Source organism: Nematostella vectensis, chromosome 13 (genome assembly GCF_932526225.1).
Source record: "Nematostella vectensis chromosome 13, jaNemVect1.1, whole genome shotgun sequence".
Classification (NCBI taxonomy): Eukaryota; Metazoa; Cnidaria; class Anthozoa; order Actiniaria; family Edwardsiidae; genus Nematostella; species Nematostella vectensis.
Genome location: NC_064046.1, coordinates 6,407,929 through 6,549,115, shown reverse-complemented (window position 1 = coordinate 6,549,115; position 141,187 = coordinate 6,407,929). Strand labels below are relative to the sequence as shown.

The 141,187-nt window shown below is 40.2% G+C and overlaps 12 protein-coding genes, 2 long non-coding RNA genes and 1 other non-coding gene across 21 annotated transcripts in view; 8 read left to right on the top strand and 7 right to left on the bottom strand.

Annotated features, from left to right (window-relative positions):
• LOC5518008 (lysine--tRNA ligase) overlaps positions 1–17,740 on the bottom strand; it is a 17,876-nt gene extending 136 nt beyond the window's left edge. Inside the window, exons 1-16 of the mRNA XM_001637985.3 lie at positions 17,261–17,740; positions 17,101–17,170; positions 16,947–17,012; positions 16,573–16,735; positions 12,348–12,518; positions 11,628–11,731; positions 10,846–10,971; positions 10,504–10,623; positions 10,329–10,389; positions 7,893–7,994; positions 6,028–6,213; positions 5,859–5,944; positions 5,296–5,381; positions 4,545–4,671; positions 1,508–1,651; positions 1–937 (exon numbers count right to left, since the gene is read on the bottom strand). The exon at positions 1–937 is cut by the window's left edge and continues 136 nt beyond it. Of these exons, the coding sequence (XP_001638035.3) occupies positions 851–937; positions 1,508–1,651; positions 4,545–4,671; positions 5,296–5,381; positions 5,859–5,944; positions 6,028–6,213; positions 7,893–7,994; positions 10,329–10,389; positions 10,504–10,623; positions 10,846–10,971; positions 11,628–11,731; positions 12,348–12,518; positions 16,573–16,735; positions 16,947–17,012; positions 17,101–17,170; positions 17,261–17,415 (1,854 nt within the window). The 5' untranslated portion in view covers positions 17,416–17,740 and the 3' untranslated portion in view covers positions 1–850. The remainder of the gene's footprint in view (positions 938–1,507; positions 1,652–4,544; positions 4,672–5,295; positions 5,382–5,858; positions 5,945–6,027; positions 6,214–7,892; positions 7,995–10,328; positions 10,390–10,503; positions 10,624–10,845; positions 10,972–11,627; positions 11,732–12,347; positions 12,519–16,572; positions 16,736–16,946; positions 17,013–17,100; positions 17,171–17,260) is intronic.
• Positions 17,741–21,769: 4,029 nt separating this feature from the next.
• Positions 21,770–26,676, top strand: LOC125559105. The gene is made up of 2 exons (XM_048721064.1): positions 21,770–21,872; positions 21,942–26,676. Exon 2 carries the CDS (start codon positions 22,282–22,284, stop codon positions 26,674–26,676), a length of 4,395 nt encoding a protein of 1,464 aa, XP_048577021.1. The 5' UTR covers positions 21,770–21,872; positions 21,942–22,281.
• A 58-nt stretch (positions 26,677–26,734) lies between these two features.
• LOC125556747 lies at positions 26,735–28,600 on the top strand. The gene has a single exon (XM_048721063.1). The coding sequence runs from the start codon at positions 26,735–26,737 to the stop codon at positions 28,598–28,600; it is 1,866 nt and encodes a 621-aa protein (XP_048577020.1).
• Positions 28,601–42,007: 13,407 nt separating this feature from the next.
• Positions 42,008–43,176, top strand: LOC5518002 (ras-related protein Rab-30). The gene has a single exon (XM_032362615.2). The coding sequence runs from the start codon at positions 42,211–42,213 to the stop codon at positions 42,880–42,882; it is 672 nt and encodes a 223-aa protein (XP_032218506.1). The 5' UTR covers positions 42,008–42,210; the 3' UTR covers positions 42,883–43,176.
• A 1,309-nt stretch (positions 43,177–44,485) lies between these two features.
• On the bottom strand, positions 44,486–44,624 carry LOC116601647. Its single transcript, XR_004290154.1, has one exon. It is a non-coding gene; the product is annotated as a U4 spliceosomal RNA (small nuclear RNA).
• Positions 44,625–56,492: 11,868 nt separating this feature from the next.
• LOC116601613 (contactin-associated protein like 5-3) lies at positions 56,493–80,251 on the bottom strand. 4 transcript variants are annotated; one of them, XM_032362559.2, is made up of 3 exons: positions 79,444–80,251; positions 63,261–63,696; positions 56,493–60,169 (listed from the first exon to the last, which is right to left on the bottom strand). In XM_032362559.2, exons 2-3 carry the CDS (start codon positions 63,515–63,517, stop codon positions 57,022–57,024), a joined length of 3,405 nt encoding a protein of 1,134 aa, XP_032218450.2. In that variant the 5' UTR covers positions 63,518–63,696; positions 79,444–80,251; the 3' UTR covers positions 56,493–57,021. The 4 variants fall into 4 exon arrangements, with proteins under 4 accessions (XP_032218450.2, XP_032218449.2, XP_032218451.2 ...); XM_032362558.2 differs by lacking the exon at positions 79,444–80,251 and adding an exon at positions 67,015–68,911; XM_032362560.2 differs by lacking the exon at positions 79,444–80,251 and adding an exon at positions 63,811–65,538.
• On the top strand, positions 69,563–85,980 carry LOC116601615. The gene is made up of 4 exons (XR_004290098.2): positions 69,563–69,971; positions 78,169–78,268; positions 85,221–85,288; positions 85,545–85,980. It is a non-coding gene; the product is annotated as an uncharacterized LOC116601615 (long non-coding RNA).
• On the bottom strand, positions 80,400–90,295 carry LOC5517998 (deubiquitinase OTUD6B). Of its 2 annotated transcripts, none has more exons than XM_032362564.2 (9): positions 90,156–90,295; positions 89,066–89,214; positions 87,843–88,079; positions 87,331–87,350; positions 86,855–86,900; positions 86,486–86,594; positions 85,734–85,795; positions 85,496–85,602; positions 80,400–83,069 (listed from the first exon to the last, which is right to left on the bottom strand). In XM_032362564.2, the coding sequence occupies exons 1-9, from the start codon at positions 90,232–90,234 to the stop codon at positions 82,967–82,969; spliced, it is 912 nt and encodes a 303-aa protein (XP_032218455.2). In that variant the 5' UTR covers positions 90,235–90,295; the 3' UTR covers positions 80,400–82,966. The 2 variants fall into 2 exon arrangements, with proteins under 2 accessions (XP_032218455.2, XP_032218456.2); XM_032362565.2 differs by having other exon boundaries at positions 89,066–89,178.
• A 471-nt stretch (positions 90,296–90,766) lies between these two features.
• On the top strand, positions 90,767–93,135 carry LOC5517999 (gamma-aminobutyric acid receptor-associated protein-like 2). Its single transcript, XM_001637926.3, has 5 exons — positions 90,767–90,925; positions 91,004–91,059; positions 91,128–91,206; positions 91,362–91,455; positions 92,498–93,135. Exons 1-5 carry the CDS (start codon positions 90,892–90,894, stop codon positions 92,586–92,588), a joined length of 354 nt encoding a protein of 117 aa, XP_001637976.1. The 5' UTR covers positions 90,767–90,891; the 3' UTR covers positions 92,589–93,135.
• On the bottom strand, positions 92,910–97,387 carry LOC5518005 (tRNA-specific adenosine deaminase 1). 2 transcript variants are annotated; one of them, XM_048720581.1, is made up of 8 exons: positions 96,959–97,387; positions 96,497–96,626; positions 96,271–96,419; positions 95,815–95,948; positions 94,857–95,499; positions 93,929–94,025; positions 93,461–93,544; positions 92,910–93,311 (listed from the first exon to the last, which is right to left on the bottom strand). In XM_048720581.1, exons 1-8 carry the CDS (start codon positions 97,110–97,112, stop codon positions 93,170–93,172), a joined length of 1,533 nt encoding a protein of 510 aa, XP_048576538.1. In that variant the 5' UTR covers positions 97,113–97,387; the 3' UTR covers positions 92,910–93,169. The 2 variants fall into 2 exon arrangements, with proteins under 2 accessions (XP_048576538.1, XP_048576539.1); XM_048720582.1 differs by having other exon boundaries at positions 96,292–96,419; positions 96,959–97,386.
• A 54-nt stretch (positions 97,388–97,441) lies between these two features.
• On the top strand, positions 97,442–104,597 carry LOC5517986 (transmembrane protein 231). Its single transcript, XM_001637927.3, has 6 exons — positions 97,442–97,717; positions 98,367–98,533; positions 99,203–99,331; positions 99,442–99,585; positions 103,409–103,596; positions 104,219–104,597. Exons 1-6 carry the CDS (start codon positions 97,579–97,581, stop codon positions 104,379–104,381), a joined length of 930 nt encoding a protein of 309 aa, XP_001637977.2. The 5' UTR covers positions 97,442–97,578; the 3' UTR covers positions 104,382–104,597.
• A 1,557-nt stretch (positions 104,598–106,154) lies between these two features.
• LOC125559057 lies at positions 106,155–107,286 on the top strand. Its single transcript, XR_007306310.1, has 2 exons — positions 106,155–106,200; positions 106,712–107,286. It is a non-coding gene; the product is annotated as an uncharacterized LOC125559057 (long non-coding RNA).
• Positions 107,287–107,786: 500 nt separating this feature from the next.
• LOC5517997 (TNF receptor-associated factor 4) lies at positions 107,787–116,444 on the top strand. Of its 2 annotated transcripts, none has more exons than XM_048720907.1 (9): positions 107,787–109,245; positions 109,911–109,962; positions 110,327–110,431; positions 110,692–110,853; positions 111,744–111,821; positions 112,991–113,068; positions 114,609–114,755; positions 115,031–115,276; positions 115,946–116,444. In XM_048720907.1, exons 3-9 carry the CDS (start codon positions 110,366–110,368, stop codon positions 116,231–116,233), a joined length of 1,065 nt encoding a protein of 354 aa, XP_048576864.1. In that variant the 5' UTR covers positions 107,787–109,245; positions 109,911–109,962; positions 110,327–110,365; the 3' UTR covers positions 116,234–116,444. The 2 variants fall into 2 exon arrangements, with proteins under 2 accessions (XP_048576864.1, XP_032218420.2); XM_032362529.2 differs by having other exon boundaries at positions 107,787–109,818.
• Positions 116,359–121,978, bottom strand: LOC5517996 (2-oxoglutarate and iron-dependent oxygenase JMJD4). Its single transcript, XM_001637989.3, has 7 exons — positions 121,532–121,978; positions 119,678–120,001; positions 118,858–119,063; positions 118,181–118,346; positions 117,622–117,815; positions 117,245–117,481; positions 116,359–116,694 (listed from the first exon to the last, which is right to left on the bottom strand). The coding sequence occupies exons 1-7, from the start codon at positions 121,911–121,913 to the stop codon at positions 116,638–116,640; spliced, it is 1,566 nt and encodes a 521-aa protein (XP_001638039.1). The 5' UTR covers positions 121,914–121,978; the 3' UTR covers positions 116,359–116,637.
• A 4,145-nt stretch (positions 121,979–126,123) lies between these two features.
• Positions 126,124–127,352, bottom strand: LOC125559104. Its single transcript, XM_048721061.1, has 2 exons — positions 126,618–127,352; positions 126,124–126,294 (listed from the first exon to the last, which is right to left on the bottom strand). The coding sequence occupies exons 1-2, from the start codon at positions 127,350–127,352 to the stop codon at positions 126,124–126,126; spliced, it is 906 nt and encodes a 301-aa protein (XP_048577018.1).
• Between the last annotated feature and the right edge of the window lie 13,835 nt (positions 127,353–141,187).

Sequence of the window (141,187 nt, the reverse complement as noted above, 5' to 3'; positions counted from 1 at the left end):
CGTTATTCAACAACGTCGAGTGAGAAGCTCCGTAAAATTGGTGTTTAGGCTAAGTTCAAACTTAGTATCATCCGTAAGCCGTATTCAATGCGAATTCATGCAAATGAATCAAGTCGATTGTTTCATCTTCTTTTACATTGAACAATACGATGTTTGAAATTAGCCTTAGATGACTAGGACAAGATTGGAACATTTTCCAATACTACTGTAGATTCATTTTCATCTATACATATTTGCTTATTCATTTGACGCCCATGAAGTCCTGAGGGATACCATATATTCAATTTTAGATGCAACTTTATTTTGGATAGTTGTACAATAGAGTGGTTTTCAAAAACCTGTGAAATACCATTTAGTTCATCTAGTACAAATACATTGTAATATCTTTGTTCTCTTTTGTTCGGGATTGACTATTACACTTTGACTATCACATTTTGTTGCACGGGATTTTGAAAACCACTCTAGTACCTTCCACCCATTGCTTCCGGAACACTGCATTGCATACCAAAATAGTAAAAACAATATGTACAGAACCAAAAAGGGTAAACGTGGACATTTTCGCCCGCCACATTCTCGCTGCCTCGTATGAGCACATAGCTTACAGTTTCGCGATCGATTAAAATCTTCAAGGGGAGACCGATTACCTTGACTTACTGCAGTTATGGATACTAAGCTTTCTACCCAGAGGGGGGATAAGGGGGGCCATTTCCTTTTTTATTTATAACAAGTCATGGCCATCATTGTAATTCAAGGGGTATCTATAGTACATCTTCATTTCTTTTAAAGCAAAGTCTATAAGGGATCTGACCGGAATGTGAGATGAAAGGTTTCTTCTATTTTAGTATTATTTTTAACTATCTGTCTTGCTTGGGGCGTCTTCTGGGTTGTCCTTCTTCTGATTCTCTTCTGGTTTCATAGCGGGGAAGAACAGTACTTCCTATAAACATAAAAATAAATAAAAGAATGAGAAATCCAGACATTTAGTGCCTTTTGGGAAAACATTCTTCGACTCTGGCCTGGTAATCGACTGGGCCGGAGTCAAATACCAGTGATTCCTGAATCTTATTTAACATTCTGGATTAAAATAATCACTTCTTGGGTGTTTCGATTCAACATATTTTTGTTCTAAGTGTGTATCCAAGGCATGAACCAGCTGAGTGGGATACAGTTTTCAGCTGGGATTAACTTGGATATTTCTCTCTCCTCACAACGATTAGAGTCTCTTCATGGCTGATGATCAGCTAGGACACTTGCCCAGTGAGGAATGAAACATCGTTAATAACATTGCCATCACATGTTTCAAATAGAACTGTAATAATAGAGCCCAGTACAAACAAAAACGACCAATGCTGGTACTACGTGTACATAGCCTTGTTCATGACCTTGTTAGTTATGGAAATCATGTCAACCAAAAACTGTGATTCTCCCATAAAAATTGGATAACTCTCTTTAAACTGTGTACTGGTGACCACGGAAGTGTATGCCACACTTTAACTGCTCTGTTCACCTTGATATTATTGGAGTCTGTTAGGAACATAGTGAGTCTGTCTACACCTAGGCCCCACCCTGCCGTCGGTGGCAGGCCAAACTCTAGTGAAGTGCAGAAGTTCTCATCCACAAACATTGCCTCATCATCTCCAGCAGCCTTGTCCTACAGATGTAAAAACAAAATAAACTTAAAAGGTGGGCGCCGAGGTTGTTTTGGCTAAACAGCTTATTCTAAGTTTCCTATATAGAAGACGCATTTTCGGCGCGATTCTCGTATTTTTTTTTTTTTATTAATACATCAGTGCTTTATCAGATTCCGCTAGATTCACTCTTCTTGGAAACCAATTTTTTTTCATGCAAGTTAAATGGAAGCAATATTTTTATTATGAATCTTTATTTTACGCCAAAATTGTCCTCGCAATTTTGAAAAAAAAAATAAATAAATAAATGCACTCTTGCCTACAAAGATCCATCTCCATCTAAGATCTCCATTCCGCTTGTGCAACTTTGTCACGTGAACAAACAAGGCAGCTCGTCGATAACCATGTGTGACGCTGGCGTGGGCTTCGTTTCAAGCGCGTTCAGATTCTAATTTGATTCTAATTTCTCATAAACGCAGATCCGACATGCAACTGCATTAACACATTGACCCCTCAACCGGCCTGTACCGGCTTTGGGAAGTACCCACAACCCAAAAAATTCATAAATTCAAAATAAACACAACAAGATGAAGATACTCAGGCATCAGTCTAAGGGATAAATGGTCTTGCAGATATGCATCCAACCAAGGTGTTGGCATCTACTCTTAAGCCAAATAATAGCACAGGTTCTTTGACAAATCTCAAATCGAACAAGGAGAGAAAAGCAGAATCACCCCTCTCAATAAAACGCTCAAAATACCACACAAGGGAGAGAGATCAGCAAACACAGCTCAAGACACAAATAGATACCTTTATTCTGATCCTCCAGGTACATTTCCTTGGCCTCAAAACACAATGTCCATTCCTTGAAGGATTGTACAACCACGAAAATATCTTTACGTATTGCAAAGCATTCTGGGAGATCCAGGGGGAAATTCACGAGGGGAGGGCCAGTCAACACTCCTCTCCCTAAAGTCAGATGGTTTTTTAAGTCTTTTCACCCCGAAGCCAAACAAATCAATTCCAGGTCATACAGACCCAGAATAGCAGTGTAAACAATTTTGGAATCAATTTGGTTTCAAAAAAGACAGCATTTAGGAGAGCTGTGGTGATTTATTAGAAAATTATTTTCTCATCCGGGCAAAGCCAAACAAGAAAAAATCATCATAAATCCACCTTTGCTTGCAAATATCCATAAGCAAAGCACTCAATTATGCCCCAAAAGACTTCATGATGTCCTGAGACACTCTCCTAATATGCTCATAGCTGTATTTTTGATGAGAAATACAAGCAACCATCAACTTGTGCTGGCTTCAGCACATCGACGAGGGATTAAAAGTGGGGACCGCAAAGCACTGTTGGAAAGCTTGGATACCGCTGACTAGGTGCAGCTGTGTTTGACTTTGACGGGCTGTATAAAACTCAGAATAGGGGGGGAGGTATCTGTTTTCAGTCTGTTTTTTGTAAATTCAGCTCCAAAAAAGCCAGGAGTCAATGGGTTAAGCAAGTACTTTCGGTGAGGCCTATTTTAGACATAGCGTTGGGTTATAGTTTAGAAGATGCGCGGCTTGCGCTCAAACGTTGAAAAGCAATAATTTCTTTAGTTTTCAGATTATCTCACAAAAATACTCTCGAATTCACTAACTGGAATTTATTCTTGTGCAAAACTGGTCCCCTTGCTCCTCTCACACAAGTTTTCTTAGGGTTTGGTCTTAGCAGGGGGCGTAAATTCGGGGATGGATCTTTGTAGGCAGGAGTGCATTTATTTTTTCAAAGATTGCGAGGAAAATTTTGGCGTAAAATAAAGATCATCAATCGCGAAGTTTGACAGGTCAGTTTTAAGCCAACAATTCGTGTGCTTCAAGCTGTAGTATTGCCAAAACAACCTCGGCGCGCCACCTTAAGATCACAATTATTGCCACACTAGAACCTCGCATAGAAGGAAAGAAGGCTTGTCTGTTATACACCTATTTCAAATAAATATTACTCGAGGATTGCAAATAGCAGTTGTAACAGTGGCTACTACTTATTGTAATTATTTGTCAGAATTAAGATGATAAATAAGACGAGACCCAAGGTATCTTTTGTCAGCAGAACTGTCATTTACCATTCATTTTCTTATAAACACTGTGATTTCACAGAAAGTAATGGAAATGGCTTGAAAATCAACCTATTATCAGATTGAGCTAAGTAAACGTGTGGAAGTTAAAAAACAAAAATGAAGAGTTCAACATCAAGTGGACAATCATAAGCAAAGCACATGGGTACTCGAACTCCACCAAAAAATGTGAGTAAGTACACAGCTGCTTTGTCTCCTATTATCTTTGTTCTACAAAGGAGTTCCTTTGTCTCTATTCTTCTCGTTCTTTGTGTCGAGGTGCGGATATTGTTCATTTGCCCAATCAAATTGCAGCTTGTAAGAGCTGCGTACTGACCCAAAAATGTTATCTGTGCCTCCTAGAAAAATATTTTACCTGTAGACCGGACCAACAAAAGATCCAAGCTTGCAAGCCGCTGACGCCATGCAAACAAATTAATTAACCTTACCATAATTAAATGCAAGCTTTCACAAAAAAACTGTATCCAAGGCATGAACCAGCTATGTCTATGGGATTTAGTTTACAGTTGGGATTAACTTGGATATTTCTCTCTCCTCACAATGATTAGAGTCTCTTCATGGCTGATGATTAGCTAGGACACTTGCCCAGTGAGGGTATATAATTCTTATACCTTCATATGTATTAAGCTTTAACCTTCTTCAATGTTTTTATGCTTGGTTTCTAGTAGCTCAAAGAGCTCACGAAATGATGCAAAGAAAGCTGATAATTTAAAAAAGTTATAAATACCAATAACGTCTGAAAGTCCAAACCTATTGTGCAAGATAAAAATTGCAAGACAAAAAAACATTCTGCTTACCTTTGCTTGTTGCTCAAATCGCTCTCTCTGCACCATGGGATCATTCAACTCTGTGTATGCATTACAGATCTCTTTACAGCATACGAACAGCTCAAATCTCTCAGTGAGGCCTTTCTCTTTACGATGCCTATGAGTTATACAGAAGACAAAACTTTTAAGAAGAGACCTCTAAGAAGAGACTATCTAAGCATCAAGCACACATTAACAATGTGTTAATAAGTATTGTGTAAAATGGGCCTAAGCATCAAGCACCAACACAATGTGTTGATTGTATCGTGTAAAAGTTCCTAAGCATCAAGCACTCACACATTGTGTTGATTCAGTGGGTATTCTAAACTGTACCCAAGGTCTGAACCACTATCTCCATAACAAAGGGGGAGGAGTGCGGATTATCCTGGATTGATTTCTTTTCCTCACAGAAATAGGCAATCCATCACAGTCCATCACAGGCACAGTGAGGCAAGGTAGATATTCAAGTTCAATAAGTTCAATATTTTTTTGTATTGTTTTCTATATCTGTTTTGTAAATGAAAAACAAATCTGATTGATGATCTGATGATCTATGAACTTCACTAGCTGATCAGCGAGTTAAGGAAAGTGCTTGAGTGGACATGGGAACACAACAGAATTCTCCTGGTTATAAAGTGTGTGCCAGCCATAACTGACTCTCATATGACAATTGGCTAACTACCTTAAACTTTTTATTGGTAACCATGGTAGTATTTTGGAAAGCGAGAGTATTTATACTTACCATTTTGAGAGAGGGCTCATAATTTCGGGATGGTCAATGATAAACGTTGGACTAACACACTGAGATTCCAGGAATTCTCCAACAAGCTGTAAAAACAATGATGCAGTATTTTACTAATTGGGGATAATTGACAATCTACTGATTAAAAGTCCCATCATTTCCAAGGCTACCAAAGTCCAAAGTATCTGACGCTGGTTGGCTAAGAAATAGAGCCAAGCTAAAGACTATTTGGTTGAACCAAGTGTTCACTAACCAAAATCCAGCCTGCTGTTACCTCTTTCAAAGTACTTAAAGATTACCCCTGTTTATCAGCCATCATACAGTACTACTGAATAGAAATTGTTGGCTATCCAGTGGAAACAAGAGATCCCTGATAAACTCTCAGCAAAAAGGGGAAGCCTAACAAGCTTACATTATTATACATAGTCACAGGAAATCAAATAAGGAATCCAGTTGGTAGAGGCACAGCCAAAACAGTCTTAATGTATGTTCTGTCAACTGCACCACCCAGAGACGCAAAGGGAGCATCTTTAAAAGTTACATTAGACACAAGTTTAGTGTACCTTGTCTAAGAGTCTAGCCGTAGTTCTTGGTGGGGCACAATCCACTTCATGCTTTACACACAGCTGGTCAAGAAGCTTATTTGCCTCTGAAATCAGTAAGGAGAATTGCAAGCTTAATTCAGACCATTGAAAAAAATCAATCTAAGCCAAACCACTTCTCTACACCCACCTGGAGTGTTGAAGTCTTGTGGTGATGGCAGTCTAACACCAAGCACCTTTTCCAGCTCAGGAATCATCCTAAGCCGCTTGAAGGGTGGGGTGAAATCCACTGTCCAAGATTTCCCCAAGTTTTCAGCATCTACAGCCTCTGGATGGTAGGTTACCTTATAACCCCCAGTTATGTTCTTTACCATTCCTGGAATCAACAAGGCCAGTTGAGTAAGTTTCTGCGTAAATCAGACCAACCCCAAAAAGAACACAAAGAAATGTAAATGCCATTGCAGTATTTCCATGGGACATTTATTATTGGATTTGGCTACAAAAAAGATTTACGACACATCAGATTTATCTTATTCGCTTATGCTACATAGTTTTGTCTAAAAACAGCATGTCTCTTGCGAACCAGAAGTGGACTTTTCACCATTTTGGTGGGGTGCGAATGCACCACCTGCACCCCCCTGGGTACGGGCCTTATGTGGAGCCATCTTATTACCATGTATCAAATGTATTACTTGTGTTGGGTGTAGTGACTGCTCGACAACAGATTTTATGAGGAAGAGAAGGGGGGAAATCAAACTAAGGTATGAAGAAATCGCTGTCAAACAAAAAAATTCTAGGTGGCTCCTTCTTTAAAGTAACATGCCTAGATAATTGATGAAATAAAATTTTCACATTATGCTGAACTGCATTCGAACAAATCTGCGTGGCGATAAAGCTCTCCGGGTCATGACCCAAGCGCTGGACTCTGTGACAGTTGCTATGCGGCATCTCCAAAACAGCATGTGATTGGTTTCGTGGGAAAAATAGAGCTTCATATATGATCATTTTAGCCTTATAGAGCGTGTATTTTGAATGTTTTTCGGCTGTTTTCGATACAGCAGGCTCAGGTTTGACAAGATGTAAACACCACAAGCATTTGAGTAAGTTCCCGAGGAATGTGGCGAAAAAATGTGCTTAATTGCCTTGATTCAACTCAAGACAAAGACACAGACTAACAAAATACGCTCTATCTGTATCAGGATTTATTCGATCGAACTGAAACTAGGCAATCAAAAACTAGACACAATTTAGAAACTTTCCATCAGAGTGCGCCAGCCATTTATATTTTAATGCGGAATAATCTTGAGCGAAACTTGAATTTTAATTTTTCGCAACTAATTTCTTGCATTTCAAATTTTTTGGGTGCACTCTGATGAAAAGTTTTATTTTATCCTTAGGTATTATATACTGAATTTATATTGGGTTACATTGAAACGTGTTCGCTCTAGAGCGAAAAAAGGCATTTTCGGCTTAATTGACAGCCTGCGCTAATTAGCCGAATTCCTCGAATTTCTTTTAGATATGACCAAAATGACCTTTTTGTCATGAAGTTGTATAATGGACTAAAATGACCTTTTTGTCATGAAGTTGTAAAATGTATCTGTTTGTTGTGAAAGTTTTGATCATTTTTATGCAAAAGCGGCCTCATAAATGTAATTTGTAATTTGGGGTAATTTGAGTGCATATTTGCCTTGTTTGCCTTTCGTACTGCAAAGTAAAGTCTGCAAATGACAGTTTAAAAAATTTGTACCCAAGACATGAACCAGCTGTGTCTATGGGATACAGTTTCCAGCTGGGATTTATTTTGGATATTTCTCTCTCCTCACAATGATTAGGTTCTTTTCATGGCTGATTACCAGCTAGGACACTTGCCCAGTGAGGAACATAAGATATTTGATAAAATTGGCATCACACGTTGTGAAGAGAAGTGCAATAATAAAGCCCAGTGCAAAAAGGGAGCTAGAAAAATGTTGCAATATTCTAGAATTTCTTAATGAGATACAATAAGCAAAATATAACCAATGGCTATGTTACATTGTATGTGATGAGGCTCACCTGATATCATAGTTTCCGTAATCTCCATCAAATCATTGTAGTCAGCATAAGCCATGTAAAATTCACAGGTTGTGAACTCTGGATTGTGTGTCAGATCAATGCCTAAAGTTAAACAAAGATGGATTTATAAGAAAGGTGCGAGGGAGCATTACCCATTTCAATAATACTATCCATTACAACAGTCAAAACAAAGTTTAGAAAAATTTACTACAAAACTACTTTCTTCAATATATAAATACTTTGACTAGTGAGTCAGTGTATGTACATGCACAGTATGGTTATATATTATTTAATGTATACAGTCATTATGTAACATATCTTCTGCTATGAACGTGGAAAAGGTTGCCCCTATGAAACCCAAACAAAACTCAAAGAATAGTGTGTATCCAAGGCATGAACCAGCTGTGTCTATGGGATTCATTTTAGAGCTGGGATTAACTTGGATATTTCTCTCTCCTCACAATGATTAGAGTCTCTTCATGGCTGATTACCAGCTAGGACGATTGCCCAGTGAGGAAAAGAATAAAGAACACACCTACTGTACATTAAAAATCAAAGTAAAAATGTGGAATATTAAGTTTTAGAAATTACATAATGTACATCATAAAAATATCTTTGGCACACGTTGGTCAAGGACAAGACTGTATAACAAACTGACTTGCAGTTTAAAGCTGAGAGGGAAGTTGAAGATTTACCTTCCTCTTAATACTTTTTAACAGTCTTTTTTAAAGTCTGGTAGCACAACTTGGCTGCATTTAAAGCCCCATTGGAAACCAAAGCGATTGTTGTTGTTTTGAAAAAGCAGCATTGTCTTGTGAGAGATTTGATTGAAGGACTATAATACGCATAATTATTCACTTCCGACACTCGAGGTGCTGTGTTTCATCTTGTTTGTGCCGGTGAAGAAAGCCTCAGTATTTAGGAAGACAAGAAAATAATGTTACGAAGAAACGAACAAGCAATGCTTGCTTCAGGATAAGGATCATTGGCAAATAAAGATTGATGTCATCGGGAAAGATGTTGGTTTATTCCACATGATCACCCAAACTCGAAACTATTCTTTGTTTTATCACTGATAAGTACTATAACCTGTAATTAAACCTCTAGGTTAATAACCATGAAGCGAGAAGTCGAGGAGAATATATGCCAAACACATAGGAAGTATATATTTCGCTGCTATGATTTGCAAATTCGACTCACTGCAAAACCTCTACATATATTGTTTGTTCCTCTTGCATTTTCAGGGTTGCATCGAGGCTCACCTTTGAATCAAATCTGCTATTTTCATTCCCTCTATATAGGGCTTCTGGAATAACGCGGAAAAAAACTTAAAATTACGTGGGGTTCTTTGCTAAATTACGTGCTAAATTACGTGGGATTTTGCAATACATTATTCTTTTAAAATCAAAATTTTGCAGGATTCTTCACTGAATTTTGCGCCAAATTACATGGAATATCAACTGTTACGTCCAAACTACATTTTGTTCCGAAGGAAAGCACAAAATAACTTGAAAAGGTTATTTTTTTGTGGAAAATATCATAGGCAAGTTTTCATTGGCTCCTAGCCACCAGCCAATTGAAAAAGGTATTTTATTATTAGTCCTAGGCCTTCACGGTTTAGCAAAGAGCGCCTAGTCATTTTATTTGTTTTCGAAATTCAGTTCGAAATATTGCACTCTTACAAAGAATATCTCTCTTTTTTACGAGAAATAGAGGTAAAAACCCTAAAAAACACATCAGCTGTGCAATTAAATGTTGTCTGTCAAAATTTAGCCAAATTACGTGGGATTACGCAGAAATTTGTGGGTTACGCGGAAAAAGCCAAATTACACTCTTCCGCACAAGCGCGTAATTTCAGAAGCCCTGTCTATATGTGAATGAGTGGCTCAGAGTCTGAAAAACTTTGACCTTCAGAAAAACTAAACCCAAATTCCTTTGTAGTCGTTGTAAATGTTATAACGCAATGCATGCAAGATTTCCTATAGGCAAGATACTGGCATAGAAACAAATGCAAAAAAGTGAAGATTGTTCTTCTTGTGTTAAATATACTAATAAAATGCAAAAGGAATTCTGTATTGTTCTTGGACGTCAGTGAACGATTAATACAAGTTTCACAAACCTTTTCACATACTTCAACTTCCTGTGACCTTTGGCCTTCGGCTCAAGGCCGTAAAACCACTTTCATATGACATCGCAAAAATGCCAGCATATGGATAAATCTTAAACATTATTTGCCGGGTATTGTTGTACAACAACGAAGTAAGCGCTAAAACAGAGCCTCCACCTAATGTAGGCTTGGTTGCTTATGGGCCTTTGATAGCCATATTCAAGGTTTCTCTATTCACACACCCCCCCTTTAAGGATTTTTGCTTTAAAAAAATGTTATTTGTAGATTTCAAACAGTGACTCTCACACAGATGCTATGGGATAACTTACTTTCGTTCCTGAACTGTCTGCCAATTTCATACACTCTGTCAATACCACCAACAACAAGCATCTGGGAGAAAGTAAAGTATTTTTTTTTTCATATAAACGTAAATCCTGCAGTAGACCAGAAATAATCAGTACTGTGTAAAGTCAAGGAAATTGGTGTATTCTTCTTTGTCATTACCTTGTGGTATAACTCTGGAGCTACCCTCATGAACAAGTCCATATTTAAGTCATTGTGATGGGTTATAAATGGTTTGGCAGTTGCTCCACCAGGAATCATATTCATTAGTGGAGTCTCAACCTAGTAACAAAATTAAAAGGGTGTAAGGAGTAATAAGGGGTACTATACTAAGAATGAGATGAGATGTGACATTTAATAAAACTTGCTAAAATATTGTGTATGTACTATAATATCCAAAATTTAGTAAAGTATTTCAAAGATCATGAACATCATCTTATATCACAAGCTTTTAATCTCTACACTGATATTATTTCTAATTATTAGTAGAAATGAAAACAATACCTCTAAAAAACCAAGTTGGTCCAAAAATCGTCGAATGCAGTTTATAATTCTTGCTCTGGTAACAAATTTATCTCTAACTTTGTCATTCAAAATGAGGTCAAGATATCTCTGCCTAAATCTTGTTTCCTGTGAAAGATAAAAAAAAGTTGGTTCTCCACATTGTATTCACAATAACTGTAGAAAAAATTATTCTGGTTGTCAGGGTTTAAAAAAAACATGTTATAAAATGTATGAGAGCAAAGGAGACCCAGGGACAAAGCAATGAGTGACAATGGCTAACACAAACCTTGTCTTTGAGTAGCAAGGGAGACCCAGAGACAAAGCCATGAGTAACAATGGCATCACAAACCTTGTCTTTGATAGCAAGGGGACCCAGGGACAAAACAATAGTGACAATGGCTAACACAAACCTTGTCTTTGGGTAGCATGGGAGACCCAGGGACAAAGCCATTAATGAAAATGGCATCACAAACCTTGTCTTTGATAGCAAGGGGACCCAGGGACAAAAAATAGTGACAATGGCTAACACAAACCTTGTCTTTGGGTAGCATGGGAGACCCAGAGACAAAGCCATTAGTGAAAATGGCATCACAAACCTTGTCTTTGATAGCAAGGGGACCCAGGGACAAAACAATAGTGACAATGGCTAACACAAACCTTGTCTTTGGGTAGCATGGGAGACCCAGGGACAAAGCCATTAGTGAAAATGGCAACACAAACCTTGTCTTTGATAGCAAGGGGGCCCAGGGACAAAGAAATAAGTGACAACTGCTAATACAAACCTTGTCTTTAAGTCCAAAATGCAGATGAGGGAGCATGTGTAGACATGGTGCTAGGAGTGTAACACTGGATGGCAGTATACTGAGTTCACCTTTCTTGGTTTTACCTAGATGAAAAGTAATAAAAGGATTAGTCAATTTTCAGTGGCTCCTCAAAGGATTTCAGAAACCAAAGCAATTATTTTTACATTTTTGGAATATATGTAAATTTTACAACTGATTTTACTTGTGAAGGCAGAAAAAACTTTTAATATTTTACATCTAGGAATAGCTGTAGATTTGTGAGTTAACTCTTTTTTATCCAACATGCAGCATGCAAATTAATTCAGCATGAGGTGTCCTATACTTAAAAAATACCAAGTTCATGCCATCATCTTTACTGTCACAACCTCTGATTAAATCAGATTAAATAGTCCAGTTTCGAGTTCCACTGTGCCTGCTGGTCATAGGCACTGAGGACGCATAAATACAGTGCAAGCCTCGGTTTCAATTAAATCGATTGCAAATACCTGAGAGATCATAAAGTATTCACAGGTTTTTGCATTGTTTTTTTTCCAAGTTCCAGAGGATTTTTGCTGGTATGCGCATGAAATTTGCCTCAAATCGAGGCTTACATGTATTTATGCGTCTTTAGTCTGCAAGTTCAGCGGTCATAGTGGCACTAGAAATCTGATCTAAAATATGGACAATAAGACAATATTTTTGACAGGAATCTCAACTCACCAGGTTTGCCTTTAACACCTATTATGTCTCCTCTACGTATTTTGTCATGAACAGCATTGAAATCTTGTTCAGAGGCTCGGGCATCAGCCATAACTTGGAGTTTACTTCCTTCTCCTCTCAGATCATAGAACAACAGCTTACTACCTGATGCACGCTTGGCATGGATGCGACCTGGCGTGGGAAATGTTACCAGTCAGTCTGACTTTACACACTATTTGGGATCTCTTTATCATGAATTTCAGTAGTAAAAAGAATAAGGCTTGATAACAAAATAACAAATGGTCATGAGAGCCAATGCAGTACAGACCATAATAGCTTACATACATGATTTAGACCACGGAGGCAAAATTAATTAGATAGGAATCCATTTCGGCATCTTGAATCATAAATTTAATCAGTGAATTCAGCGATCGTCTCCGAATGACGAACAAACGTAGCGTGGTCCTGAGGAGCCAGGCCTCCTATTATGTAACACAGTGATTGTAATTCTCTATCTCCCTTCAAGTCTTTAGTGTTCTTGAGCAGGGGAACAATTAAGACTGATCAAATATCATTGTATGATAACAAAAAAGATTGGTGGTCAAACAGTTAGCATATTATTTGCTACAGTTCAGTGTTTATGCTTGAGTCTTCTTTAATCCTGGGCTGTTGTAGTCCATCAGCCATCATAGTGCTAAAGAGGCCTTCCTCTTGGTAGGTGTGGCAGGCTTGCGCGTTGAAGGTGGGATGGCACATGCTGGTGGGGGAGGTGTCTCAAATTGCTGCTGCATGGCAGTTGGTGTGGCTGGTGCTTGTGGAGTTTGGTGTTCCTGGCTGGGTGTTTGGTTCAGGATCCTTGTGCTGGTCTCCTTTGTTTGTGGTCACCACATCAGGCTGGTGAGGGAGGCTTGTACTTGACGTTGATCTTGTAGTGAACAGGAGGTCAGCCATGATGGTGAGATGAGGTGGTGGGCTATGGACCAGGATGTATTGTCGCAGGAATTTTCTGTTGCATAGGGCCATTCTGCCTGAACCATCCATGCGAATAACATATTACTGACGGACTTCAATGATGATGCCTGTCTTGTCCCATTTAGTAGGGTGGTTGCCAGTTTGGTTCTGTACCCGCACATGGTTGCCAACCTTTAAGGGGAGGGGGGAGATGTCTGGTATGTTCTCCCCATCTCTCTACAAGTTTCATGTGTCTGTTTCATAAGGCATTCTCCCAAACTGCTAAGGTGTCTTGCCAAGTGGGGTGAGGCTTGTAGCATCCAGGGAGGATTGGTATGAAGTCCCTGATGGGACAGAAGAACACGCATTGAGCTGGGGAGAGTTTGGTGTTGGGGTTAGGAGTGTTCCTGTATTGAAGAATAACACGTTGAAGAGAGTCTGTGTCCATGACTTCCATGGGCATCGGTGTTTTTGGTTATTAAGTGCTTTACTGTTTTGACTCCCACCTCTGCACAGCAATTTGAATGTGAGAATGCCACAGATGAAAGATGGTGATGGACTCCCCACTCTTAAAGGAAAGTATGTGTGGCATGTGCTTGGAATTCAGGTCCACCATCAGAGGCGCATTCATCAATCAAGTAGATCAAGCCTTTTGATCTCTCATGTGAGAAGCCAATGCCATGCTTTGACCAATCAGTAGCTAGGCATGTTGGCTTGGTTTTGTCAAAGATACGGTCTCCCTCTTTGATTTCGCTGATTATGATATCCTTGGATTCTTGGAAAAGGCTGCCCAGGGTGTGGTCCCAGTGGAATGGTATACCTGGTTTTAGAAGTTCTCTGTAAGGTAGCTGTAGCGAAGGCATAGAAAACTTGGTTGATGAGGCCAAACCAGGAGCAGATGTCTATCGTGTTAGCCGGTGTTGGAAAATTGCGCATAGCATCCAGGTATTTCCTGCATGGGCGGACATTGTTGGGTGTTATCTCGAAGCCAGCAAATTCTACGGTGTCTGCTCCCAAGACAAACTTGTCTAGATTCAGTGTGATGTCATGGTTTCCGCAAAGGTCAAGCAATGTGATTGCCTGGAAGAAACTTTCTGTAAGGTTATCTGCCCAGAGTAGAGTGTCGTCAATGCACTTAGTCTTGTTTGGTATACGGGAGACAAGCTCGTCGAATCGTCTTGAGTAGCCGTCTCCCTTCAAGGCGTGGAGGTTGAGTGCCTGGAAGTCGACAGTGCGTCGTGGCTTTTCGTTTTCCTATGCACATACTAACATGCGAGGCACCATGTAACAGGTTCTTCAACAGGGATTGGTTCAATGATGCCTAGTGCGACATCCTGGTCAAGGCCAGCTTTTACCTGGTTTTGCCAATGCAGCGGGACAAACACCACTGTGTGGTGAGCTACGGGTTCAGCATCAGGACCCACCATTATCCGAATTGGGATACTGTCCATGAGAGGGAGCGGCTGGTGTTCACAAGTGTTGAAGATGCTGGATTTGTAGTAGTCGAGGAGCCACTGTTGAAGTGATTCTCTGTTGTCCTCTGTCGCTGGGAATGGTAGCTTGGTAGGCTTGGCAGGGGGCTGCTCTCGTGGTGGGCAGTCACAGGACGAGTGTCGTGGACCCTCCAATGTAGCTGTTAGTAAAGGTGTACAATTAGGGATGCTTGTGCTGTCGTCATTCTCGTGTAATTCTCCTACTGATGGGAAGTTGCAGGCTTTGCACCGTCTCCAGGATCTTTTCTGATTGTGAGGCGCCTGAGAATCAGAGGACTACAGCACCAAGTATATTGATCCCATTGTTGTTGGTGGCACGCATGTGTTTATGGTGACCAGTTGCTGTTGCTCAGGCAGAGGCGGTGGATCACTGACATTCTGGCAAGACAACTCTGATAACCAGTGTCGGCCATGGCAATGAGCTTCACTGTGCACGGTTGTGGAGTTAAGGGTTGAAACCCTAGGGCCAGCGGAGGCTGTCAGGGATAAAAATGGCTGTGACAGGGAGGGCTGTTGTATCCAACGTTTACTCATGCTTTGGTATAGGTAATGATCTAGCTGTATAGCATCCACCTTCTGGGCTGGCTGTGAGTGTGAGTCAGTTGCATTGCACAGGGAGTCGAATATGGCACTCTTCTGAACCGTGTGTGTTGGTCTGGTGGGCTTTTTGGTTGTTCTTGCTTCGACATATGACTGCAAAATGACTACAGGACGGGCACGGTGTAGTGAATTTACAGAGGCTACCTGCTTCATGTCACTCAGCTGATCTCTTGCTACCATAGTATTTTCCTCACAAACTGCAAGATTTTTTTATGGCTTTAAGGACTTGATCCACTGTTTTGTTTGCTAGTGACCCACCGGCATTTCATGTCTTTGCGTAGGATTTAATTGCAACCTTCCAGCAGTTGTAATACCCTGTCCTTTCCTGTGACCTTTGCTGCGTCAAGATATTCTTGCCAGCAGGTTAGAAAATAGCTCCAATCCTCTCTGGATCCGGCTGCAGAAATTGCTGGTCGACGAACTCTTTTGATCTTCGCAACATTCCACGTTTTCTGTTTCGTATGCGCATTCCGCAAACGGACACAGGTATTTTAGCATGCTTTTTGAGCTGTAGTTGCTGTTCTGTTCCTATTATGTAACACAGTGATTCTCTATTAATCAAGCTTATTTCACTTATAGCTTGTATTAACATCATGTGTGTGAGGTGGGGAGTAAGAGAATTCAAGTCATCTGTGAAAATTAATTTGTTCACAGGATACAACCTTAGTTAAAACCTTATCTTTGCAAATAATAGGGCAAGTAAGTAATAATTTATCAATATGAATTGCAACTTTTACTATCTTGTAACATCTTGCTTCATTTTAAAATCAGCAATTTTTCTCTAAATAAAAGATGCCTAAGTAAAAAAAGATCATAGTAGTCTTGTTCTTCAAAGTAAATGGCAAAATTATATGGCATGGCAGTGAAATCAGCCAAGATACCTTAATAATGTGAATTTTTTTGGATACACTATTTTTTTATAAGAACATCAAATTTCCAGTCGAGGCTGGGCCGTTCTAATTTTTGGTTCATTTTAAGGCTGAATATGTTCTTAAATTTTAGTGTATATAAGAATATAATACCCATACTATGAGCACAATTTGATTCTGCAATTTAGATTGCATCAGGACTAAAAAAAACTTTTTCTGCTATCTGAGGCTCGTCATGTTCTAAGCATGTTCTTAAAATTTGGTAAAGTATCAGGCTGGACGTTCTTATAAAAAAAAGAGTGTAGCCCCATGCTGTCCCTGAATATGACCAACCTGCGACAGTAACAACATCTTCACTCCACGTTCCATTCTCTGTGTCTTGGTATTTTTGTATAAAGTCATTAAGCGAGATTGAAACATGGAATTTATGTGGGTATGGTGGTTCATCAGTCTTCTTCAGGGCTTCGACTGCCAGGCTTCTTATTTTAAAATATTGCTACAAAAAGAGAATATAAATTAATACAAGCCCAACCACCTACTACTGTAGAATGAGACTGATTTTCTCTGAAAACCCCATACCTTTCATAAAAGGAGTTTAGTTTATTATTATAAATAAGCTTTACAGACATGGATGTATTAATTATATTGTACAATCTACTTTTTACTGTTCGATGTTTTACGGTTTTAAAAATCAACGAAAGACTTACATTTGGATCAAGCGATTCTTCATCGATCTCCTTCTTTTTTTCTTCTCCTTGCCCTGGGTTCTTAGCCTGTGGTAAGGGCATACTTGTTAGTCAATCATCAAAAAAAAAAACAGAAGAGTTTCCCAGATTCAAGCCACGTGAGAATTTATCTTACTTTCGAAGCTTCCTGTTTCGCCTCCTTTTCTTTGGCTTTTTTCTCTGATTTTAGACGTCGCTTCAGCTCACTAATTCGCATATAGAAAGATTAATAATATACACATACGGGTCACCTCGAATTAGGTTCGCATACGCTATATAGTAGCGATTTTTTGCACCTTTTACTTATCTTTTCCTTTTCACCGTCGTCGGCCATGTTGGAACTCCACAGATACACGTGTGGTTGAAACCCTGGCTTCTGGTTGGATGATACCCGGCTCAGCCCGGTTAGCGCACGCGCACAAGTTCTAAACGGAAGAGCTCGCAAAAACATTCTGCTTCCAAAAATATTTGACTTCCATATTAATTCCACGCTGCAATACTCTCACTAGAACTTATTCGGAGTTAAAGCCACATTAGTTTAAAGCATACAGCAGTAGTTTCAGCATGTAACCCTGCTCCGTTGAGGAACATTTTAACGAATTGGTCGCTCCTTCACATCAAGTCACAAGAACGAGATGTGCGAAAGAGAAGACAGCTGAATAGCTCTCTGTGATTGGTCAGTTGTTATGTACAGGTATCCCAATAATAAAAAAAAAAAAGAACCGATTCCCGTTTATCGGGTGTATATCGCTAAAAAAAACTGTGCAACCTTTTTTTTTTTTCTAAATACGTAAGCTACGTTCTTACTGCGCCGGGTTGAATAATCTTAAGAGTGACCGTCTCAAACCAAGAAATTTGTTGTTCAGAACAAAAATACCATCTTTTGTCAGGAGACAGCCCTTGATGACCTTAGTATTCTGTTAAAATTTGAAACGAATCGGATAAATATTTTTGGCTTGAGAGGGAAAAATGTATTTTTCGAATATACTTAATTTGCGATTTTTCGGTATTTTTCGACTTGAACAGAAAATGTCTAAAAATTGACCAAAATTAAGCCGGGCGGTAAAAATCAAACTTGATTAATAGAAATTATATAATTGTACATATTTGGATTAGGTCGTTGGTAGTTTTAGTATTTTTCTTTATTTTAAACAGATTTTTCAATTATTTTCTGTTTTTCGTACTCCGTAAATAAGCCCGGAAAACGAAATGGGCGTTTATTATTGTCACCGCGTATATTGCTTGACTATTAATTTTAACAAAAAGCGTTAGTATATGTTGTTGTTGCCTTTTTATTCTTTAGCCTACTGGCTCCTGAGTTACTATGAAGCTATTGTTTCGTGGCGTCGCCCAAAAGAAGGTGTTACTGCACAACTCTTGTTCCGTGGCGTCTCCCACACGAAAGTGTTACTGTACAACTCTTGTTCTGTGTCGTCATCCACACGAAGGTGTTAATGTACAACTCATGTTCCGTGGCGTCGCCCACACGAAAGTGTTACTGTACAACTCTTGTTCTGTGGCGTCATCCACACGAAGGTGTTACTGTACAACTCTTGTTCTGTGGCGTCGCCCACACGAAGGTGTTACTGTACAACTCTTGTTCTGTGGCGTCGTCCACACGAAGGTGTTCCTCACAACTCTTGTTCTGTGACGTCGTCCACACGAATGGGGTTACTGTAAAGCTCTTTATCTGCGGCGCCGTCCACATGAGGGAAGGTGTTGCTGAAAAGGTGATAGAGTATAAATTGGTCTGTGGTGCCAATCACACGTTAGAAGGTTTTACTTATATAGCACCTGTTGTGTTTCGATGTCTATACGATGGATGGTGTACTTATTTCCTTTTTGCGGCTGATATAGGCGTTGTCAAGAGACCATGATATAAGAGAACAAATCCCCGTGGCCCATGATGTCGTCCATGAAAGCTATTTTTAGATTGCGCGAGCTTGTCAATCATAGCATCCATACATGGTTCGTCGCGCCATATTTGGTTATGGGCACTAGCTAGTACAATTTCACAACAATTTTTTTCCCTCTGCACTTCTTTACTTCGTTCGCTACCTGTTTTTATCCTTTTAGCTGCTCTTCAAGGCTCATGATCACAATGCTACTCATGGGGTGGTGTCCTGTTATCTGTTAAGTTATCTAATGTTCAGTTATCTAAATGTGATATGAATAATTGAACGGGAAGACGTCGGGGAGACGGTGAATTTGGAGTTTATTCAAGATGCATCGTGCAGACTCATATAAAGTTCCTTTTCTCTGCAATTCGGTGAGATAGAATACCTAGGCATTCTCAGAGTCTATGTTATGTATTTTAATACAAGAAGGCCTCTTTGATTTAAAACATTTTTAGATGAATGAACTTCAATTTTTCCACGCAAATGTTCAGAAATCATGTCACTCAAGAAACCCTTGTGACTGGAATAAGATTTACTTCATTATAAAGACTTGAAATCTTTTATTTGTAATATCGGTGTGAATATGATGGTGTTAAGTTCTGGATGTATCTTTTTCATTAAAAGGTAATTGGAAGAGAATTGTGTTTTGTAAACACAGATTTATGATTGACTGTTGTGTTATAATTTGCGAATCAGCAGTGACAACCTTTACTGGGGAAGTTGATCCCAGAGCCAAAAATGACGCACTTTATGAATTTCAATGTCCCAGAAACGGTTGATTGGCTCCAGCGTACTCTATGGAAGATCATTTTTAAAGCGTTCGTAAAAAAGGAAGGTATTTTCGGTCAAAAAGATTTCCAAAACACCCTTTGCCGGATCACATTGCTCAAGATGTGATCGCGCCTAAGACTCATGTTGTTAGGAAACGTAAGCGCTAACCAATCAGAGACGTATCTAAAAATAACTGCTTGTTCTAAAAATAGTTTTTACGGACGTCATCATTCGAACATACCCTAATACGGGGGGTTCGTTCTCTTACATCATGATCTGTTGGCGTTGTTTAATAGGCCAAGTTCCCAAGGTAAGATCACTGCCATCTGTGGCGTCGCCAACTGTGATATACATAGATGAGGAAGATTACTGCTTCGTTAGTCTAGAAATCCTGCAAAACTCTCACTCTGTGGCCTTGTTCTTTGAGATGGCACCGTGAGAAAGTGTTTAGCTCTGACTGGAGGCTTTCTGACAGGCACAGTACCTGCAAGGGTTAGCTCCATTTCAATAGTGACCTGTCCTCCCGTCCACGAGCTACGCTTCATCTACTCCCTCGCGGCTTCCCCCCAATTAAATAAATCCTGCATAGTGATCCGGGCGACAGAAGAACTTGTTTACCTGTTGCCCACGTATATGGGGTCTTGGTGTTACAGGGACAACTAGCTTAATAGTGTTATTCAAAGGAGCCTTTGGGGTCCTAGCAACGCTTTGACAGCCCTTTGTTAATCTTGAACGTTTTTTTAAGGCTGTGCCTTGGTAGAGAAAACTTCGGTCTTTTGTGCTTTGGTATTCTCACGAAATTCGTATGAGCTTGGTGGAACCTATGGATCCATGTTTTGGTTATCATCGAGATGTTTTTCCTGTGTATAAATCTCACGTAGGATTCCCCTATTAACAGGCATCTCTTCTGTAGGGCAAATATCTATTGATCCATCATCAAGGTGATGTACTGAATGACAGCTGTCTAGACTACTCGTCCCTTTGCTATCTTCCAAGGAAGGCGGGGTTATGATTTGCCTAGGGATCTCGCAGTACGATTCAGACATGTAGCGCGGCTCGGAGGATACTGAGTCAAAAGGGTCTTCAAAAGATGGTGGGTTTGCATAACTGAACGAGCAGGAACGCTTCAGAGGTGGCCTAGAACGAGTGTGGTACTTTGCCTTCTTCTGATGGGGTGTCATTGATGGCACTGAAACTTCAGCATTATAGTCATCAGGCATGTTTTCCTTGTTTTTCTCCTGATGGCCGACCTCCTCTTCACAAAATCCACGTGACTCTAAAGTCCCAGGACTATTTGCGGGTTTCTCTTTAAAATCAAATTTATATAATTTGTTTTCTTCGTCGCAGCCCAGAGTGCATCGCGGTGTAAGGAGAGTACTCTTGTTAGTACTACCCGTCTGACTATCGTTACATTCCCCCACATTAACCGAGAAGGCCTTCACACTTGATCCATCCATAACTTTGACATGAGGGTTTACTTGTTCCACGCGTCTTTGCTTCCCATCAGAGGAGTCGCCTGTGTTTCTTATAACTGCACCACGAAAATTCCGTATCACGTATGCCACTTCACCCTTGTGATCCTCAGATAGGGCAAGAGAAGAAGACGCCTTTCTTCCAAAGCTTGCCACACATTCATTCGTCAAATCACAGTACTCTGGCTCGTAAGCAACCATCATCAACGTCTTTCCGGGGATCCCATCTGTGCTTCTACTCATAAAAGTCAGTTCTCCTTCAGTTGGTTTCAATGGCTTCCAGGCTCCTCCCTCTTCGTGAGAATCATTCGTTTTGATGATGCTCATCGGAAACGGTTTTCTACCAGAGTTAATACTCTTGTTTTTCTGAGTGCGATGCAGCCCTTCGAGGAACTCAGCGTCACTTGCCTCGGAGTCCGGCTTTACATAGGCCCATCGGTAACTTTGCCTTCTAACTTGCGCTAAGGGCTTTATCGTTAAATTCCAAGGGGTGTTACCCTGGGAAATATCTAGAGTGGCATATCTTACCTTATCTTTGTCCTCCGTTTTGCTGTGATTGCCTGCAATTCTTCCTATTTTTGACAGAGGTTGCGTGGTGCGTCGCGTGGTGAGGCCGTCAACTGCAGTTTACGACACTGGACCGTCGTTAATCTAAGATCGCTGTGGCTACCGACGCGCGGTATACCTGTGGTAATTATATCGGTGTCACATGACTAAACAAGTTTGTACAAGTCAGAAAGTCAGAGTTTGTAATGGCCGACAGCTTGGTGAGTTTTTCATTTTCTCGATTCTTATGTCGTTTGTTATTCGCACTTATAGCTGTAATTTTATTGTAGAAAACCGCTAGAAAGCTACATTGTAGAAGGAGCTGCCAGGTTCCGGAAGTTAATAAGTGTGTTATTCAAGCATCGGAATAAATCGTTGTGTTTATAATCGGTTGTCGTCGTGGTTTATGAGCCCCATCGCCTCGCGGGCCTGCGCGAGGAGGTGACAGTTTTCAAGCTATAGAGTCAAGTTGTCAAGCTAGTCTGAGGATTTGGAGCTAGTTCGACGAGAAGGAAGTATTTACGGTGATACAGAAGGATTTGTGGCGTGATTGTGGCCATAACAAGAGTGAATATTGGATTTTATTGTGTGAACGTTTCGGTTACGAGTGGAGCGAATACGGATTTCGCAATGTCAGCTCGGTCTTGTCCTGCAGGTTTAGGAGCTCGATCGAGGAGGTATAATACTCGAAGAAATCGAGGAGAAGACATGGAAGAGAGGATTGTCAGTTTAAAGCGTTCGAGGTCGGGTTGCCTCGGCAGTTTGAGAAGGTTTCGAAAGGAAATCGAAGAATTGATGTACAAGGGAAACAAGAATGAAGTTAGCCGCAAACTTCAGTCTTACCACAACACGTGGGTGAAATTCGTGCGTGTTCACTCCGATCTTATGGACTTAATGGATGAAGGGGAAGAGAAAATGGAGGCCCAAAGAGTTTATGACATGGAACTCACGCTGAAACTCGAACTTTACTCTGCTGTTGACGAACAGGATATGCAGGATATTGAAAGTGGATCTCAGGTTTCTGAGAGACACACGAAGTCAAGGGTGAGTGATAGAGAAAGCAGATCACATGTTTCTAGTAGACATAGTTCAAGATATTCAAGATCAAGTGTTAAGAGTGTTGCTGCCTTAGAGGAGAGAGCAGCATTGAGTAAATTAGATCTGGGACATTTACGGAAAAAACAGCAGCTCAATAGAAAATTTGATGAGTTAAAATATGCTCATGAACTTTTGGAAGCTGAAGTAAAATGTGAAAAGGCTCAAACAAGCTACATGATTTATAAGAAGGAAAGGGAAGACTTGAATGTGGATCAGAGTAATAAGTCTGCTGTGTCAGAGGATGTATGTGATGTTTTCAAGGCTCAATCTGAAAACAAAATTGAGCAGCATGCACCTATTGGAAATGTGAGTACAAACCCTACTGTGAAATTAACAGAGGAAATTGTTGTTAATAAGGAGCTAATGGTGGAGCCTTGTATTGGAAATAATAACAATGTATCGTCTAGTGCTGGATTAAAGGAATCCTGTGTGTCTGTTTGTTTATCATCGGAGTTAAGTGTTGACAAGAGTCATGAGAGTGAAGGGGTGAATCGGGAGATTAGTAGCCATGTGCGGGGTGGTGAAGAAACTTTGCTGAACAATGGAACAAAGGAAGCCCAAGCTGGGTTGAATTTACCTGGCTCACAACCATCAACTAACAGCAACAATGGATTATTTGATAGTGGAGAACATGTGGCTAGAGTACTGTCTCAGGCAATGAGTACCCCAAGGATTGAATACATGCACTTTGACGGTAATCCCATAAACTATGTTTCATTTATGCATAACTTTGAGACATGCCTCGAGAGCCTAACTAGTGATAATTCTAGGAAATTACAGTACTTAATACAACATTGCACAGGCAAGGCAAGGGATGCAATTGAAAGTTGTGTGAACTTGCCTACTTCGGAGGGCTATAATACAGCAAAGAACACCTTGAAGGAGAATTTTGGACTTCCGCACATTATTGCTAAGGCACACCTGAAAAGGTTACAAGACCTCCCGCCATTGCGGAACGGTGGAGGGCCAGCTTTACTGGAATTTTCTAGACACCTTGAAGTAGCTCACCGCACATTGTCAGGCATGGGAAGCGATTATGTTAGTGAATTAAATTACACAAGTACTCTTAGAGAACTAAACAACAAGCTACCATATTTCATGAAGGGAAAATGGACCGAACGTGCGGGCAGGATTATTGAATCAGGGTCAAGGCCTAATTTTTCGGATTTCTTGAAGTTTATCAAGGAAAGAGCCAAACTTGTGAACAATGAGTTTGGGGAAGATCTTGTGTCTGCCAGCTCTCAGAGGGGTAAGAAAAGGAATGACAGTGATAAGAAACAAACCCCTAGGTCAAGCATGGCAACTGGAGTGACCCCACCCCAGAATAGTGAACAGAGACAACAGAGGGGACAGGGGAATGCAAGCTGGAAGTGTGTGATTTGTTCTGGACCTCATGGATTATGGAAGTGTGCACAGTTTAAGGAACTGAACAGTGAAGAGAGAAACAAATTAGTCTTGTCTAATAGATTATGTTTTAAGTGTTTAAGTGGAGGGCATTTTAGGGACACATGTCCTAAGACAACCTTTAAGTGCCAAGTGAAAGGTTGTGGTAAAGAACACCATACTTTACTACATTTTTCGGTACAAGAAAGAAAGGATAATACGGTTGACAACAAGATTGACAAGTCACCCGGACAAGCTAGACCTAACGCATCGGCACCAGAAACAACAGGTGTTAATGCGGGTAGTACAAGTGTAGCCTCAGTTTCTGTCGCAACTGGGGCCGGTGAGCGCAGAGTGTGCCTGGGTGTCATTCCGGTCAAGGTCAAGGTGAAAGGAGATGACAGGGTATTGGAGACTTATGCATTGCTAGATAGTGGCAGTGAAGTGTCATTGTGTAAGGAACAATTGTTTACTGACCTTGGATGTGATGGCATTGCCATGAACTTTGAACTAGCTGGTGTAACGGGAACGAGGAAACTCAAAGGTCACATGGTTGATCTCGTAGTAATGTCACAAGATGGAATGGTAGAAAGTGAGTTGTTAAATGTCAGGACAGTGAAGGAAATTCCTGTATCTTCTAGTTGTATACCAAGGAGGGAAGATGTTGAACAATTTACTCATTTGAGGAGCATTAACTTGCAAGAATGCGGTGCGTCAGAAGTTGGACTCATTATTGGACTTAAGGAAAATCCATTGCTGTTTGTACCACTAGAATACAAGGCTGGTAACGATGGAGAACCGGTCGGTGTGAGATATTCTCTTGGATGGACGGTGATGGGTCCCATGTGCGGAAAAAGGGACAGTGACCAGTGCTCGGTTAACCTTATTAATGTAGCGAATAAGCAATTTCCTGAAGAACTTTATAATGAGGAATCATGTCTTGTAGCACATACCCACCCGGAAGATACCAAGCTTGCTGAGCATGATGGTACAGGTGCACCACAGCATTGTTCGTTTAAGGACAATGTCTCTAGAACTGCTAAGCTCAAGACTGCGGATTTAGAAATAGAGAAGGAGATTGATAAAGAGGTATTGCAGCAACAATTAGAAAGACTCTGGCAAACTGACTTTGCGGATTCAGTTGTCAGTTCAAACGTCTGTCCTTCTATTGAAAATAAGCGTGCACTAGAGATAATGGAAGATACACTAGAGATAGTCGACGGGCACTATCAGGTAGCACTTCCTTGGAGGAGAGACCCGCCCTATTTACCATATAACAAGATTATGGCGGAAAGAAGGTGCGGTCTTCTGAAGAAGAGATTTCTTAGAGACGGTGTTCTGTTTGATAAGTATAAGGAGACAATGAATGATTACATCGAGCGAGGTCATGCAGAGAAGGTACCGGCTGAAGAGTTGGCGCGAAGTGATGGGCGGTTGTGGTACTTAAGCCACCACCCAGTGACACACCCATTGAAGAAGGATAAAGTGCGAATTGTTTTTGACTGTGCAGCAAAGTATGGAGGAACTTCGTTAAATGAACAATTGTTACAAGGACCGGACTTGACAAACAATCTTGTTGCAGTATTAAGTCGTTTTCGGGAGGAGAAGATCGGATTAGTCGCAGATGTGGAGTCAATGTTTCATCAGGTACGGGTGAATCCAAAGGACTGTGATGCATTAAGGTTTTTATGGTGGCCCAACTCTGATTTATCTGGAGAGTTGGAGGAGTACAGGATGGTGAAACACTTGTTCGGTGCGACATCGTCACCAAGTGTAGTGAACTATTGTTTGAAGAAGACAATAGAACTTAAGGATAACACCAACCCGGAAGTGTCTGACGCAATAGTTAGAAGTATGTATGTGGATGATCTAATGAAGTCTACGGATACGACTGAGAATGCAGTTAAACTTGTAAGTGATATCAGAGAAGTGTTGGACAAGGGAGGGTTCAACTTGACCAAGTGGTGCAGTAACGACAAGGATGTGATTGCATCGGTACCAGAGAAGCATCGAGCCAAGTCAATGTTGAACGAGCTAGAGCGGCCGACGACTTCGACACTCGGTTTGAAGTGGAATGTGGAAGATGATCAATTTGTATGGGATGTTGCGGACAGCAACAGACGTGCAAAGGAGAAACCTGCAACCAAGCGGAGTGTATTATCAATTGTCTACTCTCTGTTTGATCCTCTTGGATTTATTGCACCCTATACCATGAAAGGAAAGCTGCTTCTACAAGTGTTGACCAGAAAGCAAGTTGGATGGGATGATCCCATGAACCCAGATGATTCTGCCCAGTGGATGCGGTGGGTGGAAGATCTTCCCAAGCTAGAAGAGGTGAAGGTTGATCGATGTTTTAAGCCGAAAGATTTCAAGGAACTCAAAGACGCTCAACTACATGTGTTCTCGGATGCATCAAGGCAAGGTTATTCAGCGGTGGCTTACTTACGACTAGAAGATGGGGAAGGCACGACTAGCTCCCCTGCGAGAGATCTCTATTCCAAGACTAGAACTAACCGCTGCTGTTATTTCGGTAAAGTTGAGTAAGATTATCCGGGAAGAGCTGGATCTTAAGGTAAACAAAGTGAACTACTGGACTGATTCAATGTCGGTGCTTAAGTGCATTAACAATGAAACGAAGAGGTTTCACACCTTTGAGTCCAATCGTTTGACAATTATACATGATGGTTCCAATGCTGGAGAATGGCGGTATGTGAATAGGGATGACAACCCAGCTGATGATGGCTCAAAGGGACTCAAGATGGACACTCTAATCAGGAACGATCGGTGGCTGAAGGGACCGAGCTTCCTATTGGAGGACGATGCAGACTGGCCTAAGGTGATCACAATCCCTAAGATTACGGACGATGACCCAGAAGTCAGAAAGGAAGCGCAAGTGTATGTGACATGTGAGGAGAAACGGAGAAATGTTATTAATGACATCATCATGTACCACTCTTCGTGGCAGAAGTTGAAGTTATCGATCGCCTGGTTATTGCGATACAAGCAATTCTTAAGGAGTAAGGTGTTGCAACGCAAGGAAGCCCAAGGTGAGCATGAGAAGAGGGACGTCGGAGGATTAATGACGGTTGAGGAGTTGCAAGAGGCAGAGTGCATAATTCTGCGGCATGTTCAACGAGAAGAATTCCCTGACGAGAGATTGCATGAGAAATCTGACAAGTCAATCAGTAAGTTATGTCCGCAGAAAGAAAACGGACTGATACGTGTCGGAGGACGGATCGGGAAGGCACAGGTTGACTACGAGTTGCGACATCCTATAATACTACCCTACAAGAATCATGTTACAGACCTGATTATTATGGATCGTCATCAGAGTGTTGGACATATGGGTCAAGAGTCAGTTTTGTCGTCTCTGAGAAACGAGTATTGGGTAATAAAGGGACGATCTGCAGTTCGTCGAGTGATTGGCAAGTGTCTTAAGTGTCAGAGAAGAAGAGCAAAGCCAATGGAGCAATTCATGGCAGACCTTCCGGCTATGCGAGTTGCAGCTGAGGAGCCACCCTTCACTTACGTAGGGGTCGATTACTTTGGCCCAATGGAGGTCAAGGTCGGAAGGTCAAAGGTTAAGAGGTATGGATGTTTGTTTTCGTGCCTCAGCATGAGAGCTGTGCATGTTGAGATAACGCATTCAATGGACACGGACTCCATGATTAACGCCCTGCGACGGTTTATCAGTCTTAGAGGATATCCTAAAGAGATCCATAGTGATAATGGTACAAATTTTACGAAGGCAGATAAGGAGCTAAAGCAAGCCCTCGAAGAATGGGATCTCGAGAGGATCAACAGGTTTTGTATCCAAAGGCGGATTAAGTGGAGCTTTATCCCACCTGCGGCAAGCCACATGGGTGGTGCATGGGAAAGGATGGTACAGACTACCAAGCGTGTGTTGAAGTCGCTGTTGAATGAACAAATAGTTTCCGATGAGGTGCTTCTCACGGTAATGGCGGAGACCGTGAACATCATCAATAGCAGACCACTGACACGTAACAGTGATGATATCGAGGATGAGATGCCCCTAACTCCCAACCATTTGCTTCACTTGAGACCAACGCCTAGTGTGCCACCAGGCGTATTTGGAAAGGAAGATATGTATTGTAGGCGAGCCTGGAGACAAGCCCAATATCTGAGCAACAGATTTTGGCGTCGGTGGACAAGTGAATATCTCCCAACGCTGATGGAGAGAACGAAGTGGACTACTGTCAGAGAAAACCTCAAGGAAGCTGATGTAGTTCTTTTGGCTGATGAGAACTTTCGGAGAGGCGAATGGCCACTTGCACGTGTGATGGAAGTCCTACCAAGTAGTGATGGCCGTGTGCGCAGCGCCATGGTGAAGACGGTATCTACTGTCGCGACGCGAGCGAAAAGACGGAGGCGAGGAGATGTTCAAGTGAGCAGCACTATACTTACGCGACCGGTGACGCGTCTCTGTAAATTGGAGATGGATAACTAGAGAGTGAACTGCGTAATGTAAAGTAACGGAGATATCGTCGGTTGCCGCTTGATTAAGTGTAAATAAAAACTTTCAGGTAGTTTATATTTAGGGGCCGGTGTGGCTACCGACGCGCGGTATACCTGTGGTAATTATATCGGTGTCACATGACTAAACAAGTTTGTACAAGTCAGAAAGTCAGAGTTTGTAATGGCCGACAGCTTGGTGAGTTTTTCATTTTCTCGATTCTTATGTCGTTTGTTATTCGCACTTATAGCTGTAATTTTATTGTAGAAAACCGCTAGAAAGCTACATTGTAGAAGGAGCTGCCAGGTTCCGGAAGTTAATAAGTGTGTTATTCAAGCATCGGAATAAATCGTTGTGTTTATAATCGGTTGTCGTCGTGGTTTATGAGCCCCATCGCCTCGCGGGCCTGCGCGAGGAGGTGACAATCGCGCTCTCTCCAGAACCTCACTTGCTGATCACTAAGACTCATAAAGGAATTCCCTCTATCCGGATGATCTTTGCTCAATGTAAACGCAGTGGAGTCATGGCCATCGGGGGATGTGCACGCCGTGTACTTTGGACCAACATTTGCCAGCTTCTTCGCCTCCTCTTTAGCGCGCTTTTCAATTTTTTTCCTTTGAAATTTATTTTTTAAGGTTATGCCGGCTACATAGACTAACATGCAACCGAAAACTGTCACAACGATGGCAACTGTTACCATGTATGCCTTTGCAAGGCCTGAGGAACCAATAACACTGGTGTCTGTCGACTGAATAACAATAACAACAGGGTGCGTAGTGACGTCAGCAGGTTTCACGCTAGTGCCATTCCTTTTTTGTTTACTCACAGCCCGTGTCGTTATTTTGGGGATTGGGGTAAAATTTAAGTTCATCTTTTCCTTAGGGATAAATTCTTCCGACGCAACAACTTGCGTGCATTTCCCTTTTAGAATGTCATTCATCATCAAAGATGGGTACCATTGTGATTCAATAAGCTCCCCTTGCTCCTTCACATTTTGGAGGCAACCAACAAAACCTGCATAATTCGAAAATCCGTAGCCTCCGATCTGGAATTCATAACTTTTTGTAAACACTCCGGCGCGAGTTGGAACACGTGCGGAATAGCTCTTCCCATTTACCGTCACAATGACCTCTTGAGTATCCATGGTAACCGCAAACGATACATCATTCCACGTTGTATTTGAAGACGTAGTGATTTTCCAAATCATCGTGTTGTCTGGAGTTATGTCTGCCATCAGTATTCCGTTAATAAGGGTAAAGTACAATGAAACAGTTCCGCTTGTGAATTTTCCCAGAAATGCATTGCGCGATTGGGTCTGAAATTCAAAACTCAAAACGAGGCGAGGATCACATTCTGGCATCATTCGCTTATGTAGAAGCAGCTTTGAAGTTTTAATTGAAAACTGGAGCTCAAGGCGACGGTTACTCGTCTTTCTTGCATGGCCAATAGTTTTAAATTCTACTGACCGTCCGTTCAACGTCAAGTCAGAAATGCAGCCGGTAAAATTATCAATTTTTGACAGTAGGAGGAGTTTCATGAGACGGCGGGGTGTACCCCCTATGTAGATCATAAAAGAAGAGTTAGAGGGTAAAGCGGGAATAGTCCAGTTGTCCCAGTGATTTCCTATCGAGTAGCGTATTTGGGCTCTTTGTAGAATGACCGACATGCGATGCCATCGACCGGTCACGACTGGCGGCCCGGGAAATTCCAAATTTTTATGGTTGTCTTGACCGCTTGAGACATTTAGCAAAATCATTCTGTAGAGAAAAAATAAATATTATTTTTAGAATGATATGCAGCGCAAGCAGTACATTTTTTTAATAAATCAGTCTTCATTCTAATACTTGATAAAATAGTACCCCCTTCAGCAGGTTCTCAACCCACCTTTATCCCCCATAATACCCCTCCGCGATGATTACATACGAGTACACCTGCCCCTCGTTGGGCATAGAAATCAATAAAAGACAAAGATAAATCGTCGGGAAAAGGCTGCAACATAAAGTTTTACAAAACAAACAATTTTTTTTCTGAGTTATAGAACTTTCTTTTCTTTACCAGTGGTGGTAGGTCGTACCCCCTCCAATAAAAAAGAAATAAATACAGAAAAATATGGAAGGCCACATAAAGGCAAAAACAGTTAAAAGTTTCTCTATATCAAAAAACAATAACCTTTTTCCTGCTCGACTTGATAATTATTTGATAAAATTCGAGTGTAATAAGTAAAAAAAGTAGGCATCGCTGACGACCACCGTAATCATTGTAAACATGTAATCATTAACTAAAACTTGTGAATTTGTAAAGAAGAAGAAAAAAATTCAGATGGCCTTAGGAAAATATTTCACCGCAAAGAGTTGAAAGAGGCTTAAACTATCCCACATTATGTCTGGTTGTTACAACTGGATTAAAGGATTCAGGGAACAGAATCAACACAGGGTTGAAAAAGTATGTTGTAGACCATTGTCAAAAGAAAGTAGCTGCGCGTTTAGAGCATTATTCATCGGAGAAAAAAAATTAGAGGATGCCAAACAACACTTGGTTTGAAGTGGATTCAAACTTTAACTTTAAATAACTTAATTGCCTCTAGCGAGCTAATCCGGCAATGTACGGAGGCTGACGCGTGAGAAAGATAACAGGGCGACCACAACAAAACAATGATAATACAAGAAAAATACTCGCGATGCGCATACTTAACGTGACATGTAATGACAAGCAAACAACAAACACGAATAAAGACCATCATCGGATTAGCTCACTAGGTAAGGCCGCCACAAAGTTGGCTACAGATGGTAGACAGGAAAAAAATTGCCTGTGGTAGAGCATTCCAGATGGGAATAGTGCGCGAGTGGAAGGAGAATTGAAAAGTATTAATTTTAGCCGGGAGTGAAAATTGGTATTACAGGCACTGGCTATTGTGATGTAGGCAACAGGCTTAGGTGGAATATCAGGTGGAAAATCAATTTTGACAAGGCCGGAGTTTATCTTATAAAAAAGTGCGAGGTCACTAACTATTCTTCGATGTTGGAGTGACTGCCAGCCTAGCACTTTAATCATTTGAGTGACGCTACTTGATCTTTGATAATCCCCTGTTGTAGTAAAGCGTGCGGCTTTCTGCTGGACAGATTCCAGCGTCAGCGTGCTAATATCCCTCTTGGTATATGGAGACTTTGCCACCGAACCTTACTCGAGGATGGGGATGATCTTTGTTGATGATCGCACCTGCTCAGCTAGTTGAGGCAACTCTCGTTGTGATTGTTAACTCACTAGCACTTGCCGTATTCCTGAGCAAGACATTTCGCATTAAGAAGTCACGCTACCGTCTTGTCAACCTCACAGTGGCTGATCTGATGGTTGGCTTGACATCTGCAGTGGAACCTTCTAAAAAGTCGAACATCTTTAGCGATGATATGGTAAAAAAACATCTTTTTTGCTGAACTTTATTGCCGTAGATGGGTCGCTATATTCTTTCACGGCAATTGCAGCTGATATAGAGTTTACGCAATTTTTTCTCCATTTAAGCATCGCTTACTGCAAAACAAACACTACATTTTATGGATTGCCAATCCTTGGATAGTGTCTCTTTTCGCAAACCTACATTCACTAATAATAATAAAAAAAAAATACACCAAACCCGTGTTTTATATTAACGACGAAAAATGTGCAATTTGTTGTATTGGTGTTGTTGTGACCATGTACTGTTATTTAGCCATCTGGATCAATGTCAGATCAAATAAATCCTTCCCCAGCCAAAGAGAGCATCTCCAAACACAAGAAGACTCACAGTGACTTTGTCTATTGTAAGACTGTGGCGTCTTTTCTATGCTATTACCCGATAAGCATTTTAGTAATGTATGCTATCTTGTACGACATGCAGGCTTTTCTATTATATCTTTGAAATGTCGCCTTGGGAGAACGCGTGTATTATCAGAGCAAAAATGGAATTAGCTTGCAGCACATAATGAGCAGAAGTAAAGACACTGGTCATTATGAACACTCCATCATCATCTCATAGAAAAAATGAATGCAACATGACACCACAGACAGAACAACAACAAAACATGGAAACAACAACAACACAAAGATCCTATATTAGTTAGAGACGGACCATTTGATATTTGACGGGAGAAGTGGCTAATTTTTTGCTCGATTTTTTTTCCAGGACAGGCTTGCTGCTCGATTCTTTTTCCCGAAGGATGTGGCGATTTTTTCTGCCAGTCTTTGCTTCCTTACAAAAGGATCTAGAGTTAGCGATCGTTACAACAACAAAAACACTACAAACGTTTTTGGGGTAAATTCTAATACCCTTAAAAGAACAGCTTTATTGTACTAGGGGTAATGTTTGTTAGATTTTACTAGAATAAGTGATGAAAGTCGTTACTTCAAGCTTTTCCATATTTTTGTTATATGTTTTCTTCTTCTATGGATTGTTGCGTTGCGCTATTCTTAGTACTAGACTACACGCGGCCTAGCTTCCACATGTATAGTATTTGCATAAAAGCTACAAACTGCAGATAAGCAGGCAGTAGCCTCGCCCCAGGCATCTCTAGGCTGCGTTGCCACCTTTTTAAGACGTCTCTTTTAGATTTCCCGCTTTCTCCAGCGCCCGCAATTTTGAATCCGAATGGGATCCAAAACGAGTAAAGTTGATCGAGGCAATTTTGCAATATTCAAACTCAAACGGGGCAAATTCTTGTCTTGCATAAGAAGATGAGAAGCAAGAATTAAAAATCAACAAATACCCGAGAAGTTTCAAATTATATCAACAGGCTACCAGCAGCCATTCCTTTCTTTTAGAATTGCGTCTGAAAAGTATTTCTCTAATGTTAGTAACAGCTGGGATAAATAGATAGACAAAACCCTTAAAAATGCATAAAAAGCACAATGAAAATGCAGAAAGAACGTGGTGGCAAAATAAGTCAAAAAGGGCATAACCGTGGACAGGTATGCTAATTATTAAATGCCAATAACCCTTTAAATATTTTGCTTACTTCTTCTTGTGTCTTTACGGCGCCTCGGGCTCCACCATGAAGGGGAATATCAAGCCTCAGCGTGTGGCTATGTACATAGGGAGCTCACCTTAGGGTTAGGGTTAGGGTTAGGTGTAAAGTGTAAAGTGTGATGCCCAAACTACATTTTGTACCTAAGGAAAGCACGAAATAACTTGAAAAGTTTTTTTTTGCGCGAAAACATCTTAGGTAAGTTTTCATTGGCTCCTAGCCACCAGCCAATTTAAAAAGATATTTTATTATTAGTCCACAATCTCGGCGAGCTGTGCGTGGCGTAACCGTATTACAGGCCTGGGATCCTGGTTATTGTCCTCCCCATTAATGCGCGGGTTGGGATAACCTAGATGTTAGATTTTACTAGAATAAGTGATGAAAGTCGTTACTTCAAGCTTTTCCATATTTTTGTTATATGTTTTCTTCTTCTATGGATTGTTGCGTTGCGCTATTCTTAGTACTAGACTACACGCGGCCTAGCTTCCACATGTATAGTATTTGCATAAAAGCTACAAACTGCAGATAAGCAGGCAGTAGCCTCGCCCCAGGCATCTCTAGGCTGCGTTGCCACCTTTTTAAGACGTCTCTTTTAGATTTCCCGCTTTCTCCAGCGCCCGCAATTTTGAATCCGAATGGGATCCAAAACGAGTAAAGTTGATCGAGGAACCCAAGCTATCAACTTTAAACAAGCGTAACGAGCTAGTATCTTCGTGCCGCCACAGGAACAGAGCCTTGCTATGCAACAGCTGAACTATTCAATTTCATCATAACAGCCATTCAAATTTCGCGCCCTATTTTTATGTTAATTTTATACATAGATAGTATATAAGTGATGGTAGTAATATATTCTTAATAAATCTCCTGATGAGTGGGCAACCACGAAACAGGCTTGTAGAGATTACTAGTTAGGTAAGGTTTATACTTATAATAAGCTTAAATAAATACGTTCAGTTAAGTGCTTTAGTAAGTATAACTTAAAATAGGGTTAAAATAATGCAATAAACATGGTTAAACACGATCACGGGCGCTATAAAAGGGATAGCTCTCCCGCAGGTCGTCGCCATTCAAAGCTAGACTTCATTGAGTGAAGACCTCTAAAACTGCCAGAAGAAAACAAAGCAAAAAGTATAAGCCGTACGACAAACTACGACATCTGTAAAGTACAAGAGATTGTTAAAGAACTATCAGACATATTCGGGAAAGTGTTCGAAGTCAATTCTCTACAATACAAAAAAAAAGAGCAAAAATTGTCATTAAGAATGCAAACACAGCGCGCGCTCGTTTGAATAATAATAACTTTATTCCAATAAATACCAATACAAGTATATTAAGATAATATTCAAAGTAGGTTGGCCTATATGCCTATCCTCTATTCATAATATTTAATTACATCATCACAAAATTTCAGGACTAGGCTCGTAATGGAGTCATCTGTTAAGCTCATAATATACAAAAAAAGGTATTTTGGCCTTAACATTTTGAAAGAGTTATTGATTGCAAATAGATCATTAAAAAATACTCGACGTATATCATTGACATAGTCGCATTCCATTAAGGTATGGTACTCATCCCCAACCTTATTTTTTTCACATTTTACACAAATCCTTAATTCATAAGGTAAATTTTTATAGCGGCCTGTTTCAATTGCTAGTTTGTGTGCCGAGACACGCAATCTAGTCATAGATTGTCGGTGTCTAACATTAGCTTCTGATAAATATTTTTCCAGTTTAAAATTTGTCTTGATCTTGCAATAAGTGCGTAGCTTTCCAATATTTTGATTTAACTGTGCCAGGGTTTTCCAAAATGTTGCATAACTTTTATATAGTACTTTCTTAATATATTTTCCTAGGGTATGAATTTGTTGGCCTTCAATATCTATTTCCTGTAGTGTCTTTAAATCACACCAAGCAAATAGGGAATAGATAAACCTTACAGGGACATTAGATGTTGAAGAAAGGCTGATCTTCGCCGTTTCCCCCACTAAGGTGTTTTCATATATCCTACTTTTTATTCGGCACCAATATTTTGCCACCAGGAAAGAAATTTGTACTATTAGTGGGGCTTTTCCCAGTTCTCCATATATTGTTAAATTTGTAGTTTTTGAGTGGACTCCTAGTATACGCTTGAAAAACTTCAGTTGTAGTTTTTAGAAATCATTGGATACTTTGAAAAATTTAGTCTAAAAAATTTCATACGATGAAGCCCTTCCTAAAAGACATGTACCCCAAATTTCACAACCGTACAGTAATACTGGTACAACGAGTGACGAAAACAATTTCAACAGTACTTGTATTGACACATTTTCAACATTTGACAGACGGTTTAAAATACAGTGGTATACACGTGTGGCTTTGTTGTATAGACTTTTTAGGGTACTTTTAAAATTTCACGAGAAATGAAACTTCAGACCTTGATATGTGTATTCGTCTACACATTCTAATGGCTCTCCACCGTACTCCCATTTACCTGTTGTAAATTGCCGCCGGTATTGTTGCGGACCATGGGGTAAGACACCCTTCCCATGATGCACTTCGTCAAAGCATATCATCAACCGTCGCGCGTCTTGATGGAGCGCAGATGATCATAGTCATGAAGGCCGTAAGAGCAAGATGGAATAGAAATGGGAAGAAACTAGCTTGATTATCGCCGAATGCCTTGACAATTAAAATTCAAGATTTAAATTTGAAAAGAGATGTTTTCTTTGCCTTTCAAATCCACGGCCTTCTCACACGGGCTTTCATTACTCAATCCCGGACGATTTAACGATTTAATTACAATACCTATGCCTTTTATACTGTATTTTCATTTTTCTTGGTAAAGATTGCACTGATGGTTACGAGAAATTTGTTTCCTACAGCTAAAAAGGACTACAAAATAACGAATATTTAAAAAATAGCGTGCGCGCGCGCCGGGAATGGCGTCATTTTTTATTGCCCGTGAAGCGCGCGCAGACAGTTTGAAAAATAAAATACACCTACGATAATAACCACATTTTTTAGCCAAAGTTGGAAAAATATTTCTAGACCTCAAGGCTTAGTTGTAGTCTAATTATTCTTCTGGCAAATCCTCATCAAATCTGTGCTTGATATGTTATTTTAGTCAATCAAAAGCTAAGACAGCCTTCGTGCAACTAGTTTAGAGGTAGACCCCGATTAATAATTTACTAAAGGCCTGAAGAATCGAACTAGCTAAAGTATTAGAATAGAGAGTCCCACGAAATATTTGTCTTACAAAAATGTTGTCGGAGATTGAGCAATCGTGATTATGTAAATTATTCCTGAGATCTAATTATCTAAACTATTTTTAATTAAGAGATTAGTTGATCACAATAGATACTTGTTGCAGCTGTGTAAATAGACCCCTAGCCTTTTCCTGATAAAACGGTATAAAACACGCTGGTACGACAGAACGATAGAACGAGAAGACAGTGAACAGAGACAGCGAGCAAATCAAGAAATCAACTGTAACTACTACAAAATCATTATCCATCTTCAAATAAATGTTCTTTTAAATTCACAACACAAAGTGGCGACCACGAAGGGACACACGGCTTAAACAGCAAGAACCTAGCGGATAAGAACAGATTTGTCAAGATGGAGAAGCTAACTAAGGAGTTAGAAGCGAAGCTTAAAACGTTGAGATTTCGAGTGCTGAAAACAAACGATGTCCTGACAAAGGATAAACAAGCCTTGGAGCGACATTACAACTCTATCACGAACGGGATTAATGCGGTGAGTGATACCAAAGAGCAGCTAGAAGAAAAGAAATTCGCGAAGGGCGAGAGCGAGAAAGAAATAGGACAATGGGGCGAAAGCGTAGAGAAGGAGTTAGAGGACGCAGATTCCGCTAACGCAAAACTTCAGGCTGCCATACAATATGCGCAAAAAGAACGAGAAGACAGTGAACAGAGACAGCGAGCAAATCAAGAAATCAACTGTAACTACTACAAAATCATTATCCATCTTCAAATAAATGTTCTTTTAAATTCACAACAATGTAAACAAACAAGACGGCGGGGCAATGTTTCGGAGTCTTAGTTTGCACCTCAAAACTCATAACAAAAATCTACTCACCATTATTACATAATGTATGAAAAAAACACAAACATGAGCTAGCTTGTGATTCCGACTTTAATTCCTTAGGTCTCATTTTACTTGTTTTACACATAAGGATAATTTGACATTTTCTTCGATGCATTTGGACGGATTTTTCCCGCGAATTTCGCGCGTTTTTTGCTGCTAACTTAGAAAACCACGCGCAAGTGCTCATGGACAGGGTGTCAGCCGCCCCCCCCCTAAAAAATTAGAGAGCTTAAGCAAGTCAACACGAACGGCATCAAAAACGGCGCGCGCGCTCACGAATTGCTGGAAAACGGCGTTGACGTCCGTGACAGGAAATCTAGAACGGCATTTTCCCTATTTTTACGTTCTACGCGCGCGGTCACGGACGTCAACGCCGTTTTTTCCAAAAATTCGTCAGAGCGCGCGCCGTTTTTGATGCCGTTCGTGTTGACTTAAGCTTAAGCTTAAGCTCTCTAATAACATTCAAAACAACGTGCGCGCGCTCATTGGAAATGGCGTCATTCAGGTGCGCGCGCGAACAACAACAAATTTTCAAAATTCATCACTTCAAAAACCTATCTAATCCTCCCTTGTTTTTCGTTTCGCTATAACAAAAGGCTAATAAATATACTGTGTTTACTTCAATGATGTGTTTTCGACCAATCTTAAACTCTATAAAAGCCTTCTGGCTTTTCTCTACGGAGCTCTGCACTAAAGGCCTGGCTAAACTGTCGCCTATTTTAGCCAGGCCAGCTACTGACCCCAAACAAAGAAATATATACAGATGGAGCAATTTAATTTTATTCTACAAAAATGAGAAATTAATGTTTCGTAAATTTGCTTCTTATCTATAGATATTATGTATATCTTTTGAAAGCCCCTGATCTTTGAAGTCTGCGCAACATCCGAATGCAAATCCTTGGCATGAAGAGGAAATTAGCATTATATAAGAAATCAAATTACTTTAAGCCTCTTTTACTAGGGACTGAAATAATCTTGATCACTTATTCAAAATGTTCAAAATGCTTCGAAACTTAGTTCCAAAAATGATAAGAAGTATTGATATTATTCTTTTCTGAGAAAATCCTAAATGATATGAGGAAAATTGTTTATATGTTGAGAAATAACAAAGGTTTACTCGAAACAAGATCATTAACACTATCCAATGAAAGGGAAAAGTTTATAAAAGATGCTTTTTAACGGTCATCTTGATGAAGTCTGACATTTCACCCAAAAGTATGACGTGATACATTAATCTTAAGGGGATAAAATGCATAAATAGACCAAAACACTGTTATCAGCAAATAGGTATTTTCGTGTATATCTCTAGTGTCTAGCGCTAAACTATAAATGATGACGTCACAAAACAAAATTAAGTTAGATACAAGAGCTCTTTTTGCAGGCAGCGATAGCTGAACGCGTTTATATCGCGATCGCAGTTTTTGAGAACTCTCTCTCCCTCTTTTTCCCTTCCATTCTACACTAGTACGTAACACTTCCAATATACAAGTTATAATTGTGTGTGTGTTTTCTTTGGCGAAAAACAAAAAGAAAAATATTCCATATTAAACATATGGTATTCCTCCTCCTGCAAAAAAAGAAGGGCTCCCTAGGGGCATTGGTAACGTAAACCTTGTTAAATATTGGTCTATGAAATCTTGAGGATTTTCGAGCAAAATAAAGAGGTTATTATGGGTACTACAAGTATCAAAGTGTTACAAATTCTCAATTGGCTCAACCAAGGTTGTAAATGCCTCGAGCAAGTAGGCGAATCAAGTGAAATTTCGACAGTAGTCTTGAATTTCTGATTGCTTTTGAATCTCAACCTGAGAGGCAAACTATTTCTTTTCACCCAGAATTTTCATTCGAGTCTGCCTTTTTAGTTATGGTTCAAATTGGACGCTGGATGGATTATGAGAGAAAAGGGAAGAGTCTGAAATAAACATGTTACATACACTTGCGTTACTTGGCTAATTTGCGTATTAAAACACCGCTGTGGGTTGCGCATGCTCGAAGATCCAGTGTACTTTGCGGACGCTCCCAATGGTCTCGCAAAGTACGCTGTGTCTTCGACCATTTGGGTTGTATGACAGATAAAGCTCCCATTTTTCGATAAAAAATGATTTAAGTAATCAGTTATGCTCTCTGGACCCTATGGGATGATGCTGGTCTGTTGTGTAATGAGGATTCAAATGGAAAACTAAAATCAGTTTGGTTCTGCATTGTTTTGGTTCCCCATTTTTAAATACTCAAATAAAGTTAAACAAAACGTCTTTACAGCCTTGCAGGAGAGTTTCAAGACCGCCTAATTATAAACACCCCGGAAGCCTAAAGTGATAAAAGCTCAGCCACACGGTGTGGGTAAGGCAGATTTTGTAACTTCCTAAATACCAGACGTCTTCTGATCGTAGCGTGACGTCTGCTTTCGTCACTTCCGGCCCTTGACACACCTGGTGAGAGAGCAAACACGCCACTGTTGGGCTGCTGAAACCGGAGCCATTGTTTACGGTCCTTAGGTTATGTTTATTCTTTATATCTCAGGGAAAACCCCTGCAAATACTAGTTTATAAATAAGCTAAACAATGTAGCAAAAAGTGTTTATTTCTAAGTGACCCGTTTTCTGCTGTGTTGCAAAAGATTATAGAAACGATGGGAAAGAGAACTTGACACAGTTTTTCAAAGATATCTGATTTCAGAAGGCGGTAATTATAGCCCAAGTTCACATTATGAGGTCTTTAGAAGTTATCTCTTCCGCAAATGAATTAATTATACGAGTTCAGGAAATAGCCGGAGAAATCCGAGAGTCCCCAAGTCCCCAACAAAACAATGTTGAAAACATAAAGAGCAGCGAACGATTACCGATATATCAGAAATATAAAGAGCGAACAAAAATCCTAAGTGTTACCAATACACAGTAGTTAGAAGAGGCTACCATTAACTGGTGTGATAAGAAAACGATTACATTAGATGGTAGAAAACAAGAAATAATGATTGGTGCTGAAATATCATGTTAAGATATATATTGTACTATACGTAGCTGATATCGTACTTTAAGCCCTGAAGACAAGTGGAAAAAATATGAGTGAAAATCTAGAAGATAGTTATATTTTGTCTCGACCATAGGAAAACGATATTGGCGGATTTAGTTAAAAGCCATAAAATCCTTTAAGATATGGCAAAATGGTTTGCGCTTATTTCTTCAAAATAAAAATAAAAATCACAAGAAATATTAAAAAATAATTAACTTTTCAAGGGTTTGAGAATTCGTATCACACCATCCCCATCATCATGCCACAGACTTGGGTGTGACCTATCTCGTATTTTCCAAGAGCTGCAAAATAAGTTTAAAATAGCAAATGAAAGAAAAAGCAATTTCAACTAGACTGGAGGCTGTCACGATCAAATGGCAAATCAATATTTATTTTTTAGCACTTATAAGGTTTCCCAAGAGCACGATATACTGTTGTATACTTAAAAATATTTTATCGTACAACGAGTTTGGATATTTCAATAGAGTAATTTTTACCCTGTCGAGGGAAAAAATTACACTAGATTTGGTTGGAAGAGTTCGTTTTGTCATTATAACGACCTCTTAACTTGTTATTATTCTTCACGGAAGAACGCCTGGAACAACGCTTGTACAACATAATTCAGTATAATATCCGTCGATTCGAGAATAAAAACATGCAAAGGGATTGACGATACAATTGCTGCAATTGGGCACTTGCATTATAATAAAAACGCATTGCAACTTTATCACATCCTAGGCTCAAAATATTTTTTATGTGAAATCAACGCCCAGCGCCTACTACTAGCGGGGAACATTTAGAGCTACACGGGACACAAGTGTAGCATTCGCTCTTCGGCAACTTTTCCAAACTGTAAACAAAGGACACGCGCAAACACAATGGAAAAACAGTTTGAATTTTCAAACAAAGAAACGATTCTCTTTCAATGCTTCAGTTACTGTGCTATACAGGTGAATTTAAGGCTTTATGTATTGCTGCGAAAGAAAAGTGGAGTTTGTTCCTGGTTAGATGATCCGTGACTTAAAAACACTTAAAAATACTATTGCTAACTTTTTCGAAATGGAGGTACGCGAGCGAGTATCTACCCGTTTTTGCAAAAAAAGACTCTAAAATTTCTTTGAAAAGCGTATGAAAATTTTAGCCACGTGTCTAGGGTGAGTATAAAAGGTAATTAGAGCGACGAAGGTGTGGATAACAACAAAAACTCGCAGCACGCTGACACTCACACAGGTGACCAGCACGGAATCGAGGCCGTAAACAATGCGCAGGCACGCGCTACAGGTTAGCTTTGAGTAGACAAGGCGATCCCCGAACCGAACAAAGAGGCGGGAGCGTAGCAAACACGACTGTAGGAGCGGATTCTACAAGGCCACCCACTCACATCTGACAAAGGCTTTCTTGTCGGAAGAGGCGGAGCTTGAGCGCGGGTATAAAAGCGCGCGATCTCACTTCCTCCGCCAGTCACAAGACAGGAAAACTAGGAGTACATCAGCTGAGAGGGAAAACCTGATAGAAAGATGAAAGAGAACGACGACAACTGCAAGTATTCATTCAAGGTTTTAGTGGTTGGAGATCCAGGAGTTGGCAAAACCTCCCTCATTCGGAGATTCACCAAAGGGTACTTTTGCGACAACAGTTCTTCTACAGTAGGAGTTGACGTTGGAACACGAGTGCTTGACATACACGGAGATAGAGTGAAATTACAATGTTGGGATACGGCAGGTCAAGAGAAATTCCGAGGCATAACTCAAAGCTATTATCGAAACGCGGACGCTGTGATTCTAGTCTTTGATATAACAAACAGAGGTACCTTTGCGAGTATTCCGCAATGGCTAATGAATGTTCAAAAATACACGAACAAAAACATTTTGAAGGTTCTTGTGGGAAACAAAACCGACTTGAAAGGCGCGAGCCGAAAAGTGAACACTAGGTCAGCTGCAAATCTGGCAGAATTCGAGGAACTCCTATACCTTGAAACCTCCGCCAAATGGGACGATAATGTTGAAGTATTGATCGCAGAACTGGCCGAGCAACTCCGGGAGAATGCGAAAAACAGGGTATTCGAGGAGAGTGACAATAATAAAATTGTGAGCCCTAATGCTGGAGCCTCTGGCCTTATCAAGTTTGGCCTTCACAAGCTCCGAGAAAGCCTTGGTCGCGATTCCAACGTTCTGATGGTACAGAACTAACATTCAATGCCCTAAGAAATAATATATAGACAATTCTAATATAATAGTAAAAAACACTCGATATATCGTGACTTAAAAACGCAATCGCGCTAACAGATTGATAGGCAAAATTCTACACCATATGCATAATTTATTTTAAAGCAAGGGAGAGACTCAAAAGCTTTATCGAGAACTCGAATGTTCTGTTTTGCTCTTCTCAATCCAAATTATTATTGTACATAAAATGTAAATAGATTGTTCATAGAGTTTTATATTTGATGGAATAAAAAGCACCTCGGTGCAGGGAGACGGTGATTTCTATTTTTTTCACTTTGTGTCCTTGATTTAAATCGTGGTTGTTTTGAAAAAAAGATTTGAATAGAAGACCAGTGAACTGCCTTTGTGAAATGACTTTTAATTTTGTTACCGGTCGTCTTTCAGTTTAAAAGGCACGTGGCAAACATATTCAAAGGAAAAGTGAAAATCATTTTGCATGACAAGAATAATCTGGAGGCATCGCTTGTACGCCTTCAGAATCATTTCGCATTAAACAGATTGAATGTCTATATGATCTTCCACCTTATTTGGAAGGTGTAGCAAATTGTTTAGCGTAAACGGAAGGGTTTCATATGTTGAGTTTTCGTAAGCAGAAAAGCGGAAAGGAGGTAACATCCGGTTGTGTTAGTTGTGTTGTGTTCCATGGATTGACAAATTTTCCCTAAACTATAGGGCAGAGTCCTACATGCAAATAACACACACAAAGAACTCAGATTTACATATGTCGCATGAACGAGCACAGTGGAATGACCTGTCACACAACATTTCGCTGATATAAAGTATAAGAAAATCATTTAGTGTCTTTCATCAGGTCTAAAATGATAGTCGCCAAGGTTAGGTATGACGATGTCAGTGCTACTCCGTGATGTGTGGGTATCACCAACTCATTCCAACGCATGTACAACGTGCTCTATTGAACCGCGCTTATAATGCTAGAATTCAAATTGACTTTCATTTACAGAAAAGAAACATTCAAAACCCGGGTACTTTTCTGTCTATTGTTTTAGTCTGGTAATTTTTACCTAAAAGGAATTTCTTTAATGTTTCCTATTTGTGATAAAAAATTCATACTAAAGACGTCAAAAGCAGGATTCAAAGACCACATGGAAAATTATTCACTCCTTTTAAGGTTTTCTTCGCCTGATAGGTAGTGTATTATTCATTGATTGAGACATGTTCTTGTCATATGACCAATAACATCAAAGATTTGATTATGATTCTAATTCTGTGTGTAGCCACGACTTCAAGTGTTCAAGGAGGCTAATAGAAATTTGTCCTTGGTGTTCAAGCTCAGAAAAAAAGACCGCCGATAGCCTTGGGGAAACAATATACTTAGTAACTTCTAGAACAAAATATTTGTTTGCTCTCAGGGAAGGAGCTACCCTGGGTACCAGACCTATAGTACGGTGGCGCTCAGCCAAAATGGAGGCTCTGGTACTCAGGGTATAAAGGAGCTCTTTTAAAATCACTACTATACATATTTAACATCACAAAGCCCATTCCAATGGCGTATAAAAAACAGCATCAGCTAATATTTGGGAGGTTGTTTACTTGATTGCTGGTGTGGCCTTTGTAAAGGCCTTCAAAAATTGCAAAGCCGACTATATTTCAAGTCGTCTCGCGGGGTATTGGGAAAAGTTTTCAATCAGCAATAACCGCGCCTCGGATGGACCTCATCAGCTACGGTAATGCCACTGCGCAAAGCTGAATAAAATGGTGTCGAAATAACCTCTTGAATACGATGATCGCGTGACGCATGTGGGAGCACGAGTCTCAAGTCGATGAAATCCGAAAAGACACCTTGTTCTTTTATGCAAACCACTAGATCAAAATTGAGCGAGTTTATGAATCCATCTTTCGTTTTTTTCTGTGTTTTCTCAAGAAATAAAATAACTAAAAAGAAAGAGAAGTTCTAGTGAACATCATTCGTTATGCGCATGCGCAATAGACTCCTTGAGGAGATTCGCACAATTAAGAAGTAGCACATATGCTTAGCGAGTATGCGAGTATGCTTAGCGAGTATGCGAGTATGCTTAGCGAGTATGCTAGCACATCATTATTCTATTTGAGCAGCAGCACGTTTTAGTTGTTTGTATTCCATTTTTTTAACCTTTCATCTGAGTGTAGCGAGACTAGAGAGAAAGCATTTAGCGTGCACCGAACTCTACTAGTTGTAAAAATTCTTTCATAATATAACTTAAAACTACACACGTCTAATTAGTTGTGATAAAGGTGGATAAATGTGTGATAAATGTGAAATTGATGTGAAATGAGATCTCTTGGTTTCCATTTCCCTATCTGCATGTAGCAGCATGGTACTTTAAATATCATATTATATATATAGCTCCCAATTAGAAGCAAAAATTGCAAGTGATATTGTGGTACTTTTAGGATTGAATAATATCATATTATATATATAGCTCCCAATTAGAAGCAAACATTGCAAGTGATATTGTGGTACTTTTAGGATTGAAATTGAGGATAGTCTGACGTTGCGTATATGTTATTTTGTTATACATACTGTACGTGCTGGTACGTGTTATTTCAGGATGGAAGATAAATTGCAAAAAGGTAAGAAAAAAAGCCTCTTTAGTGAGTAACTCGATTCATAACATGTTAACATGTGCGTTATTAGAAACACAGGTAGCCCGCCAATGCCTTTAGTAGCGCCAATGCCTTTAGTAGTGCTGTCTCTGGGGAGAGACAGCAAAGCATGCTAGGCCACAGGCTTACCAACCTAGTCAGTCTCCAGTCAATCCGAGTACTAGCTCGAAGTAACGTCCCACAACTGCTCAAACGCTAGAAATACCGCTTATTCTGAATAAATACACACCACAAAACAGTTTATTGTGACTTTCAGCGGAGCCAGAAATGGTCTATAACTAGGCGAATGAGTTTTTGTGGTCAATGACGTCATTGTCACAAGCTGCCAGCCAGCCAGCCGCGATCTGCCCCGGCCCAGGTATCTACAGCGCGCAAAACTAGATGGCGGCCGCTAGAGTATTTCTAACCTAAAAAAAAAACACAAAAACCAGGCACGTACCCAGGGGGGTACAGGGGGTGCGAACGCACCCCCCCCACACACACACACACAACGGCCGAAAGTCCACTTTTGTTTCTCAATAGACGTGCTAATTGTAGACAAAACTATAAAGCATAAGCTAGATCACTGCGATATATAGCTAAATCCAACAATAAACGTCAAGTAGAGTAAATATGTGAAGAAAAAAACAAACAAAACAAGAGAAGAGCCAATGCGGGTGAATACAGAGAATGTATGAACATTCTCAAAAGAATTAGGCTTGTGATGAGGTCCACAAACATGTGACAGAGTTGACAGCTCCGGTATATTCAATTTATTCATGAATAGTTATTATTTTCCTATGATAGATGGTGAATGGTAGATTGAAGAGATCGAATTTGATAAATACAGCCTAGAATTTAAATTTTAGTCCCTGAGGTAATTTCTTAATATTAAATTTGAAACAATGAAAAAGGTGTACAAAGTCCGAAAGATCGTTTCGCTGAGTACTTTAATACAATACGCCAACTTACCTACGTCTTCCAGTGCAAGAACAAAAACGTAGGAGCACTTGTCGGAGAAGGTGTCCATAAAATTAGCTTGTTTTTTTTTTCTTTCTTTATCTTGTGGCTTGCTCTGGCATTTCAACTGACTCGACTTTCAACCACGCTTTTACACAGTCTTTTACACATAATTAGCCAAGTTCATATTAAATGCAACTGTTTTTTTTCTGTCGTCCCGCGATTTGCACAATGCAATTCCCAAGAACCCTTGCGCCACAGGCAATACTATCGCCACAGGCGATACTTCTTATTATTGGGATACCTGTGGTAGCCCAGTTATAAAATGCAACTGGTTTTTTTTTCTGTCGTCTCGCGATTTGCACAATGCAATTCCAAAGAACCCTTGCGCCACGGGCGATACTTCTTATTTTAGTGTATTGAGCTTACTGTCTACGTATTGAGCTTACTGTCTACGTCATCGCAACGCCTAGTTACAAGAAGCCTTTTGCGTTAATGTAACACTTTGTCATGGTCGCCATCTTATATTTGAGATTCCAGCTCTCATACCCATGTTATTTGTGCAGTTGAAGGCCCGATTCGCGGTTTAATAACTGCATATTTTACCATAGCCTCAATTTCTACCAAGTTATTTTGGAAAATCATCTCAGCTTGGATTGATTTCGCTGTATTTCATACCTGTCAACCTCTGAAAATCTCAAGGCTTGAGAATATTTTGAGGAGAGGGGTGGGGTATATTCATTTTTGAGGGGGAGGGGTAGGTTTAGCCTTGCAGGCGTTTGCAGTATAGAAAGCTCTCACGAACAAATCCACTTATTGATCTCACGAGGGTGTTTGATTAATTGTGCTACGCAAAGGAATTGTTTTTTCAAATATTTTCAATAATAGAAAATAGGCAAAATAACAATTTTCTATAGAATAATTTTTCGGAACCGATAAAAATCGCTAAAAAGCGGGAGATTTGGTGCTCAACGCGGGAGAACGGGAGAAGGGGTCCAAAATCTTGAGACTCCCGCCTAATGCGGGAGAGTTGACAGGTATGGTATTTACTCGTGTTTCCATTTGCGACCCGAGTGCGAGACACGCGGCTCAAGATCAGAATTAAGTTAAGTGCTGACTGCTTTAGACTCATACAGCTTACTTCAATTAAATGCGCTCTGGACACTCATGAATGGACTCGAGGTATTTACCTTGATTGCTTAATCTATTTTGAAGTGAAAGTAGTTTGAAACAATTGGTGGAAATCGTCTCCTACAAATCGCTTTGTCGATGAATCTACTTCACATTGGACACTTGACCGGCTATCCTAAGATGAATTTTATTTTATTACTATAAAATATCTTGATCTCTCTCATTGAATGTCATCAATTTAACCATGTCGATTTTAATAAAGTACAGATAGGTGTTAGTCATGTAAGTGTAAAATATGTACTTAAATCTATGAAAATTATTTTGGCACTTTGGTGCTTCCTTTAGATAAGCTTAAGTTTTATTATTTTCCTGAAATACCTTTATCCCTCATTGAATATTATTTCATTTTTATGGAACATTTTCAATAAAATCTAGAGATTTGTAATATTTTTGTAGTGTTGTTGATCTTGAAAATATGTTTATGCTCTATAAATTTCAATCAAGTCTGGATATTCTATAGCCCTCTCATTTGACTTCAAAATAAATAAATGTTGTTGTTTACTTGTAACTTATATAAAATAAAATAATACATTTCAATAAAATTATATTGTTAATACAATAGGACTTACTTTGGGTGTAACATAAATTTACCCCTAAGTGATAGCACATTGAGGGCAGTGAACCAAAGAAATGTTTAAGAAATAACAATTTTAAAACACATTCTCAGCTTTCCTTAATCTTATTTCGGTGCTAACTCTGATGTGGGGATAGTATTTGAAGATAGGACAATCAGCCCTGTCTACATTCGTGGAGCACACCTCGAGTCCACCCACCACCTGAAGAGATAATGCTCTTACCATTCCTGCCCCAATCAGTGTCGTGATATGGCATTTACAATAAAAAAACAAGATTATATATATATATATATATATATATATATATATATATATATATATATATATATATATATATATATATATATATATATATATATATATATATATATATATATATATATATATATATATATATAGTGTTGGTTTGAGAAAAATACAAACTACATAGGTTTCCCTACAGGCCTGTTTCGTGGTTGCCCACTCATCAGGGGGCAACTCATCAGGGAAAAATCCCCTGATGAGTGGGCAACCACGAAACAGGCCTGTAGGGAAACCTATGTAGTTTGTATTTTTCTCAAACCAACACTATACACCGCTCTACTTTCGAGTATTGAGCACTATGAAAGCCTTCAACCATCATTATATATATATATATATATATATATATATATATATATATTATTATTATATCCAAAGTAGGCAGTAAAATCTTTGTCATACAGGTCACACAAACAAGTTGCAGATCTCAGTTATCCCAGTCAACCCTGCGCGCAGGGTCTAGTTTAGGTTAGAAATACTCTAGCGGCTGCCATATTGTTTTGCGCACTCTAGATACCTGGGCCGGGGCAGATCGCGGCTGGCTGGCTGGCAGCTTGTGACAATGACGTCATTGACCACAAGGTCTCCTAGTTATAGACCATTTTTCTATACCTATGGAGCTCCGCGCGCGGCTACACATAGCACGTCTATTGAGAACCGAAAGTGGACCTTTGGCCGTTGTTGGGGGGTGCGTTCGCACCCCCCTGGGTTCGGGCCTGACTAGGACTTACGTAAACTGAACATGTGATTAGTCATTAAATTGGAATTATTAGATGAGACTTCCAAATAAGTCCCTTGTATGCGAGTGTCCTTACTGTACATAGTAAATAGTGCTTCGCTAGAATTAAGAATGCTTGCTCCTTAAGAGGTCCTTTTTTTGTAAATAAACAGTGATTTAATAGAGTTGTTTTTCAAAAACCTGTGAAATACTTTTTAGTTTATTTAGCACTAATACACTGTAATCGCTTTATTCTCTTTTGTTCTGTCTTGACTATTACACTTTAATAATTACATTTTGTTGCACGGGAGTTTGAAAACCACTCTATGTTGTTCCCTCTTTGCTTTTTTTATGTCTTTTTGTTTTTGACTTTATATTTATATATATACTTTATATTTAATTTATATTTTGACATTGACACTTATAATTCTTAGACACTAACAATAGTTTGAAAATCACTGCCACTCGACTAATCAGCGCCCTCCATTTGAACTCCGTAAATCTCATAGTAATTAAGGTGTCAAGCGGCGAGAACAATAGGGAATTAGTGAGGAATGTTGTTAGTAATCAGTGGTTATCTACTTGGTTAGTAGTAGTGATTTAGTGTTCCCTAAGTTCCCTAATTTCCCTGGAGGAAAACAATAAAAACAAAGCTGCAACTTAGTAATGACTTCAAGGGTTCACATGGGATTCACATAGAGTTCACATCATTATTTCACATGGTAAAGCCTTGTAACACTGGTCAGTAGCGGCATATTAGCTTCAAATTGCTGATTAAGAAAAGTCCAGGCAGTTGAGAGATAAGATGCTAATCTTATTTCTCAGGAAGAATTTTGAACCAAGTCCTTGATTTTGATTTTTGCCAAAGACACGACTGAAGTAAATGATCTGTCTCAAGATTTCACTCTGCTTTTTCCAAGGTTTGATATTGATAAGATATGAAAAATTACTTGAAAGAACTAAATTTACTTTAAAGTTAACAGGAACTCTATTTATTTAAGGCTCAAATTACAGGGGTAAAAAATAAAGAGTGCTAATTTTTCGCGTTTAAGTACAGTACCAGAATGGCATGTAGGGACACAAGAAAACACAGGCAGCCCAAGCTCATTATATGTAATTTGAAGGTCAAAATTCAAAATCTTCAAAATTGTGTATTTATTAATAAAATGACTTGCAATGACTCACTTGTTGTGTCGTTTATTATTCGACCGAGTTTGAAGCCATTCGACAGGGATTTCACCGGGTTGCTGAGTTTTCTCCCCCACATATATAAATTATTATTTATATATGGGGGGGGAGAAAACATATAATGAGCTTGGGCTGCCTGTGAAGAAAAATACTCTATACCACCAAGTGTTTATGTTGGAGAGATAAGAATTTTATTTATCAAACATGAATTAAATCATAAAACTAAAAATAGGTAAGCCATATTTGAACATTTGATCCAGTTCAAGCAATATATATCATTTGGTTATGAGTATGATTTCTAAACAAGATTGAATGACATTCTAGGAGCTTGAGTCCAGCTATCACAAATCCAAAATACTTGCCAGAACTTGAAGAAACAATAAGTCTATAATATAGTTGACTGGGACTTGAAGAAACAATAAGTCTATAATATAGTTGCCAGAACTTGAAGAAACAATAAGTCTATAATATAGTTGACTGGGACTTAATGGACCAGCTTAAGCATGCAAACAGCCAAAGCCACAGCGCTATATATATGCCCCAATAGACTTAATAAGGCACTCTCCTGATGTGTAAAAGCAGACTGCAAGACTGAAGATTGACCGCATAGCATTGTTTAAAACATCAAGGTATACTGTCTTGGTTAAGCTGTAGCTGAACTTGACAGGTAGTATAAAACCTGAAATGGGAGAGGGGGGGGGGGTGGAGTTTCTGTTTTCAGTCATGTTTTTCACACTTTTTTGCCCAAAAGTACTCAGCAGTGAATAGGTTGCCCCCGCTAGAAATGTTTAACACAAGTACTAGGTAATCCTGTAGTAGTGTATTTCTAGTTGGTGAATATCACTTAAGAACAATGTTTTCATATCAAACATATTCCCCAAGGATAGTGTCCTTCGTTTGCATTGCCTTATATGGTCATTGATGCCCATATTTAGAAGAGCTAAAGTTTTCCCGCTCCCTGATCTCCAGAAAATATGGTGAAAAATGCTGATTCCTGTCAATTTGAGACTCGTGGCAAGAATTTGTCAAAAAAAACATGACAGATTGGTCAAATTTTTATCTCACTAATCTTGAAAAGCCCTTAGACCCAGGCCTCACAGAGATTGACCGAGCGGGTTTGAAGGTCACCCAAATATTGATATGCCACTTGAACAGGACTTGATCTAAAAGCAAAGAAAATATGTGTAGCTTTTTCAGGAAAAAATGTCCAAAAGATCGAAGCCAGGTGTTGTGATTAGAGTATTTTGACAGTGAATATACAGGAACAATCTGAAATGCTGCTTTGAATTTAGAATAGTAAGTATTGTTATGATTTTTTGGGTAGCCTGTGGTTTAATTTTGTAAGAACACTTTGCCCATCAGCCATTATTGGCATACATTATTTTCAGCATTTCAGCTTGCAGGAGAGTAAATTATTTGAGCCAGGAAGGCAAAAAAATATATTTGGTGTAGATAATAAAATAGCCCCAGTACCTCCACCTCCCCCAATGCTTTGCTTGTTGCAACCTCACGCCTTTCGTGTAGTATCGTGATATTAGCGTCTAGTAATGCTTGTGCATAGGATCTATCTGGAAAAAAATTTCTAAGCGCACGCTTCTGACATGACTCCAAATCTGCTGCTAAGTACTTGGTCAAACTATTATGAAATAGCGCGCATGCGTACTCTGTGCATGGACTAATGCAATTTAGAAAAAAGAGAATGTGCTCCTTTGGTTTTATGTGTGCGCTGGCGTAGAAATTAAAGACGCTTATTTACTTTTTTGATCACTTTAGGTCATTCGAAAAGGTGACGCCGAAGATCTTAGCTTGTGAAACGCATTCCAGCTCAGTATCGTTAACCTGGGTCAAATATGGGCGGAGATCATAGGACATTCGCAAAGGAGATTCGGAGCTCTTCGCAACTGAATCTTATATGAGGCTACCTGACTGGCTAAGTCGTCCACCAGATGTTGTAGACTGCTGCTGGTCTGGCTCTCGGGAATTGCTTCCGTGATTGTGGTGTCGTCAACATATTTCCATAAGTCCACCTTGTTAATCATAATGGTGAACAGCCACGGACCCAGCTTCGTTCTCTATGGGACACCAATTGGGATGGTGCCCCACTCTGAATAGCAATCTTGGCAGAGTTTCACGCGCTGTCTCCGGGATGTGAAGTCAACAATCCAGGAACCGGCCCCAGGCTATTATAGTACTAGGTAGGTGGTGCGTCATCAGCTTTCGCACAAGGATGTGATGATCTATCAGATCGAAGGCCTCGCGGAAATCATGTGATGTGATGATATATCAGATCAAAGGCCTTGCGGAAATCATGTGATGTGATGATCTATCAGATCAAAGGCCTTGCGGAAATCATGTGATGTGATGATCTATCAGATCAAAGGCCTTGCGGAAATCATGTGATGTGATGGTCTATCAGATCAAAGGCCTTGCGGAAATCATGTGATGTGATGGTCTATCAGATCAAAGGCCTTGCGGAAATCATGTGATGTGATGGTCTATCAGATCAAAGGCCTTGCGGAAATCATGTGATGTGATGGTCTATCAGATCAAAGGCCTTGCGGAAATCATGTGATGTGATGGTCTATCAGATCAAAGGCCTTGCGGAAATCATGTGATGTGATGGTCTATCAGATCAAAGGCCTTGCGGAAATCAAACAGGATGGTCCTGGCTGTAGCCCCGTTTCCGTCCGTCGCACTTAGCCAAGAATGATGCATGCTAATAAGCGCGTGAGTACATACAGTACTTTCAATTTTCAGAGTGACATCCCAATGCTGAGGTGATACATGGAGCACGCAATAAAGAGGAAATAGCTTTAATACAAATATGCTCTTTTCAGTAAAATACCATCAACAACCTTTTAGCCAGTGGTCTTGTCAATTCCACCTCCTTGAGGTTGTAGCATTGTTTTAAAAATATCCCCCCCAGAGGTGTTTGCATTGTTTCTAAAAAATATCCCACCCCGTAGCCTGGTAAACCCCACCGACCCCGTTACGGTTTTGTGTAGTTACACAATTTATTTTCGAGCTCGAGGGGGTAGAAACTACAGTAAACCCTTTTCTCTCGAACGAAATTTGTAACAGATAGAGAAAACTGTTTTCTAAAACTTGGCTCTAAATTCTTCACATGCGATGTCCGTGTTTTTCTCTGTAGCGTCTTCTTTACCTTCTTCTTCAGATAAAATATTTGCAGATTAAATGCAATCAATACTTCTTTGGTTTTCCGATAGTTATTTACATCTTAAATCCCTGTGAAGCGAAGTTTGTGAGTATTTCCACCTTGTTTACACCACTGAACAGCCATATTGGATTTTTCGGAGATCAGTCGTACTTCGGTCGATATTCGGCATACGGCTAGGGGGTGGGATTTAGGCACAACCGCCGTCCTCAGTGTCAGATGACACTAAGGGGGCTGCGCAGGAGACTTAGTCCTTACATACAGTACGGATATGTTTTTTACGAGCCGAGGCGATTCGTTTATATCTATCTGGAGTTTGCAGGTTAGCGAGCAATAGCGAGTATAAGGACCAAAAATATGATTGGCAATAATATGATCTCCTCCATCATACATCAGAGCACAGGTCATGAGTTTGGTGACTTTTCTAGCCCCCCCTCCACCCAGAAGTGTATCGAGAACCAATGTGATTCCCCCCGTTCAAAACCCTGGCCATGTCCCCCTTCCATATTCGCGTTATGTGATGTTCATATCTTATAATGATATAACGGTTCTACGCGCTTGATATAACAATAATTTTTTTTATGCATTAACCAAGTTGAAATTCATATTCGTAAGATTCCAAAGGGTTTGATAATATGCGTGAAAATTTCTCACAAAGTCTTGGCATCACATACCGTTATCTTCATAGGATTATGCCGAGTGTCGGCATACAATGCACGCAATTGTATACTTTATGATCTTACATCCACCAACCATACAATAACACCTGTATAAATAGACTACATACCTTGGCTTACTGTAGTGTAGGATCAGTCCAAGCACAAATCCTTCATCTCCAGTAATCACCATCAAAACCCCTGTAGATTTTCTTGCTTTAAAGCTCAGACTCACGCGGTGTATGCTACGTGATCCTTTTATGTGTTGTTGAACATACTTGCCGCCATCGAAACTCATAGAATCTGTAATCCCACTTTCTGCCACCATTAATTTCAACATCGTCACGAAAGTGTAAATAAAAAGAGTGTATTCAGCCCGTAGAGGCATTTTAAGGGAGTGTTTCTGTTAGGGCAGTATTTAGTGAGGAGTTCTATGAGGTTATTACCGTGATCACAGAAGGAGGGGATTACGGCATGGACCAGCACCCAAGTACGTTTCGATTTATTCGAGCCATCAATGAACTTGAGTGGCCGCCGTTTTAATCAAAACAAAACCTGCGGTTTACAGCGATGTAATATCGATATGCATATCTTAAAAAATACAAACGTTTTGTCTAATTTGTGCGTTCGGTTGTGACAAAACAACTAATGTGAGTTGATTAGTTTTATCATAGTGCTCGCCGCCAATTTCATACCGATTGCATTGTAAAATGTTTGTTTTGTTTCACTTCTTATTCATGTTAGACTCCTTCTCAAGCAGAAAGTAATGTTTCTTAAGTCCTCAGTTATTATTTATTAAGTACTGGTACTTGTAGTTTTGTCGTGTTCTGATTCCGGATTGGTACAACAACATGTAAAATGTAACATATCCTGTGTATTCAATTGACGTGTGCTGTGTTTCGGTTATTGTGAATTAAGAGGCATCAATTCACGGTGGTGCAGGATATATCCTTTTGCATAAAAATATATGCACTGCAGTCCAATACCAATAACCCAAACCTAAAAGGAAAATCGAAATTGGTTGGAATACTCGGGAGTTCGAGTTTCCAGGATGATATAACAAATTCATTACTGTTAGACTGTTAATACTTTGAAAAATATTGCATTTCTATATAAATAATTAAAATGGATCGATACTTGTAAATGTACAATATAACATAAAACAGCCACTCCAGAATCTCGGTATCTTGGGATTTCGCTTTGCCTTTTCTGAGGAGGCTCGAAATATCGGGGTAAAAGATATGAACAATTCTATGCAAGGATAAGAGATCTGGTCATTTTCATCCTACCCTTATCCCCGGCCCCTCCCCTTGCTACGGCCCTGGAAGCAAATCCAGGGGAAGTTTTGGCTCACGGGAATGAAGCAACTGAGGGCACCAGTTAGCAGGACTTGGAGCTACCGAGGGCTCCAGTTTTCCGTTATCATTAAATATATGACGTCATTACTTTGGTTTAGTGTAACATTCTGGGTATGATTATTAATGAGATGAAGATTAGGAGTGGGGAATCGCTCTGGCCTGGGACACGCTCACGCCAGGTATATATAGAGAATATAGGGAAGCTGGTATCAACTCGATCCAGCTGTCTAAGTGTCCTAAACAACGACCTCGACTAGAGTGACAGTTGTGAACATTGTCCTTATTTACATAGTACTCAGTGAATAAAATTACCAATGCAGATTGAGTTTGTAGTGAGCTGTGGTCACGAACACACACTGAGTCACGGTCACGCACGAGTCATAGTTGGTTCACGCAACAACGCAACAGAGAACGCGTGATTTTGGCGAGGGAATATGGTAGTGTATTAAGGTCTGTTACGGCCCGGCACCAAGTAGATGTCATGGTCAATCACCGAGTAACGGAAGGGCCATAGCACATAGCTATTGTCACAGTTATGCCTGTGTAATGTTAACTGTGGTGTAGTGTTGTCTTGGTACGCAGCTTACAAACAAGGTCACACAAGAAAGGTGGATGTGGCTGATACATTCATAAAGAGGGGTCTTGAACTATGCCCCCTTAACTTTTTTTGGATTAAAAAGAAATGCTGCTTTCAACTAGGCGTCCCAGGGCCTCCAAGGTATCTCAAACTAATTGATATTTCCAGCTTTCTTGCTCGGCTGCCGTTTACGAAATATGGGGCCACAGCCTCAGGTATCTCAATACTTTTATCCTCTGCCTCCCTCTTCTCCCTCCGCATATTATTTCGATAAGAACTGATGGACACGTTTGTTAGATGCCTGACAGATTTAATTGTATGACTCTCATCTATTATACAATTCAACTTGAGAGCGCCTTAACCTCGTCATTTTCACTAAGTACACCCCAACACATGCGGTATAGGGGTATACAACAACCAAGGCATGCGCTAACATTGTCCTTATAAATATTTATATTTATCCTTTTATGGAACCCTTTATATCTTTACATTCGCTCTGCAGTTTAAATGTTTGAGCATGCTTTTAAAAATTGTTAATAGGAAGTTGAGGTTCACTTTAGGGAAAAAATGTCGACAGTAGTTAGTGACGCAATTTGTTGAACATTTAAGGGTGCAAGGTCTTTGCAAGAGTAGAGCCTTGAGGTATTTATGTACTTTGGTATAAATAAGGGAACTTTACAGAAAGGGGATCCCACAAAATTTTCGCTGAAATGATATACGTCAGTTCTTTTCTTGGAACGAACGAGTACCATTTCACCTCGCGACCCCTCTTTTTGTAAACATGCTCAAACACTTTACCGCTGTACATTTTAATTTGTCGCATTACAGTGAGGTCTCAAACCTCTCGTTGCACCCCTCACCCGTCTTCCTGTTGGAGGAGTAGCGGTTCTCCTTTTTTCTATTGGGCGGGTAATACTGGCTATCGCAGTTACCCCCCGCAATCAGAGCCACGGATGGTGCCGCACTGTTCTCTTCACATTCACATTCGGACATGCAACATAAGCTGCAAACCGAGCTGCCCTTTGTCTGTCCAGGACAGCCCGAGATAGTCAACTCACACCGGTCACAGTCACAGTCATCCCCGCAAGCGGGACAAGCACCGAAAGCATCCGAAACCGGTAGGGAAACTTCCGTTTCTGGTTGAACCGGTTTACAGTTTCTCTTCTCTAGGCATGCATAGTCTTCACTGCACATGTCTGAGCAAATGTCTTCCGTTTCATAGCTGCAATAGTACTGCATATCGTTCGCATATTTCCCAGAATGGCTTCCCGCAAAAGGCATACACCCTGCGCCTGATTTCGGTAGCGTTTCGCAGCTACTACTTGTCGACGACTCGTCCTGAACGAGTCCGATACCCGTCGCGTCCATAGAGTGAGTACTTGCATCCAGTGACGACTCGCTGCTAGTTCTTGACGCGTCATTGATAGAGTGATCGTAGGAGGGTGGTATTTGGAAGTCCATTCCGTAGCGATCTAGTGTGTTTTCTTGCTGACTCTCGTATTCAGTCGTCTCCGTATCCACTTGCTTGGTTTCCTTGGCAACTGGATTGTTATTGATATTGACCTCAGAGGCGGAAATGACGTCAAACAACGCTTCTTTTAATTTCCCTATCTGGACCCCATCTACAAATTTCTGCGGCGATTTCAGCGTGGTCATTTCCAGTTGTTCATATTTCTCTTCCTCATCTTTATCCAACTGAGATTCTGTTGGAGAACTGCTGTCGTTGCTAAAATCTAACCTGTCCGTCTCTTCATCAGATTCCTGAGCCATCCGCGCAGGCGCGCGGGACGCCACAACAATGACGTCATTCCTATTTAAATACCCTACTTCAAAGTTCCTAGGCGAGTAAGGGCTCCCTTCGTATTCCACGATCTCAGTCTCGGCGTTTGTGAATAGCGAATCCGGTGGCCCCAGTTCTACGCTGTCGATGTTACGCACGTCACGATAAGCCGGTCCGTCCAGACATTTACAAGGAAGAAACAAGTTCTGTCTGACCATCAGCACTATGATGATGATGATGAAAATAGCGAGCACCACGCTTAGTATGATGAGTATGATTTCCTGATTGCTGCTCTGACGGATGGTGATAAATTTACGCGGGGAATCCACGATGATTACAGGGGGAGGGTTGTTGAAGTCTGTGTCCGACTTTGTGGTCGGGGCAGCGTCCGGGATGTTGTTGTTCTTGGTTATGAAGACTTCACTTGGTGATGAAGGCGTCGGTTTCGTCTGCGTAGGAACGAGGAACGTTTTCGAAAATGTCCGTGAAATTCTTTGAGTGCTAGCAGTTGTATGTTGATTGGTTTTCGCCTTAGTCGTGGATGGCGACTCACTCCTCGTCCCAAAACACTCTAAGCTCCCAAGTGTGAAATTCGACTTTAAACCAGTACCACGGACGTTGAATATCACCTCCTGGACCGGAAGTGACGTAAAATCAGTAATGTACCCGCCATCGCTGCGCCAAACCGAGTCCCACGCGTCACAGTTACACACGAGATCATGCCTGACGCACGTGTTCGTCAACCCGCATGCGCACTTCTCACTCCTAGGGGTCGCCCCCGCCCAGTAATCCATGACGTCACCGTCACGTGACTTCCAGCGCGCGCCACGTCCACCTTTCAAATCAAAGGCGTGTGGCGAATCGAAGAGCACGGAATTGAGGCAATCATATCGGAGATATTGCCTACATGTCGCGCTGCGAGACACGAGTGCTTTAATGCTAGCCATGTCCGTGTCGTACTGTGGAGCGTGAATATAAAATCCTTGCCTACGCTGGTGGATATCTGCCGCACGCACTGGGGCGTGACCCCAGACATGGTCTATTACTGTAATTGGACCCCCAAGTCCGTTCATATTACAGAAAACCGTGAACGGCTTAGCCTTACCAGGGCTGATCCGATAATAGCCATTCGCGGTTTTACCTGCAGCTTTCCAATCTGCGCATGTCTGTCTGCGGGGCTCTGCTGGCACTTCGCATCGCCATCCCTTGTAATTTGTCCCCGTGCAGTCACAGCTTGTCTCGTTTAGTCGCTGTAAGCAGCGGCCGCCATTATGGCACGGGTTTGGTAAGCAGTAATCCAAGGGAGAACAAACACCTATCAAAATTCCAATGTTGGTGGCTTTTGAGGCATCAGCAAGGCGCCCATTTGTATATATGTCATACATACAACCGATGAATCCTTTCAAGTCACTTCCGGTTCCGCCGAAATGCACCACAGGGTTATGGGCGAATAAACGTGGCTTGATCGCCACCTGGTCGACCACGTGATCTACCTCCAATCGAACAGAAGTACCGCTGACCGATATTGACACCAAATGCCAAAAACCATCATGCAACAAGCGTCCCGCGTGCAGGCGCACTCGTTGGTGTGGGTTTGGAAATTCGGCGTCGAGAATTACACTTCCGCCCCTTAGCACCAGACCTACGCTGACGCCGCGACTGCTCTTTAAGCGATGAACCAATAGCGCTCCATCTTCATCGTACGTACGAAACCTGAAGCTCACCCGTAAAGCACTGGAAAGCGAAACCGAAAGTAGAATGTGTGATTTTGGGTTCGTAAACGTGATTGGCGTGTACAAAGGACGAGGGCAAGTGAAAGAGGCGGGGCCGTGGATTTGTGTGCTAATGTCATGATTGCGTGCCATCTTCAGTAAATTCTTCCCATTAACAATAACATCCTGAAGGCAACCCTCAAATTGTGTAAAGGGTACGTTACGACCGTGACGCATCCGCGCGTCACGCATTCCCACATGGTCCACACCAGCAATGTAAATTCTATTGTCTAGCTCTAAAGTGTTATAGCTGCCGGGTGCAACCTTGCTCTTGCGCGTGACATCAAGGATTAGAAGAATGTTGAGCCCAGTCCGACGCAGCTCAACCTGGTGCCACTCGTTATCAGCAAGGTGCGAACCCATGAAAACCTCGTGGAAGCCGGAAATGTTGGCAGTACTCCCGAAATTAGCCGTGTATCTGCAAATAAAACAAAAGAGCTGAGAAACCTTTTATTGCCGATTTCTAGAGGGGCGGAAAACTCGTCTTCTTCATACAAACATTGTTAAAGCCATTCCCAGGAGTTACCAAAAGGGATAAAAACGTCATCATTTTCATACAAAAATTGTTAAGCCACTTTCAGGGCGATATGGAAATTCCTGGGTAGTGTTGGGTAGGGGTGGGGGGGGGGGGGATTCTTTAAGAAAAATTATATGGTATCATCCTCGGGGACGATAAAAGAAATTACGTTTGCTCCCCAAATAGTTTGCGTGTCTGATTCTGTTTTTTTATATGATAGCGCAATTTGCTTTTAATCAAGATATGGGGAGCACCTTTTAAGAAGATTCCGCGATCAAACAAATAAGTAGACTTGATTTTGGGAGAAAAAGTTTCGTAAGTTTTTTTTCTTTGATCTACTTAATCGACAGTTATTTGTTACTTACAAGTGTAGAACAAAAGTAGTAAAAATAGTGAAGTGCAGCGTGAAGAGTGGTTTGGCCAATATGGTTTTAATGGTCTTGCCTTCTGGTCATATTACAATATCATCTTGCGAGTATAACCCTGTCTTGGCCAAGTGGTTCGGCTGTAATTAATAATGGTCCATTTGCGGTTGGCAAGAAACGCCCTTTTCCCCAAATATCTCCTTCTAATGCTATCAATTCTCATTATCAAACAACAGAACGCACATGCGTCAGTTTCGGCAAATAGTTTATAGAAAAGATAAGAAAAAAAAAGAAATTCTAGCCTCCCGCTGAATTCGTATTCAGATTATGGATTTATCGTAATTGCAAGAAACAATTATTTTCACGCAGAGTTTGTGTGTAAGTTGTTTTGACTCACGCATAATGCTCAGCTATTTTCTTGCTTACATTTTCATGCTCTAAACCACCCTTATCTGCACATCAGACGGAACCCTTGTAGATTATGTATTAAAGAATGTTGATCCGTCACTCTTTTATTATTGTTTACATTTGTTTTTTGAAAAAAAAAAAAACTTCAAATAACCACCCACGATAGAATTTTAATATCTTATTAAGGATATTTTAAAGTATTTCAGTCACTTGCCTATGAATTAGCCGATGGAAATGGGTTTTTTGAGTCATTATTGTGCAAGAGCGTAAAATGTAGGCTTGATTGGCCTTCTTTGATATGTTTTTATGTTTAGTCGTTTACTTTCACCTATCAAAAGAATATTTTTTTATTGTTTAATACTATATTGATACGCAGTGTTGGAGGATGGTAGGTGGAGAACTTAGTCTTCGACCTTCTGAGAATCGATGAGTTAACAAGAATACATGGGTTCATGGAATGAAATCTTGAATGAGATCATAAATGAATTCACTGTTCTTATCCGACTGGAATTAAAAATCTTAATTTTTAAAATTTTCTCTATTCCTATATTGTAATATATTCAGCAATGTTCCAAAGCCTCTGAACTAGTCCTTACAATATCATTGTAATATAATTGTGTTGCTTGATGCGTCTACTTCGAAGTTTGTTTATATTTTTAAAAGATCCTTAAACCCACATTAACAATGGTGTTTCTCCCGCAGTTTTTACTATATAATCACGTCTTCAAAACAAAGTTTCGCAATATAAAAATTATCTTACCGTTAGAAACCCCCAGTATCCTCCTCTAAATCCCGACAAAACTAAAAAGAAAAGAGTTGAAAAAATACTGGGTGTCTTGTAATTATTGATACGTTTGGTTATCTAACTTTTGACCCAAATATTAAACGTGGAAGCATTCTCTATCTTGGAAAAAATTACACTGCTAAGAATGGAAAAATTTTGCGACAAAGTCAACCCTCTATGTAACAAAAAAGAGATAAACGTAACCTCTCCGAATCTCCCGTCTCGCATGGATTGTCCAAAATGTCTCACGAATGCATGATTCATGTGACGCATGCGCTGTGCGTTATCTTCTACAGGTGCATTTCGAAAACGAAAGATACAGCTTTCGCTCCAAATCACACATGACCGACTTTCGCGTAATTAATAGCCAAATAAACCTTTTTTTACGGCTTTTCCGCTAATCGGAGATCAAGACTCTCATTGTTACCTTCCCTTTTCAGAAAGTATTCAGAAGAAAAGAATAAGACTAAGCTTGAATTTTCATCCGGAATTTAAAAGCAAAGAAAACGACTAAAATATGTTGTAATGTTGATAAAATGGGGACTTTCATTGATGATTTGGTTGTGTTCTTTGTGGAACGATGTTGGAATAAACAGCGAAGTTATTGAATGAAAGCTCTACTCTATATTATGTTCGACGACAGCCTACACGGGCCAAACGACAACAGATAAAAGTTTTATCTTGAGGTTAAGCTTAGGTAACCCCAAACAGTTTTCCCTAATACACTGAAAGCTTCTATTTCCTTTGTGGAATGATCAAACATTTCTTTCTGCGAAAGTTAATAAATTCGATACATGATCCTTGGGAACAGGCAAAGCTTCGTGTAACGAGTGCAAGTCAGTGAACTGTGACTTTCAGTGAGAGGATTTGCCTGTAAATTTAAAGCTAATCTGTACTTACATTTCTATGGTTGAGAAAAATTTAAGTTTGACAAAACTCCCAGCATGAACTACTAGTATTCGCCGACCAACGATCATTTATAATTATCACAATGCAGGTGAAAGCGTTTCACCAAGGGCGAGTTTAATTGTGCTACGCTCGTTCACACGTCGTTTGAAAGGTCTCAGTTCTGTGGAGGTGTTTTTTCCTTCCACGTAAACGAAAAACAAAACTAGCAGAATACTCTCAGCTCGCTACTTTTATTTCATTTATAGCTACCGGATACCACTATCATCTGCTTTGCAAATACAGGAAAATTGAATGCTAGAAATAATACTGTTGATCTTGGATTCCGCGCAAATTGTCCTGGTATTTTTTCAAAACAAAATATTATCTCTCCGAAACATCAATACATAAAGTTTACGTTCTTTTCTTACGTTCTTTAGAATTGAAAAAAAGTAGATATATAGAAACGAAGGGTCATAAAAAGTATTTGTAGATAGAATAGGTGTGTATATACTTCTGAGGGTGATGAAAAAAAGCAAGTGTTTCCTACCTTAACCTTCCTCGCAAAAGCTCTATCGTGATAAAGTCCGTTTCACTTGAGGCATGCAGAATGATTCCAGAGGGCTTGAGCGTACGAAATAGCAGCTTGAAGTTGTCCTTGCTTGTGCTAATTTGTGAAAAAAGCCCATACGTTAAATACGAGGCTCCGTCGAAATTCACGTATACTTTATCCCAGGCCAGTAGACCCAACGGCGAGAGCAAAGCAAACAACACAAATAAGAGCCTTCCATGTGCAGCGCGAAACATAGTGGTTGCAACTGAATGAGAGGTGAATTGTAGTGGCCCTTGCAAGCTGCACAGTCACATTTAACTGTCCATCTCCATCTGGACTGAATGCCTTTCATGGATCATTGCTTAGGAGCGCGGCATGAAGACAAAACAATAACAGACCTTGCGCGGTATCTGTTGCAATGCCATGTTTTAACCTGAAAGGCAATCACAGTAACACAACTTGGAATGATAATGGCACAGTACAAAAGGCACAATGAACCATCCAACGATTCTATTCGTCCATTTTTAGACTAATTATCGCAGATTACCTATTTTCGCGCGAGATTATTGCAAATAAAAGTTGCGCGATTTTCCACCCTTGTGCGCATTTCTCCCAAGTCCAATCTCAAGCTTAAAAAACACAAATAATCTGCGATGATTTAAAAAGTCTGAGTAGAAGCAATGTTGTGCTTACAACTCGATTTGGTTGGGTATAAATTATTACTAAGATCTACCGATCAAGACCTCCACAATTGTAGGCATACTGCATGTGATTGGCCAAAAAACAGGGTAATTGTCACTAGAAAAACAAATGTATGTACTTTTGCGGCTACATCCGAACGCAAGTAAATCCACGAGTTGCGACGTGACAGAAAATGATGGGTTTTCAGTGCCCTAGAACATACAGTGGCCTCGTGTGCCTAAGACCCTCACATGGGGAAAGTTTGGGCGCTTTTATGTTGTCCACCTTTGAAAGGGGATTTACCACCTTATACTTCCAAGAAGAGGCGTGCCCATTTCAATATGATTTTTATTGCATTTCGGGGAAATGAAGAGCGTATAGATAGGCGTATATGGTAAAGTACTCGACTTCTCGAGATTCAAAATTACATTTAGTTTCCTTTTTCAGTTAATTAACGAAATTAGGAAGAAGTAATAAACACATAGAAGTTACCTTTTTCGCGAGTTACGCGCAGAAAGGTGAGTTGTGGAAATTGGTAAAATACCACCGATAGAAGGTTAGCGATTTGTGCAAAGAAAAGTAATGTTTCAAAAAGACTCGCAAAAATATTCCACAATATTTTTAGTGTTTTTTACTTGTAGTTTTCGAAATTTTCAAAGGAGATGCAATCGAACAGGTGAATCTTTCATCGTATGCTTTTCGTCTCTCCTTCATTTTGTGTTGTAATTAGTTGACTGTATATGTTTACATAGTAATTTCGATTCTGCCAATTAAATCGTATTTAGGGTCTTTTAAAACAATAGATTAATAAGGTATTTCTGTCAAACTGATTATGTTATTCAATACAGACCACTGTCTAATTGTCTTTGCTTCCGTCCTTTTTACATATCCGAGTTTGCACAAGGAAAACTCGAGATGTAATGGCAGAAACCACCCAGTTGAATTATCAAGTCTGCAGAAGACAAGAACAGTGCCTTTATAGCTAATTAATCAATCTATTAGCGACCAAAAGTGATTTCTCCGTTTTCTCCGCTGGGGATTTCATTAAAAATTAACTCCAACACGTGTGGGAGAACATTCAGTGATGGTATGCGCACAGTGAACAAAGCACAATGCAATTTAGTACACAGGCTCTTTTGTGTCTTATGCCACGTGCCGCGAATGACAGGGTCCCCAGTCGAGGCTTCCAGTACACAAAGAATACCACACAAATCCTTAGAGACGAAATTCACGCAAGACTTCTAAAGAACATTTCGGGAAAACTAAGCGAGATTTGATTTCCAATTTTTTGGTAAAATATAAGGAAAGGTCTTGCGAGAGTTTTGTTTAGTCACGAGCCGGCGTACGCCGAAAATCGTCAACTTTTCTTTCATGGATGGTTTGTTTGTAAAGGCGGTTTATTGAGACATAATTGGTTATTGTGTCGCTGTTTAGTCCTGCTGAATGGCCACGCGACCTCTTTGATACGCCGGAAAATGGAACCTGCATTATTGTTATTTGAAAAAGGGCTTGAATTACATGACTTTGAAACAAATTATTACCAAAGAACAATCCAAGATAAGGAAAAAAAAATCAATCACAGATCCAAACTAAAAATTGTTATTTTTTATTTTATATTTTTTATTTTATTTTAAATGGGGTGATTATTGTGTATATTTTCTATGCGGCGTTTTTCGTCGTTTTACAAGAAATATTTCCAAAATCAAGACTTTGACTTAGCTCTTTTCTTTTTTCGCTTAAACCCCTTTATCAAGATTTTTTTAAATTCACCGGACGATTTTACGTTGGAAAGTTCCTGGAAAAAAGTTTTGTAAAATAATATTATTTTTTGTTGTTAAGTGTACATTTGAGAGAAATTTGTGCTCCAACAACTCTCCGAGTTTGATTAATTAATTCACATTTATTAATTTGTCGCAAAAGACTACAATCTTAAAAGTCGATTGCGCTCAAAGCCAAAGAACAAAAACTTTTTTCAAAGTCGATATCGCGTTACCAAATTTGAATAAAGTACCCAATCTCATAACCTTACAAAATGGTGAAAATCAAAATTTATAAAAACGGATTTCACGATTGTGGTACCAGTTTGAGCGCAGCATGAGACCCCGAAGCTTGAGGCAATTTTATTATTCTTTACTCGAAATCTTATTTGTATTTAATGGATTTGTATTACCACCCGGGAGTAGCACCACATACCTATAGGAAAATGCAGAAAGAGTGGGTTCGATTAAATATTGTAGGTTAATACATGTGATAAAACAAGTGCTACATATGGTTCAGGATTATGTCATTTTTTTGGCGTGAAATTTAAAGTTTGCATTTAAAACGTGTCGTCGAATCCTTCTAACAATAACTGGAAGTAATTTTCAGTATAGTGCGTCAGATAAAGCACTACCGATAAGCCTCGCTTTGACTAAACACTAGACGATTATTAGAAGAAAACTGAATTTTTAAAAATTCAACACATATGAACACATATGCCGGTATATCTTAGCGTAAACGAAGGAATTACTCGAGTTCACGTTTACAAGATGCAAAAACAAAAAGTGTAAAAATTATTCAATTTTGGCACGTGTAAGTTAAATTCCTACACAAGATACGAACACGTAGTAATAATCAAGCAAAATTAAGGAAAATTAGATTACTTTGTGGGTGAAATGATGTTGCGAAACACTCAGCTCCTTTCCTGTTTACAGCTAACGTCGCGTTTAAATTTCCAACTGGGTACGTTTTGAAAGGATTCATTACAAACTCAAATGTGTAACTCCTCAGTGGAATAACCCGTTCAAACTAACAATTTGGCATCAATGAAAGGAGTTAAACGTTTCAGGGCAGAGCGAAACTATTTTCGCTGAATTCTCTCCTTAGTAGAAGTCTTAAACAGTTGATAACGTTGTAGGGAACATCTTGAGGCGCTCGTTATCCCAGCGTGTGTGCAAGAGCGTCGGATACACTGTTTGGGGGACTTTAAGTCGTTAAGGTTTCGTAAGCAGGTGCGCGCTTTCATAGTAGATTCCTCTGCTTTATGCTGCAAAACAGCAATGGACGTTTACAACAAAAGCTTACTACTCACCAAAATATCGCTTACAAGGAATTAAAATGCTCCCAATTGGCCTCTAGCCCCGAACCCGCGCCTAGACCGTCTCCTTTCTCGCCAGAAGCACTCCCAATCGAATCCGACTCAAGAACACGCTTAGCTCGGCGACTGAGTGTCGATGGAACAGTGTTATGAGCAATTAGGGGACTCATAGCGTCTAATGGTCAGCTGGACGCGCTCACCCCCTCGGTTGCTTCAGTTGATTCCGACATAAGGAATTACACGCAAACTCGAGCCATGATATCCGTAATGCTAATCTGGTAAATAAGGGAGGGGCTGGTCTCAAATACTCTTAGGAAAGAGCGTTTGGGAAAACTAACATTTTAATATTTGATTCTACTAACTTTACATAGTCAGTCATTAAAAATGCAAGTTTTTTCAAGGAGTTAAAATGATTTAAATTATTACTAGTTTACGATGAATGGATACATGGTTTGTGGGCAGCGATGATAAATATTTCAGGGACTTTTTCATCAACACTTGCCATTAAAAGTTCCTTGCAAAGCATTGGGTAAGATTAGACGTTAGACCTTGACGCTTCCAGGAGATGGGAAGATTGCTGAAGGTTTTTTTTTTTAAGATTGGAAGGTGTAATTTAAAAGACTGACATGTTTAAGAGTCGGGTAAGCCAAACCAGGGCCAACTAACCAACGCATGCCAACAACACATTAGATAGATACTCGTGGCCAGAGAATTAGGGTTAGGTAGTAACTGTTTCGATATAGCTTTTTTAACACACAACGAGGTTGAGAAAAATAAACGCAACATAAATTCAGTTAAATCTGTTCTACTATACACAAAACCAAAAAGTTCAAACTTTAATTTGTTTTTATATAGAAAATATATTCATTTAAAACTTTCCAAAATATGTCAAAACATGAAGCATGTTACAGAGTAATTAACATTTGGCTCCATTCAGGAAATCTCAACTTGAAATTTGAATACACCTCTCAACGAAAAACTGACTTCGGAGAGATTCCCGTTGTAGAATTGTCTTTATCAATCAAGCTTAAATCGACTTTTCATGTCTGGCCTGTGAAGTTGAGGGTCCATAGCAGATGGTTTTAGTTCGACCACATCCATCTGTAGTTTACTGAACCATCCGTAAGAAAAAGAACAATACCTATTATGATGTCACACAGCCATAAAGAAACGTCCATTTTCAATTAGACAAATATAGCAGATTCTAAAAGATGTGACAAGAAAGTAATTAAGAAAAATTAGAATTTATCCTAGACATGTATTTGGTAATCTTTTAACTGTCATATTTTTTACCGTTACCGTTGTATTGGTCCGGATAAAAATGCGTCGAAATTTCCATTGCCAATTTAAACTCGCGGACGGTATAACATGACTTTGTATTTATACTCACTAATGTAGGGGAAATTGATTCTGTCGAAGTTTGAGATTGACAATGGAGACATTCTGATTTTCAGACCTCAACCAAGATAATATTTACCTTAAAATTAGTACAAATGATGTGGATTCCTTTGACGACCCTTTCTTTTGTTTTATTTACTTTTCAAACTCACATCAACGATCTATCAGGCCCGTAGATCTTTCAACGGTGCAACACCGGAGGACAGAAACAGCTGTAATCTAGAAACAACACCCAAATCTTCTGTACAACATTCCGTTGCCAAGATTAGACTACAGACAAAACTTAGTGAAAGAACGCTCTCATCAGGCGTTACAAACAAACAAGTTCGTTCTCTTTATGGTTTGGACTACATTCACGTGTGTCGTTTACTTGTAAAAGTTGATGGTTTTGCGGCTGGGTTACTTTACATTTCGTGATCGTATCACTAAAGGCACTTAAAATTTGGCTAGATCCATTAAAACACAGTGCTAGCTGAAAAATGCCTCCATCTCATATATACCATATAGATATACCATAATTTGATATCGATTTGTGTTTCAAATTGAATAATCGCGTTAGACTTAAAATGAAATCAAACTTATCAATAGATGGAAACGAGCCGAAATTGAAAACTTTAAATGGTTCTTTTCAGACAGTACAATGGTATCGAAAAATCCATAAATGGCATCTCAAAAGCACTCAAATGGCTTCTAAACTTACATAAGCGGCTGCTTTTAGACTCGCAGCACAACGCTAAAATGGGTTCTCCTTGATGAAAAAAAGTATGTCTAAATTAGTTATAAGAAAATTTGGAAATAAAACGGGGGTACGGTGTATTTTTGTAAATCTTTACAAAAAGGACAGCTTAAGAAAGTTAGTGTACAGCACTTCATCAGAGGAAAACGCTTTCCGGCCTCAACTGTCAAGTGAAGATGAGATGTTTTGTCCAGACGTTGCCCAAGACATGAAAAAGTCATCGAAAACAGACGACATAATGTGTGCCTGTCGTTATTTGCTATTTGTCGCCAGAGCGCCATAAAAATGCTTTCTTATCTAAGAGCCTCCGCAATCTTTGCTTTTAGGCTAGTTAGGAATTCATATATAATTAAGTTGAATATAAATTGATCAGCACACCTTTGGTTTTTTAAGCGGTCACCTCGTGACGGTGAAAGTGGCCGTTGAAAAGAGGTTAGCCGCTTAAAAGAGCTAGCCTAATATATTACTATAGTAAGATGGATATTTTGGGAACAGGTGAGTTGGCCGTTAATAGACTTTGGCCGCTCAATGGGGAGTGGAGATGCCCCAACATCGCAAGAGAACCCTCAAAATAGCCATCCACGCTTGAAATTCGATAACTCATGAAGGATGTTTGTTTGAAAATATCTTATTTACTCGTCTCTATTGACCGACGGAAACCGATGCTTTGCCTGACTCGGTATTGTTCGGGAGCGTAAAATGGCGGCCTTCTTTATTAGTGGTGGAGCATAATGAAGAAAATCAAAGCAAGAAGACTCAAAGCCATACAACAAAAGAAAACGAATCGCTGGAGACTTGCGAAAATTGTTAGACTAGGGTAAGCTATTTGACTTGTGAGCAAGCGCGGGAAAGTGAGTTTATGGTTGAGTTTTCTGGAAATGCTAATGTGTATGGAGTACCGTTCTCTTTGAGAAAAATTTTTACGAAGTCTTCCATGAGCAGAACTCAAAAATGCAAACCAGGTTATCAATTTCCCGCCATTTATGACTCGCGTGGTTAGTTTTAGGAAATGGCGGGAAAACCCAAATAGATATTCGATCATCAAAGGAAATTGTGATTTTTCAATTCACAGACTGTAAGACATGTTGAAAGACAAATTGGAAAAATAAATGGCGTTTTTCTTTATAACATACCGCCCAAAGAAATTTAAAATCCCCAAGCAAAATGAAGCACTGTTAGACATTAATTAATCTAATATTCAAGCGCCAGCAGCCACAAACACACCTTAAAAGCTTTTTAATTTATTTTTTTTTTAAATCCGCTATTCTTACTGTCGATGGACATGCGGTGATTTAACGCTTTGTTTTCTATTTAGTTCCAATTTTGGTAGCTTTGTTGGTAGTTTAAATAGATAACTTTTTTGACAGCTGGTACCAGTTTGTATTGATTTATTATGATAGAAGTCTTTGAAAGTAATCGATCATTTTTGACGAATCGATGTAAAAAGCTATGGATTACTGTCAAAAAATGATTAAGTGACAAATCTTAAGACTTAAGGTTGTTGTCTTTGCTGGGACTCAAATGTGGAGGCCAGTGTAGATCAACGAGAAACCCTTCGGACATACAATATTTCTTGAGATCAAAGTGTGCAGCATAGCTAGGATGGTAGGTATAAAGCTAGGGTAAGGGAGGCATGTAGCTAGGGGAGGAAGGCATGTAGCTAGGGGTGGGAGGCGTGTAGCTAGGGGAAGGAAGCCTCTAGCTAGGGGTGGGAGGCGTGTAGCTAGGGGAGGAAGGCATGTAGCTAGGGGTGGGAGGCGTGTAGCTAGGGGAAGGAAGCCTCTAGCTAGGGGTGGGAGGCGTGTAGCAAGGGGAGGAAGGCATGTAGCAAGGGGAGGAAGGCATGGAGCTAGGGGTGGGAGGCGTGTAGCTGGGGGAAGGAAGCCTCTAGCTAGGGGTGGGAGGCGTGTAGCTAAGGGAGGAAGGCGTGTAGCTAGGGAAGGAAGGCATGTAGCTAGTGGAGGGAGGCGTGTAGCTAGGAGTGGGAGGCGTGTAGCTAGGGGGAAGGAAGGCGTGTAGCTAGGGGTGGGAGGCGTGTAGCTAGGGAAGGAAAGCATGTTGCTAGGGGTGGGAGGCGTGAAGCTATTGGAGGGAGGCGTGTAGCTAGGGAAGGAAGGCATGAAGCTAGTGGAGGGAGGCGTGAAGCTAGGGAAGAAAGCCATGTAGCTAGGAATGGAAGGCGTGTAGCTAGTGAGGGAGGCGTGTAGCTAGGGGAAGGAAGGCATGTAGCTAGGGGAGGAAGGCATGAAGCTAGGGGTGGGAGGCGTGTAGTTAGGGAAGGAAGGCATGTAGCTAGGGGTGGGAGGCGTGTAGCTAGGGGAAGGAAGCCTCTAGCTAGGGGTGGGAGGCGTGTAGCTAAGGGAAGGAAGGAATGTAGCTAGGGGAAGGAAGGCATGTAGCTAGGGGCGAAAGGCGTGTAGCTAGGGAAGGGAAGCCTCTAGCTAGGGGTGGGAGGCGTGTAGCTAAGGGAAGGAAGAAATGTAGCTAGGCGAGGAAGGCATGTAGCTAGTGGAGAGAGGCGTGTAGCTTTGAGAGGAAAGCGTGTAGCTAGGGAAGGAAGGCATGTAGCTAGTGGAGGGAGGCGTGTAGCTAGGAGTGGGAGGCGTGTAGCTAGTGGAGGGAGGCGTGTAGCTAGGGGAGGAAGGCATGTAGCTAGGGGTGGGAGGCGTGTTGCTAGGGGTGGGAGGCGTGAAGCTATTGGAGGGAGGCGTGTAGCTAGGGAAGGAAGGCGTGTAGCTAGGGAAGGAAGGCATGAAGGTAGTGGAGGGAGGCGTGAAGCTAGGGAAGAAAGCCATGTAGCTAGGAATGGAAGGCGTGTAGCTAGTGGAGGGAGGCGTGTAGCTAGGGGAAGGAAGTCATGTAGCTAGGGGAGGAAGGCATGAAGCTAGGGGTGGGAGGCGTGTAGCTAGGGAAGGAAGGCATGTAGCTAGGGGTGGGAGGCGTGTAGCTAGTGAAGGGAGGCGTGTTGCTAGGAGAAGGAAGGCGTGTAGCTAGGGGAGAGAGGCGTGTAGCTAGGGGAGGAAGGCGTGTAGCTAGGGAAGGAATGCATGTAGCTAGGGGAGGAAGGCATGTAGCTAGGGGTGGGAGGCGTGTAGCTAGGGGAAGGAAGCCTCTAGCTAAGGGTGGGAGGCGTGTAGCTAAGGGAAGGAAGGCATGTAGCTAGGGGAAGGAAGGCATGTAGCTAGGGGAGGAAGGCGTGTAGCTAGGGAAGGGAGGCGGGTAGCTAGGGGAGGGAGGCGTGTAGCTAGGGAAAGGAAGCCTCTAGCTAGGGGTGGGAGGCGTGTAGCTAGGGGAGGAAGGCGTGTAGCTAGGGAAGGGAGGCGGGTAGCTAGGGGAGGGAGGCGTGTAGCTAGGGAAAGGAAGCCTCTAGCTAGGGGTGGGAGGCGTGTAGCTAAGGAAAGGAAGGCATGTAGCTAGTGGAGGGAGGCGTGTAGCTAGGGGAAGGAAGCCTCTAGCTAGGGGTGGGAGGCGTGTAGCTAGTGGAGGGAGGCGTGTAGCTAGGGAAGGAATGCATGTAGCTAGGGGTGGGAGGCGTGTTGCTAGGAAAAGGAAGGCGTGTAGCTAGGGCAGGAAGGCGTGTAGCTAGGGAAAGGAAGCCTCTAGCTAGTGGTGGGAGGCGGGTAGCTAAGGAAAGGAAGGCATGTAGCTAGTGGAGGGAGGCGTGTAGCTAGGGGAAGGAAGCCTCTAGCTAGGGGTGGGAGGCGTGTAGCTAGTAGAGGGAGGCGTGTAGCTAGGGAAGGAATGCATGTAGCTAGGGATGGGAGGCGTGTAGCTATGGGAAGGGAGGCGTGTAGCTAGGGCGTGGGAGGTGTGTAGCTACTTGAGGGAGGCGTGTAGCTAGGGATTTGAGGCGTGTAGCTAGGGTGGTAGGTATTTAGCTAGGGGAAGGGAGGCGTGTAGCTAGGGGAGACAGGCATGTAGCTAGTGGAGGGAGGCGTGTAGCTAGGGGTGGGAGGCGTGTAGCTAGGGGAGGGAGGCGTGTAGCTAGGGAAAGGAAGCCTCTAGCTAGGGGTGGGAGGCGTGTAGCTAAGGAAAGGAAGGCATGTAGCTAGTGGAGGGAGGCGTGTAGCTAGGGGAAGGAAGCCTCTAGCTAGGGGTGGGAGGCGTGTAGCTAGTGGAGGGAGGCGTGTAGCTAGGGAAGGAATGCATGTAGCTAGGGGTGGGAGGCGTGTTGCTAGGAAAAGGAAGGCGTGTAGCTAGGGCAGGAAGGCGTGTAGCTAGGGAAAGGAAGCCTCTAGCTAGTGGTGGGAGGCGTGTAGCTAAGGAAAGGAAGGCATGTAGCTAGTGGAGGGAGGCGTGTAGCTAGGGGAAGGAAGCCTCTAGCTAGGGGTGGGAGGCGTGTAGCTAGTAGAGGGAGGCGTGTAGCTAGGGAAGGAATGCATGTAGCTAGGGATGGGAGGCGTGTAGCTATGGGAAGGGAGGCGTGTAGCTAGGGCGTGGGAGGTGTGTAGCTACTTGAGGGAGGCGTGTAGCTAGGGATTTGAGGCGTGTAGCTAGGGTGGTAGGTATTTAGCTAGGGGAAGGGAGGCGTGTAGCTAGGGGAGGGAGGCGTGTAGCTAGGGGTGGGAGGCGTGTAGCTAGGGGTTGGAGGCGTGTAGCTAGGGGCTTGAGGCGTGTAGCTAGGGGGAAGGAAGGCGTGTAGCTAGTGGAGGGAGGCATGTAGCTAGGGGAGGAAGGCATGTAGCTAGAGGTGGGAGGCGTGTAGCTATTGGAGGGAGGCGTGTAGCTAGGGAAGGAAGGCATGTAGCTAGGAATGGAAGGCGTGTAGCTAGTTGAGGAAAGCGTGTAGCTAGGGGTGGGAGGCGTGTAGCTAGGGGAGGAAGGTGTGTAGCTAGGGAAGGGAGGTGTGTAGCTAGGAAAAGGAGGCGTGTAGCTAGGGATGGGAAGCGTGTAGCTAGGGGAAAGAAGGCGTGTAGCTAGGGAAGGAAGGCGTGTAGACAGGGTAGGGAAGGCGTGTAGCTAGGGGAGGAACGCATGTAGCTAGTGGAGGGAGGCGTGTAGCTGGGGATTTGAGGCGTGTAGCTAGGGTGGTAGGTATTTAGCTAGGGGAAGGGAGGCGTGTAGCTAGGGGAGACAGGCATGTAGCTAGTGGAGGGAGGCGTGTTGCTAGGAAAAGGAAGGCGTGTAGCTAGGGCAGGAAGGCGTGTAGCTAGGGAAAGGAAGCCTCTAGCTAGTGGTGGGAGGCGTGTAGCTAAGGAAAGGAAGGCATGTAGCTAGTGGAGGGAGGCGTGTAGCTAGGGGAAGGAAGCCTCTAGCTAGGGGTGGGAGGCGTGTAGTTAGTAGAGGGAGGCGTGTAGCTAGGGAAGGAATGCATGTAGCTAGGGATGGGAGGCGTGTAGCTATGGGAAGGGAGGCGTGTAGCTAGGGCGTGGGAGGTGTGTAGCTACTTGAGGGAGGCGTGTAGCTAGGGATTTGAGGCGTGTAGCTAGGGTGGTAGGTATTTAGCTAGGGGAAGGGAGGCGTGTAGCTAGGGGAGGGAGGCGTGTAGCTAGGGGAGGAACGCATGTAGCTAGTGGAGGGAGGCGTGTAGCTGGGGGTGGGAGGCGTGTAGCTAGGGGGAAGGAAGGCGTGTAGCTAGGAATGGAAGGTGTGTAGCTAGTTGAAGAATGCGTGTAGCTAGGGGAGAAAGGCGTGTAGCTAGGGAAGGGAGGCATTTAGCTAGGAATGGAAGGCGTGTAGCTAGTTGAGGAAGGCGTGTAGCTAGGGGTGAGAGGTGTGTAGCTAGGGGAGGAAGGCGTGTAGCTAGGGAAGGGAGGGGTGTAGCTAGGGAAAGGAAGCGTGCAGCTAGGGGAAAGGAAGGCGGGAAGCTAGGGGAAAGGAAGGCGTGTAGCTAGGGGAAAGGAAGGCGTGTAGCTAGGGGAAAGGAAGGCGGGTAGCTGGCGGAAAGAGGGCGTGTAGCTAGGGAAGGAAGGCGTGTAGACAGGGTAGGGAAGGCGTGTAGCTAGGAGGAATTAAGGCGTGTAGCTAGGGGAGGAAGGCGTGTAGCTAGGGGAAGGAAGGCGTGTAGCTAGGGGGGAAAAGGGCGTGTAGCTGGGGATGGGAGGCGTGTAGCTAGGGATGGGAGGCGTGTAGCTAGGGATGGGAGGCGTGTAGCTAGGGATGGGAGGCGTGTAGCTAGGGGTGGGGGAGGCACGTGGCAGTGATAGCTTTGCAAATGTGTAGTTTAAGAGTGAGGCATTTTCAGGTCGGTCGAGGTAAGGTTTTACCTACAGCTGACTTACCGCAAATTTCGATGGTCCGAGAGGGCCAGGAGGAGGCGTTTATTAGAGAGGGGTGTTCTTTTCAAACTATGAAAAAAATAACAAACCCAAGTGCAGTGAGGTTCTAGTCTCAGTCAGGATTAAATTTATTTAAAGTTAAATTAAAGCAAGCCTCACCCAGTAGAAGCCAAACTTAGATTAATCAAATTTGATTTATATCATTACCGAAATTCCTATGTCGTTTTTTTTTTAAGCTGGGAGGGAGGGTTGGAGGGGGTTAAATAGAGGGCGGTGTTTAGAGAGGGGCGTTCATTACAAACTTGTAAGCGGGGGGCGTTTATTAAATAGGAGGCGTTCTTTAGATAGGGAGCGTTTTTAGATTTTTTACAGTATATAAAACAGCAAACTACAGCAGACATTTTAAAATAAATTACCGCGCATCAAGCCCTTAAGATATTTAGTTTGATGTTTCATCTTATAAAATAAATTGCAGAACGACGGATAGAACAAACTTCAAACCTTCCAAAGCCTTTGATTTGGTGCTGAAATTACACAAGAACCCCATAATCTGGAAAAAGGGCGCATTGCACAATCTATGTGGCGTAGGAAGCGCGCAGGTCACCAGGGGCCGGTTCCTGAAAAGCCCACCACGATTTATTAACCCTGGATAAAGCGAGTGAAAAACTGGTTTGACGAGTAAAATTCACACAGGATACCCAGTAGATCAATAGAAAGCAACTCAAATTTACTTTTGGTGGTTTAATTTTCGCAGAGAAGCCCTAAAACACCTCTACATCGCCTGTAATTACCTCCATTTCATTGCCAAAAATGTCATTTGCAGGATTCGAGTTGGTGCGTGACACTAGCGTATAAATTATAAGTATAAATTTCATGTAACTTTGTCTTTCCCAGCACAATTTTCGAGTCAGCATCGCAACGAAGGTCGCATAACAAACCGAAATGTTAGGACATTTGATCCCTACATTGTTTTTGTGTAACGACTTTTTTGTCGGCAACTTCATTTTATGAAACTATACTTCTACTACAACGTTTGGGAGGCCTGTGTTACGCCAACTAAACCGTAGGTTAGCGAGTTAACCCACCTCGCGAGCAGGGTTAGATTTTACCTCCAAACTGACCCAGAGCTAGAGCTAACCAGCGTTTCGAGAACAGAACTAATCCGGAGGTAAAAATTTAATGTTGGGTTACGGCAAACTTAATCCTGGGTTAGCGCTAATCGGTTTTTCAGGAACCGGCCCCTGGTGTCGTACGCGGTCTGGAACCCACTACACTAGTTTTTGGTTTCATCTCGAATGTAATACCTTTTATACTGCCAAAAAAATACCCACTAGTTTTTGGTTTAATTTTGAATAATAAAATACCTTAAAAATACATTATCCTTTATGGATTAATTTTAGCTTTAGCTGTTTTTCAAAGGATTAGTTCAGTGACTCATACACAAATATTTAATTATTATTTTGGCAGTAAAAGATTCTCTTGAGTCTTGAATATCGATTTACCGTTTACTAATTAGTAAAATTAGTAAATTTTCTAATCGTGAATGCACATCGCCTTATGTCAGGTAAAATGCTTCCCCCATGACTTTGAAAATGGCCGTGTTTTTCATCGAAAAAGATATTCAAGGTTCCCTCGAATTGTTTCATACAAATAACGCTATATTTTTTTTGAAATTCTAAGGCAAACTTAAATTTTGCAAAAACAAAACCACCGTCTGTATAATACATGCTCGTAAAAAAGCGCGAAAATGCTATGTGAATGCAAAATGTCTGCGCGTGAAATAAATAGAGTACTTCTTTTAACGATACGAAACATTATCTGAAAGACGAAATGTCACCACTTAAAACAGCCAGTCAAGGCGACGACACGCTCTCGTTATCTTATGCCCAAACAAATAAACATACAAATGAAGGGCGGCTATATTTTGACAAACTATTTTCAAAGTTGACTTTTCGCGCTACGTAGAGGGAAGCATCCACTTGAAAATGTTTGTGATTTATTTTGTGATAAATCCTTGAATTTCACTACTCTTCAGTTTGTTTCGGGTTCAAAAGATGACCAATAATACAGCGGATGTTTAAAAAAAGCAAAAGCAAAAGGGGTTGAACTTTCCACCTCGAGAATGTTAGTAGGATAAAATAGAACCAGGGAAAGAGGGAAAGTTCGATAAAGCACCCGAGCAAGAGGATAGAAAGTACGAACTTTACAAAAACTGCACGAAATTAGTCTCTAGCGCTTCTGGCCTTACTCCTTGTTTCAAGAAACTCTCGTAAATAGCCGGTACATATTCATGACGTGTTTGCCAAAGGATAACGATAACTGATAAAGATTTAGAGCGGATTTAGAAGACAAGACAGTTGGTAAGGTGAGAAAATCAAGAGCTGATTTGAGCACACGAGGGTCCTCAAGATAAGTAAGAGGATCATCACGCAGGTATTAATCTCATACCCGAAATGAGAATGAATGAAAACAAAGCGAGATACTTCTCTAATTATGCTTTACGCGTATTTACTTTGAACGCATTCATCTTAAAGCACGATTATGTACAGATAATACATGGAATACCAATGTCTTGAATGACAATGTCTTGATTTTGGGAGTGACCCACTCATTAAGAAATAACTGAATGCCACATTTTGGAACTGACACAGTTCATCACATACAAAAAGTCTAGTACTTGAGAACTCTTCAATGAGATATGTTGGGGTGCAGGTAAGAGGGGGTGGGGGGTGAAGAGAGCAGATAATGGTTTGTCTAGGCTGACGTCTGATAACGTGTTGAATTTATTCTCACTAGTACCATCGATCCGAAAGATATCGAGAAGACTGCGTCCAGCTGCCTATTGTCTTATTTGACCCTCAATAGAGGCCAATGCGATTAATTAGGACACTAGCTGGTAAGTAGCGGGATTCTTTACTCGGGATAGATGATGCAATTCTTTACTTATGTTTCAGTTGTGGGGCGAGTGAGCAAGGAGAGGTGGATTTGTTTCAGTTATGTTTTCTATACTGTTGAGATCGAGGGGGGGATGGGGGAGGGGGGTGTGTGGTTGAGATCGAGGGGGTTGGGGGGGGGGGGGGGGTGCGGGTGGGATGGAGGGGTGTCCATAGATGCGGAAAGGGGCAACACATGCAGCACTGGTTTGATCCAGGATTTCTCGAAGGGTGTGTGTGTGTGTGGGGGGGGGGGGGGGGGGAGACTTAAAAGGTAAAATGTTAGGGGGTTGGGGTTGTTATTTAAGTGGGAAGGGTGAGGAAGGGGTGGTAGGGCGAGGAAGGAGGGTAGGATAAGTGAGGTAGGGTGGAAGGGGGTAGGGTGGGGAAGGAAGGCGATTCTAAACCTTGTTGTCACGTGTGTCCTGAACTCTCTATCCTCCATAATATCATACCGTGCCGTTTATTTTCTATATCTTTATTTTTTTCTCGAATGCCGATGGCATGCAAAATCGCACGTGGGAAACCGATGTGGGCACACACGCACTCACGCACGCACGCACGCACGCACGCACGCACGCACGCACACACACACACACACACACACTTACTTGCTTAGAAAAAAATATGAACAAATTATGTTAAACCACGATTTAAAGTTGAGTATATTTGCACTTAAAAGATAAGATTTTAAAAGGTGCATTTTTCTATTGCACGGTTTATCTCATGCACTGCAACAGCCCCGGCATTTTTCTGGAAATTAAACAGCATTTTGGGGGCGTTTCACTGCAATGTTTTGCTAGTTGCCCACGTTTGCTAAAGCTGCAATGTATTTTACCAACTTATACTTTGTTTTGGTGTTTTGCGCGGGGATTTAGAGAAATCCTTATCACAATTCCAATACTGTCACGTCAGCATTAGTAAAATAACAAAAGAATTTGCTTCGAGTGTCGAATTTAAAGTCAAAGCGGAGGAAAGTGCAGGGGATTCCTTTACATCTCAACACAATTATCGCAACATTTAGAGTAATTAGACTATTACACAGCAAGCTGTAAGGTATGCTTTGAATTAGCGAGATTTTGGGGCTATCTGAAGCCCTGTCGTGTGAATTAGAACGAAGTCTTTTAGCGAAGCTTACCTGAATGAAACTCGCAATCATACGAAACGCAACCACCAATCAATCCGCACAGATTCACGACAAACACGTTCTTGATGGAATAGCGAAGCTTTGCGATACGATCTATCATTCCTTAGTCCGTATCGATAACCTCGTGGCCAAGTGTGGAAAGCATTACTGTGCGCCAAGTAGTAGGGCTTTATGTGGTCCTAATTAGAAAATTGGATCGCTATGCACGCGTGTGGGGGCCAGCAGTACCCAGACGGTGTGACCGGGGGTAGTGTTTATACAGCTTGGAAGGAAAATACCGACGGAGCAAATGGATCTGACTTGCAGGGAATTCATATGATTAGACGGGAACATCTGAGACATTCATTTCAGTAAGCTTGTCTTATTTTAGAAGTCAATGAATTTTTTTATTTCTATGAGGGGATGAACTAGAGCATGGTGGTGGAAATGTGGATAACTTGAATTTCACCTCACAAATGTGAATAGTTTCACTAGTTATCTACAGTTCCGTATGTGAGCATCATGTGGTTTTATTGAGACTTCCCGGTTTGAATACCGGTTAATACCCTAGCTATTTTAATCAGCTTGAGTAAATCACTTCCTTTATTTCGGGGTTTAGCGGGGTCTCTTTAGTCCTTTACATTATTGTTCGACTTTTTGCGTTTATCTCTAAAAAAATCAGTTAACAACTTTTCGTATCCATTGCACAATTCACAAGATACTATAATTCTAACAACATCAGTACAGACATTTCGTAAACAAATCGGAAAGCACGCGGCTGCCAAAAAATGAGCGCAAAGACGCACATTAACCGTGACAACTCGCACCCGTTAGAGGCAGTTAGGACGCAGCCAGGACGCGCTCTAGTCGCACAGGAGGACCCGGGATAGTCGGTTAAAATTCCATTTTCTAATGCTTAAAAACAAAAAAATGCAATAAGCGGGGCTCTTGACAAGGTGGAGCTCTAATTGAATATGCACTCAGTTTTTATTACAGGTATATTCTCTGCTTGTAAGCTATAGACGCATTGTTTAACCGCAGGTTGCACGCAGTCACACAGGAAGACCAAGCGTAATGGCATATATGAAGGGGTATTTAGAACTCAAAATGTCTATGAAATCCGCATTGGAACTGACTGACTCACTGTGTGACTCCGAGTGTGTGACTGAGAGTCAATGTGTGCTATGATTCTACCTTTAACCTTCCATGAAAAAAGACACTAAGCTTGGGCTACCTGTGGGATAATCACTAGTGATGCTGTATAAAAACAAATCAAATATTTGTCCTTAGTAGGGGTAGCGATGGGTATCTCGAAATTTCCAAAGTCTCGCAAAAATTTCGCAAAGTCTCGGAATCTCGTCGTTTTTTTTTATGCAGGTCTCGAAGTCTCGTTTTTTTTCTTCAAAATTTTAGGGTCTAGGAGCATAGTTTTTTTTTACCACGGTGTCGGAGTCTCGGATTTTTAAACGCGATCTAGGAGCCTCTTATTTTGTTACACGCTATTTTATTTTGTTACCATGCTACGGGTTTCCCCTTGTAGCAAGATTGTATTGTAACTCTACTTATTCTTTTTTTCAACTGATGTTTATGACATATCTCGAGCAAGTTACCGAAAATAATCTCGGAAAAGATCGGGTTCGTATTCCGAAATTTGACAAAAGTCTCGGGCTCGGAATCTGAAACGCGGGTCTCGGGGCCTCTTAGTATAAAGCTGTTACCAAATACTAAGACAAATAAGTAGAGCAGCAGGTGCGTACAGCCCTCTTGGTCACCAATAGGTGGGTCATTTCTTAAAAAATCGTGATATAATATACAGTAAAAACCCGCGTGTAAGAACCTTTTTTTTTTCGTTTGACAAGACAGGTTCTTATATCTTGGTGTACTTACTCACAATGAAGACGAAATATGTTCTTATTAGGTTCTTAACTTTTTTTTCCAAGTTGCTTAATCAACAGTTGGATTCATAATCATTTTGCTGTAGAGATACCCTACTGCATGAATGTTGTATCTGAAATTTTATCTTAATGGAACAGCAAAATGTTTAGCAAATTTATATTTTAAAGCCCCATAATTTGTTTCATTTTTAATGGTGTAATCCATCATATAAGGACATTAAGAATTTTTAGGCTTAGTAGGTTCTTATATTTTGGGGTATTGAAATTCTATAGGTTCTTAAATCACTAGGTTCTTACAGGTGGGTTTTTACTGTACTTTTTACATATGACATCAATAACTGCACAGTCCTCCTCAGCAAATCCTGGCGACACACCTGGAGCAGGGTCTGCCACAGGTAGCCCAAGCTCTTAATTTGTCCCTATTGATTTTTACGGTAAACATAGGGCAAAAAAAAAAAAATTTTGTGAAAAATAAAAAACTTGTTGAAAAGACGTATGTAGTCTAGTGTTGTGTTTATGTTTACTTTTTGTTTGTTCTCTGGCCCTATTAAAGCGCCTTTATCAAGATTCAAGATTCACATTTGAACCCTTACCAGAACGAAGCTTGGGCTACCTGTGGGTCTGCCTACCCAAACTTAGTAACCGACCCGACCAAGTAACAGTAACAGACCCGACCAAGTAACAGTAACAGACCCGACCAAGTAACAGTAACGGACCCAAACAAGTAACAGTAACAGACCCGACCAAGTAACAGTAACAGACCCGACCAAGTCCAAATTCTCACCTTTTTTGAAAGGGATTCGCGGGGAGGGGCTCCACCAAGTATGAATATTCCTACTTAGTCAGCAAATTCACAAGTGCAATATTCACCCCAAGTGCTTGTGCACAGGTGAAGAAAATATCTGCCTGGGACAATTCAGAGACTTCACAACGTCCTGGGTAGACAAACAGTTAACCAGGTCGGATCTGTTACTAGTCCAGATCTGGGACTCTGTTTGTGCTCAACATTCTGCCTCGCTTTCACGCGAGCCAGAATGTCGAGCGCAAAGAGAGTCTCAGGTGTGGACTAATCTGTTACATGAAGTGTGTTTGAGCTCCACTCTTTAAAGTTCTTAACCTCTCTTCTCTTTAAAGTTCTTAACCTCACTTCTCTATAAAGTTCTTAACCTCTCTTCTCTTTAAAGTTCTTAACCTCTTTTTCCTTTAAAGTTCTTAACCTCTCTTTCCTTTAAAGTTCTTAACCTCTCTTCTCTTTAAGGTTCTTAACCTCTCACTTATACCAATCCAGCCTAAAAAAGCATAGATAAACTTTCAAATTCTGAAAAGGGAGTTGAGTTTGATTGAAATTTGAATTTTCTACAGATATTTGAAAATTTCACTTCCTTGGAAGATGAAAATATAAAGAATTGACCAAATCTATTAACTCTGAAAGGTAATATGGACTTTACATAATCTCTCTCTTTTTGTCCAGAGATTAGTTCGACTACAATATTTTCTTAAGAATTAACTGAGATGATAACAACAATTCCACTAACTTGAGCTGTTTCTCATCTCCCTTCAAAGTTCTTGTGTTCAGGTAATATAGTACCTATCAGTAATCATTTCTTCTGTGACTTATGGGGCCCTGCAAGACTGTGGCATTAGGGTATAGGTGTGGTTGTGCTGCCGTCATCTTTATTAATCGGGGTGGCCGTGGTGACTGAGTTGTAGTGCTCACCAAGCCCATAAGCATGGCGATGGTACCTTAAGGAAATAATATTGATTGATATCATATGGTGAAAGATAGTGAGATTTCATGTACATCCAACAATATCAGGCCCGTACCCAGGGGGGGTGCAAGGGGTGCAAACACAACCCCCCCCCCCCCCCACAACGTCCGAAGCTCCACTTTCGGTTCTCAATAGACATGCTATTTATAAAAAAAAACTATAAAGCTTAACATAGATCAATCCGGTATGTAGCCAAATCTGACAATAAACGTCCAGTGGAGATTCTGCAAAGGCATAAAAAACCCTTTTGTTAAAGGGGGGTGGTAAGATTTTTATCAGAGAACTCCCTACCTCTCCTTCCCCCCCCCCCTGGAAAAATTAGGTCCACTTTCGGATTTCGCACCCCCCCCAGTCAAAATCCTGAGCAAGGCCTGTATAATCCATAAGTTTCTCAGCTTTCTTTTTCAGTTTTTCTTTTTACTATTCATATACATTGAATTAAAATGACCAGTTAAATTGGCCAAATCAACCATTCATGTTTATCAAATGATCTTTGATCTGTCAGTTGAATACAACATTTAATCTATACTATATATAATATGCTTAGGAATGGACTGTGCTCCACCTTCTGAGCTAGAAAACTCCGAAACCATATCATTTCAACACATTACCGGAGAAGAGGTGTGCAAAATGTTTTTATTTCAATATTATACCAGGGAGGAAAGCTCCAACTCACACGTTTTTGTAAGCGAGAGGATCACACTCGCAAAAAGGCGCCTTATTCAAGATTTCACAAAAGCACAAAAATAATTTATTTCCTGCCGCAAAAAGGACTAATGACCTTTAGACCCCCGTGTCTCTCAAGAGAAACACACTAAAAATATACAGTAATAAGTCTATCTCCAAAAATATCATTGTAGAGGAGAAATCTTACTTTAGAAAGTTTCGGAAGATGTGTAAACAAACCGAGAGCGTGAAAAATCAAATCTGTAAAAATTTGAATACTTGCCGCAGATTCATTGCATAGATAGATTAATTGAAAGCTAAAAACACAACCGTCTATTTATCATCATTTAGAAAGGCATTATTTTCAACCTTGAAAAGAAAGTAGATTCTTTAGCACCATCGCGCACAAACAGAGCGGTTCGCAAACAAGGAAACGGAAGAAAAGAGCTTTTATCAACAACTGCAAGACTTTTGACACCAGACCCGTACCCGTAGGAGGGGGGGTGAAAGGGCGTTCGCAACCTATATATAAGTCGCAACCAATCTATAAGTCACTTTATTTGTAGCCAAATCCGACAATAAACCTCCCATGGAGACACTGCAAAGGCATAAAAAATGGGGGTGGTCAGCATCAGAAAATTCACTCCCTCCCCCCCCCCTTCCCTGAGAAAAATTTAGTCCACTTTTTTGGATTACGCACCCCCCCCCCCCCTCAAGAAAAATCCAGGGTACGGGCATGGACACGGATATAGGATAAGGGGGAATACTAAAATACAGACGGTATTTTATAGGAAGCGCCTTTCCACATTTTTATGAGGTAAAATATATTGTGGACTCAAAAAGGGATGCATTTGTTGAATTTATGTTTACTGCGACGATACTATTCCCCTAAAGCACTAGACAGCCCAATACATTGAAGTATTGAAATATACCTTAAAAAGTTTTGTACAACAAAGAATTGCTTTTCGTGAATATTTCACAGGTAACCACTAGTGGTATGTTAATCCAACATAAAGTGGATGAAAACAGTTCGAAATCATTCACAATTGGGGTCCAGTACCCAGGCAGTATGTTCACGCAAACCTTGTATAGACAAAGCTAGGTTACACAGGCCACAAAGGCCGGTTTGAAATAGAATAGCTCAAGAAAGGTTAGGGAGAAGAACATAGACGAGACATAGTTGCACGATGTTGGGACAGAACTAAATGTGGTCTGAACATAATGAAACTGAAACTAAAAACTTGAAACAAATGCCCAAACTTTACAAATATACATATGATGTCTAACTATGGCACAAAACCACAGAGCAGTCTCAATTGTAGGAAAATAACAAGTTCCAGCGTTATACACAGATGGAAAACCCAGCCAACTGACTTAATCAATACATACAAACATACTGTACAAACATAATGCATGCCTTGAAACTTGAAATAAGCTAAGCTTCTCTCTAACAATACAGAATCTCACTGAGGAAAACTGAGGAAATATGCACACTCCCTGATAAAATAATCACACAACAAAATCAAGGTGAGGTATATAATTTCATCCCCTGTACCAGTTTTTGGATTCAGGGTCGTAGCAGGGATGGTGCAAATGCCCAGTAGGGCGTGGCTTCCCCCCCCCCAATATTTTCTTAATGTTTTTGTATTGTGCCCCCAAAATATTTCAAGGCTTGCTACGGCCCTGGATTCCATCTTATGCATCAGAATAGCCACAATGCTGACATATACTCACGATAAAGTAATGGGCTGCTCCTCAAATTCTTCTCCTATCTTTATGGCAGGTGCATCAGCTTGTAGAATCTCTATTGGCAAGCGCAGAACATGGGACAATGCCCTCAGCTGAAACCAAGAAACAAGGATATGTAGGCCAACTGGACACCTAACTTATCACAACTCAAACTTACCTCTATTCTATTGGCTCTACTAGTGACTATTAGATGTAATTCAATTACTGGAAAAAAAATACTTACCTCAAGCTGTCCGCCCCAGACAGAAGTCTCAGCTATATCCTCACAGTATTTTGAAAATTGCTCTGCAACACAAAAAAGCAAAATAACCACTGAATGACAAGAAAAATGTGCTTCTTTTGAATACATATTGTAGACTGTTTGTTTAACAGGCTAAAAGACTTGTGTTGCTCAGTGTGACATGCACTGTTATGGCCACCTGGGCAGTTTTGTGAAGTAAACCAATTAAAGACAATAAGGATGTGAAAAAGGTGCTTTCTGATTAATGAACTTCACTAGCCTGCAATTGAGGCAAAGAAAAGCTTTAGTACACACCATAATACCATGTTTGAATCCTCCTATGAAAATAGTGTAAATCAAAACAGTCACTCTTGCATGTCATGTTATTGGCTAACATTTGTTTAGCTTTCTTTTGGTGACAATGGTAGCATGCGTCACACTAAAAAACAATCACTCTTGCATGTCATGTAATTGGCTAACATTTGTTTTGCTTTCTTTTGGTGGCAATGGTAGCATGCGTCACACTACAGTATAAACAGTCACTCTTGCATGTCATGTAATTAGCTAACATTTGTTTAGCTTTCTTTTGGTGGCAATGGTAGCATGCGTAACACTATAGATAGTCACTCTTGCATGTCATGTAATTGGCTAACATTTGTTTTGCTTTCTTTTGGTGGCAATGGTAGCACGCATCACACTATAATTGAGGGAGCTGTTTTTTTTCTAGTAAATACCACAACACAACACAAGTGTACCTGGTGTATACATGTCTCCTGTATCTGGGTGTGTTAGGAAAGGGAGAAAGTCTTCTGAGTGAGATGACATGTAGTCTGCTGTCTGCTGTCGGAGTGACAACATCTTTATCTGGATTTACAGAAAGTAATTTTAAATCAAAAATGAAATAATAAAGGATTTCTAGCATAACGATAGTTCTTTTGTAAAAACATTATCATCATGGAAACGAATAGAAATATCACATCATAAACATCATCATAATTAATACCATTATCATCATCTATGATCTCCATTATCATCATAATCACCTATATTATCATAATAATCATCTTCACCAAGAACTATGTTATATACTAAGTTATACATAGCGTAGGAGGACAAAGTTATACCTCCTTATTTCTTCTCTTCATTTGATCTGCAACAGCATTGTATAAACTAGCCAAACAAAATAGAACAACAGTTATGTTAACTCATTATCATCACAAATGCATTCAATCTCAGCTCTAAAAGATATACCTGCCAACTTCCTTGCCTAAATCACCCCCCCCCCCCCCAAAAAAAAAAAAAAAAGAAAAGAAAAAAACAGGCCTTGGTTTCCTAACCTGACCATTACTTGGTCTAAAACAGGCCTTGGTTTCCTAACCTGACCATTACTTGGTCTAACACTAAGTAGTGTCTGGTGTAAGAAATCTCTAACATTGATAATGATGTAAATTTCAAATTGTTTGAAATTTTGTTTGAATGTCTTTTGGTTATCATCAGGACATCTTCGGCTTTGATGCAAAATGTAATAATGTGTTATCTGGTCTATTTTTTTAGTAGCAGATATTAGATAGATTTATTTTCTGAAAATCAATTGACTTACCAGTGACCATCTGGTAGTATCTAAAACAAATATAAAATAAAAAAAATTCCATTAATAAAAGTCTCAGTATTAAAGCCGCATTGTAACCAATTTACTTCCGGTTGATTACATAACAATCTCCGATAATTTTTACAGAAAACACGAACAATATTTCAAAATTATAAAAGCATTGAGTCTATTGGAAGTTTCTTCAAGGATGTGACTGATAATTTAAAAAGGATGGCGTGTTTAATAGCACGAATTCTAATTTGATTCTTTTGTATTTTGTTGGTATAGCTTTCCGTCAGCCCTAAACTGTAAGTACTGTAAACTGGTGACAATGCTGCTGTAGTTGGGCACCAATATATAGCATTTATGGTAAAAGGTACATTGTCAGTTTTGGCTTCCTTACATTTCTTCTAAATATCCAGCCAAGGGTGGTAGTGGTGAAGGGGTAAGGGAGAGGGTGCACAGACCCCAGAATAACTGAAGAAATTATTTTACTGTTAGAGTATGTACAGTACATTATGTACCTCAACAATTTCTAGATTTATTTCTTTCAATCTCTGCTTGATCTTCATGGCCTCAACATTGCGAGCACTGTTCACATTTTCTAAATCTGCTGCTGCTATTCTTTGCTCTCGTTCGTTCTCTTTAGATGCTTTCTTCACTCTTCTCTTCTGAGCTCGCGACACCTTTTCTTCTGAACAGCCAGATGAGATGTGTGTTTCCTCCAGTTTCTCTGAGAGTCTACTAGTCTCATTTTGAAACTGGAAATAATATATATAATAAATACTTAACAGGTGAATACTTTTTATGATATGGATCAAATTATAGTTAAATTCTAAACTCTTGAATAAGGAAAACCACATGCAGCAATATTTTTGTGGAGCCCCATTTTCAGGTGAAGAGTATTTTTGTGATTCGTGATTGGCCCTAAATTTAAATCTGTGATTTGTGAAAAAACTCAAATTAACTTGTGATCGAGTACTCTAGCGTGATCTGTAATTGGGGTATTTTTACTTTCGTGACATGAATTTTGCATGGTTAAATCTGTGAAACGTGACCGTAGACGCCGAGAATAATAAAAACACGAATGTAACAGATTTCCACATAAACTTGGCCTTTATATAGATTGTTGATTAAATAAAACAGATTTTTCTGTTAAACTGCATTGAATGCACTGAGTCTCCAAGTGATTGTATATTGAATCATATATTAAAGCAAAGCAAAAGTTAAAATCGTGATTTGTGAAAGCTTTTTTTTTTAAATTAGTGATCCGTGAAAGCCTGAAAAATAACTTTGTGATTCTTGATGGGCATCCCCTCTTCACCATTTTGTTAGGGAAAAAAGTATTGAAAAAGTTCCACACACAAAAGATGGCAATATTTCACCAGTTTTCATCTTAAATCCAGAGATTAGCCGCATTGTCACCAGTTTACTTCCGGTCGATTACATACCATTCTCCGATGATTTTTAACGGAAAACGCGAAAAATATTTCAAAATGTTGAAAGCAGTGTCTCTATTGGAAGTTTCTTTAAGGTTGTGATTGATAATTTAGAACGGATGGCCTGTTATATTTATCTCGGATTATAATAGATTCTTTTGTCTTTAAACAGTTAAAGGTATCCGTTGGACCTCCGGAAGTAAACTGGTGACCAGTGAGTAAAAAAAATGTAGTGATTCTACTGTAATGTTGATGATTCACAGTAACGGCAAAAAACAATGTGACATTCACCATTTGTTCAAACACACCTCTGGCTCAGTACTTTTCTTGTTTTTTTCTTGTTCTTGTTTGTGTCTATTTTCTTGATCTGCTTCTATTTTAGCTATTTCAAGGGTGACCTCCTTCTTCTTCTTCTTGTCTCCTTTGGGCACAGAGTGTTTTAAAGCTTGTATTTTGGCTATCATTCATTGAAAAAGAACATTTAGAAACAACACTTACAATAATTTTGGGAGCAATTGCAGAATACCGCTCCCCCCACCCCAAACTCGCCCTCTCATTCATGCGTCCCCATGCTTCCATGTCACCAGTACCTCACGTTAACTCATTCTAACATCAACTCGTCTTCGCATCAACTCGTCCTCGTGTCAACTCGTCCCCACGTTAAACGTGGGGACAAGTCAACTGTCAATCTATCCTCACATCAACTTGTCAATGCATCCTCTTTTCAGCTTGTCAATGCGTCCTTATGTCAGTTATCAACGTGTCCTCTCGCCAGTTATCAACGCATCCTCCATCAACTTGTCATTGCGTCCTCTCGTCAACACATCCTTCCATCAACGTGTCCTCTTGTCAGCTTGTCAACGCATCCTCTGGTCAACTTTTCAGCCCGTCCTCTCATCAACTTTTCAATGCGTCCTCTTGTTAACGCTTCCTCTCGTCAACTTGATTGCAGAACGAGTTATGATTACAATTATAAAGAGCTTAGTATTTCAAGGTATTGTAGAACAAAGTTAAAAGTACAATTTAAAGAACTTATTATTTTTTAGGATTGTTGAATGGTGTTATAATTCAAACTAAAAAGAACTAAGTATTTTAGAGGAGTGTGGAACAGACAATGAGTATAATTCAAAACAGCTTAGTATTTGGAGGATTGTCCAATGAGGTTTTGAGTACAATTAAAAATGGTTAGCACTTTTAGGGATTGTACATCGAAGTTATTAGTACATTTTGAGTACAATCAATGTAAATATGGTAAAATGACAGTAAGGGGTAATCGAAATCTTTGAGTGGGGGGTATTCTGCAATCTAGCCTAATTTTACATAGTTTAACGGAACAACGATAATGTCATCATAGAATGTCATCATAGCTGAGCAGTTTTCTCCGCTATAAACTCTGACCTTGAAGCTCTTTCCTTTCTCGTTTATGTCTTTGAGATATATCCTCATCTTTGATGTTTTCCTCCACTGCGTCCGCCATTTTGGGTTTGTGAATATCACCGCTGACCTACATTATGTGGGCTCGACACAGAAGAACCGTAGGTGAATACTGGAGAACATGTTCTCCTGGTAAATACTAAAATTAATAGGATGACAAATAAATCCCATTTAACCCGAAGAAAAAAGTCAAATCAACATTAGTACATTCGTCAGCTTTAACAAATTAATTTTATATTTTGAAGAGCTTTTCACTTTTCTATTCAGTACAATGATCTATTCCAAATATGGAATAGATCATTGACCAGTACCCAGTCGCCAAAATGAGAAGAAACTAAGAAGGAATAAGGGAAACATGATTAATGCGCGGGTTGCCGTGTGGGTAAAATACTGTGCCTCATTATCTTTCTTTTCTTTGACCACAGGCAACCCACACGGCAAAGCGCGCCTAATTAATCGCCACAGGCAACCCGCGCATTAAAATCATGTTTTCCTTCTCATTTTGGCGACTGGGTACGAGTCTGCGTCTTGACGTATTGCTCCGTATTTGGAAATTAACTCATCATGACGTCATGTTATGGCCAAATGATCACGTGGCTTGATGTTTGAAACATACATTGCGCAGTGAAAGCTTCATTTTGCTGAGTAAGAAAACTGAGATCCTCTATAACCTCGGACTAGCGCTCTATTTGCAGCAAAAATGAAGTGGGCTTTCAAAGAAGAGCACTCATTAGGTATAGAAGTTATTAGAAAATGTATTTATATAGTTTTTAAGATATCTGATAGCTATGTTTTCTACCTTTTTTTTGTAGATTCTCGGTGCCAAGAGTCGTCGAAAATTCGTTTAAAATACCCAGATCGCATTCCCGTAAGTCGACCAATAATTCATCTAGAAAGATTTTGATATCCTTTGCTAACTAAGCATTATTTGTTTAGGTTGTCGTAGAGAAAGCTCCCAAATCTACCATTCAAGACATCGATAAACGCAAATTTCTCGTCCCATCAGATCTAACAGGTAGAGGCGACCACTAAAACCATTCGGAGGGCGGAAGTGAAATTGCTCCAAAATATACCCTATTTTCTGGTCGAATAATACTCAATTTGTGCTTCTTTTCTATATACACTTCAAATTTGCTCTTTTTCTAATGCTGCTTACGTTCTTTTTTCAAGTCGCACAGTTTATGTATATTATCCGCAAAAGAATTCAACTGCCTCCCGAGAAAGCCATGTTTCTGTTCGTCAACAAAGTTCTACCAACGACAAGGTATATATATATATGTTTATTGTTACCGTTTAAATTTTTAACTAGAAAGTCCCAATCGCTTGCAAGTCTAGGATCACAATATATTTTTTCTTAGCCGTTTTAAAGGATGTAAAACTTTGCTGTACTCTATTATTGTGGTGGTAATTCAACAAGCTTCCTTGTTTTGTTTACATACAGTGCTCAGCGTCTATTTCAATCGGTTTCTATTTTAGAGACATACAGTAGTTTTTATTTATTTATTTCATTTGCAAAACTTATAAAGAATAGTGATGATTTAACAGAAAAGCTGGAAGCCATTTGTATTACTTCCCAATACACACAAGAGTTTTCATCGCTTTGACCAGATAACGTTTCTGAGCTGAATGTCATCGTTCCCATCGTTTTTATTTTTCTCAAAACAGTATATAAACTATGCCATCCCAGCGTCTCGAATTGCCATAAGACTCCTATTCAAAGCTTTATTCAAACTGATCCGGGCATCCTAAAAAGGCACAGATTTAAAGGACATAATTATTTGTTTTGTTGTGCATATTATGCAAATCATCCTAAACATAAATCCAATTTTCACTTTCGTTTGAATTCTAATGTGTTGATCTCAAAATGTTAAAAGCTTTACATCCAGCTAATTACCTTTTATGTTAATTATTCCCTCTTCAAGTACAAAGTTTATTGATTTATTTTTTATTTTAAGTGACCATATTTTGGCTGGTGCTTTACATAAAGAGGGATTGAAGCATACATTACCTCCTAGCTAGCATGAATTTGCATAAATTACCTCCTAGCTAGCATGAATTTGCACATTAATATATATCATCTACTAGTACATTTGCCATCAATAAAGGCTCATTTGTTGCTGGGTAGAAAAATATAATTTAGAGAAATGCAGCGCATGTAAGGATTAAATTAATCCACATAAATGTTTTTTCATTTTATAGGTGATTGGATTAGAGGGCCCAGAAATACATTTGATTCTTTATTTCTTGTTTTATAGGTAACAAACAGACATGTATATAATATATATAATATATATAATATTTTTTAGCTCAACAATGGGGTCCATTTACGAAGAACACAAGGATGAGGATGGATTCCTCTACATTGCATACAGTGGTGAAAACACCTTTGGACACTAGTCTGGAACTAACCACCATCAAACATTATTCTCCTAAAAAACCTTGAGTGTATTATTGCTGCTTGTACTTTAAACTTCTGGAATGTCGTCGTAATAGCAGTGGTTTAAAGAGAGATTGCTTTTGAAGGTTTAAGCGATGTAGTACTTACAGATATTTGAATGGTTAATACTGGAAGTAAAACATCTTTATTGTGTAAAAACAAGAAATTGGCAAAGCTGCTTTCTAGATTTTTCATGTTTTTGACTTGTACTCTTAGCATCTCACATAAGAAAAAGAATGAAGTTTAAAATGTGTATATACATATGATTCATACCAAATAAATATCAGAAAATGTAAATAGTTTTAATTATCACCCCTTTTTTCTAGTTTAAAACTATAAATTAATAGTTGATACAATGTTTGTGATTTTTTCTGTTTCTTAGAAAGGTAGGAATGGCATTTTTGGGGCTTCTCTCAGAAAAAAAAGTGTCACTATTGTCTTTATGTGGTTTTCTGTAACTTGGGGGTCTTAAAACTTTACAAATAAAAAGTTGTCTCATTTATCATATCCTGTTGTTGCATTGTCTGTGTGTTTAAACTTTTTAGTCCTTTAGTTCTATGGTAAAATTCCAATTCAATGGCTTTTTAGTCCAACAAGGAAAGGCAGTTAAGAAAAGAGTTTTGGCCTGATTGTAAGCAGTTGCAGCCCTCTTGCAGTCTTTATATGGTGGCAGGTTATTACAGCTGAAAGATAATTTAATTCACAATATCAGTACCCTCATTATATGCACCAAATATAAGTTCCCCTTCCCAATGTTAGGGGTTGTGGGGCAAGAGCATTCTTTCATCTATCTTTATCATCTGTTTCTATGAATTTTTGAAGCTAAACTCACCTTATTAATTCTTGGTATTTGTGAGGAAATTCCTTTAATATGAAACCAAAATCCTGGAACATTGATGCCTTGCAAATAGATACCCTGACAAGGGAACAACAGGAAATTTAAGACTTAGCATAAGCAGAAAGAGGTGCCACCCCTATTGCAATAATATAAAAATCCAAAAAAGAATTTTGCATAAAAATCTTGGAAACCAATTACTCAAAATATTGCAATAAATATGAAATCTACACAATATATATGTTCATCAAAATCTTAGGAACCAATGCCACACAATAGACACACTAGTTTAACTAGTATATAGAAATCAGGGGGTGTACAATACATAGCACCAATAGATTTTTTTCTCTCTTCCCCAGCCTTATTAAAGCATCCAAGACTTCTTTAAAATCTTTAAAATATGGGCCAAAGTCAGGGATTGACAATTGAGCATGGCTTTTTCTATAAAATGAATAAATTACAGACCTGGCCTTGGTAGTATTCAGTGCTGCCTTGGTAACACCTTGCTTGGTGCCATTCACTGACACCTCATGGCATGCAGGGTTGCTAATCCAAATAATTGCTGAAATTCAATAGTTAATATGCAGGTCATTGGGACGTAAGGATTTCAAACCCTTCGCCCCCTGTCATTAGTATTTTTGAGAGCTTTTTAATACATAAATTTCAATTGACATTTAAGGGTAATTTCATGATTCATATATAGCTGTCAACTCACCCCCATTATGCAGATGTCACAAGATTTTGGACCTTATCACAAGCCTAATTTTTGTGAGAATGTTCAATACATTCTCTGTATTCACACGCATTGGCTCTTGGTTTTTTCACATATTTACTGTATTTCACCTGATTTCACAAGATTTCTGTCCAAGTTGGGTTGACAACTATGTTTATGGCTAGGCTTTTCAGTTAATTGTGAATAAGAATTTGTTTGAATTGCGACAATGTTACCTCCATCCCTTTACATAACAAAGGACATTGGCTATTGTGCAAATGATCACAGATTTTAAAGAATCATTGAAACATGGTATACTTCAATTGCTGTTGGTAAATTTCTGTGAATTTGGAAAACCCTTTCTTTTTAGCAACAACAAAACAATAGGGGACACTAAGAGATTATGTGACCTTTTGGGTGGCAAATTCAAGCCAAAATAAACACAGAAATGACATTTTTTGTCATTCTCTGGCTCGTTACGCCAGAGGATGACAAAAATTAAAATCTTTAAATGAAAATAAGCCCTCTATGACAAAGAAACTTTCTGGTTGATTCGTAAGAGCTGAATGAGTTGTTTTTTGTCGCTGTTATTTTGCCGCTAAAAGCCTGGGCACGCACTAGTTTGCCGCCTTCAAAGTCACACGATCTCTTAGCACAAGTCCCTATTCTGAACACATTTACCTGAAGAAGATGGTGATGTCTGCTCAGTAACAGCTCTTTGTAGACTTTCTCTGCTATCCTTGAACACAACACCTGTGTTATATAACCTTGGCTTATTCATTCTATACATTGAAGGCAGTTCACTTCTGTGAAACATGTCTCCTGCACGGCCATATAATGCCCTTTCCATAGCAACAACATCATAAGGACACTTCCCAACAATTATGGACGATAAATACACGGGACCAGCAAGGAAATGCGACAACAGTGCACCTTGAATGCCCAGAATATTCCATTTTAGTATCTTATCACTACAAGACATGGAAAGGGTGGGGTCACCACGGCCTGGTTTAGTCCGCAGAATTCCAGTCACATGATAATTTACCCCAGCAAGTAGTGGATCCTGAGGCTCACCAGGTACGCACTTAGCACCTGTTCTATGAATATCATTTAAGTTTCCAGATGTGATGGTTGCTAAGCAACTGTTTTCTGTTGTCATGGAAACTGAATGAGGAACATCTGCATAGCTTGCTGTTTCCATAGAAGTATTTGTTAAGGCATTTTTTGCTATAAGGCTTGTAGAGGCTACATTCATACTCTGTTTTTTACTTGCATCTAAATGTCTATCTGAGGGAGGATCCTTAAGTCTGTCACATCCCTGGGCCTGTCTATCTGAGGGAGGATCCTTAAGTCTGTCACATCCCTGGGCCTGTCTATCTGAGGGAGGATCCTTAAGTCTGTCACATCCCTGGGCCTGTCTATCTGAGGGAGGATCCTTAAGTCTGTCACATCCCTGGGCCTGTCTATCTGAGGGAGGATCCTTAAGTCTGTCACATCCCTGGGCCTGTCTATCTGAGGGAGGATCCTTAAGTCTGTCACATCCCTGGGCCTGTCTATCTGAGGGAGGATCCTTAAGTCTGTCACATCCCTGGGCCTGTCTATCTGAGGGAGGATCCTTAAGTCTGTCACATCCCTGGACCTGTGTCAAGCTGTCACACTGCCGCTTAGCATTCTTCTGCTCATTTTGATATTTTCTTTTGTGAGATGAATACTGTCCAGTTTGTGCTGCATTGGTCTCATCATTTGATTTTGGGAATATTGATGCATCACCACCTTTATAACATAAAGCAAATGAAAAAAGATAATAACGCTTCTTCTAAGATGCATATTATTGCTATTATCATAAGAGCTACATCTGCTGGGCAAACATGTTTTTGGCCAAGTGTAATGTAATCAACCTGCACTGGCTTTAAACAAGAAATCTGGTGTTATTGATATGAGGGAATGATCTCCCCCTAAAATCCTATTATATTTACATATAAATGTTGTTTTATTTTGTGGCACATGTCCAAAGAATCCACACAGGTAAATACAGGAGAAAAATAAGAAGAGAAGGAAGGGGTGATCAAGGAAGAAGGATGGGAGGAAAGCATACCTGAAGGATTTTTTAACTTACAAGGAGTATGCGATGTGAATAAATGGAAAGTGACATCCTCTTTTAATTTACAGAGATTGGTATCACTGTCACAGGTGAAAATCCCACTGCCTTCACCATAGCATTCCTTGACTTGATTGTATACATATCTGAAAAGAAAATTGTGGTTCCTGGGTATATGCAAGCCTTACACTGCTGTATAAGCAATCTTTATTTACTTACAAACCTCACAAATCCCCTTCTTGCAATGATTTCAGCATGGCTATCATTGAGAACACCACCTTTGGGATCTAGCTTGCTCTGTCCAATGCATTTGGATCCAGTTCCAAGGGAGATTATATTATAGGTATAACCACCTTAGAAATGAAAAAGAGAATTAGGAATGAACCACTACTTATTTCAGGTGGTGATTTTTAAATATCAAGATAGGGGGCATCTTCCCGAAGACTAAAACCCAAATATTAATGTTCTCTTAAATTCCAAGATAATAATGCAAATAAATACAATGGAAATGCAAATAAATCTGGATGTGGCACCGAATTCTATAGTTAAGCCCACTTACAGTATCTTGGAATTTAAGGGAAAATTTAATTGACTAAAGATATGTTGAATTCCGTAGGTAATCGTGTTTTGTGGGAATAGAGCCATGCACCCGATCAATAAAGCAGAAGGCGTCAAAAACAATTGCCTTCTTTGCGTTGAAGAACTTGAACCACAGCAGCTAAAAGTGTCCATTCTTTTCCTGTCTGAGGTTTTCCTTTTTTCCCAAGTTTGGTGTATAAGTCACAACAGGACTGAGCAACCTTGCTAGCAAAATCACAATCTGTACACCACTGTGCCATTAAGAATCAAGAAAAAATAAATACTGGCAATTTCGACGCTAATTCTTCCGCCATCTTGGATTTGGTATGTCGACCTTTATTTGGGGACTGGATACAAATATTACTTTTGATGAAAGAGGGACACTTTCGAAAAGTACAAATTGTTTTTTTTTTTAGTAGAATAAGAATTCTAAGCTTAAATGAAATAGATCTTGAAAAAAATCTAGGTAGAATCAAGTTTATGAGGATTTTTTTATTTTCTTATTTACTTTCCAAAGCTAGCCAATAGCCAGCTATGTAATGACAAGTCTATTTTTACCCCTCCCCTACTAATGAGGAACGCTGTCCTACTATTTGTGGGCGCACAATCCTTATTTATTTTTTTCCCGCGCATCGAAAGCCTCTCAAAGTTTTGACATTTCTTTACCGTTTTACTAGGGAAAAAATCAGTGGCGATGGTCTGGAATCGTAAAAATAGACCCTGAAGATGGTTATGTACGAGGTTCACCGCCATCCAGTGCTGCAGAAATACAAAACTCACATCTGCAGTCGGGCTACTTTGTTTCAGTTCTTTGTCGTTTGGTTAACATTTCTTCCTCCTTTGATCATTGCATATGTTACGTATGGTAAGAATTTATTTATTTTTTATTAAGTACTTTAAAGTAATTGCATGATTTAATCCATGAACATCCAAACTTTTTCGCGAAAGATATCTACTAAAGATTAATTATTTTAAAAAGATACTTAAATCGCTCAAAATTTCAGTGAAATCACCTAAAGAGGGGGGGGGGGGGGGTGAATAGGGGTATGTAAATCCGACGATCCGTAACATTTTCAGGGCAAATCCTTGGATCCGCAGATATTTTTAGATCCGCATGGTTTGACAGATATACAATAGCATCGATTGAAATTCATTTAAAATCCGAAATTCGACCGTCAAAGCAGTCAAAATTTGTGGCCAAATTGTCAACAGATCCGTGATCTGCCGTATTTTCAGAATCTGCCGATCAGCTGAAATAATCATCAAAATCTGTGATCCGTGAGCATTTCGGGGCCGAATCCGCCGATCCGCGAACCTATTCACCCCCCCTAAAAAGAAAAAAACAAGTGAATGACAACAAAAAAGCAGAATCATCTATGTTGAATCCTCTTTTTTTCTTACATAGGTACTATTCCATTATAAAAAAAACCCAGCAATATTCTGTTAATAGTAATGTTTATTTAGCAGTGCTGTTATGACTGCCTGCTAGATTTTGGCTCTTCTATTCATACTAGGATTCTGGATGAAAGAGAGCTCCTTCCGCGAGCAGCCAGATGTCTATTACAAACATCAACTCTTACTGGTTGCCCAGGGCAACACCCCTGGCTCATTCCTGGCTTATAGTACCTTCCAGAACTTTAACCAGCTTTTGAAGGACAATTTAAGAATACCAATGATTAAGGTATGGGGTGTGCTACTTTAGGTGGGAAAATATGAGGCATTTTAAGCAATGACCATTTCACACTGCTTTTTATTGTGCCTTTTATTACTCAGCAACCTTTAAATAATAATCAGTTTTGAGGTTGTTTTTTTGCTTTTCCCATTGTCACCCTTTAGAACCCAAAGTTTCCCCCCCCTCCTCCTTCATCCCCCAAGGACATCCAGAGTTCTCTGGAGTCTGGGACTGTTGACAAGGTTTCCTGATCTCTCAAGCACTAGTGGGAGAAGATAACCCAATATTTCTTGAAATGTCTGTTTGGCCTTTTCAATCTTAAATTCTAGTATAAGTCCAAATCTATTTGAACATATAAACCTAAAGTGTTTTAAATAAGGCTGCACTTGAGAACCCATGTGTCATAACCCCTAGTGGGAAGAGTTTTAACGGCTGAATCCTTGTATTTGAAAGGTATGTAAATGTTCATAAGAATGTAAACAAGAACCTACATCTTTTGAAACCTAGATTAGTATTTTATTTATGCTTATTTGCTTAATATCTACTTGATACCCATAAAGCACTGCGGGTGACGATACACAGATTCTCCGAGTGCAACCTTATTTAAAATAGGTGTATACCTCCTAGATGTCTAATATACATAAGATTAAGAAGTGGGTAATGCTATTTCTCCTCTAGTCATGGGAAGAAGATACTAACTTGGATGGAAAACATGATGCCTTGCACTTTGAGATTCACCTCCCCCTAAAGAATTCAGAATCAATCTACTCCATTCAGTTGATTCTCATCTTTGATTATAGATTGCATGTAAGTAGATTACACAAATGCATTACCTTTTTTGTTGTGGATCTTACCTCCCAAATATTTCTTCTAATATTCAGTGATCATTGTAGCTATGATACTGTTGTTGTTTGTAGCAATATGTCAACCTTCAAATGGAAAGTCTAGCCTGCATCTCTATGTCGTCACCTATCGCTGGTGCTGAGTTTAGCACAGTTGGCGACTTGACGCTGAAGCAAAGGAGCTTGCTGCCACACAAAGGCATTTACAGTACTTATAATGTGAGTATAATAAGCCTTATACTGTGAGTTTAACCAGCCTTGTAACATGTGTATAACAAGTCTATTGGAACGGGAGGCGTTTGACAGTACATGTTGAGTATGACAAGCATATGGGGATGTGAGGCATAGTATAACTAGCTATGAGCTGGTACCCACTCGAAAATGAGTCAATTTGCGCTCGAAATTCAGGAATAAATACGCTTTCAACTCTTTTTTTTAACAATATACTAAGGCTTGTAGACAACATCGTTCCAATAGGTTGAAATATAAATTTTGCTTTTGGCTTAGATTTTGTTTAAGAATGTTTAAATTGAGCAAAAAGACAAAATCGAGCATAAAATCATGCCAGTTGCATGCGAAAAATTGGAAATAATAAAATGTCCTATTTAAAAGTCTTTAACATATTTTGGATTGACATTAATAATATAATATTAATAGTAATATTTTTTGTTCCAATAATAATTAATATGTTATTGTTGATTTTCTCAGGCCCGACCATTTGTCCCCCTCTAATATACACTTCGGGAGAACTTAAAAAAGTTGTATTTTCTAATTTTATTTTATGCATAAATCATGTACAATAGAAATCGACATACATTTGACTACGACTATCAAAAAAAATTTCTTATAATAACTGACTAGAGAGGCCTGACCATTTGTCCCCCTGACAATTATATTTTCACCAAAGCGACTACCTTTACCAGCCCGCCCGCTACAGGCCCGCTAGCATTCTCTCTTGATGCCTGCTGGACCGTTCTTTGAAGAAGGACCACTAGCGTCCTTTTTAAATGCAGGCCTGCCACTTGCCGTCTGGCGGGCCTCTAAAGATATGCCGCCTAAACACCTGCTACCGTGCCTTGATGAACGCCTGATATTTGCCTGCTAGCGTGCATTCTAAGACACGCCTGCTTAACACCCACTAGCGTGCCTCAACAAACACCTGTGAACAGAAAGACAGCAAAACTTTGAGCCATTTGTGCTACGCCAAACCTGACTTGGGCGAGCCGGGCCCTTTTAATAACTACTGGGCCTTTGACACTTGCTTGCTTGGCAGGCAAAACTGAAACACATTTTTTTCAACTTTATTGAATCAACAATATTACGGTACTTACTACATAATAAATACATAACGGGGGCACACAAAACGGATACAGTACCAAACAGATAAGTTTACTCAAAAGGGAAAGGTGCAACAGTATACGGAGAACCACGCAGGGACTGACTAATTAAATTATATAATTCAAGTGGCCTGTTATTCTGTGACATGCACAGGTAGGCTTCCAAAGTCCATGTACAAGGACGTTTAACTTATAAAATTTTGTGTGTTCTTTAAATCATTCTTTTTTTAATAAGTTCGTAATGCCTACAGCAAGTGTAAAATGCACTTATATACTGATCAACTGCCTTTTTAAGACACAAACGTGCTTCAAGAGACATCAGCAAGGAAAAGGCATGCTAGCAGGCCTTGATGACTTGTTGACAAGCAGGCTTAGTGCAAGGTAGCAGGTGTAAAAATGGATGCCACTGGGCAAAATCTATGTTTGTTACGCCAGTGGGTACCAACATCATGCACATAGCCAACTAGCATTATAACCTGAGTATAACCAGCCTATGGGAACAGGAGGTTCCCTTCAGATCACCAACCAAATCACACTGGACTTCTGTTAGCACAGATGTAAGAAATTAAAGTTTATATTTAACGAGCAATTGGACAAAAAGAAAGGAGAAAAAGCTCTTAGAGTCTGAAAAGAGATTCTGATTGAAATTAACCCATTGACTCCTGGCTTTTTTTTAGCTGAATTTACAAAAAACAGACTGAAAACAGATACCTCCCCCCATATTCTGAGTTTTATACAGCCCGTCAAAGTCAAACACAGCTGCACCTAGTCAGCGGTATCCAAGCTTTCCAACAGTGCTTTGCGGTCCCCACTTTTAATCCCTCGTCGTTGTGCTGAAGCCAGCACATTTTGATGGTTGCTTGTATTTTTCATCAAAAATACAGCTATGAGCATATTAGGAGAGTGTCTCAGGACATCATGAAGTCTTTTGGGGCATAATTGAGTGCTTTGCTTATGGATATTTGCAAGCAAAGGTGGATTCATGATGATTTTTTCTTGTTTGGTTTGCCCGGATGAGAAAATAATTTTCTAATGAATCACCACAGCTCTCCTAAATGCTGTCTTTTCTGAAACCAAATTGATTCCAAAATTGTTTACACTGCTATTCTGGGTCTGTATGACCTGGAATTGATTTGTTTGGCTTTGGGGTGAAAAGACTTATAAAAAACCATCTGACTTTGGGGAGAGGAGTGTTGACTTGTCCCCCCCTCGTGAATTTTCCCCTGGATCTCCCAGAATGCTTTGCAATACGTAAAGATATTTTCGTGGTTGTACAATCCTTCAAGAAATGGACATTGTGTTTTGAGGCCAAGGAAATGTACCTGGAGGATCAGAATAAAGGTATCTATTTTTGTCTTGAGCTGTGTTTGCTGATCCCTCTCCCTTGTGCGGTATTTTGAGCGTTCTATTGAGAGGGGTGATTCTGCTTTTCTCTCCTTGTTCGATTTGAAATTTGTCAAAGAACCTGTGCTATTATTTGGCTTAAGAGTAGATGCCAACACCTTGGTTGGATGCATATCTGCAAGACCATTTATCCCTTAGACTGATGCCTGAGTATCTTCATCTTGTTGTGTTTATTTTGCATTTATGAATTTTTTGGGTTGTGGGTACTTCCCAAAGCCGGTACAGGCGGGTTGAGGGGCAATGTGTTAATTGATACAATACAGCAAAAACTGGTATTCATTTGGCAGGGTTGAATACCAGTTTTTGGTGTATTGTATTTATTCTTTTGGTCTACGAACACGACTGTTTGGGCCTTTTGTATTGATTCATGAATTAAATTTGAATTATACATCATCTTATAAAAATGTGTGTGCTATCTCTCACGGAGAAAAGGAGGAACTAGAAAACTCAAGAACCACACAAATGACAATCCCTAGCTAAAAGGGGGCATGGGGAATGGTTTCCACTCTCAAATGATCAGGCAAAGAGAGGCTGCAAATTCGGCGGAAGAGTTGCCTCACTGACACAAAGGACGGCTGCGCATGAGACTACAGTTCTGATTGTTTTCTTCATTAATATGACTTTACTTATAGGACAAAACAAATTTCAAGCTTAGCCGATCACACATAAAGCCACATACCTTTGTATCACATTTCACAGAAAATAGTATGAAATCAACCACCAAAAATACCACCAAGACAGGGCCAATGCTGCAAGAATTCGTGTTCTTCATTGCCCATACAAATGGCTGGAAAAACTTTGATTGAATTTGACTTAAATGTGGATGTGCAAACTCACATGAATCTCCCGCCAAACACTCTGAACACAGGGCCCCCAATAAGATCTTTTTGGTGTAGTTTTTTTCCAATATGATAAAAGATCCAGCTATGCTTCAAGTTTTGGCAAAGGGGGATACACTTTTCAAATCGAATTTTACATGATTATGATGAAACCGTTTTTTTTTTTTTTCAGATCAGGTAATGGCCCTAATGTCTTTTATGAATAATAAACGTGAATGTTTCACAGGTCTCCACTAGTGGATATTAATAGTAAACTAGTTTGCAGTATTAAATTGTATAAGGCATTTTTTATACAGAATGTACCAGTATAAACTTGCCTTTGCAGTGGATTCTGATATCAAACCAATATTATTAGTTTCATCTTCAAACTTTCCAAACTGACCAGGCCAACATTAACCCAGGACCTCTTGTTTTGTTTAATATCAGAGCCATTTCTCACAACTTGGATATTTATGTTTCCAGGTCCCAATCATTGATGGGACTAGTACCTTAGTGGATAGCTACAACTTGCACCAGATCTTCAAGTCTTACATCAAGCGCAATGTTAGTACAGAATATGTGTCACCATACTCGATTTGGACGGGCGGGCGTGCTGCCGGACAGCCCTTTGTGGTCAAAGGGACTGTTAATTACCCAGAGGAGACCATTATGTATCCTTAATTTGGTACCTATCTTTGTTACCATGCTCTTGGTTTTACTATTATCAGTGTCTTAATCATCATCATCTCCATCACATTACCATTGCCATCCTCACCATCACCATCACAGGGTTGTCCCTAAGCATCCACTGTTGATAAATCTCACCAGCTGGTGGCATAATGTTTTAATGTAAAGTATTTAACTGGCTTACAGTAGTTTCCTAGCCAACTGGCAGAAGAATTATTAGGGGCAACCCTAATATTACCATTAAATAAATATCTCCATCATGACCACTGTCATCATCATCATCACCATCCAGTAATCTTTACCAGTAATCTTTACCAGCACCATTATGACTATCATTATGATAACCACCCATCATATCTATCACCATTGTCATTATCATCATCAGCAACAGAAACAACATTGCCATAAGTTTTCAACTTTTTAATAGTCCTTTTTTCAATTTGATGTTCCATTTAACAGTTAATAGCAGCTGAGCTTATAGTAAAATGTTTTTTTTTTTATGTTTGATAGTTTACTTCTTCTTTCTTTTGCTGTTTTTTATAATTTCAAAAATCCAAACCATGAGCCAATCAGACCCCAGCTTATTCCCCTTAACCACATGACCAGGTACAGACCAGGATTCTGGCAGATGATCAAGTGGGCATGGGTCCAGTACCTTGCTATCCTCTTTATCTTCCTCTTTGTTTTCTCCCAGGTCAAGAGGTTTGTGTTTGAGGAACAGATTGTCTCCACTGTTCCCATGAAGATTGAGAAAGAGCACAGAGATTAGGCTGTTACGTCTACAGAGACTGGACAGGCATGTACCTATGGGGTGGAGGGCGGGGAAAGCATGCAACCTCCACCACCCTTGGCCAAAAAGTGGGTTATTATTGAAGCAATGCTTGACGCGAGTGGGAAGCCTGTGATTTAGCCACCTCAACAGCTTGATCAAAGTTCCAGTGGTTTCTGAGATTTGCAATGTTGTTTATTAATAATTTTGTCTATACTTATCTCCTTTTTGTAGCCTAAGGGGTTTTCGGCGCTCTCTCAGGCCATTGCCCGTACCCAGGGGGTACAGAGGGTGCGTTCACCCCCTCACCCCCTTCCCACAACTGTGGAAAGCCCACATCCGTTTTGCGATAGACATGCAAGTTGTAGAAAAAGACAGAACTATAAAGCATACTTTTTTTTTAGCCACCAAATCCGATAATAGACCCGTGGAGATACTGCCACGGCATAAAAAAAACTCCTTTTTGTTCTTTCGGGGGTGGTCAGATTTTTATCGGAAAAATTACAACCTCCCCCCCCCCCCCCCCCCCCCCCCCCCCCCCCCCCCCCCCCCCCACACACACACACATGGAAAATTCTGGGTACGGGCCTGGAGGCCATGCACAAACGTCTTATGTTCCATGAGCCGTTTTCACTGCAAATGAAGGTAAAACAATGGTTCACTTGCATTCATTTGCATTGAATACGGCTCATGGATAATACGCCGTTTGAACTAAGGCTCATGTGTTTAACGGCCGTCCTGACTGTGACTACGAAGTGGCTTTCGTCGCAAACCTCAGAAACTAGTGTATATATGGACACGACAAATACAAAAGGCCCAAATAGTCGTGATCGTAAACCAGAAGAATTAATACAATGCACCAAAAACTGGTATTCGACTCTGCCCTGAAGAAGTCTCATCAAAGACGAAAAATTGGTAGAGTCGAATAGAGTTTTTGTTGCATTTTATTAAGTAATGGTTCGTGTAAGAACTGCGGTACCCTGCGGCAACGCATGCGCAGAAGTAGCTATAAAACTTCAGTAAAATCCTGCCCTCTGATTGGCTAAAATACATCTTCGGGTGTTTTCCGTATCTTATCCATTGATTGACAAACATTTAAATTAAGAATAAAACAAAGGTTGCATTGTTACGACTTATCCCCGAGTTTTGTCCGAATCGTATGTTCGGAAGTTACATTTCCGACCTAGCGCTCACGTCGCCATTTTGAATTCTACATGCTTCCTCCTCGATATATTAAGACAAGTCTCTCGCTATTCATTATCTCTTCGAAAATAGTTTGAAAATCTATTGTATATACTTTAAAGAAACGCTTTGAGTTCTGTTTGCTTGCAAACTTTGTCGGAGAAGTTAGAAAAGCTTGTTATGGTGTTCAAAAGGCAATCATGTTGCTGCCCAAACCACGAGGCTTGGTGTGGCAGTAAGCCTTCAGATGTGGAACAGAGGTCCCTGAGAAAGGCGAAAAGAGTAGAGAAAGTTTTCTTGGAGCTAGATGACAAAGGCAAAAAGGGCTGGTCTAGAAGCATTTGTACATACTGTCGACAGCGAGTCGATTTGGAGCTTGGAAACAAACGCATGAAAACTTCACACGAGGTGAGAAAAATTATCTTTCTCAAAGTCAATGTTCTGTCGCTTGCCGTATAGATTCTGCTGTTTCTGTACTGTCTTGACCAGTCTTGATCCTCCTTTTCAATTTGTTATTTATTTCGAAAATCAAAATTGCAGAGCTGTAGAGATGAAACTGCCTCAAGTTCCAGCGTGTTTTTCCAACCGGAAACCTGAGACCTGCGCCGCTGCTGAAGCCGCGTTAGAACCATTCCAGGTGAAAAATTCATAGGTCAATAAGTACTTGAGAGACAAATAATTGGTTCAGAAGGGAACGAAATATTTTACTCGTTCTATTTTACTAAAAGAGTTTTATTACGGGAAGTTGTCATTTGAGTTTACGATGTGAATATGTAAATATAAGTTATGTGAGCCTGATTTATAAGCTGGGTGAAATGTAAATACCAACAAGCCCGAATGTATTCCTTGAATGTAGCGAAACTTCCTGGGGTTTGACACCCTGAAATTGAGGTACAGCAAACTCCCGTCTAAGTGAAAGAATTGTAAGCGGATAACTTAACAAAATGCAGGGTTTTGTCTTCCTTTCCATTCAAACAATGTCTTTCTTCATTTTCATTAGCTGACAGCCCTTGTAACACTGTTTTTAGTTCCTGACGTGTCTGCTTCTGAGGGAGTTGACTGTAGTTGCCTTGTATTTTTTATAAGTTCTGATATTCAAGAAATGAAGTTGAGAAGGAATCTTAAGTTTGTGTGTACTTTTTTTACAGGACATTGAGGAAACCTCTGCACTAGGGCAAATTTTGCCGTCATCAGTTGATGCTGTACGACTCGTGAAAGCATCAACTAAACTAAGGGACATAGAACTAAAGGACATAGAACGATGCATTGAAGTAGAAGATACGGCGTTAGGTGAAGCGAAGATATTTTTTTAGAAGATTGTAAAATATAAATATCAGCAATAACCCGCAATTGTCAGTAAGAGCAGTGGAATGCTTATGCGGATGCAAAAAGCTGAAAGAAATAGTGAATATAAATGCAGCCCGTCTGGAGCCAGAAGAATTACAATTTCTTCGCAGAAATTTTCCGTGAGTCCTCATGGCCTACTATGTATCGAAGACGGAGACCCCGATTATAAGCTGGACACTCTCGACTTCATCAATGAGCTTATGGAATAAACCTTGCTTGCGGCTTGTTTTAAGAAAATATTGTGTGTTCTGTCTGTGTCGATGAAATAATAATTAGAGGGCTGCTACTATTGTGAATTCCAGTAAACTTTATTGCTGTGGCTTGTATGCGATAATAGTTGTATTGAGGATCGAATAAAGCAAAATTGGTAACTTTATTTAAAGGCGTGAATCGTTTTAGTTGTCAATCTTAACATGAAAATCGTTGTCAAAAATCTTTGAAAGAAAAAGTGACTTTCTTTGGAAAGCTAAATTCTACCGCACTAACAGGCTTTTGGAAATGTGAGACCGTATTTTCACACGTTTAGCCAGCGGAATGTTTGCTTTGGCAAGAGACAAAGCGCAAAATTGTAATAAGTGAAGTATAAAAAGTTATTAGCAGATATCCGAAAGGGATTTCTCCATGCTCCGAACATACGATTTTAACAAAAATGCAAAGGTTGAAAGCTTTCTTACTTCAAACCTAAGCCCCCTAATGAATATGAGTGCAAGAGCACTTATTTTAGAGAAATGTGACTCCAAAGTTCAAATTTGGCGGGCAGAGCGTCTTAAACCAATAAGCATAGCAATATTAATTAGATTAGTTAAAAAGATAACGAACCCCTATTGCCGCAGGACCTATAGATTCACCGTAGTTCTTACACGGAGCATTACTTGAAGATGTATAAAACGAGGATTTTATTAAATTGTAAGGTATAATAAGATTCCAAGAAATGTTCGTATTTTTACCTTGTTTAAAAAAAATAGAGAGAGAAACTCAGTAAATAAAATGATAAAACTGTGAGTGTCACATCCCTGTCAAATCATGGGATTCCGGTGGCTTCGCGTGACAACTCCATTCGTCGCGTGACAACTCCATTCCTCACGTGACACCTGTTGCGCGCGGGCAGTACCCGCAATGTTTGTCTCGTAAATTCTAAAAGAAAATAGGAAAATAAGTAATGCTCCGTGTAAGAACTAGGCAAAGTCCCATTGTCCTGCGGCAAAAATCTTTATTATAGCTTTCCCACATAGCATCTTTTTTATACCAAACATGCATGCAGGACGTATAGAAGATAGTAAGATTTAGAAGAAATTGCGTGAAACCTCCTTTGCTATACACCTTACAGGTAATTTTCTGTGGTGAACCAATGAGAAGAAGCCAGAACAATAGCTGTTAGTCGTCTTATATTTACAAGGTTCCCCACATAAAATTTACCTGAAAAGCTGGATCAGACATAACAATTAACCCTATAACAAAATATTAAAAAAATATTATGAATCATGTGTTATCTGTATCTTATAGTTATGCTATAATGTTTTGTCTTGGCCAATCAAATTTCTAGAACAAACAACGGCATTTTTGACATGCCAGCCTGCATTTGCCGTTGGCATGTTAGACTTGCTTAGTTCTTACACGGAGCATTACATAATGTATCTTCAATCTATGTGATACAATTGAAACAATGCATCTAATCTTAGGACCCTGTTTTTTTTTTCATAGAGTTCTTGTTATAACTAACATCGTCAAATACTGGAAATATTTTAAGTAGTCCCCAACTTGCTCAGCGGCCAAATGTATCTTACGACGAGAGATGATTCCGTAGGTACTTTGACAGTTTTTTGGAACTTTCTAGCTGGGTGTCGAAGAAATGCTCAAGCGTGCTTCAATATTTGATGGAAAGCTTGCTTTCTCTCTCTCTCTGCAACCCTACTGACTTCCTACTACTATCCTTGTAACCACGTTAGCGCACGTCGCACTGTGGTCTCCTTACTTTCCTATCCAGCCATGATAACACAATTTTATTTGTGATAATAAGCTAAAAAAATATCACATATATCAGCTCCTTTAGCCATTGCCATCTGTTTTCCTCAACTTTCTTTCGCGTTGTTTTGCGCATGGGCGTAGTCTTATGGTTATGAGATCACTTCTATCTGCGAACTGGACGCAGGCGTGCCACGCTAACTTGTACACACGAACTACCAACGCCTAGTGCTCGAATTTCTTCGCCTCTCTGTGGTATATCCTCTCGGTTAAACGTTACAAGACTGGACTATTGGACTTACGATTCGTGAAGCTTGAAACGATCGGGAAACGACAATACTACGGTCCCAACTCACGCGAAGGAAATTCGAAGGTTAATATTGTGCGCAATTCACAATAGAATTTTTCCGTTGGACGTTATTCTAAATGTAAACATTCCATTTGTTGTGAAGGATCGAATATTTTGGCTAGAGAAGGTCTACGAGAATATTTGTGGAAGTGAAAGAAAATTCTAATTGAAGAATAATTATCATTTTTGTGAATGCTAATAGCGCTCCGAGGATTACAAAAAGCCCGTCAACATCTGGTTATTGTCGGTTCGCCATCACCAGCCACAAAGCTGCTCATCACTTTGCAGGATTCAATTTTAAAGCAAATTGAATCTACAAATTTGAAAACAAAATTACAGGAAAAGAAAACAAAGGGAAAGCAAAAAAAAAAAAAAAAACTCCTTGTCGAGTTAAAAATCCCTTAAAGGATTTTGAAGACAGCCACTGGTATCTCAAATTGTGCACGGGCTCAAGATGCCTGGTTACGAAGTTCGGTTCGTCGTTCCGTTGGACAAGTCTTTCGAATGTCCCGTATGTCTGATGGCGTTGCGTGATCCGGTCCAAGTCACGCCATGCGGTCATCGCGTCTGTCAGACATGTATACAACCCATTATAAGGTAATTAGAGACACTACGTCGCCATGGTAACGTGTTTTGTGTACCGTACTCTGTCCTGATATGCTTTCTAATCCTGTTTTTTCGCTTGCTAGGAATAGAAGGCCTCGTTGTCCATTGGATAACCTCACTTTGAATGTCGGCAAGGTAAAAGTAATAAGATGGTGATTATGGACAAGGTCCCTTGTTATGATTATGGATGATATCCCCACCAGGCGTTTTTCTCTAGAAACGCCTCTGTGGGTGACAATGGTGATAAAATTTGCCATGACGATTATAATATTGTGGTGATGATCACACTAATGGCGAAAATCCTGACGATGATTTCACCTCCTTTTTCAGTAATTCCTAATTAACGCTTGTCGCAGTCAAATTTTCTTTCATGATAATGGCGCTAGGGGCCGAACATTAAACTTGTTGCTCAACAATAAAGCACCCCTGAAAAGTTGAATGGTCGACCCCTTAGTGATAGTATTATAGTGTTGGTGTTAGTGATGATTTCTTATTTCAGATATTTCCCGATAACGCATGTCACCGGCAAATCCTCTCGATGGATATTCTCTGCCCTCACCATGGCGACGGCTGTGAATGGCAGGGCACGATAAGTGACCTAGAGGTGAGATTGCTAGATAGGGGTAATATGGGGGTGGATAGCCCATGGTTCCTGTTGTCTCTTTTCTACAAGATTGGCACACGACGCTTCGTCTCAATTTCCTTAGTTGTTTTTTAGTTAGTGAACATAAGCCCTAAAATCCTGTTTATTCTCATGTGAAGCACACTTGTGGTAATTGCAGCTTCTACAAATGCTAAGCCGGCATTGATTTAATTTACATAGAGACCCAAAAGTGTATACACCATAACATTTTCATTCCTTAGAAACACCTGGAGAGAGGATGTAATTTGTCAGAGGTCCGCTGTCCTAAAGATTGTGGCGCAAGCGTGGAGCGAGGAAAGCTGGAAGGGCATTACCCAGAATGCAGCAGGCGCCTAGTCAATTGTACACACTGTAACAAAGAAGTCGTGTTTGCTGATATGAATGTGAGCGTTTACGACTGATCACGATTTGGCAAATTCAAAAACCTATATTTTATTTTGAAGTGGTAGGTCACGGTTGGCCGTTGGCGCGCTATGGCTTGATTATAGGGACCTCAATATTACGACAGCGGAAAGACGACACGACGGCGTTTACGTTAGATTTACCCGTCAAGTTAGACTTATCCGTCACGTTAGACCCATCCGTCACGTTAGTCTTATCCGTCACGTTAGATTTATCCATCATGTTAGACTTATCCGTCACGTTAGACCTATCCGTCACGTTAGACCCATCCGTCACGTTAGTCTTATCCGTCACGTTAGACTTATCCATCATTATAGACCTATCCGCCACGACAGACTTAGGCTTAAGGCATACGTCGAACCGAACTTGAACCGAATCATTTTAATAACTGGTGCGTTTCAGAGTCAAGCTTATTTCCTGTGGCGGCGTCGAGACAATATTTTTAAGTAATTTTAATTAAAATTTCATACTTTTGTGAAATTTGCATAAAATAATTATTTGCCAGTGACTGTTAAGATTTCTTTATTGTCTCAGAACAAAAAAAAACGGGAATATGCACTTTCCCGTGCGAGCGTGCGTTTTGGAAAAAATGAATGCTGCTGGGGGCAGCTAGGGAAATATATTTATTACCGACCAATACATTTAAAATAAGCAAATTTGTTGCACATCGGTAATTCGCGTTTGAGGCATGTGTCTTCAAAGCAGGGCAGCTGTTATGGTTGCGTTGCTGTATCTGCTTCTGTAATTTATGAAACTAGTGTAATCGTCATTGCTGATGTTGTTATTGTTGTTGTTGTTTTTATTGTTCAAGATAATGAATGATACCTCATTTAGGGTGTTCTTTTAAATGTCTTTCACTGTTTCTCTGTAGGTCCATCTCCAGAGCTGTGCCTCGTTCCCAATCTCCTGTCCGCTCACGTGCGGCGCCAAAGATCTCACCAAGGAAGCGGTTTGTATTGAATTTACTTTGACCCTGCAAATTCCATTCTGCGACAATAGAAACATTTGTAGGGAATCTTTAATTTGATCTGAATTCCCTTAAAAAAGCAGACGCGAGACGGTTATGCGACAAGTCCTTTGTGTTTGTACTATGATTTAATTGTAATGGTGGTTGTTGTATTTATGTTTGTACAAGTTGTCTTGTAGGGTGCAACCGACTGACGCCACGGAAAGCCATGAACATGGACACCACGTGACCAGAATTCGATGAAACTTAGCTATGCGACTGTTTGACGCTTCGGAAACCACGTTCACGTGGGCACCACGTGACAAGCACTCAATGATACGTAAAACACTTTGATAAACCACATTCACGTGGGAACCGCGTTACCAGCACACACTAAACCATGACAAACTGATACGACAGCACGGGAGCAGCACATGACAGCTACTCATTGACAAGTGTCCAGAACGGCTGCTAGGGTGACTGTTCAATTCGCTTCACCATGGCTCACACTGTTCACGTTCTAATGTTATCTTCTAAGAAAGTCACAGTATAACAATATTTCTATGCGCTATGAAATTGCAATTATAAAGAGCTGCCAATTTCGATTTTTTTGTCACTTTTCCTTTTTCAAACTTTCTGCGCCATTTTCAAAGGTAACGGAGACCTCGTTAAAAAGCTAGGTGACGTTGACCTCAGATAGTTAGGCCACTAAATTGGAGCGAAGTCACCTCAACAAGAGTGCGTTGCATTATTGTTTTCATTAGTAAATTGTCCCAAAAGAATTCCACTATTTGCTCTGCACACTACTGCAAGTGTTGAGTGTCATGGGAGGCTGACCTAGCAATAATTGGTCAACGATCGACTTGCTTTTACAATGCGACGCGCGCTACTGCACCTTGAACTAAACCAATGAGGTTGGGAGAAAAGTAATATTTTGATTGACATGAATTTCACTAGCCAATCAGCGAGGCAAAGAAATTCTTGAGAACACCTCCGTTTAGGTTTGAACTTCGAGCCAATCAAATCTGTGACTCTTGCATCTTTATTGGCTTAATTCCTCATTATTGCTTGCCACGGTAAGGCGCGAGGACTTGTTTTCCTTTAAATTTGGCGCAGGAAACTGTAAGGAAGAGTCTTATAAAACGCGTGTATTTATTTGTTAACTTCCTCAGCTGGCAGTACACCTAAATCAAGAGTGCCCATTGCTTGTAATCCCATGCAGGTTTGCTGAAGCAGGATGCACTTTCAAGGTGAGGATATATAGACATCATTGCCTTCTCAACAATGATCACGAGTAATGATGATGACGGTGTTACTGCTAATATGTCATTTTTTCGCTTTTTTATCGCTCTAGAGCTTTCTAAGTCGAGAATTTTTACGTAAACTTGCAGGAATTCCTTGCAGACACCTTGGAAATGGAGCTTAGTTCCTAACGTTTTAGAATATCACAGGTCTCCCGCGCGTTAGCCCCAGGCTCTTTTAGACCATTTAGGAAAACGACAGCCATTGATTGATAAATGATAGTGTATGATGATAGTGATGATGATGATGATAGTGATTATGATGATGATGGATCACACGATGTTTCTTGTAACGACAACACGATTGAATATACCTTATTACACTCAATTTTCGCGACGTCAAAATTTCGCGATTTTCAGATGGCAATATTTTTCGCGACACTTTCGCGATTTGGGGATAATAAAATCAAGCAAAACAAGTGGAATTAAAATGTGCTGTAATAATCAATACTGAAACAATATGTAACAAAAAGATGCGTGGGCTAAATTTAGTTTCATAAAAATCTAAAATACAAGTCCAACCCAACCCCTTACGGTACTATGTATACATTAGATGATTAAATAGACAAGGTGTTTCCATAAAGCTTATTAAACGGTCAATATTCCCCCAAAGGCTTCTTATATACTCGCTTTATTTTGCGCATCCTAATTTTCGCGACACTTAATTTTCACGTCACTTTTTTTCGCGAATCTTTTAAAATCGCGAAATTCGCGAAATTAAAGTGACGCAAACATTAAGTGTAATAAGGTAAAAATATATATATACATATCATTTATAATTGTAGAAATTTGGCAATCTTTTGCGGCTTTAGCAAAAAAAAGGTAGTAAATAAGAAATGTTGATATTTGAAGATGGCTTTCCGCTATGTTTGTTCTTCTACCCATAATCAAGCTGAAATTTGCCTCGGGCTCACTTTCGAACGTGCGCGATTTTTTTAAACCAAAGATACGTTACAGGCGCGTACACAGGGTGCAAATTTGAAAATAGGCTGGAGTTTTTCTTCTGATTTTTTAACCTTCAAACGGACATAAAACAAATAATTGATATTTTTTTTTATGAAGTAGCTCTTTTTGTACAATCTATTGAAATGTCTACGGCCATATCACTTGCTTGTCATTACAAATCCAGTTTAGCATGAAAGAGTCTGCCCTAGAGCACTTTGATTACTTTTAACAACCTGCACCAGCTCAAAAATGTGTCTAACAAGAGGATGGTTGCTGAAATAGGGAAACGTGGCAATTTTATATGGCGATTCTTCTAATTTACAAATTACTCGTCAAAATAAAATAACAGTTTTGATAGCATAAGTTCTCCATTTACTTTCACTCTGAATCTGTTAATTCACAAAATATATGATATATGATGATGATGATGGTGATGGTGATGATAGTGATGATGATGATAGTGATGATGATGATGATGATGATAGTGATGATGATGATGATGATAGTGATGATGATGATGATGATGATGATAATGCATGCACAGGCGAAGCGACAGAAGATGGCTGCGCACGTACAGGAAAGTCTGACCTCACACGTGGCCATGCTTTGTGACCTGGTCTGTGAACAGAAGCTACAGATCTCCGCACAGAAAGAGCGGCTCTTACTCCAGAAAGAACACATCCAACTACAGGTACGCCATGCTAATCCAATCATCTCGCTTCATCTCGGTTTGTTATGGCCATTTATAGCCCTTAATGTATGACATTTTGACTACAAACACGAATCTCGTTAACCTGAACTATTTTCAATTTACCTAACTATTTTCGATTTACCCGAACTATTTTCGATTAACGTCTAAGATGAGTTTCCTCTCACTCCCTGTGTGGTCTTATTGTACAATATTTCAATACCGATTTGATCACTCCAATGTGATTTCTTAAATTAATTTCTTTCTTTCTCTTCTAGAAAGAAGCGTTAACTTGCCAAAAACAAGAGATCGTTGAGTGCCGAAGTCGATGTGCAAATGGTGAATTTATCTGGAAAATCCAGTGTTTTTCCAGAAAACTTATGGACGCGAAAACAGGCAGAGCCTCCGAACCCATGATCAGCGAGGCATTCTACACCTCCCCCCACGGGTACAAAATGTGCGCGGGTGTCTGGTTAAATGGCATAGGCACAGGGCGAGGCAGATACATATCGGTGGGGCTACAGGTGGGTACCCTGTGGATGATAATAATGAAATCTTTATGACGATGGTGCTGATAATGACAATGTCCTTTTGCTTATATTTATATTGACGCTTTCCGCACCTGATTTGCACTGCATAAAAAATGCTACGAGATGGAGATGATGGTAATGATTGTCACGCTGCAGATGGCGACAATTACGAGATGGAGATGATGGTGATGATTGTCACGCTGCAGATAGTGACAATTACGAGATGGAGATGATGGTGATGATTGTCACGCTGCAGGTGGCGACAATTACGAGATGGAGATGATGGTGATGATTGTCACGCTGCAGATGGCGACAATTACGAGATGGAGATGATGGTGATGATTGTGACGCTGCAGATGGCGACAATTACAATGGAGACGATGGTGACGATTTTGATGCTGACGATTGCGACAATGATGGTGAAGATTATGGTGGTGATGATGATTGTGATTCTAACTATTGCAATGATGGAGATGATTATGGAGATTAGTATGCTGACTCTGGCGACGGTGCTGTTGGAGCTGATAATGATGATCGTGGTGACTATGATTGCAAGGATGATTATGAGATTATGTTGATTGTGATTCTGACAATTGCGACGACGATGATGGTGGTAATGATCATGATGTTGTTGATGATAACTTAAAACTCTTTGTATTTCAGGTGCAATCAGGCGAATTTGACTCGATCCTAAAGTGGCCCCTTTACCCTCGCTACACCTTCACGCTTCTTGACCAGAGCGAGGACACTAAAACCAAGCGTGACGTGATAGCGACATTCGAGCCACAAAGCATCTCCCGCCCCTCTGCTGACAGACAGCTCGGAAAGGGAGCTAGGAGATTCGTACTTCAGGACGAAGTGTGCGGAACAACCTACTGTAAAGATAACACAATTTTCATCAAATTTTCCGTTTCTCTAAAACCGGCACCATCAGGATTTTTCAAAGTTTGACTAAACTATTGAGAAGTAGCTATCGGAGCATGCTAGTACACGGTTCAGACAATAAAAATGTTTGGTATTGAAGTAGTGAATATCTAGCGTATTTAGCACCATATTATTAAGAAAATGGAAGTGGCTTTCGAGTAGGAGCTGAGTTTATTTTTTGATAACATTGTTTTACTTCTACATGGTATTGAAAATAAAGTATACGTTATATTCAAAATAAACTTCTATAGAGTGATTTAACCTTTATCTATGAAGCTCTTAGCAGCGCATTGACACGAAGGCGTTGCGGACCACCTAAAAGGTTCGTCAGTCCCAAAACCTTTTGCGCGCCTTACCCGTATGCTGGTGTTGTTTTGTAAGAAGCTTAACTAAAGTCACTCATTTGTATTCTGTTTCGCATCGCCGACGTATTACTGATCATCAAATTCACCAGAATTGACCCCAATTTCATATTTTCCAAAATATTCCTGAAAAAAAAGTAAACACTTCATTAAGATGGTAATTTCAACTCTCACGACAATCCTCACGATTTGATCCTTATAGAGATCATATAAAACTCGTTCGGTTAGTATTGGCTTTATGATGGTGCTACCTTGTGACCAAATTAAAGAGAATGTTAAATATTAAGAAGAGCTCCCTCAATATAAACTCACAAAACTACCCCTCAGTCTGTACAGCTTTCCCACGGCCCTCAAGTTAGTATCGGTTTCTTGCGGCTTACAACGAACTCAAACAAACAACTTTACAACTTCCCTCCCCCCTTTTCGACCATAACTGCTGGCTCTCGTCTCCTTTGTCATATGGGCTCATACCCAATAGATGCCATGCTACTTCCAGCGCTAAACATTTTCGACCGTATATTTGCTTTCGAAAGGTTTAGAATATAAGAGGGACAGCATGTCTCTAGTTTCAAGAGGCTTGCACGACACAACTAACCTTCTATCTTTTCTCGACCATGGCCTTACTTATAGTCCCTTATGGCTCACATGTCGAAGGGTTTCACACGACACAACTTACCTGCCATCTTTCCGCGACCAAGTCCCTCTCCCACTCCTCGTACGTCCTGCCCTTGCCGCTCACGGGAGACTGGAACTGGTCATCATCATCGGCAGTGAGGAATTCTGGGCTATGCGTTTTCAAGTGATGACGTAGTTGGACGAAAATGTCACCACTGTAGTTTTTCGGGCTGGTGTCGGATTGTTCTTTTAGCTCGTCAAGGCAGGCGCGCAAGGAACGCCGGTCACAAAACCAGCGCTATATTATGCATAAAATCAGATATGATTGATAAAATATTTATTGGTGTGGATAGCAAAAGTGGCACTCCTAGTAATTAAGGAAAATATGTAACATGTTTAAAATTAAAATAAACAAAATCTCCCGATCCCGTTCCGTACCTGTAAGGTAATGGTGTCTTCCAGGTTGATATGACTCCACCACCACCCGGACGGGATGTAAAGGATCTCCCCAGGCTTCTGAACGCATTCCGATGGCCGTCGGTCAGCGCGAAGTCGAGGCTGTGTATGTGCCCACCACGTGAATGGCTCCGAGCTTTGTGAGTCTTGAGCTCGGTGATTATTATGCACGACGCCTAACAAATCGATAATTAATCGATGTAATCAATAATTAATCGGTTGTAAATATATTTTTTTTATTCCAGCTCGATACTTTCATTTTTATATATACTGTATATGCATTCTAAAACTTTAGTTATCAATCAATGGCTGTGTTCTTTTTAAATAGTACAAATCGAACCTAAGGGAACCTGTGAATAATGAGACTCCGAATTACAGTGCTAATGTTTAATGTTCTAATAAGGAAATTGCAGAGCGAGCCAAAACATACGAGAGTGGAGGGAATAGGTGGGTTAGGGCCCAAAAAAGGGGGGCGTGAGCAACCGTGGATCTACCACTGCCACTGTATTCATAGTCTTAATCGTCGGGATGACCACCGTACCTGGTGGGAAGTAGACCGAAGGGGGGTAGAGACCCCATCGCTTGTGTCCACGTACGAGAGCACTCCACAGGGAGCCATTATACTGCTCAACTCTCCAGTGGTACCCAGACCTCTGCGGGGCCATTTGAAGTGAAAGCTGTGCAGGCTTGATATCCTCGTCTACGAACTGCATAAAAATAAGACAAGTTTTGTAATATTTCTGAATCCAACCATATTTATAGCATAACGCGCGCAACTGTGGTCATCAAGACAAGATTTTGGCCAATTAGTATTTCAGAAATAGAGCTTTGATTCAACCAAACTTATTTAACAAATGGACCTCATTTTCCTTTTAATAGACTTTCGATATTTACGAAGCTTTGCACTTGGCGTGGTCTAGTGAGAATGAGGACTACACATGGGCGTTGTATTATATGTAGAATTTTGTTTTTTGATGCGTACTGGTTCGCAAGTTTCAATCTGTATCACAGTTCTCGCATCCTTATGGTCTACTTCACAAAACTGTCAACGTGCCCACGGTATCGTGCGTCGTAACATAAAGACTACGCATCCGACATGAGTCGGATGCAAATGAGAGCTACACTCCTTCAGCCAGCGACCAGAAACTCCATCGATAATGGTCTTCAAACAACTTAGAAGGAAAGCACGCACACCAAAATACACATAAAATATCATACCTGCATATAGTCCGCATTGTCCGGAAATATGTCCATCTGTCGAACATCGGCCATAAGCTGTGGGTAAACTGTGTGGAAGTCTGTCATGTGAACCTGAGGGGGGTCGCGTAGGGAGGCAGCCAAGTTTTGGCGTAGTGAGTTCCATCGTTTGTAGGGGGAGGGGTGGTCTAAAATGTTTACCTTGACTCCTTTTGTAAGATGACCTTCTATTGAAGCAATTATACGTTATAAATGAAAAATTGTCATATTCAATTTATAAAGTTAAAGCAACGGCGGCGGCAAGGGCAAGAAAACGGCTAAGTGTATAAGACAGAGTCGTTTCACGCCTGGCTCTTTGTATTTTTCTTTGTTTTTTTTTCCCGTCGAATCTGTCACCGATACTTAAGTTCGATATATACACAGGTATCCCAAGCTCGCAGTATGTGATCTGACTCTTAGTTTGTAGTAGCCATATATGGAGTTAAAATAAATAGTTTTTTCTACTACAAAATAAAATCTTTAAAATCTCAATAATAATTGGGCGAGTAGTTTGCGAGCTACGCACTACAAACTAAGAGTCAGATTACCTACAAGTGAGCTAGGGATATCTGTCTTTCCATATTATATCCAAACGGACAAATTTCGATATTTGACATTGCCAATAAAAAGGAATATGCTGGTTTTTCAACAAATGCCACATTAAAATTTGCTAAATATGATAGTCTACACAAGCAAATGAAAATTGGTTAATTTATATTTGATAAATGAGATTTGCTCGTGTAGTTTAGCCTTAGGAGAGCTAGCCAGTACCACGCATGCTCTACGTAAAATAGCCGCCTACCTAGTTTATCGAAGTCCCACATGGTCATGGCTGGCCAATCATCTATCGCTTGCGTGATAATAGCAGGTATCCCTGGATTAATGAAGTTTTCCAGGAACTCCTCTCTGCTTGGGTTACTAACTCGTTTGATTGTGCAATGTACGGACGATGGCCAATAATCGGACATGTTGATGCCAGCGAAGTTTTCCGCTTCGACTTTGAGACGGCGCATGTGTTTTTGTTCATGGGGGAGGGTTGGGCTTGGGTCAGATGAATTTGTCAGAGATGTGACGTCCAGTATATTAGTAGATGGCGGCAAAAATACTTCGGCTTGTGATGGGCTGCCTGAATACATGCAATAAGATAAAAGCGACAGTGCTCAAAAACGCAAGACTAGTTCCAGTACCGCGCGGTTAAACCAGCCTTTTTGTTTTGAAATGGCGGCGTTTTACCGGCGAACTGTCACATTTTGGCGAATGCTAAGAAAACTAGATCAAACCTAAGGCTAAAATTTTCTTTATGACTCCCTTATTATCAAACAAATCTGTCATCTTTTGTACAGTATGGTTTTAATGCTGTACAGTAAGTCAAAACAGCGACCGAAGTCATCCTTTCGTACCTTTACTCGAACGATTCAACACTAAGATTTTGTTTGTTTTCTGGCGAACACGCGCATGCGCGTACGTTATTCAGCACTGTCGATAAAAGCAAAATGGAACTTAAAGAAGGCCAATCACGCCACCATTTTATGCTCCCACTCAATTTCGAGTCACACGAAGAACTTATTTCAATCGGCTAATTCAAGCAAGTAACTTTCGATGAAATATCATATTAACAGACTTCAAATGAGGATTGTTATTTTGAACTTTTCCTGCAAATGAAACATTGTATTTTCAATTTGAATATACATATATATAGCTTTCGTAAGCGACCACCTTGGGAACTGACAACTGTGGTCGTTAAAGGAGCTGGTCTTTTACGAGAGCTTGCTCTCATAAGCGACCACTGGGCGCCAAAAACTTGAACAATAGGTGTTGGTCGCTTACGAGAGCTTAATTAAAATGGAATCTAAAAGTTATCGTGATTATAACAACGCTGTGATATTTTGGTTTATTGCTTGATTTTAAAACTAGGTATTTGACTTATCATGAGAGTGAGTTGTTTTATTTAATAGCAATTAATTCTACGCAAAGAAGCTCGTTATGCTCGTTTATATCGACGACTTAAGCTTTTCGTCAAGAGACTATCTTCTGCGTCTACGACGATCGCATGGCGTCTTTTGTTAGCCAATTTCTAAAGCGTGCAACAAACAAGTGGATGGCTATTGTAACTGGAAAAAGGATAAATCGTGGAGTTGGCAATGGACTAGAGATTCCTTGCATCTACACATTTTCTGGAGACACAGAAATGTTTGAAATTGAAGTTAGAAAATTGAAATTATGAAATTCTTTAATAGTTGCCTACTGGAAAGGCAGCTTTTGTGAAACATTACAACATTTCCGCTTTATATGTGATTTCAGCATGCATTGGATATGATGTTTATCAGGTGTTGACTGATGTTGTAAAGCCAAAAATCATTGTGGTCGCTTACGGGAGCTTAAAAATACAAGAAAATCTCAGTTGGTATTTTGAAATTGTGGTCGTTAACGGAGCTGGTCGCACCGATAAGTCGGTCGCTTACGAGAGCTTAGAATTCAGAGTTTGTGTGACAATTCAATCGGTGATTCGTGATCGTGGTCGTTATCGGGGCTGGTCGCTTACGAGAGCGGTCGCTCAAAGAGCTTCGACTGTATATATAAAAATATATATATTTTGCCTGTAGGTTCTTTAATCTCTCGTTTTATACGCAAGTGCTACATGTATAATAGAACTGACCTTCGGTGATAGTGAATTCTTGGCTCGTCCCAAAGCAGCCTTCATCACCATCAACTTCAACCTTAACAGCATGCCGACCGCTCTCTATCCTCTCAGGAACTAACCAATCGAATCCCATCTCTCCATCCTCATATTCACTCAACATCTTAGCTATATCTGCTACCGTATCCCCCTTGGCATTGAAAAGAAATATGTTCCAGCGGAATGAACGACCGGATTGAGTCCATGCAACTCTGTGAGAGTTCGCAGCGATAAACCATTGCGTGTCTGACACAGGTTCGATTACTTTGATCGTATTCGAACTTTTGCAAGTCCCCTCGCTCTCTAGGACAAGCCATAAGCCTAATAGGAATTTAAGAAGATAGTTCAGCTGCTTACTCATAGCAAAACGAAATAAAACTGGAAGGTAAGTTTCTGAATACAGGAAGAAAAATTTCCCTTTGTTCGCGTTTTTATTATTAAGTCAGTGAACAGGTTTGCTTGTTCAGTGTCTCTGAGCAAACATAATATACCTAACGCTTGTTTGCCGTTAGGAGAATATGCCTTGTACTGTAACAAGACTTGATTACGACACGTGCTGTGGACATGCTCTCCGTCAACTCTCGAATTCCCCGCTAACTCGACCTCGGATAACTCGAATTCCCCGCTAACTCGACCAATAAGGCTAACTCGAATTCCCCGCTAACTCGACCAATAAGGCTAACTCGAATTCCCCGCTAACTCGAACAATAAGGCTAACTCGAATTCCCCGCTAACTCGACCAATGAGGCTAACTCGAATTACCCGCTAACTCGAACAAAAAGGCTAACTCGAATTTCCCGCTAACTCGACCAATGAGGCTAACTCGAATTACCCGCTAACTCGAATAATAAGGCTAACTCGAATTCCCCGTTAACTTGTCCAATAAGGAAAACTCGAACTCCCCGCTAACTCGAACAATAAGGCTAACTCGAATTCCCCGTTAACTTGTCCAATAAGGAAAACTCGAATTCCCTGCTAACTCGAACTCGGAAAACAAGAACTTTCCTTATGATTTTCACTAATGTTTTTCCGCTCCTTGACTAAAATCCTAAACCTGAGTATTTCCTCTTGTGTTTTTCCTGATCCTTGGAAAAGTGCGAAAGTGTCACCACTTTTTAAAGATGGGTCTCTTTTTGACCGTATGAATTTTCGTCCCATCTCCGTACTTTGTATCCTATCTAAAGTTCTCGAGCGCCACACCCATACAAGTTTTTATTATTTTCTTACTTCACAAGACCTTCTGACAGATTTTCGATTTGGTTTCCGGTGTGGTTCCGTTCATGCGAACTGGCCACTATAAATCTCTCTGATTCCTTTCTAAAGAATATGAATAATGGACTTCTAAGTGGTATGCTCCTGATTGACTTGAAGAGGGCTTTTGATTTGGTTGATCACAACACCCTACTATTGAAGCTTGGTTTGTATGGGTGCGATGAACTAACACTCAAATGGTTTAAGTCTTACCTTTATGGACGCACTCAGAAAACGTGCTCCAAAGGAGTTTTATCGAATGCACTACCCATTAAGTGGGAGTTCCTCAAGGCAGTATTATCGGTCCTTTGTTTTTCGTTCTATTCATCAATGACTTGCCACTTTTTCTCTCCTCTGACCTTGTTACCGATACTACAATGTTTGCAGACGATACCACATTTTTGATTTCCGGCCCCAGTGTGCCTGATGTTGAACTAAATAAACTAGCAACTGATGTACATAAATGGGCTACACTCAATCGTATGGTACTCAACCTCAAGAAAACTAAATCAATGTTAATTGGTTCCCACCAAAAAATATCAAATCTGGCTGAATCCTCTCTTTCAGTAAGCTTAAACAGTTGTCCAATTGTTGTCCAACAGTTGTCCAATTGCGCGAGTTCTTGGGGTGGTGTTGATAACCACCTCACCTGGGAACCTGGGCTAATATAACAGGGTTACTTGTCGACATTGTTGAGGGCATCCGAAATAGGGCCCTCCGTATCGTTTTACCCCATCTACGATACAAGGAGGCCTTGGACGCCAGCGGGCTCCAAAGTCTTGCTGACCGCAGGCGCGAGCTTTGTATCAGTCTCATGACCTCCGCTAAGGAGCTAGAACCCCTTCGATCTGTAATTACTGGAGGCGTAATTAATAACGAGCATGGATACTCACTAAGATCCGGCAGTATGAATACCTACAAACATATTTCTGTAACTAAACGCTTTGGTGACTTTGTTACTTATCGATTTCTGTAATATTATAACGCTATATGTGCTGGCCCTTTGCCTTAATTCAGTCTATCTATCTATCTATCTATCTATCTATCTATCTATCTATCTATCTATCTATCTATCTATCTATCTATCTATCTATCTATCTATCTATCTATCTATCTATCTATCTATCTATCTATCTATCTATCTATCTATCTATCTATCTATCTAACCTCATGTCGAGCACTTATGCAAAAAGATTAACAGCCGCATATCCCTACTACGCCGTATTGCTCCCTTCCTGACGCCAGCTGGTGCAATACATTACTACAATGCCTGTATTCATAGTCAGTTCCTCTACTGTGCTAGCGTTTGGGGCAACTGCTCACAAACCCTCCAGCTTTTACTGCGCGCACTATTTTGTCTGCAGATTTTTCCGTCCCGTCTGTTTCGCTCTTTTCTCGTCTAAACTGGCTCCCCATTTTTGATTTGATAAAGCAAAGGAAATTATTGACTCTTTTGTCAATTCTTATTAATCCGGATTCCCCTCTTAGTTTGCGTTCAAAGTTTTCTTATGTTTCGCATGAACGAAGAACAAGGTTCTCACACAATCTCGTGCTCCCCCAACCCAGGACTGATGCTGGCAAACGCACCTTTTCCTTTTCTGCAGTTTCTCTTTTTAACCTTTTACCCCCTAGCCTTAAACAACTTGCTTTCTCCCGTATTTTAAATCCCAATCAACTACCAAATGTTACGTCGTTAAGTCTTGCTAAGAAAAAAGTCCGTGATATTTTCCACTCTCACCTTAACTCGGTATCTCACTTAGAACAACTTTTTTGCCATACATGTCGTTTTTATATAGACTGCCGCTGCTACTTTTCCTAAAACCGGTTATCCATTCTCATGTTAATTGTTATTGCATGTTAATTAATGTTTGTCTGTTTGTACTTGTTTCTATGTCTACTCAACTACCAAATGTTACAAGTCTTGCTAAGAAAAAAGTCCGTGATATTTTCCACTCTCACCTTAACTCGGTATCTCACACTTAGAACAACTTTTTTGCCATACATGTCGTTTTTATATCGACTGCCGCTGCTACTTTTCCTAAAACCGGTTATTCATTCTCATGTTAATTGTTATTCCATGTTAATTAATGTTTATCTGTTTGTACTTGTTTCTATGTTGACGTCTGCCTGTTTTGTAGTTAGTTTTGTAGCTAGTTGCTTTATGAAGATGTAGTATTAGTGTCTGTATAGTTTTAATTTCCAAGTTTCCCCTTTGTATTTCCGTAAATGTCTAACATAGCTTTTTATTATTATCATAGGTACTTGGATATAGGGAGGGCCATATATTATAAAACTATAAAAGATTAATATGAAACCCTCGTTAAATAAAGTTTATTGTATTGTATTGTATTGTATTGTATTGTATTGTATTGTATTGTATTGTATTGTATTGTATTGTATTGTATTGTATTGTATTGTATTGTTTCTACGGGAAATGTCCCTAAAATGGGACACTTCCCGGGACATTTCCCGGTTAGAAATGGCAGTTGTCCCGGGAAGTGTCCCGTTTTGGGAAGTGTCCCGGGAATTGTCCCGTAAAGTGGGAAGTGTCACGGGAATTGTCCCGGGAAGTGTCCCGGGAACTGACCCATCAGGGAAATGTCCCGGGAAATGTCCCTTTCAGCTGGGAAGTGTCCCGGGAAGTGGACCCTTGTGCATGGAATATCGAGGAGAGAAGCTTACGAGCTTCAATGACGCTTACGAGGTTCAACAAAGGTGACAAGATCTCCTTTTTAATAATAAGCCTTTTACTGTATACAAATTTTCATTGAGTAAATGATTAGTTAATTTAACTACAAAAGGCTCGTATCATCTGTATGAGTTTGTACATTTTTCCCCAAACTCTAATGGAATGGACTTATCTGCTGCAGTATACAGGTCTTGATTGCACTAAACGTTGCACTTCTCTAACGTAACGGAAAAACATATATAATCTTATGATCATCACAGTCTTCGAATTTACAATGATATAATACAACGTCTCGTTTACTTTTCCTTTAAGGGCATCATTTGGGCTTATCAAAAGATAAAACTTGTAATCAAAATTATGAATTGTGGGAAAAGAATGGAAACAAGCATTTGTAGTTTATATTAACACCCTACCCTTTCTAGACTTCCTGTTTAGAGACAAATGCATAGTTTTGCATTTTGCCAAGAGCCGGTACTGAATTGTTGGCTGGTTACTCCCGAGAGAGAGCATCAACATTTGAAAGTCTTCGTCTTTACACGTGTCCATGACATGCTTTATATCATGGACCCGAGGAAGGCGAGACCCTCTCTTGAACAGGTGAGAGTACACTCTCTCCACAATGGCTTCATCATCAGTTGACCAATACTTCCGCGTACCCATGGAGCTCCCCTTGAGCAGTCGGTGGGATTATGTCGGAGGAATTGTCATCCACCCACTTAGCGGTTCTGTCCTCGTCTGAAGAAGCTGTTGGGAGCTCTGGATTTGGCTCAAGAGAGGACAGATAGCGAATGCGGTTGAAAATCTAAACATGGGAAGGCGTAAACTATGAGTAGGTCATTTTTTCTCTGCATATCAAGGTAGACAGCGACATAAACCCCTAGTCAGTAAAAGGAAAGCGTGCTTTCTTGGTTTATTTCTTTGAACTATATTGATGTGTTTGCTGGAGATCAGGGAAGAATAAAAAAGTCAAAAAAGACCAAACAAATAAATATCTTTCAGGGGCGGGGGATATGTAACATACATAAATTTGAAAAACTCTGTCATTGAGGGGGGATTTCCATCAAATGACAAAGAATATTAACAAGCAAAACAGATAAGACTGTAACAGGAATATATTTTACTAACCTTTTTGATGTCTAGGCCCTGCAGTGTTTTGCTTGTCTGTACTCGTTCGCCTACCAGGTCCTTGTTGATTACCAGCTTGTTCTTGATCTCTCTCTCAAACAATGTTAGAAGTTCAGCCTCTTGCTGTTCGTCAAGTATGGTAGGACGGCCAGTTGGACGGTTGCTCTGTGAAGACGCAGCATCTGAAAGTTCGCTTGGTGGCTTATTAGAGCATTGGAATCGCTCTGCGAGACTCTTCTGAGCACTTACAGACCGCTCAATCTTGTCCTCCAAAACATAGTATTGCTTTTGGGTCTGGATCTTGTGCGTCATCAGATTACAAAGGTCTGTGCGGCTCTCATCAGACTCATTGCGAAAAGACGACGCCGCAACCTGCCAAAACTTGGAAAGGAAAAGCCGTCCCTTCTCAACTCGACCATATTTTCTCCCCTGATATGCAAAGATTGAGGAAATTCGGCTTGACTGAATTGAAGTCCCTGCCCTTGTCAAAAAGAACGCCCCTTCGTCCTTCCCAGGGTTCTCCGCCGCCGCGAAAGGTCGAAACACCTCTAGATATCTCTTCATTAGGTCGTGGGTCTCTGTGGTTAGGACCACAGGTGCTGGACCATCGGCACCGGTCTTGTGATTTTTTACGAGAACTACGAAGCGTTCTTCTCTCCACTCCGCCTTCGCAAACTCAGAGACTTGCAGCCCTTCCCCGACACCAGAACGTTGGGCATTGGAGTGTACCACCATAAAAATCAGGTAATCCCTTACTTCATTGTGTTCTCTAAGAGAGTAGCTGCCTTTAGTAGTAGCGTTTGATAGGAACTTTCTGTCTTCTTTAAGCCAGAGTTATTCATGTCCTGTACCTCCTTTAGTGTCAGCTGGTTGTGATATTTTTCTACCTGCTTGTCGGATCTCTCTTGTCTCAATACCGGCTTAAGAGAGGTTTTCCAGCCTGACATAGCTGCTAATGTCTTTTCGAGGTCTTTCTCGACATCATAAGGCAATATCATTTCGCTTTGGCAATTAAAAATAAAATGCAAGAAATCCTCCAGTGCTAAGATGTAATTATACAGTGCGCTTCTTAAATCTTGAAGCAATACTTGCTGGGTTTGTGGTCATACCAAAATTGTCCCAGATAAAGCAGTGGTCACGGAAGAGCTCGAAGTCTACACGTTTTCCCGATTGGTTGCTTAGTTCGATCATGAGCCGGTAAATTTTGCTTGTGACCTCAGCGGCAATTGTAGCGGGTTTTTTTTCATGCCACCCTCCGGCCTCAGTAGATGCTTCCAGAATGCTGAAAGTTGTGCTTCAACTCGATCTTTGCTATTCCCAAGCTTAGACCAGTTTTTGGCTTTGTTTTTTCTGCAAAACTTTTCCTCCTCGTCGTCTGCCTCGGTCTCATTTTCTTGTTACTGCGCTCCTTCTTCGTCTTTGAATGTAGTCGGGGTCGGCTTCCTCCTGCGAGGGATTTCTTGAGTTTACCTGGGCTGAAGTTATAAGTAGAACGGCGTCCTTGTGGCTCATTGGGCCTACTAGCTCATCATCCTCAGTATCGTGTACGGTATTGGAAGCCCCACGTTTTACAGAAAAGAATACAAGGGGGTCATTACTCTTGACTTTCTGACTACCAAAGACACAACTACCTAACTCCTATAACTAAGGCGTTAAGCAGGGGAACCTCACTCTACATCCGCTGCTGGTAATACACACACTTTCCCTTTTGCATCCCAGAGAGGAGGGGAACCTCACTCTAGATCCGCCAAACACTTTCCCTTTGCATCCCAGAGAGGAGGGGAACCTCACTCTAGATCCGCTGCTGGTAATACATCGCTCCCTTATTCAATGCTATTTCCACGGACTTTGATATTCTATCATATCCAGCCTTCCAGCGTCATGTAATATCCGTTTTTCTTACTTTTTTGTCAAAACGTGTGAATATCTCAAAATGTGGAAAAGGCGAAAGAATTGTTCAGAGTAACAACGCCTCCTTTTATAGCTCTTTTTTAAACCAAACCTAACGCTATTGCTAACCCTAATTATAACCCTGGCCTTAACACTAACCCTACCTTTTAATCGAAAAAATGTTTGAGAGCTAAAAAACGTGGTAAAAACCAAAACCATTATTTTAACTGTTTTATGTCCTGCATTTGATGGATTCCGCTTATTTATTTATTTCAATACAACACTCAACAATTGTGTGGGAAGAGTCCCGTGCTAAACATACAAAAAGCACCTACAAATTTATAAAACTATAAAATTTTCCCCTAAAAGACATGCTATCAGCAGATCTAACTGTAACACATCGTTCGTTTGGTTATACTCCATTTGCTACGATATTTTCCATCATCTATAGCATCACGAAGTTTAGCGGGACATTTCCCGAATTGCAGATATTCAAGGGCCGTAACAAAAATGTTCATTATACAGATTTATACTCTCCCGAAAGGATGTAGGTATAAATAGGCATGATCAGCAATAGTATCATTATCTTGCTCCATGTAGTGAATAAAAAATGTATTCCTATTTACAGCATTTTCTATTTGTTTAGGCGTTTTTTTATTAAAAACACTTAAAAAAGGCTAGAGGTTTGAGAATTTTGTAAATCTCGTCCAAGCTTTCTGATCTTGCTTTTCATTAGTTTTGCCGTTCTTTTGACTAAAAAAAGCGACATGAAGTAGTTATTTTGGGTTGCTATAGTAACCACTCCCTTTTCCCCCCACCTACACCCCCTCTAGGACAACAAAACCAAGGAACGGAAAAAAATCCGTAAAACAGTTTACAACCATTATTACAACTAACATTTATCGTGTATGGCCCTTTTTCCTTGATAAATTTTGAAATATATCTTCTATAATTTTCTGGGAAGTGTCCCGCATCGAATATATTTGAAGCGTAAAAAAAATGATAAAATTGCATATCTTTAAAAATATGGACCGACACTCCGAAGTACTTAGTATAACACACCACTCCTCTTGTTTGGTCCTATTTGCAATGACGTTTTCTATCATTTCTAGAGTCATATATACTACAGGGACACTTCCCACTCTTCTGGGTTTCAAGGGCCGTAACCAAAATAGTTCGGTAAATGCGTTGATCTTCTTTTAGTAAAGCAACCACAGAGCTAGGAGTCACCAACAATAGCGGGAGACTCTACTCATATGACACGAATCAGTAATACAGACCATTTTAGAGCATTTTTTCGCTTTAGAACGTTTTGTACATTTTTTTTTTTTTCGTGTAAGTGCACCAGATCTTGTCCCGGACTTGTTGGTGAACATGACTATTCTCTCGAAAACACCAATGTCAGTGTCCCGCACTAGATAGCTGCTTGTTTTACTGGCAGTATTGAGTGTAAAGTTGTTTAGGGATGAACTGATTTCTCCTTGAAAGTATCGGGAAATTCGATAAAAAAATGAAGTTTTAGACCACCTTTTGGAATTTGTCCCGTGAGAGTCGGGAAATTGCAAAAAAATACCACTTTTTTTGATGCGCATTCAGAGAACTTTCAGCATACTTTAAAAGAGATAGATACGTCACTGATAACCGATTGTGTGAGCTGGATTACTCTATTTGTGGGAAATATTGCGAAAAGACGTAATACAATTTCGCGGGACAAAAAGTTGGAAGTAGAAACAGTAGTATTGTATTGTATTGTATTGTATTGTATTGTATTGTATTGTATTGTATTGTATTGTATTGTATTGTATTGTATTGTATTGTATTGTTTCTACGGGAAATGTCCCTAAAATGGGACACTTCCCGGGACATTTCCCGGTTAGAAATGGCAGTTGTCCCGGGAAGTGTCCCGTTTTGGGAAGTGTCCCGGGAATTGTCCCGTAAAGTGGGAAGTGTCCCGGGAATTGTCCCGGGAAGTGTCCCGGGAACTGACCCATCAGGGAAATGTCCCGGGAAATGTCCCTTTCAGCTGGGAAGTGTCCCGGGAAGTGGACCCTTGTGCATGGAATATCGAGGAGAGAAGCTTACGAGCTTCATTGACGCTTACGAGGTTCAAAAAGGTGACAAGATCTCCTTTTTAATAATAAGCCTTTTACTGTATACAAATTTTCATTGAGTAAATGATTAGTTAATTTAACTACAAAAGGCTCGTATCATCTGTATGAGTTTGTACATTTTTCCCCAAACTCTAATGGAATGGACTTATCTGCTGCAGTACACCGGTCTTGATTGCACATAACGTGGCACTTCTCTAACGTAACGGAAAAACATATAATCTTATGATCATCACAGTCTTCGAATTTACAATGATATTTTTCTACCTGCTTGTCGGATCTCTCTTGTCTCAATACCGGCTTAAGATAGGTTTTTCAGCCTGACATAGCTGCTAATGTCTTTTCGAGGTCTTTCTCGACATCATAAGGCAATATCATTTCGCTTTGGCAATTTAAAATAAAATGCAAGAAATCCTCCAGTGCTAAGATGTAATTATATACAGTGCACTTCTTAAATCTTGGTGCAATACTTGCTGGGTTTGTGGTCATAACAAAATTGTCCCAGATAAAGCAGTGGTCACGGAAGAGCTCGAAGTCTACACGTTTTCCCGATTGGTTGCTTAGTTCGATCATGAGCCGGTAAATTTTGCTTGTGACCTCAGCGGCAATTGTAGCGGGTTTTTTCATGCCACCCTCCGGCCTCAGTAGATGCTTCCAGAATGCTGAAAGTTGTGCTTCAACTCGATCTTTGCTATTCCCAAGCTTAGACCAGTTCTTGGCTTTGTTTTTTCTGCAAAACTTTTCCTCCTCCTCGTCTGCCTCGGTCTCATTTTCTTGTTGCTGCGTTCCTTCTTCGTCTTTGAATGTAGTCGGGGTCGGCTTCCTCCTGCGAGGGCTTTCTCGAGTTTACCTGGGCTGAAGTTATAAGTAGAACGGCGTCCTTGTGGCTCATTGGGCCTACTAGCTCATCATCCTCAGTATCGTGTACGGTATTGGAAGCCCCCACGTTTTACAGAAAAGAATACGAGGGGGTCATTACTCTTGACTTTCTGACTACCAAAGACACAACTTCCTAACTCCTAGCTAAGGCGTTTAGGAGGGGAACCTCACTCTAGATCCGCTGCTGGTAATACATCGCTCCCTTATTCAATGCTATTTCAACGGACTTTGATATTCTATCGTATCCAGCCTTCCAGCGTCATGTAATATACGTTTTTCTTACTTTTTTGTCAAAACGTGTGAATATCTCAAAATGTGGAAAAGGCGAAACAATTGTTCTGAGTAACAACGCTTTCTTTTTTAGCTCTTTCTCAAACCAAACCTAACGCTATTGCTAACCCTAATTATAACCCTGGCCTTAACCCTAACCCTACCTTTTAATCGAAAAAATGTTTGAGAGCTAAAAAAACGTGGTAAAAACCAAAACCATTATTTTAACTGTTTTATGTCCTGCATTTGATGGATTCCGCTTATTTATTTATTTCAATACAACACTCAACAATTGTGTGGGAAGTGTCCCGTGCTGAACATACAAAAAGCACCTACAAATGGATAAAACTATAACATTTTCCCCTAAAAGACATGCTATCAGCAGATCTAACTGTAACACATCGTTCGTTTGGTTATACTCCATTTGGTACGATATTTTCCATCATCTATAGCATCACGAAGTTTAGCGGGACATTTCCCGAATTGCAGATATTCAAGGGCCGTAACAAAAATGTTCATTATACAGGTTTATACTCTCCCGAAAGGATGTAGGTATAAATAGGCATGATCAGCAATAGTTTCATTATCTTGCTCCATGTAGTGAATAAGAAATGTATTCCTATTTACAGCATTTTCTATTTGTTTAGGCGTTTTTTTATTAAAAACACTTAAAAAAAGCTAGAGGTTTGAGAATTTTGTAAATCTCGTCCAAGCTTTCTGATCTTGCTTTTCATTAATTTTGCCGTTCTTTTGACTAAAAAAAGCGACATGAAGTAGTTATTTCGGGTTGCTATAGTAACCACTCCCTTTTCCCCCCACCTACACCCCCTCTAGGACAACAAAACCAAGGAACGGAAAAAAATCCGTAAAACAGTTTACAACCATTATTACAACTAACATTTATCGTGTATGGCCCTTTTTCCTTAATAAATTTTGAAATAAATCTTCTATAATTTTCTGGGAAGTGTCCCGCATCGAATATATTTGAAGCGTAAAAAAAATGATAAAATTGCATATCTTTAAAAATATGGACCGACACTCCGAAGTACTTAGTATAACACACCACTCCTCTTGTTTGGTCCTATTTGCAACGACGTTTTCTATGATTTCTAGAGTCATATAATCTACAGGGACACTTCCCACTCTTCTGGGTTTCAAGGGCCGTAACCAAAAAAGTTCGATAAATGCGTTGATCTTCTTTTAGTAAAGTAACCACAGAGTTAGGAGTTACCAACAATAGCGGGAGACTCTACTCATATGACACGAATCAGTAATACAGACCATTTTAGAGCATTTTTTCGCTTTAGAACGTTTTGTACATATTTTTTTTTCGTGTAAGTGCACCAGATCTCGTCCCGGACTTGTTGGTGAACATGACTATTCTCTCAAAAACACCAATGTCAGTGTCCCTCACTAGATAGCGGCTTGTTTTACTGGCAGTATTGAGTGTAAAGTTGTTTAGGGATGAACTGATTTCTCCTTGAAAGTATCGGGAAATTCGATAAAAGAATGAAGTTTTAGACCACCTTTTGGAATTTGTCCCGTGAGAGTCGGGAAATTGCAAAAAAATACCACTTTTTTTGATGCGCATTCAGAGAACTTTCAGCATACTTTAAAAGAGATAGATACGTCACTGATGACTGATTGTGTGAGCTGGATTACTCTATTCGTGGGAAATATTGCGAAAAGACGTAATACAATTTCGCGGGACAAAAAGTTGGAAGTAGAAACAGTAGTATTGTATTGTATTGTATTGTATTGTATTGTATTGTATTGTATTGTATTGTATTGTATTGTATTGTATTGTATTGTATTGTATTGTATTGATAAATATTTTTTATGCTTCTTGGTGAGTTTTAACGAACATGCAATCACCAGCGAAATAAAACCAGGAAAAAAATAACTAAAAATCGAAATAACGCACAAACAGCATATGATCTTGAAAAAGTTGTCCACCTAAAAGACATTTCCGATTTCAGCATGTTACTCAATCTAAGCCTGTTACAATCTAAGCCTTTCCAAGCCTTTTATTGGTATTGGTTATTGATTATACAGTACTGTTGATAAAAATGTGGGGGCTTTCAGTAGACCAGGATTGGGATGGGGGGGGGGGGGGGTTCGTTTACCCACTTTCTCGTTTACTTCTAGCACGTAACGGTTCTTAGCGGAGCTCACAACGCGGCGCGAGAAAAACTGGTATACAACGCCTAGTTCTCAAGGCCGCATTAACGTCACGTTAAATTCAGCCGTATTAATTTTTTTACAATTTTATACATGGTTTATTCGGCGTATAAGGCCTAGTTTAAAAGCCGCATTAACGTCACGTTAAATTCAGCCGTATTAATTTTGTTACAATTTTATACATGGTTAATTCGGCGTCCAAGACCTAGTTTAAAGGCCGCGTTAACGTCGCATTAAATTCAGCCGTATTATTTTTTTTTTTACAATTTTATACTTGGTTAATTCGGCGTATAAGGCCTAGTTTAAAGGCCGCGTTAACGTCGCATTAAATTCAGCCGTATTAATTTTTTTTTACAATTTTATACATGGTTAATTCGGCGTCTTAGGCCTAGTTTAAAGGCCGCATTAACATCGCATTAAACTAAGCCGTATTAATTTTTTTTAACAATTTTATACATGGCTAATTCGGCGTCTAAAACCATTATATACGGCCGGTCGAATTAAATACGGGTCTGCGAGCTAAACCGGCAAAATTTGTCTATAAGACGGCGTTGGTTTTAAACGCCGAATTTTGTTCCAGCCGTAGCAAATATTTAATTATTTAATTATGAGGTCACGCGAAGGATTACCCAGCGGTTTTAAATAAAGTTTTAGCTAAAACCTTTCACCTGTGCGCTTTACAACATCATATTGAACATGGTAGTAATTGGTCCTCTTCTTTTTTTCGAAGTCAAATGGCGACGTACAAGAAACCCACGTCTCGATAAACTCGCAATTCTATATTCAAGTACACAGAACACTAATTTCGTTTTTGCCAATTTGCATGCCTGCTTTTCTACTCGATAAAGCATAATACTTCATATTTAGCCATCAATGTTAGGGTCAGTATCCAGGACACACTATATTGATGGCTACATGAAGTTTCAACCCGCGAAACGAGCCATGTAATACCGGTATCATTGTGATAGCGCAGGCACTTACCGCTAGCCCGCTAGAGCTAAATCATATACCTACTCCTAATTTAATACGGCGTCTAAAACCACCGCTATATTTACATTGACTAAAATTCGAATTTTATACGGTGCGACGTTAATGCGGCCTTTAAACTAGGCCTAAGAAAAATATGGTAACAAATATTGGTAACTGGTAACCCATCGACTCGGAGTTTTGGTGACGCGGTGTCCATCCGTCCGTCCCCAAAAAGCATCGCATGACAACCAAGCTTGGCAGGTGTCATGTGTGTCAAGGAAGGTGCAAAACTGTGGTCACGTGCTTTGTGACGTCATCGATGACGTCACTAGAAGCAAAAAATATTTGTCATAAAAATAGTTGTATTTCACGAAGGAAACATCGTATGGCAACCAAACTCGGTGTCAAGGGGGATGCAACAATATGGTCACGTGTTGTGTTACGTCATCGATGACGTCTTTTAAAGCAAAAAAAAAACGTGATTAAAAGCAAAAGCAATCATATATCATGAAAGAAACATTGCTTCACAACCAAACTTGGCAGGTATCAAGGGGAGTGCAAAAATATGTTCACGTGATTTGTCTTCGATGACGTCACTAAAAGCAAAACTATTCCGATTTCATTAAGATCAAAAATATTCATATCTCATGAACGAAGCATCATATGACAAACAATCTTGGTATGTGTCACGAAGGTGTCAAGTGCGGTGCACCAATATAGTCACGTGATTGTCATCAATGTCATCAAAGACGTCACTAGAAGCAAAAATATGATGACGTCATCAAAATAAAATAATATCTATATTTTATTAAAGAAACATCGTATGACAACCAAACTCGGTGGGTGTCATGTATGTTTCAAGTGGGGTGCAATGAGATGGTCACGTGACGTCATCGAAGACGTCACTAAAAGTAAAACTACACTGGCGCCGAAAAATCGTTTGACTTGTTATGTGTGTGTTATGTGGGGGGAAGGGGGTTTAACAAATTGGGCGCGTGATCTGTGAAATTGTTGAAATCGTCAAAAACAGAATAATAGTAATGTTTAAAATTTCTTAAATTATTAAGCGAAAATAAAGCAAAGATTTGGTCGTTTGAAGTTCCGCTTTTAGGCAATGCCTAAATCTATATACTATTTATTTTTCTTCACTAAGCCTTCGAGCCTGTTTGTCTCGTGTCTGATCGCATTTCCCACGTTTTTCAAAACAAGAAAATGATAAACGGTATTTTGACGCTTTGTATTCTATATGCCTTTAATCTCTTATGCGTGTTTGATGGCGTTTAAAGTTGTGTCCTGCGGTGCAGTGGTGAAGAAGTTAATTTTCAGTTATTAATAAGGTGGTGGTTAACTTCTAATTTTCACTATTTTTTATGTTGAACTCAATTTTTGAAAAAGAAGCTTATCCCTTTCGTTTATTATTCTATTTTCATGTACTGGCTTCAAAACTTTCCCGCCTGTAATCAACAAATTACTTCAATGCTTTGAAAAAAGGACCCCTGACAACGCTTTGTTTGTTTTGGGACAAGGTGGTTGCTATGGGAATATCTTTGAATCTAAAAACGCTAAGGACAAAAAAACTTCGATCCGCAGTCCGAGGACATTCCTAGTCCCTTATTCCATTGCTGATTTTCCAGTCCCGTGAGCCTTTGCACTCCCCAAGCCATATAAATACCACTCTGTGATTGTTGTGGTCATAAAACTGTACTCGACACCAGCAAGAAAATAGGAGGGAGGGGAGGTGGTGCCTTCGAAGTAAATAGGCGATCGGTTCTACGTCTATGGGTCAAGCGGGACTAACCAAGTTTTGTGGGGGAATGAACTTAGCTCCCCCTGTAACCAAAAAGGCCTACAATGACCATTTGATTTTGATAGAGAAAGAGGCCATTGAGACTGCTGAAAAGCTAATGCGCGATGGGGCTAACAGGCTGCAGGACCTGACTGAAGCCCAGGCACCTGAGAAAATGCACACTCTAGCAGATGGGACCAGAGTGGCAGACGTGGCGGTTTCAGTCGATGGAACATGGCAGAAGCGGGGTCACTCATCAAAGCTGGGAGTTGTGTTTGTTATTTCTGTAAATACTGGGGAGATCCTAAACTACGAGGTTAAGTCCCTTGTGTGCGAAGAGTGCAAGTCACATGAGAGATTTGACAGGGACAGCGAGGCCTATATTGAGTGGAAGGCTGCACATATCTGTGGTATAAACCATGATGGCTCCTCTGAAGCCATGGAGGCTGCAGGGGCCGTAGATATTTTCAAGAGAAGCATTGATATACGCGGACTGCGATATACAATTTTTGTTGGGGACGGCGACAGCAGTTGCTATGGTAGTGTGCCAGATGCCATGAAAAACCAGTATGATGTAGTGAAGGAGGAGTGTGTGGCCATGTCCAAAAGAGAATGTGGTCTGCCCTTCGAAGATACAAAATGGAAATGAAAGGGAGAAAGCTCTCAGACGGGAAAACTGAGGGGGGCCAGGGAAGATTGACTGAGAAACAATTTGACAAAATCCAAAACTACTATGGTGACGCCATACGAAATAACCCTGGTGATAAGGCTGGTATGGTCAAGGCAATCTGGGCCATATTCCGTCATAAAATTGATTGAGATGTGCCACTAGAGCAGCAGCACAAGTTCTGCCCTAAAGAAGCAGGCACATGGTGCTCATTCTGGAAGGATAAAACAGGAGGGGACATATGAATATGAGGATGTGGTCCGACTCCCAGAGGTTTTTCGCTCTGAGCTTGAGCCAATCTTTGTAAGGTTGACCAATGATGATCTGCTGGGTAGGTGTTTAAAGGGCCTCACCCAAAATCAGAACGAGGCTGTCAATGGGCAGCTATGGCTCAACTGCCCTAAGAACAAGTTCTGTGGCAAGCGAAAACTTGTCATTGCTGTGTGTCAGACAGTTGGAGTCTCGAATACAGGGGCTGCAAGCAAGGGTGTTTTATTAAAGTCTTGAGGTGTAGCCCCTGGACAGAACACTTTAGAGGCCTTGCGGAGGCAAGATAGCAAACGGGTTAAGAATGCTGCCTATAAAGTCAGCGTAAAGTACCAGAAGAGGAGACGAGAACTTAGGGCCAACAAAAAGTCAAAGGCAGACAAGAAGGCCTACTCTGCAGGGTAGTTGGGTCAAAGCTCTAAACCAGAGAGAAAGCAAGGAAAACAGGGTAAGAGGAAAGTAGAGACAGAAGCAGAACCAGAGTCAGTAGTAGAGCCAGAACTTACTTACTCCACTTGCCCTGATGTTCCTCTTATAGTCCCAGTGCCTGTTCTTGAGGTTACCCAGAAGAGACCAAAAACAAAGAAAAAGGCAAAAAGAGCAAAACTCTCCTAATAAGTGAACTTTTTTAACATTATCCAACTTTCCTTAGGCAGTGTAATATTACTTACCTTAGGCAGTGTAATATAACTTAAGTCAGTTTTTTAAACATTACTAAATGTAGACACATTTTACGTCCAATATCTTGTTCCTTATCTTTCAAGTGAATTTTCACCATAGTAAAGCTGGCAGGCAACTCAGCAGGCAACTCGGTGAAGTTAGCAGGCAACTCAAATGTGATGATTTGTGTAATATCTCGGCAGATATATGGCCGATTGTCACGAAATTTTGACACGATTGTACAAAAAGTACAACAAACATATTCATGCATGTATGATATCAAATATTATTAATCACGTGACTGTGTGACGTTGAACGTTCCAGCAGGCAAGTCGTTACATCACAATTGTCGCAATATCTACGTCCCATTTTCACCGATAGTCATCAAACTTTAACCTAAGTGTACAAATGTAATAACGAACACAACGCCGTATTAGTTATTCTCATGACGTCATCAATCACGTGACCGTGGGGAAAAAAACATTTTCTCGAGTTCCTATTGAGAAAACATTACGAAACTTTCGAAATATGACAAATAGCACATGAGATTTTACAATCATGAACTTTTAAAATATGACGTCATCAATCACGTGACCGTGGGAAAAAAAAAGTCGATATCTAGAGTTCTGACTGAAATAACAGTGCGAAACTTTCGAAATACGACAAATTATGTATGTCGTTATTAAAGCCTCACTTTTTTGGAATGTTTTCGTGATTTACTTTTATAAAAACATATAGCAGGCAACTTGACAGTACAGCAGGTAACTCGTGATACACTGGGAATATCGTATTCGTCGTTATTAAAGCTTCACTTTTTTGGCATTTGTAAGTGATTAACTCGAATAGAAACATATACTGGAAATATCGTATTCGTCGTTGTTAAATGTTCACTTTTGGCACTTGCACGTGATTTACACATCTTAACCTGCACTGTAATTCCTACCGTTTCTCTGCCGTATCTACGCGTATTATTTTCGCTCGATATGGGCCATCGCTTAAGCTCATCGATTATCAGTCACTAACCTAGAGCGCGAATCCTAACAAACTCTCTCTCTACACGACACAATATAAAAACCCATACTCAAGGAGCCAACTGTCCAATACTTATATAACCACTATCTATCCTCTATTTGCCATCATTGATTTGTCCCCTATCTGCACGCTTTCAGATATTATTCCTCACCGGTCTTGTTATTGACTTGATTTTTCACAAGCTCACATTACACTCACAGGAAATTATCAATTATCACCCTCGTTCCAAGGTCAAATACACTGTTCTGCCCTAACATCTCACTCCAAGCCCGTTTTCTACCTTTCATTTATAGCCACAACTCCTAACTAACATCCCCAATGCAATACACCATATATAATAGCCATAATTGCACACTTTAACACACACACTAACGTCTATTACCATACATTTTATAACCCCACACAGCCGCCTCGGTACGAATACCAGATTTAAATGTTCACTTTTTGGCATTTGTACGTAATTTACTCGAACAAAAACATATAACAGGCAACTCGACAGTACAGCAGGTAACTCGTTATACACTGGGAATATTGTATTCGTTGTTGTTACAGCTTCACTTTTTGGCATTTGTACGTGTTTATATTTATTAAAAACATATAGCAGGCAACTCAATAGTACAGCGGCTAACTCGTTATATAATGTGAATATCGTATTCGTCGTTGTTAAATGTTCACTTTTTGTTAATTGTGCGTGATTTACTTTAATAAAAACATATAGCAGGCAACTCGACAGTACAGCAGGTAACTCGTTATGCGCTGGGAATATCGTATTCGTCGTTGTTAAATGTTCACTTTTTGGTAATTGTGCGTGATTTACTTTAATAAAAACATATAGCAGGCAACTCGACAGTACAGCAGGTAACTCGTTATACACTGGGAATATTGTATTCGTTGTTGTTACAGCTTCACTTTTTGGCATTTGTACGTGTTTATATTTATTAAAAACATATAGCAGGCAACTCAATAGTACAGCAGCTAACTCGTTATATAATGTGAATATCGTATTCGTCGTTGTTAAATGTTCACTTTTTGGTAATTGTGCGTGATTTACTTTAATAAAAACATATAGCAGGCAACTCGACAGTACAGCAGGTAACTCGTTATGCGCTGGGAATATCGTATTCGTCGTCATTCAAGCTTCACTTTTTTGGAATTTGTACGTGATTTACTTTAATAAAAACATATAGCAGGCAACTCGACAGTACAGCAGGTAACTCGTTATGCACTGGGAATATTGTATTCTTCATTATTAAATGTTCACTTTTTGGTATTTGTGAGTGATTTACTTTAATAAAAACATATAGCAGACAACTCGACAGTACAGCAGGTAACTCGTTATGCGCTGGGAATATCGTATTCGTCGTCATTCAAGCTTCACTTTTTTGGAATTTGTACGTGATTTACTTTAATAAAAACATATAGCAGGCAACTCGACAGTACAGCAGGTAACTCGTTATGCACTGGGAATATCATATTCGTCGTTGTTAAATGTTCACTTTTTGGTATTTATACGTGATTTACTTTAATAAAACATATAGCAGGCAACTCGACAGTACAGCAGGTAACTCGTTATGCACTGGGAATATCATATTCGTCGTTGTTAAATGTTCACTTTTTGGTATTTATACGTGATTTACTTTAATAAAAACATATAGCAGGCAACTCGACAGTACAGCAGGTAACTCGTTATGCACTGGGAATATCGCATTCGTCGTTGTTTAATGCCCTTTTTTGGTATTTGTACGTGATTTACTTTAATCAAAACATAGAGCAGGCAACTCGACAGTACAACAGGTAACTTGTTATGCGCTGGGAATATCGTATTAGTCGTCATTCAAGCTTCACCTTTTTGGAATTTGTA

Coding starts and splice junctions, on each gene's coding strand:
- LOC5517997 (XM_032362529.2), top strand. CDS start 109,676: ATGCCTGGTTACGAAGTTCGGTTCGTCGTTCCGTTGGACAAGTCTTTC. Junction 110,854..111,743: donor TCGTGTTTGCTGATATGAAT/GTGAGCGTTTAC, acceptor GTTTCTCTGTAG/GTCCATCTCCAGAGCTGTGC. Junction 114,756..115,030: donor AAGAACACATCCAACTACAG/GTACGCCATGCT, acceptor TTTCTCTTCTAG/AAAGAAGCGTTAACTTGCCA.
- LOC125559105 (XM_048721064.1), top strand. CDS start 22,282: ATGTCAGCTCGGTCTTGTCCTGCAGGTTTAGGAGCTCGATCGAGGAGG.
- LOC5518005 (XM_048720581.1), bottom strand. CDS start 97,112: ATGGCACAGTGGTGTACAGATTGTGATTTTGCTAGCAAGGTTGCTCAG. Junction 94,026..94,856: donor GACATCACCATCTTCTTCAG/GTAAATGTGTTC, acceptor ATTGAATTTCAG/CAATTATTTGGATTAGCAAC. Junction 93,312..93,460: donor AAATACCAAGAATTAATAAG/GTGAGTTTAGCT, acceptor ATTATCTTTCAG/CTGTAATAACCTGCCACCAT.
- LOC5517998 (XM_032362564.2), bottom strand. CDS start 90,234: ATGGCGGACGCAGTGGAGGAAAACATCAAAGATGAGGATATATCTCAA. Junction 87,351..87,842: donor TAAATCTAGAAATTGTTGAG/GTACATAATGTA, acceptor TATTTGTTTTAG/ATACTACCAGATGGTCACTG. Junction 86,595..86,854: donor TGAAGAGAAGAAATAAGGAG/GTATAACTTTGT, acceptor CTGTAAATCCAG/ATAAAGATGTTGTCACTCCG.
- LOC5517999 (XM_001637926.3), top strand. CDS start 90,892: ATGAAGTGGGCTTTCAAAGAAGAGCACTCATTAG. Junction 90,926..91,003: donor CAAAGAAGAGCACTCATTAG/GTATAGAAGTTA, acceptor TTTTTTTTGTAG/ATTCTCGGTGCCAAGAGTCG. Junction 91,456..92,497: donor AAAGTTCTACCAACGACAAG/GTATATATATAT, acceptor AATATTTTTTAG/CTCAACAATGGGGTCCATTT.
- LOC125556747 (XM_048721063.1), top strand. CDS start 26,735: ATGTCGGTGCTTAAGTGCATTAACAATGAAACGAAGAGGTTTCACACC.
- LOC5517996 (XM_001637989.3), bottom strand. CDS start 121,913: ATGAGTAAGCAGCTGAACTATCTTCTTAAATTCCTATTAGGCTTATGG. Junction 119,064..119,677: donor GTGGGACTTCGATAAACTAG/GTAGGCGGCTAT, acceptor TTGCTTCAATAG/AAGGTCATCTTACAAAAGGA. Junction 117,482..117,621: donor AAGACACCATTACCTTACAG/GTACGGAACGGG, acceptor TGCATAATATAG/CGCTGGTTTTGTGACCGGCG.
- LOC5518002 (XM_032362615.2), top strand. CDS start 42,211: ATGAAAGAGAACGACGACAACTGCAAGTATTCATTCAAGGTTTTAGTG.
- LOC125559104 (XM_048721061.1), bottom strand. CDS start 127,352: ATGGTGGTACACTCCAATGCCCAACGTTCTGGTGTCGGGGAAGGGCTG. Junction 126,295..126,617: donor AGGGCCTAGACATCAAAAAG/GTTAGTAAAATA, acceptor TCCCATGTTTAG/ATTTTCAACCGCATTCGCTA.
- LOC5517986 (XM_001637927.3), top strand. CDS start 97,579: ATGGTTATGTACGAGGTTCACCGCCATCCAGTGCTGCAGAAATACAAA. Junction 97,718..98,366: donor CATTGCATATGTTACGTATG/GTAAGAATTTAT, acceptor TATTCATACTAG/GATTCTGGATGAAAGAGAGC. Junction 98,534..99,202: donor TAAGAATACCAATGATTAAG/GTATGGGGTGTG, acceptor TTTCTCCTCTAG/TCATGGGAAGAAGATACTAA.
- LOC116601613 (XM_032362559.2), bottom strand. CDS start 63,517: ATGTTTCGCGCTGCACATGGAAGGCTCTTATTTGTGTTGTTTGCTTTG. Junction 60,170..63,260: donor CTTTTGCGAGGAAGGTTAAG/GTAGGAAACACT, acceptor TTTTATTTGCAG/ATACACGGCTAATTTCGGGA.